At 38.2% G+C, this 102915-nt stretch overlaps 2 protein-coding genes and 1 pseudogene across 6 annotated transcripts; 1 reads left to right on the top strand and 2 right to left on the bottom strand.

Annotated features, from left to right (window-relative positions):
• Positions 1-420: 420 nt before the first annotated feature.
• On the bottom strand, positions 421-16409 carry LOC5564926 (transmembrane protein 115). Its single transcript, XM_001649239.2, has 4 exons — positions 15764-16409; positions 15615-15690; positions 1312-1671; positions 421-1174 (listed from the first exon to the last, which is right to left on the bottom strand). Exons 1-4 carry the CDS (start codon positions 16206-16208, stop codon positions 802-804), a joined length of 1254 nt encoding a protein of 417 aa, XP_001649289.2. The 5' UTR covers positions 16209-16409; the 3' UTR covers positions 421-801.
• Positions 16410-22316: 5907 nt separating this feature from the next.
• Positions 22317-27118, top strand: LOC5564924 (annotated as a pseudogene). Its single transcript, XR_002501004.1, has 3 exons — positions 22317-22518; positions 22609-22685; positions 26064-27118. The product of XR_002501004.1 is annotated as a chromobox protein homolog 1 (transcript).
• A 12453-nt stretch (positions 27119-39571) lies between these two features.
• On the bottom strand, positions 39572-99756 carry LOC5564923 (excitatory amino acid transporter 3). Of its 4 annotated transcripts, XM_021848065.1 has the most exons (12): positions 99606-99756; positions 98923-99130; positions 53487-53719; positions 53145-53402; positions 53032-53074; positions 52927-52966; positions 41906-42220; positions 41550-41844; positions 41357-41491; positions 41192-41294; positions 41005-41059; positions 39572-40379 (listed from the first exon to the last, which is right to left on the bottom strand). In XM_021848065.1, the coding sequence occupies exons 3-11, from the start codon at positions 53684-53686 to the stop codon at positions 41045-41047; spliced, it is 1404 nt and encodes a 467-aa protein (XP_021703757.1). In that variant the 5' UTR covers positions 53687-53719; positions 98923-99130; positions 99606-99756; the 3' UTR covers positions 39572-40379; positions 41005-41044. The 4 variants fall into 4 exon arrangements, with proteins under 4 accessions (XP_021703757.1, XP_021703753.1, XP_021703755.1 ...); XM_021848061.1 differs by lacking the exon at positions 41005-41059 and having other exon boundaries at positions 99606-99751; XM_021848063.1 differs by lacking the exon at positions 41005-41059 and having other exon boundaries at positions 39667-40379; positions 98923-99107; positions 99606-99751.
• Positions 99757-102915: the final 3159 nt, after the last annotated feature.

Here is a 102915-nt window from a genome sequence, read left to right as displayed (position 1 = left end):
AGGGAATTTCATTTCTGTAAACGAGTAAACATCCTGACTATGCTCGGGGAAGACTTGCAAGCAGCTCATGGGGTTCTCGAATGCCGAGTGCTAATGACGATCTTCGGCGTGCTGTAGAACGGTGTGTAGCTGAAGCTGGCTAAAGCTGGAATGATACGCTGGGCAAAGCATGTTGCAAGAATGCCGCTCAATAGCGAGCTAGGTTGATTGACCAGCTGCACCAGGACCTGGAGAGCGTGGATCGCAGTCGAGGATGGAGAGAAGCGACCATGAAGTTCATCAAGTTAATTGATATATTATTGATGAATTAATTAATCACCTTAGAAGAAATCACAAATAAAGATGACATGCAAGTGAGATTATTAGCAAGCGTCTTCGATCAATATTTAATGACTGTTCGATAAAAAACAAACTCAGGCATCGTTTTAGGTACATTTTATTTAGATTCTAACATGGTAATGCATTCAATAGGAGCTAATCTACTTGTCCTACAACGCAAAACCGATCATTACACACTTCCGTGCTTTTTTATAGCTTATCAATCATCACAAGTAAAATCTACAGAAAATAGATGAACAGAAACAGGGAGAGCGCATATCCTACTATAGTTAGTTATTTAAAGCATCTTTTTTCCAATACACTCAAAAATTTTACAAATTCGCAGTACAGGTCTCTGAATTCTGCGATTCACATTTACCACGAACGAGTTCATCTCCGGTAATCCCTCCCACGACAAAACGATCTCCTATTAACAAATTCACACTGGCCAATTGTCGGTTTCTTGTCCGCAACGGTATTATTTTAAGTGTTCGTCGTTGATGACCCAGATGGCTGACTCGGGCCGGATCGGTCCAGATTGATCAAATCTACGGTAGTTGTGCTATTCGAACCGGCCACGCCGCTATTGCTGTTGGTCGGTTTCGTCGAGTCGGCGGATTTCAGAGCGGATTTGCTCGGTGGTGGCGGAAGAGGGATTGCTGGCCGATCCATGGTCATTGGAAAGGGCAAATGTCCGCCACCGTGATGATGGTGCCCTCCATGGTGGTGTCCATGATGATGATGATGGTGCTTTCCAGAAGCACCCGTCTGAGGGAACGATTTGGGCAGCGTGTTTTGACGACTAGAGTCAGTAGTTTTGGACAATCGCTCGCTTAAAGCTTTCAGGGCAATTTGTCTGAAAAGAATGAGAAATAATTGAGATATCCGAAGAAACGCCATGATTTAAAAAAATCTAAATCGAAACGCATGATGTGCATGATTTATCGTCCAATAATATTAATTCTTTTCAATCATGATTAGCTTAATGCTCACCTCCGCCTTTCCATGTCATGAGGATCAACCCCAACGAGCGAGTGGACGCTGACTGATTGCAGTGAAGATGAATTGCTTTGCTGAGGCGTCAATCGTTTGACCAGGCCAATTCGTAGACAGGCCAGATATACTGGATTGGCAATAAGACTAACGAACGGTTGCAACACATTGGGGAAGAAGCTGGCGAAACGGAAGTTCTCTGCACTGTCGCCACGTGTTCCGTTTGAGTGCCGCTGGTAGAATCGCAGATACACCCACGAGACGTACAAACCCGAAGCGAACATCGCTGGGTACGTTCCGTCCAGCAGGCCAATGGCCCACATTATTATCGATACGATTACCACGGTGAGAGGAACGTTCCTGGAAAATAAAAGATAATACATATTATTCAGGGACATCAATAAATAGACGGAAGAAACCAATCCAGGGCTGGTAGCGAAAAGTGGTGACAAAAATACTTATTTTGAGGAAATAGTTAACAAATAGTGAATTGCGGTGTTCCGAAAGTGACTAAAAGCGACTTTTAAGCCAAATTTAATCAGTTTAGTTTCAGTTTGATCTAAGCCGTTGTTGGTTTGTTGTGTTAATGATGAAAGAAATATCTGCATTATGCATTTGTCGAGTACGGTGATGTGCTAGTATCCATCGTATTAAGCTTTGATAACCTACAATTTTACCACTATTGCAGTGGATGATGCTGATACAAAAACCGATGCCAAACAATTCTTTCCCAAAACGGCTTTCGCATTGTGCAATAAGATTTTAATAAATCCTGATCGTTTGTTGGAAATCATGCAATGAAATTATTACTTGCCGTTTTCTCTATTCGCAGGGTGGCCACCAAACCGGGAAAAACGGGAAAAGCGGGAAAAAGACGGGAATTTGAATCCACCGGGAAAAAGACGGGAAAAACCGGGAATTTGAGAAGATCACCGGGAAAATCGTCTTGAACGAACATCTGCAAGCTGTAATCTACAAAATTACCTCCAAAGAAATGATAGGAAGCAGTTATGTTTAATGCATTCTCATGGCATCTGCAATTTCAAAATAATTTCAAACAATAATTATTTAATATCTACTATGCTACATCACACTGAGGAAAGCAAACGTAAGACTGTCATAAGATTTGCTTATGGAATTACGACACAAGAAAAATCTTTTTTCATAATTCATAAGACCATCGTATGGTTTTCGGCAGATGTTGTTTCCATAATACACTTCGAAGGAATTTCGTAAGATGATCTTATGAACCATCATTGACTTGATAACAAAATCCATAAATAGTCTTATGAATTACGTTCTGAACCATTCGTGGTTCCATAAGACTGTCTTGTGTAATTTGAGCTTTAGATTATAAATTTCAATGAATGAATAATACTAATCCGCGTTGAAAAATAGGTTAACCAACTTGGAAAAATCAAATTTTCATCCATTTTGTCACGCCGCAATTCGATCAAAGCACTTTACTGTAAGCATTAGAATCGATTTGCGATACGACAAAATGGATGAAAATTCGATTTTCTCTATTTGGCTAACCTATTTTGAACGCAAAGAAGTATATCATAGCAGCGAAACATTATTGAGAAAAGTTGTAAAGAACGCCTGAATTGTTGCAGGTTTACGTTAGGGGCGGATTAATGGATGAGGGGGGTTTGTGATTTCTTACGCGTCATACAAATTGTTTTGAATTTTCATTCCCAAATCTTATTGTTTGGATCCAATTCCTTAATCTGTTCGAAAGAAAGTGTTAGTTACAGCGGAATTGATGATAAATAGAAAATATTTACCCTTTGATGCATTAGAAACGGAGTCAGCCAACGACAAATCAGCAAACACGTCCATTTCGGAAGCCATATTGAATTTCTGATAGTGAAATGAAAAAATTTGCCTCACGTGGTTCTTCACAATGATGAGCAATGGGGTTCATAAGCGTTCTTATGACATTGACAATTGATTGTTATGAAAAAATTACACTTGTCTTATGAATCTCAATCTCGTCGAATGAAATACACAAGTGTCTTATGAATCAACAAAAAAATAATAAAAAACGCGTTCATTAGTGTGATCTTATCTTAGATTTTTGCCTCAGTGCATATTTCTTAAAACTGTTTCACTCTATTCTAAGCAATGTTTTAAAATATTTTTTTGAATTTTTGTTCTCGCACTGTCAGTGTTAATATTTTTTGAACTTCTCTCGATTTTTTTTACTCGACGTTTTGAATCAAAGTTTAATTACTTATTGCAGATTGGTTAGCACTCTTCTGTAATTGCTGGATACCACAACTAATCTTGTAAACAAGCCTTTATTTATAAATGTTTTTAACATGTCACTTGTTATCTAGTCGACAAAGTTTTTGATAAGGGTGCATGTACGATTTTAATAACGATCAAGCTGTTACAGCTCATATAAAATGTGTAGAATATCCATACAAAAAGCATTACGAGAGGGTGGATGGATGTCAAAAATGATAATTTTCGGTGTTATTAAAATTGTGAGTGAGCCCTATGTAAGTGCTTCTACATGTGCGGATTTGTTTCATCCATACCTTGAACTTATTTGCTTTAGAGAAAAAAATTCAAAGGTTTAAGAATTGAAATAATTTAAATTACGTTAAAGAACTACTTGGGCATCTTGATGATTTACTCAGACACCTGGGGCTTTTGTCGACCATATTATCTGAAATTCAGCATTAAGATGCGCTTAAGGTGATTGTTTACCAAAGCCAAACCTTGAAATTTCATGAGCACGAGTCTATTTGATTCTCAACAGAGCTCTGAGCTGAAATTTCGATCGTTTTATCATCACCAGACTGCAACCAATCCATCAAATTTTCAACGCAAACAGTTGTCAGGTTCTCTAGATCTTAAAACTTGAAGTTGAAAATTCTAAGTTTGGCTTAAAGGGCTGTTGGTAAATATGGGTCAAATAGCATTCAAATTAAACCCCTGTCGTGTCAAGAGTAGGATCAATTAACCATCTCTTTCCCATGATAGATAGCTCCAGGGCTTCATTGATTTTCGACGAACGCGAGACAAATGGATTCAGATGAATACTATACCATGTCATAGCTTTCAGGATAAGATTCTATATAGATTAGAGAAATCTAATGGTTAACTTATTGTTCCAATAGTGAAACTATTAATAAACAATCAAATTACTATGAAAAAAAATAACTAAAAAAATTTAAACCGTTAAAAATTTTTTTGCAGTACTTTTCATAGAAACGATATAGAAAAAGTCTATTAAAGTCGCTGGAAAAAATGGATTAAAAACCGGGAAAATTAAGTAAAATATGCCGGGAAAACCGGGAAAAAAGCGGGAATTTCAAAATCAAAATTCGGTGGCCACCCTGTATTCGTCGTATCGTTTTCATTTCTGTCGCAATCAGTTCTCGGATTCGTCGCAAAACTAACGGCTCACTGTGATAAAGTGAGTGGTCAAAATACACCATATCAATGCTATAATAAAATGTTTTACTATAATATATAGATCTACGGGCATCTCCTTTCATTCCTCCAGCATGATGAAATATATTAAGGTGATTATAAAGCGAAACCAAAAGTTGAGGTGGGGATTGCTCATCAAACCTTCCGGTCCGCCTCATAGTTACGTACTATTTGGTGCTGGGTGTAGTTCTTGTTTTTCCAGCTGTATTGAAAAGCATGAGCCATAGTCTTTGGCATACAATCGGATCTATCTTTAGCAGAAAAGAACCGAAATGTCTATCGACGACCGGTGATTGCTAGCAGATATAGTGGAGAGCTTGTCTTGAAACGTTCATCGCTTCAAGCTAGTTGAAAAACTGAATACACTGATTGCCTGTCGATCAGAGCCGAACTAGGCATAGATCGTATACATACATCTGAATCTACATGTCTCCGATGTGTCCGATGTATTACATCGTTCCAGGTGGGAGTTATCTGATATGTGAATATGGTACCATAACAGAATTTTCCATCTGAACGAAGTGATAAATCATAATATTCCGCAAACTGTATCACACATCTACAGAATGTATTGCGTGAAGTTAAGACACAGCAGAGTATTGGGTACATAGGACCAAGTCCCTGCCGGGTGGCGCGAAACTGATGAGCGATAGACAATAGAATCAACAACACTGCCATACATCAATAGTGAATTCTTGTATGTAGCCAGTATAAATAACAGAATCATCAACTTCTTGAACATTCTTTAACTGAAAACAGGATGCTTGTTTTATCAAACATGCTCAATCTGCACCTAAAATCTCGGATCCAAATAGTTTTCTAAATAAAAATTGTGTCTAAATAAAACGTGTAGGCCAACAAAACATAATTGAGTAGGAGTTTACAAGTTACTTAGGACATGGAAAGCAGTTTAAATTAATCTATTACTAGATCAACACTAATGCTCACATTTTTATATTCTCATTTCATCATGGTCCTCATTGCTCGAGCGGAGACGAACACCCTGGAGATGGAAAAAATCGACAGCGCTACGATAAGGAAACGTAACAGATGAGAAACTATCGATACATTTATCAATTATAAAACCCCGTTTTAATGTTAACACTTTGTTTCTGTTTTTTTCTGTTTTTTTTTTCGTTTCAGCAATCAAATAACCGAATCAACTTTACTATCTGTTCATTTCTTCTTCGTTATACTTATAGTCCTTCTGGCACTGAACCGAGTGGTGCGCCTTCCGCTTTCTTACTGGTGCTGTTTTTCCTGTACATTTGGCATAGTGTCGGAGGTGGTGTACTGTATTTGCTATGAAACGCGCTACTTTCGATATTGTGCTTAGCGTGTGGGGAAGCAGTACTAGTGGTGAAGCGGAGGGCGCCATTCGGTTTAGTGCCAGAGGGACTATATCTATTTAATGTATCTGAAGCTTGTGGGACCGCTTTAATTCCGGCGCCTGCTTGTGGAAGATCCCGGTGTGCTAAACGGTATAGGACATGTTAACGGGGGAGGCTTGGTAGGTCCTCACCCAGCCCGTGTCTAGATAGGCAGATAATTGTCTGCCAGGGTGTGGATTGAGCAATTACAATTGCAATTACAATTATAAAGCGAAACCAAAGTTTGAATTTTTTAAGAGCACAAGTCTTGAGTACCAAACAGCGCTCCGCGTTGAAAATTTATCCAGTTGATCACCTCCAGTAAGCAAGCAATTTGATCGATTTTCAACGCGAACTGTTGTCAGATACTCCAGGCTTGTGCAATCGAAAATTCAAAGTTTGGTTTCGCTTTATAATCGCCTTAATTTCCTCTAAAATTCATTGTTCGCCATCAAAATTCTGCCCAAAAATACAAGCACAATTCCTTTTGAACGAACAATCATGACAGCTGCTCACAGTGCAGCGAAAACAACACAATCAAAATTTCGTGAATTATAGAAGTTTTACGGCGTGTGATCGGAATAAAATCCTTCAGTGAAGAAGTGCGAAGATTTTCCATAGTGAGAATAAGTGCCCGGTGAAGTAAGTCACAAAAGGGGGCGGTAAGAAACTTGTATCGTGGTGTGGCTCAGTCGATCGCTAAGCATTTCGCTCGGATCGTGTTCGTCCATGCGATTTCGGTGAAAAAGTGCAAAGTGGATAATTGAACTGAAGTTATTTGTCGAAATACAGTAGTTTTATTGCATTTTCGGTGTTCAAGTGTACGAACCATAACAACTTTTACAAAATTAAACTTGGGAAATTGATCTATGTTGCAGGTAAGTTTGAATATACGCCGTGGTGGAACATTTTAAGATTGATACGATGAATAATAGCGCTTACGACGAAGTATAAAAGCCCTAGGCTTACAAATTCTCCTCTGCACTGTTGCTTGCGTATAGCACTAACCGAACAATTCGGTGAACACTAACTCCAAAGAATCTCACTGTTTCTCTGTTGTACAAATAAGAAGCCAAGACCTGTGGTTGCTATCAGTGGTGACTCGTAACCTCACTTTCTATTTGTTCTACGGGTCTAAAAATGATTATTTCGGCAAATTTAAATCATAAATTAAAAAGGTAATTATTGAAATCGTCTTGTCTAACAAATCTCGATTCATTACCGTGCCAGTACCATATTATAGACAGCGCCATATTCTGAATTAGACAGCGCCATATTCTGAACGGTCCGTGCCTTATGTTGAACATTCATTGTTTTACATCTTCGAAACATGATTCATTGTAACACTTCAAAACTAAAATACATGGTTAACCCTTTCTTTCCCACGACTTTGATCGCCTATTTCTTCACGAAAAAAGCGTTTTTATCAAACGTACTTGAACAAACAATGTTGCAAATGGTCTTAATTTTTCGAATTCGGTAAAAAAGTTTTCGGTTGTTTTTCAATAGAAAATTGATTGTTTATCAATAGTTTTAATATTGAAACAGTTAGTTTACTTTTGGATTAATCTGATGAGTATATAAACATATTCTAGTAACTATTATTAAGTATTCATCTAATTCGGGTTGTCTCCAGTTCGTCGAAAACTAGTGGAGCTCTGGAGCTACCATGGGAAAGAGAGGGTTAAGTTGTTTTTTCAACAAAATTATACGTAAATTTCGTTTGCTGTCCATAATAAGGAACAATGTGTGTTCATAATTAGGACCATTGATGTATATGGCGTCCATTATTAGGAACATGCATGTGCCAGGCTAACATATGATTTTTAAAATAATTGATAACTGATGGACGTTTTATTTTAATCTCTACGTTTATTTAGATATTGGTCAAATGCAACGGACAAGACAAACCAATATCCCAGCTGTTGAAATCCTTAATAATTTAAGTTATTCAAATGGATTTTCTTAACCGTTCAGAATATAGTGCTTGCACTGTACATGCAAATTTGTTGCTGAAATTCAAGAATTTTTATTCGTGGAACAGGTATATTTGAGGTTAGGGAATCGCCACTGGTTGCTAGAGCTATGAGATATATGTATTGCTTAGTACGATTCGAGGAATCGAAGCAACCCGATCCAGCAGAAGGACGAATAATTATATATAAGTCTCAAGCCGTTTTAGTTACTGTCAAAAGCTAACTACAAACAAGATGCGAAAACATTTGTTGGTGGATATTACCGCTAGCAGAGAAGTGAAAGAAGCTAACATTTAGGATGTTCTTCAGCACTATTTCATGACTGTTTCATAAACTAACGCTAACTATATGTTTAACAATGATGATTTATCCTTATCTATGAAAAGCTGAACAAGTTACTTGAAATTCAGCTTTAAAATTCATTTTAAATCAATGCTAACTGCAGTTCATTTTTGTTTTCAATTTCAGCGAAACGGCATTCGGCCAAATGACGCGGAACCATTTGACATAAGGTTTTTTTGGTATAACGCCATTTGACATAACATTTTCTCATCAAGAACAGGCATCTTTTGAAAGAAGAGATATAATTATGGTTATGTCAAATGACCTTTATGAGGGATTCCACGGAGGCATGCAAGTCGATTCTGATCGACCATTTCAAAAATATCTGAAACTTTGCACAGTTTTTCAGTTCCATCTAAATCGTCATTTTCCGATATCAAATCTTCAAGTTGAGTCACGACTAACTTTTCAAAAGGGTGTATGTGAAAATGGTTCAAAAATATTCAAAAAGCTGCACAGCAAAAACGGTTCGTTCGATTGTTAGACAACTAAAGAAACAAAGTTAGACAACTAAATAAAGATTCAAAAAAAAAATACACACAGTAAAAAAAAAAATTTTTGCATTAAAAAATATCATTTTTGTCACAAAAACTCAAATATCTCAAAACCCTATCGGAATACCAACTTAATTTTTTGAGGGAAAACGGTCCATTATATTAGCTATCTACCATAAAAATTTGGTGATGGTAAGCCAATAAACAAAAAAGTTATGACATTTCAAATATTTGACAAATTTGACACTTAGTGAAATTTTTTTTTTTTCATTGTTAATTTTTTTTAGGACCGCAGTTTGTTGCTGAATTTTTTGTTAAGGGTACCACATGAGGTTAACAAGTTGTTTTCATGATATTTTATTTAATTATTCATAACTATTATAGCATCTATTAGAAAGTTAGACGCGATCCAGTGTTGTGATCTAAAGTCTTGATAGTGTCATATTTTTTATTGTACGTAACTGAAGAAAAATTCTCTCAATAGTGTTGAAACCTTTTGATAGAAGAAACCTATAAGAAATCTAATATTGAAGACAAAAGCTACAAAAAAAGTTTTCTATACAGGTAAGTTTACCTCGTAGAGAACAAGGCGGGTCTATACCCAGGTGATCTAGTATACGTAAAGCAGGTCGGTTTTCTCGGCGCTGGTTTTCTCCACAAAGTTAAAATCTGATTACATCTGATTATCTTCAAATTAGGACCTGAGGATGTGGAAAATACAGGAAAGGTTCTCGAATCTAGCCACGACAAGGAAAGAAAAATTATTGATTTTGTCGATGCTGCCAAGCTCGTGGTCTATTCAAGACGCCATTGATGAGTTCAAAACCAATAGAAATACAGCAAAAGAGTCAAAACAATTCAAAAATAACTGTCTTGCAACCAAAAATGCTAGGTCGAGTACTTCATTAACAGATGAGACAAAAGAAAAAAATAATTCAATATTTTGAAGACGATGAAGTAAGTAGAGCTATGCCTGGCCAAAAAGATTATGTATCTGTAAAAAAAGATGGAAAGCGTCAAGCAATCCAAAAACGATTAATGATGACTACTTTGAAAGAAGCGTATACACGCTTCAAGGAAATTAACGAAAATATTAAGGTAGGTTTTTCCTCATTCGCAAGCCTTCGTCCAAGGCAATGCAAGCTTCTATCCAATTCAGGAACACATAATGTTTGTGTGTGCACAACACACGAAAATATTAACCTAATCTTACATAGTTTGAAAAGAATCAATTTATCAAAGGATATTAAAATGTTAACTGGTAGTCCTTTGTGTGAAAATACAACATCAAATTGCTATCTACGATCTTGTTCGGATTGTCCAGATTCTTCATCATTGGAAAATACTTTATTCGCTGAGTTTGAAGAAAATTATATTGATCAGTTATCATTTGAGCAATGGGTGACCACGGATAGGTGTGACCTAGAAACTATTGTAAAACCTGTAGATGAGTTTGTGTCATTTTTTTGCTTGAAATTAGAAAGTTTAATTCCTCACGACTTTATTAAAACAGAGCAATCCCGCTTTACGAAAAATACATTACAAGATGGTGAATTTTTAGTCATTTGTGATTTTTCTGAAAACTATAGCTTTGTATTGCAAGATGAAGTGCAGTCCCATCACTGGAACGTACAACAAGCTACAATTCATCCATTTGTTATTTATTTCAACGGAAGTACGCAAATTGAACATATAAGTTTTATTGTAATTTCCGAAGATTTAAGACACGACTCAGTATCTGTAAATTTGTTCATTGCCAAAATGATTAACTTTTTACGCGTTGATAAGGATAAAGAAATCAGAAAGATATATTTCATGTCTGATGGAGCAGCATCGCAGTACAAAAACCGTAAGAATTTTTCGAGCCTATGTCAATTTAAATCAAAGTACGGAATTGATGCAGAATGGCATTTCTTTGCTACGTCACATGGCAAAGGTCCTTGTGATGCTATTGGAGGAACCATAAAGCGCATGGCCACAAGAGCAAGTTTAGCCAAAGAACGTGAGCATCCAATTAAAACTGCAAAAGAACTATTTGATTGGACGAATCGCAGAAAAGAAGAAGATTTAACAAAATTATCATTTTGTTTTACTACTACTGAAGAGTACGAATTAACGGCATCAGAGCTCAGCGAGCAATATAATAACGCGAAAACGATCCAAGGAACCCAAAAATTTCACTGTTTCATTCCATTGTCAGAAAATAAAATTAAAGCAAAACTACACTGAAACAAGCGTTGCAGTAATGAGAACCATGAACGTGTTTTTAAATTTACAATTCCAACCACGATTGAGCTATCATGAACGCTTTTTATTTGCGTTTCGTTCCCTCTCAATCCAACCGCGTCGATAGCCGAGCGGCTAGCGTTCGCGCTTGGCAATCACCAGATCCTCGGTTCGATTCTGGTCTGCTGCAAGTTTTTAACCATGATATAGTAATTTTTACTATACAAATGGTGCCATGGTAAAATTGAATGCACAAAATATTCTAAATAAATGCGAATTTAGTCTGCACAAATCAAGTGGCGTTATGTATTTAATTTAACCCTCTGATATAGTATTTTCAACCGCAACGCTGTTCTCAGTGTATACTCGAACTGTACTGATAATGATGCAAAAGTGTTCTATATTGAGCTTGAGCTTGAGCTTGATTGGCCGCCCGTGGATGCACTCCAGTATCGCCAGATCAGCTGCACTTACACAAGGAACCAACCGAATGACTGCTTGGGACTAACAGGCATCCTCAGTGTATAAGTGCTGGTGATCTTCTATTTTTAGGCAACAATGGCACCTGCCACGTCAGAATGTAGACCAATGAGGGGAAGGGGGAGGAATTGATGATGCATTGAACTGGCTCCCACGTAGACCGTATATTCCACTGCATCCACGTCAGTTCATGCGGGAGTGTATGGATTGGGGGAAAGGCATGGCAGAGAGGTTTGCTTTTGTGGTTAGCAGACTGCCTATGTATCAGGCGTAAGAAAGGCGTGCGCGTGGAAGTAGGAAGCGTTAGGGAAACGGTTTCTTGTCCGTCTCTGGTTCTAGCGTTTGCTATGAACGAATAGTTTAGATAGAAGCAAGTGAGAGATATAGAACTACAAAGTACGAGGAAAGGGACGGGCCTGGGATTGAACCCATGACCTTCTGCATATGAAGCAGAAGCGGTAGCCATCAGACCACCAACCCCGTCTCCATGATGCAAAAGTGTTCGATATTGTAAAAAAAATGAATAACAATAAATAAATAAATAAGTATTAATAACATGTTTTCATGATCTCATAACGCATACCCAAATCCAAAACTTTTAAAGTTTATATATAACATTTAGAAACTCATCGATCATACTCTAAAAAAATATACTGGTAAAAAAAAATTTTATTTTCGTGTAATCTGTTAATTCATTTTAATTTATACATATATACATATACATATAATATTTATACATATACATAATATTTATTCATATAATATACATAATACTAATGAATACATGAAAACGACTTGTTTAATTCACGCAAGGCCCTTAACAATAAAATCAGCAACAAACTGCGGTTCCCGTAATAATTTACACCGAGAAAAAATTTTTTTTTCTACTAAATGTGAAAATTGTGACATGTTTGAAATGTCATAACTTTTTTGTTTATTGGTTTACCATCGCCAAATTTTTATGGCAGATAGCTAATATAATGGACCGTTTTCCCTCAAAAAATTACGTTGGTATTCCGATATGGTTTTGAGATATTTGAGTTTTTGTGTCGAAAATTATGTTTTTAATGCAAAAAAATTTTTTTTTTTACTGTATGTATTTTTTTGGAATCTTTATTTAGTTGTCTAACTTTGTTTTTTTAGTTGTCTAACAATCGAACGAACCGTTTTTGCTGTGCAGCTTTTTGAATATTTTTGAACCATTTTCACATACACCCTTTTGAAAAGTTAGTCGTGACTCAACTTGAAGATTTGATATCGGAAAATGACGATTTAGATGGAACTGGAAAACTGTGCAAAGTTTCAGCTCAATAGAAAAAAATGAATTAAAAAATTTACCAAATTTTGGTGCTGTTGCTTGGAATCACTCTTATGCTAAATGACCGTTATGTCAAATGGTTATTATGCCAAACGGCGTTATGCCAAACGACCATATACCAAATGGCTTTAGGCCAAATGACCCATTCCCACAAGAAAAGTTGGTCGATTTTTTCGTGGAATTACTGGAAGAGCTCCTAATTATGAAGCAACTCTTGATACAAACTGTCGATGAAATTATGAAGATGACAGAAACAATCAGCGTAGTAACTACTCGGGTTTCTTGGAAAAAATCTCTTAACGAATTTCTTCAAACTCTTCTCCTTTTTCTTTCTGGCGTTACGTCCCAAACAAGAACATAATTTGCTTCTCAACTTCTCAACAAGGCGCTTCCTTTTTCTTCTTATTTTTTCTGGCGTTTCGTTCCAACTGACACGAAGCCTGCTTCTTAGTTGAATGTCAACCGAGCACTTTATTAACCAAGTTATTAACTAACAGCATTCTTTGCCAATTGCAATTCGACCAAAAACAAAACGGGATTCGAACTCACGACCCTCATTATGCTCATGCTGAATTGCAACGATTATGTAGGTGCCTCCTAATCTTGCTAAAATAACGATCTGTTGCTTAGTAGGATGATAAGAAACGAGTGAGAAAAAAGCACCGGTCTGCATTCCTCCGGACTCGTATTCATGTTCATGTGCAGTAAGTATATGTCCAACTACACAATTTAATGTTGAATGCATTGAACTATGTAGTTTATTTTGCTTTCTATGTTTATTCAATTTTTTGCAAAGCTCTAATTGATCCATAATTGTGGGACCAGTGTAATATCCATAGGAGAAGGTATCGACCGTTATTGTTTTATATTCTATTTTGTTATGGCTATATCGGTCATGTGACTTAAAGTTAAGGGGAGTCTGTAGAAGCTTTTTTAAATGATAGAAATGAATAGGTTGATAGGCGTCGCAAGGGAGCGACAAGATTTAAATTATATTAGGTGATGAAAATTGACCAAGCCATTTTAAAGTCAGTAAGCATCGAAGCGTCTTGTATTTTGCCTAGCTTCTCTGCTGGAAAAAGGTTGGCTCAAAGCTTTGAGCTTTGCTACCAACTGCTGGATCATATAGTGACTGTCGGGAAGAGCACACATGATAGAGACATATTGAAGCTTCCTGTATTTTGCCTGTGTTGGTAGCAAAGCTAAAAGCTTTGAGCCAACCCTTTTCCAGTAGAGAAACTAGGCAAAATACAGGACGCTTCGATGCTTACTGACTTTAAAATGGCTTGTTCAATTTTAACCACCTAATATAATTTAAATCTTGTCGCTCCATTGCGACGCCTATCCACCTATTCATTTATATCATTTAAAAAATCTTAAATCTTAAAGGAGGTGGCATCGATCCCATCAGCGATTATGGGGCCTATTTTGTAAATCGAGCACATTCATGTGACTCGTCTGTAATCACTGTCGATCAAAGTAAGCATGCATATTTCAGATGTCACTCGTCGACTCCCATACAGGGGGTACACGCAACGAGGTGCGCCTACCGTTCATGTTTTGTGGGTGTGTTCGTGTGGCTCAGAACGCTGCTAGACATCCCGCTGTTTGAGTGTTGAAAAGCATCAGCATTTGCTACCTGTCATGGCCCGCGTTTTCGACCTGTGCTGTTTGGCCGGCCCGCGTGAGAAATGATGCTGTTTGGGACGGCCCGCGTGAGAGATGATTGTTAGGCGAGCTTTGTTTGTAGTTGACAGCCGTACACCCACCCTGCTCCCATAGTAATCCAGTCACATAGAGTGACAACTGTCGAAAAACTCGAGTGACAGACCGTGTCGAACGATATTTTTTGGTCGACAGTGACTCCAGTCGAGTCATTTTGATCGACTCGACTTATAAGATAGACCCCTATGTTTGATGAATAAAACATGTTGATTTCTATGTGCTGTAGGTTTAATGAAATGTTTGTTGATTTGTGTTGTAAAATAAAGAAGGGTGACTATGCAAATCTTTTTCCGATCTTTTTGTTTCGAGAAAATAAGATTCCAAGGAGGGTAATCTGCACCCTAAATTTGCAGTTCTTCGATAAACGATTACCGACTGTTCGGTTGTTTTGACAGCTGAAATTAAAAATGCAAATTACCGAAAGATCCGTAATCCATTCGTTTACCGAACCGATTACCGATCGTTCAGCTGTTGAGATTTCGGTAAATGGATGACCAAATTCGGTAATTTAATCTAAGTGTGTAGAAGCAGCTTCCTGAAGTATAAAAGCATAAGAGACTTTAAAGAGATCTTTGCAGACTCTTGAATTTTGTATCAGGATTCACTGCAACAAGAAAAAGGTCAACTCCTCCAATTTTCAAAAGCACGAAACTAAAGAACCAAACATCCGTTCGAGTTGAAAACTTGATTGATTGGTCACTCGATGGTGGTGAAAGCAGAAAACAGTTGCATGGTTTTCTTGAAGATTTGAAGTATGGCTTCTATTTTTCTGCCATTTTTTCTTGAATTTCGGCTACGTTTTATTGCCGGAAAAGTAGTAGCAAAACCTTTAATAAGAGACTACATAGTGACTGATTTCAAAATATGTGATCAAGACACTAAAAGGTGTCTCGCTACCAGTCTTGCTGAAATACTATCCACTCACCTATTTGAAAACTTTCCCAGCGGGGTCCGGGCAATCAAATGATCCGGCATGATTTGCGTTACGGCCACACTAACAGCTGAAAAGGTACAAAATTTTGATTCATGAGCCATTCAAACATAACCATCGAGCCCCTGTCCCAAAATAGATACCTGCATTCATCCCGGCCAATCCGTGGATGTGAACGTCGAACAGAAATTCCGCGTCTTTGGTGATCATTGAGTAGAACAGATAGTAGAAACTGGTCAGGATCGCCACCCCGGTGTTGGTGATGGCAAAATACTGCAGCATCTCCATTTGGCCCCAGGACGGTTCGATTAGCTTCCCGCACAAACCCACCGTAATCAAATCGACCAACACTTCCCAGAAGTGCAACTCGATGAAGCAGAAGGTGAATATCGTCCAGATCCAGAAGGTCGGTGGCATCAAATATCCCGGCGTGACGCTCAGGATATCCACGGCACGGTCCGAGAAGGACAGCGCGTATCCGACCAGGGTCGAAATGCAGATGAACTTAATCGATGACGAAGTGTTTCCCAGCAGGGCAGAGAACTGCTGCCGCAAGTACATTGCGTTATTGCTGCCGCTGCTCGCCATGGCCAATGTTCCGTGGAGGTCGTCCGATTGGGTTTACATGGAGAACTGGTTCTCTTCTGTGGATATTATTCGCTACCGATAGATGAGGGTAAAAATCGTACGGGAAATCACTACAATGCGACGAATTCCTTCGAAATGTTTTGCAGACGTGAATGAAAATAAAAGATTGCTGCTAGCTTTGACAGCTCGCTGTTGATCATCAACGGACGCCACTAGCGGCGTTAACGGTCACTAGCGGAACTAAAATTTATACAAGCTCAAATTATGGAAAGAGCCTCCGATATTTTATAGGTTAACACGGAGAAAAATCCTAATTTTGAGTTGGCAACACAAGTAGCAACATCATGGTGGTGCTGTTATCGATAAGTTACTTGAATATGTTCATTAGACAGTTTCACAAAAATCAAAATTTCTGGGATTCAACCAGTCACCCCCAAGTCCTAGTTGCAATACTAAAACAAACTACCAGACAAATTTTCATCCAATTTGGAGAAGATTAGGAGGTGCCTCAAGTCGAAATTGTGTTTTTTGGATATTTTTTACATTCAAAAAATTCTACCGAGAATTTGTAAAAATGAAAATCAGAATGAATACCACTAGTTGAACGAATTATTAGTACTTAAAAACTTTTGAGAACACTGTATGCCGATTAGAGATGGTTTTGACCTCATAAAATTGATATCTGTTCATTTAAGTACCTGTAAAACATACATTTCTCTACAGTTTTTGTTCTACGAGATTCTAAACCTCATGCCTAATCATAAAAGTTCAATCGTAGTATCATTTCTTTGTCATTTCTGAACATTATTGTAGTACATCATTTTTGTATCCGAATTACAGATAAATTGTAAAAAATCGTCGGAAATACGACTTTTTCAATGATGGATGATGATTGAAGAAAACATCTAGCAAATATCATTAAAGCAGTCGTGTTTCAAACAACATTCGCATTTGATGCCAAGCATTTACATATGTGATATAGCCCCGAGGTCAAGCTTCTCGACTACTGAGCTGCACACGGTGCGTTTTAACCCAACTTCTTTTTGACGATTCCATAGCCACCAGATGTCGGAATGATCGCATAGCTTTGAAAATATTAACCTATCTAAATAGAAATAGAAATACAGAGGTTTACAAGTAAAGTGTCACGAATACCAACGCACGATCAATCATACACAAATCGATTTCCTCAGAATGAAAACGTATCGATGTTTGTTTGACATCATTTGAGCTTTCACTCAACGTCAGTCCAACAAGGAAATGAGTGTTTGGCAGCAATTCTGTGGTGTCCGGCCATTTGGCCGAATTACGAACAAAAAAAAAATCAAGTTGCTAAATTGCTGATGTGTAGGATTCATAAGTGTGGCCCAATAACTGATCAGATAATTAATTTGTTGATTGTGATGTGGAGTTTTCAAATGTTTCAAAGACTGTTTATTTCGTTCATAACCACTAACAGTTGGCGCCAGCGGCAAAAATTGCAGACAACAACCTTTCGGTGCGGTAAATGGCTGGGCATGGCGTACCATTGGTACCTCGCGTACCTGCAGGAATAAAATAGACCCCTTTGTGCGGTCCTTAGCCTCTTGCCCAGCAACTCCTATCCCTACCTCCTCGTGGTACTGGCCGGGGTACGAGTAACCTTGGGGAAGATCGGGTAACCAACCCCCGGTGGGAACTTTGGTCGTATGCTGACAGGGAAGGGGGGGTTTGCTTTTGCAAACCTGGAGCGTCTGTACTCCACGTTAGGAGCGGCTCACAACAGCGTCTGTTCCCCATGTCAGGGGCGGCTGATCATCGTCCGAGTGCCAGAGAAGGACTCTAAGCTAAACTGCGCACTATGGCCCTCCGAACATTTAGGGGGAATGGTCCTCTGGAAATCTAGGGGGTTGGTGTCAGGCCCTGCAAGCCAACCGTAAAAACACATCAGCACAGGAACGTCAACGAGAGAATACGGACCGGAACAATCGGCAAAGACCACAGCGACGAAAATGGACTAGCGATTGGAAACTCGGTACGTGGAACTGCAAATCTCTCAACTTCATTGGAAGTACTCGCATACTCTCCGATGTACTGAAGACCCGCGGTTTCGACATCGTAGCGCTGCAGGAGGTGTGCTGGACAGGAGCATTGGTGCGAACGTTTAGTATACCATCTACCAGAGCTGCGGCAACACACGCGAGCTGGGAACAGCTTTCATAGTGATGGGTGATATGCAAAGGCGCGTGATCGGGTGGTGGCCGATCAATGAACGAATGTGCAAGTTAAGAATCAAAGGCTGATTCTTTAACTTCAGCATAATCAACGTGCATAGCCCACACTCCGGAAGCACTGATGATGACAAGGACGCATTTTACGCGCAGCTCGAACGCGAGTACGACCGCTGCCCAAGCCACGACGTCAAGATCATCATAGGAGATTTGAACGCTCAGGTTGGCCAGGAGGAGGAGTTCAGACCGACGATTGGAAAGTTCAGCGCCCACCGGCTGACGAATGAGAACGGCCTACGACTGATAGATTTTGCCGCCTCCAAGAACATGGCCATTCGTAGCACCTATTTCCAGCACAGCCTCCCGTATCGGTACACCTGGAGATCACCTCAGCAGACAGAATCGCAAATCGACCACGTTTTGATCGATGGACGGCACTTCTCCGACATAACCGACGTCAGAACCTATCGTGGCGCCAACATTGACTCCGACCACTACCTGGTGATGGTGAAACTGCGCCCAAAACTATCCGTCATCAACAATGTACGGTACCGACGCCCGCCCCGGTACAATCTCGAGCGGCTGAAACAACCGGATGTCGCCAATGCGTACGCGCAGCATCTTGAGGCAGCGTTGCCGGATGAGGGCGAGCTCGATAGAGCCCCTCTTGAGGACTGCTGGAGGACAGTCAAAGCAGCCATTAACGACGCTGCCGAAAGCGTTGTCGGATATGTGGAACGGAGCTCAAGAAACGATTGGTTCGACGAGGAGTGCCAGGAGGTTTTAGAGGAAAAGAATGCAGCGCGGGCTGCAATGCTGCAGCATGGTACGCGGCAAAACGTGGAACGATACAGACAGAAGCGGAAACAGCAAACCCGCCTATTCCGGGACAAAAAGCGCCGCCTGGAAGAGGTGGAATGCCAAGAAATGGAGTTGCTGTACCGTTCTCAAGAAACGCGGAAGTTCTATCAGAAGCTCAACACATCCCGCAAAGGCTTCGTGCCGCGAGCTGAGATGTGCCGGGATAAGGATGGGAGCATCTTGACGGACGGACGCGAGGTGATCGAAAGGTGGAAGCAGCACTACGATGAACACCTGAATGGCGCAGAGAACACAGGCACAGAAGGTCAGGACAGCGAAGGCGATGGCTACGTCAGCACAGCGGACAGCGGAAATCAACCAGCTCCCACGATGGGGGAAGTTAAGGATGCCATTCAACAGCTCAAGAACAACAAAGCCGCTGGCAAGGATGGTATCGGAGCCGAACTCATCAAGATGGGCCCGGACAGGTTGGCCGCTTGTCTGCATCGGCTGATAGTCAGAATCTGGGAAACGGAACAGCTACCGGAGGAGTGGAAGCAAGGCGTTATATGCCCTATCTACAAAAAGGGCGACAAACTGGAGTGTGAAAATTATCGTGCAATCACCATCCTAAACGCCGCCTATAAAGTGCTATCCCAGATTCTCTTCCGTCGTCTATCACCTATAGCAAACGAGTTCGTGGGAAGTTATCAAGCAGGTTTCATCGACGGCCGCTCGACAACGGACCAGATCTTTTCCGTGCGGCAAATCCTCCAGAAATGCCGTGAGTACCAGGTCCCTACGCACCATTTGTTCATCGATTTCAAGGCGGCATACGATAGTATCGACCGCATAGAGCTATGGAAAATCATGGACGAGAACAGCTTTCCCGGGAAGCTCACAAGATTGATCAGAGCAACGATGGACGGTGTGCAAAACTGCGCGAAGATCTCGGGCGAACACTCCAGTTCGTTCGAGTCTCGGCGGGGACTACGACAGGGCGACGGACTTTCGTGCCTGTTGTTCAATATTGTGCTTGAAGGTGTCATGCGGAGAGCCGGACTTAACAGTCGAGGCACGATTTTCACGAGATCCGGACAATTTGTTTGCTTCGCGGACGACATGGATATTATTGGGAGAAAATTTGAAACGGTGGCAGATTTGTTCACCCGCCTGAAACGCGAAGCAACAAGAGTCGGGCTAATGGTGAATGCGTCGAAAACAAAGTACATGCTGGTTGGCGGAACTGAGCGCGACAGGGCCCGCCTAGGAAGCAGTGTTACGATAGACGGGGATACCTTCGAGGTGGTGGACGAGTTCGTCTACCTCGGATCCTTGTTGACGGCTGACAACAATGTTAGTCGGGAAATACGAAGGCGCATCATCAGCGGAAGTCGTGCCTACTATGGGCTCCAGAAGAAACTGCGGTCAAGAAAGATTCACCCCCGCACCAAATGCACGATGTACAAAACGCTCATAAGACCGGTAGTCCTCTATGGGCATGAGGCGTGGACTATGCTCGAGGAGGACTTGCAAGCTCTTGGGGTTTTCGAACGCCGAGTGCTAAGGACGATCTTCGGCGGCGTGCAGGAGAACGGCGTGTGGCGGCGAAGGATGAACCACGAGCTCGCTCAACTCTACGGCGAACCCAGTATCGTGAAGGTAGCTAAAGCTGGAAGGATACGCTGGGCAGGGCATGTTGCAAGAATGCCGGACAACAACCCTGTAAAGATGGTGTTCGCCACGAATCCGGTCGGAACAAGAAGGCGTGGGGCGCAGCGAGCTAGGTGGATTGACCAGGTACACCAGGACCTGGAGAGCGTGGGTCACAGTCGAGGATGGAGAGAAGCGGCCATGAACCGAGGGAATTGGCGAAATATTGTTGGCGAGGCTTTATCAAGATAATTGATGTAAAGCCAAATAAGTAAGTAAGTAACCTTTCGAACATTCAGTTTCTTTTACCGGCCGCCGAGCGGCGACACTGATGTTTGTATTCCTCTCACTGATCGCGCTACGCTGGATTCTCAGATTTCTCAAACTTTCAACACAAGCGCATGGAAGAATGGTAGTCGGAGAGCTGTCAAAACGTATGGAAAATAATGAAAATCGTAAATTGCTCGCAATTAGGAAACTGAATCAAAAAAGTAGTGATTAGAAATCAAGTGTAAAGTGAAAACATAACTTTTTGTGTTTAGTTCATCTTCCGAGGTGCTTTCTTTGCTTCAGGATTTCGTTTTTACTACCATTGAAAAAGAGCCATCTATTGCCTTTTCAGTTTTGAATATCGCCCTATTTGTGAACTCCAAAACTTCTGATTGCTGGAACTATAAAATAATTTACACATGACGATTCTAGTAATCGAAGCAAACTGATCCTGCTGAAGGACGAATTAGTCGAAGACCGTTTTAGCTACTGTCAAAAGCTGACCCCCCTGCGAAACCCCCTGCTGGCACTTATTACCGCTAGCAGAGAAGTGAAAAATTGTTTGCATTTACGATTTTTTGCAATCAGTGCCGAAGACTGTTTCTTACACTAAGAATATGCTGAAGAAGTTCTTTGAAATTCAGCTTTTAATTTTTTAACAAGTGCATTCTAACTGTAGTGCACCACTGTTTTCAAATTCGGCCAAATGGCGTTCGGCCAAATGATCCGGAACCCAATTCTGTATATGTTTACTTGCTGACAGCAAACAAAAGCAATGTTGTGATAGTACTCACAGCAAACAAAGGAAATTTTGTCAACATTGCCTATACTACGCAGGTAATTGGATTGTTCTATGTATAGGGCCCAGTCACATATTTCATAACGCTGCAGAGGGTGGGTGGATGTCTTCAAGATATTACAGGGGTAACAGGTCGTACAAAATTCAGAAAATATTCTTACAAAATGCGTTATGAGGGGTTGGGTGGGTGTTGAAAATGGCCATTTTGGCGTTATGAAATTTGTGAACAAAACCATAGAAAAATATCGCAATAAATAAATACATAAACTTTTTCCGTGCACCTATAATTACCTTGGGACCGCCGCAAAATAACTGGTATAAAATTATAACTTTCCGGCAGGGCACCGTTGAACTGTCAGAAGTTTTGCGGGCGCCGCCGCCGAGATCGAGATCCCATCAAACGGAGAGGAAGCCATCGCGCATTTTTGTTTGCCGAACGAGGTTCACCACGGTAGCAAGTGTTTGGGTGAAAAATTTCGCATCAATTCCGCTGAGATTCTGCACAAAAGCTTCCTTTCCGGTTGCCGAAAGGATTTTCCAACGCGGGTGCGATAAATTCGTTTGGATCGCCGGAGCGGTAAGTGGATAAAATTTGCTTCCAAATCTGAGCGGCAAACATGACGGCATTTTTTCTTTTTATGCTTTTTTTTTTCTTTCGTTTTCCCAGACTGGTTTGCTTGTCTCGTCGCTTGCCACTAAAAGCGCCACCATCGATTTTATCCTCAACATTTGAACGCTTTGAAGGTAGGTAAAAACATACCAGTGATGGTAGCAGGTCTCTTAGAGACTTTGTCACTATTTTAAAGCGAACTTCTAAAAAGTCCATATCTAATAGGTCTTTAAAGCAGGGTTGGAAGCGAGTCACTTATTAGTGATCTGGTCTCATACGCAATAAAAAGTCGCTTTTTCGAAAAACAACGACCACTAATTTCGCTATTTCAGGTCTCTTCTAGAGATTTGGTGTCTAGTTTTTGGTTTATTTATACATTTAACGTATGCCTGATAGTTACAAAACGTTTTGATCAGGTCAATGAAAAGTCTTTATTTCTCGCATAACTTGTGATCTGCTGTACTTAGAAACAAGGAGCTACACACTCAGTTACCAATGGCTTTTAGGACGAGATTGCAAGTTATGCGAGATTTGAATGCAAGTTTCTAAACATTGTCTGTTTATACGGATGGTCTTTTAATGGTTCAAATTTAATTTAACATTTTTTCAGAAATTTATCAGATTCTTCGAGAAAAAATATCAGGAATTCTAGTTCTAATTAATATTATCGATACTATTGGTTAATGATTTCAGGCAGCTACATCTATTTTTTTACTTTATCATTTATTTTTCAGGCTCAAGCGTCATTAGGCATAACGGAGCCGAATACATGTTTTTACAATATCACTACATTTTCTTTTTAACGTTCTATGTTAGTTTTGGGGTACCGTAGAACTCACGGTTTTGGTCCAGGTTAGGGAAAACAATAATTTTCGGGGAAGGATAGGATTTAGGGGATGCTCGTTGACTTTCAGCAGCGTAATATAGTGTTTCGCGTTGTTGCTGCAGGTCAACCGTGGAGTGCATATGACAACCTGCAACGGTGTCAAAACATATATATTTAACGCTATTTATCATATTGTTAATGCATCAATTGCTTCGTATTTTAGGCAAATATAATTTCAGTCGTTTTTTGTTCCATATAATTGTATGTTGTTATATCCTATAACTCGATAATTCTAAAAGTCGATGATTCCTTAAGGTAAAACAGCACTTAAACTTCAAAGGCACAAATCTCGCAAATAAAGCTTCCAACAACAGTGCACTTTTAATGTTGGCTTTATGTACTAACAGAAAGCGTAAAATAAGAAGATCATAATCGTTTGCCAACTATTGCGCCAGCTTAGTGCCTTTGGAAACGTGATCAGGGGCACAAGTCGGTCATTATGGCGGCCATCTTTGGCTGGTGTTAAAATATGGTTCTACCGATTGAGCTAAAATTTTGTACAGTTGTTGTGGGACTTAGGTGCTATCCATAAAGTTGACTGGAGCGAGAACCTATATTTTGTCCCACACTAATTTACAGTCAGGCTATGCTATACTATGCTGGGTGGGTTCTAATTTCTGTAACTATAAGGTGAAACATCTCGGAATCCAAAAATGGCCGTCACAATGGTCGACTTGTGACCCTACTCGCGTTTTCAAAGGCACTAAACTGGAGAAATAGTTGGCAAACGTTTCTGATCTTCTTTTTTTTCTGCTAGTGCACAAAGCCAAAATAAAAAGTGCATTGTTGCGATTTAAACCAAGAAGTTCCATATATGATCGTAGAAATATATCCGCGTGGATTCCCTGTCTGCCTGCTTGGTACCATTATTTGAACTCAAGTTTGAACCGAAGTACACATGTACCGGGTTCGGTTTGATACACTGGCACTGGTACAGAGACGAAGTGCGTTCATCGGTTCGGTTCATGGGAAGACTGACCTGCGCTCTTATTGCCCCACCAAACGCTGCAAAACGAAAATGAAAAATGTCCATACCGTAAAACGGGGCGAATAGAAAACATGGGGCGAATAGAAACAAAGCGACCTACAGTTAGAAATGCGATTATTATGTAATGATAAACTTTAAAAAGCCCATGAAATATATTTTTTCCCATTAGTTCAATAGCAACAGAGTATCGATAGACTATTTTCAAATTAATAATTTTGCTACATTTCTCATTATAAAATTGAGAAGAAAATATTGAAATCTTAACCATTTTTGACAGCTTAAAACATCCGCCATTTTTGCCGATTTCCAACATGATCAAAAATTGAAATTGTTTTTAAAAATTTTAATTTTTTCCTTCACTAGGTAAATACATTGGGATATTTCTTTGAGATGTACTTGAAAAAGAGTTTATTTTTTTATTTAAAATGAAAAAAATATTGATATTTACTGAACATTGTTCCTATTCGCCCCATCGCGGGTGACAACATTTTCATAAATCTTTGTATGATATATTTTTTATTTTTTTAACAGCAAATGGGGTCTCAGCAAAGGAAGACGTGACCCATATTTGGGACTAATAAAATTGTTTTTTATCCACACGTTTTAAGTTTTACACATCCAAACATGTCGGAGTTTCTATTCGCCCCATTTTAGCGGATACTGTTCTGAACATTTTTACCGGATACTGTTCTAGGATTCCCTCCAGATATTTATCCGTGAGTGAATTCATCTACGGCAGGCCTGCTCAACCTTTTTGGCTCTTTTTGGACATAAATGGTTGCTGCGTTCGCAACAATAGTCCTGTCTAAGAGATTTGTACCAATAATGAAAGCTTGGTATTATATCTGATTGATCCATGTATAAAAATTTGACTTTATATCAAACTCTTCGCTACAGATGCAGTTAAGTCGAAAAAATAGTGCGGCCCGCGGGTTGAACTGATGTTTGCCTTTGCATGCATTGCGAACAAAAAGTTTATTATAAATTTGGTTTTGTATGTATATCAATCAGATATAATTCCAATCTTTCATTTAAGGTATAAATTTCTCGGATCAGAAAGTTATTGCGAACGCGGCAACCATTTATGTAAAAAAAGAGCGAAAAAGGTTGGGCAGGCCTGATCTACGGTTTATACTAGAAATTACTCTAAAATCCCTCTAAGGACTATTCCTGGAAATCTTTTGAAAACTCTTCCAGAGATTCATCAATAAATTTAAACACTGACTCATCATTACGTTTCTCCAGACATTCAATAAATTTTTCTAACATTTAATTTACGAATAACTTCTACAGGATATTGCAAAGTAAATTAAATTTTCCATGGATTCTTATAAATTTCATTTGAGGTTTCACAGCAGCAATTTCTGAGGCAATTATTTCGATAGTTTTTACACAAGTTTCTTCAGGGATTCTGTTCAAGGATTTTTCATGGAATTTCTGAATGCATCCTGTATAATTTCATCCAGAGATGCAAGTAGTTTTTACAATAATAATCTTTGCAATTCATCCAGAAAAACCTTCAAGCATTCCTCAGAAGTTGAGGAGTTTTTCTGAGATCCTGGCAAGAGATCATTGGAAATTTCTTTTAAATGAAAAAGGATTTTTTAATGATTGTATGTTATATTTCACTCTTTCCAGATAAAAAAATGGGCAAAGCTAAGGATAACAAACCGAATTCGGATAGCGAGTCCAGCGAGGAAGAGGAGTATGTCGTGGAGAAGGTCGTCGATCGGCGGGAACGGAAGGGAAAGGTAGAGTATTTCCTGAAATGGAAGGGATACGATTCCTCGGCGAACACTTGGGAACCTAGGGAAAATCTCGAATGCCCGGAACTGATCAAGGCATTCGAAGATGCCCGAGCTGCGGCCAGAAAAGAAAGTGCCACAAAGGAGAAAGAGAAGGAGAAGGACAAAAAGAAACCCGGTAAACCATCGTCCACTAGCAGTTCAAAGCGAAAGGCCGATTCCGATGGTGATGACGGTTCCGATGACGACAAGGATGATTCCGCTTCGACCAAGTCCAACAAATCCAAGACCACAGCCGCAGACAATGATGCAGCGGCCAGCGATGACGGCATGAACGGATTCGAGCGAGGATACGTGCCGGAGAAGATTCTCGGAGCAACCGAAGCAAACAACGAGCTTCTGTTCCTGATCCAGTGGAAGGACAAGGACAAGGCCCAGCTCGTTTCATCCAAGGAAGCACGCAAGCACTGTCCGCAGCTGGTCATAGACTTCTACGAAGAACGTCTCATCTGGCAATCGTCCGATTCGGCGGAGTAAATTTCCACCCCTCGCTCTGCTTTTTCATTTCCCTGCATTTCTCCTTCCGCTTGTGATGCATAAGGCGGGGTTGAACGTTTTCCTTGATGGATGATTATAAGTTTAGGATCTTCGTTTTAAGTACGCCAACAAATAACTGATATGACCGGAAATATGTATGTCCGTAGTAAGTTTTTATTTACTGATATTGATTGACTTGAACTGTATCGATGGATAGGATCTAAGAAAGAAGCTCGTTTGAAGTGAAATACTAGGCCATAGCGCAACAAAAAAAACAGGACAGGACAAACAACAAAAACTACAAACTCTCGGATAGAAGCAACATCCACTTTACGACCTGTAATTCAATACAACAGAACATATTTTCATGAATAATAAAGATTTTGGAAAATTAGTATTACGTCTAAATAATGATGAAAGCACGTTGAATAATTTCATGTCACAATCCGCAACAGTTCTCCCAAAGATTCATACAGAATTTCATCGAGATAGTCCCACAAAAAGTCCTCTAGGAAATCTCAAGCAGATTTTTTCAGTAACTCGTAAAAGTTATTTGGAACTGAAGGTATGATTTGGTAGTTTTTCCAATGATTGTTCCAGAAATTTCCTAGACCTAGATAATCCTCTTAAGATCCTTGTATGAGTTCTTTTCTGCAGGAGTTCATCAGATATTTCATTCCATTTATTTAGTTAACATTTAAGCAGATAACACTGAACCATTAGTTTTACGCAACAATACTCGGTTCGTGGCTGAATCTCTCTGCCCCACGCTAGCCAAATCGCTGTGCACTTATCCGTCCACCTCGATGCGCTTAACGCCTTCTTGTTCCAACCAGATACGAAGCGAATACCATCCTTGCAGGGTTGTTGTCCGGAATTCAAACAACATGTCCTGCCCATCGTATCCTTCCAGCTTTGGCCGCTTCCTGGATATACCCGACGTTCGATGACTACATGTGCTTGCAGGTCCTCCTCGAGCGGATTCTACGTTACATGCCCGTAGAGGACTACTACAGAGACCGGTAGGGGAAGACGGGGTAAGAGCGCCCGCCGGGGTAAGACGGACCACCTTCAGTTTAGCATGAAAATGACGGTTTCCTTAAAAGTTCACCAAGCACTTTCCATAAACACAAGATTTTTGACATTCCGAACCAGCTAGGGTGACGTTTACATTGAATTTTTCATAATAAATATCAAAAACAATGTTTCTTCCTGGGCTTGGGATTATATTTTCCAGGGAGCGATGAGTTTTGATAATTGATCGCTGTTGTTAGTAGCTTTGATAAGATGTTGGGTGAATTTCAAAGCAATGGCAACCTTTTTATTACAAAATTTAGATTTTGTCTTCTGACCTAAAGGCTCAGCTATGCTGTAATGTCATTTTTTAAGCTATTCATTAGTGCTGTTTAATTGTTTATTATTCTAACAAGACTACATAATTATTCATTACTAATCACTGTTCCTATATTCTCTCTTTCTCACCTTCTTATCTGTTGCATGATTATGATCATTACTAATATAATGCATGAGCATGCACAATAAGAATAATTTCAGAATTGTAAGCAGTCAATGGATAACTGGATAGAATAGCTTCGAAAAGGATGCTCAAAACAGAATAATTCTGGTCAGGGAAGTATTAACAACATGAGTAAGTAACACATTTCATTTTAATAATATCAAATATTTTTATATAAATCAGCACCGCCAATCAGTGAACTGAATTATAATTTTATATCTGTACATGATAAAAACAGATAAAGTTTGTAAAGTTGTCACCATCGATTGAATTGCGTTCTTCATAGTAATGTTCAATCATTTTCAAAAGCTCCTAAAGCGTCGCATCGTGCCATCAGCAGTTCTTAACATCACTCTCATATTGTTATTACTTTGTTGTTTATTAAATTTATATAAAGCGATCAGCTCATTCTTTCTTACTTGTACAATTGTTTGAAATTTTAATAAATCAAACTAAACTTCAAAACTTAAATTAAATTGATCTCAGCACATTTACATTTTGCAGCATTAATCGCATTACTGTGTCAAGTCTTCTCCAATTTCCTATACCCTACCCCAACCCTTCCTATCATTTCCGATGGTGTTCAAGTGGTCCGCATAGACTATTACGGCCATTACCTATCCCTGCCCCCGGCTTTGGACTGACTTGCGCTCTCATTGCCCCACCAAACGCTGCAAAATGAAAATGAAAATGAAAATGAAATAAATATCAAAAACAAAGTTTCTGCTCGTCGATATTGAATTTGATCTAAATTTAACAGATGCTCACTTAAGGATTTCGTAAGGGATTTTTTGTAAAATCATAACAAATTACCCGTCCATGCTATAACAGAAATGTGAAATATGGGTTCACTGAAGTGAAATATGAATTGTAAATATTTGTAGATGTAGTAACTACGCTGTACATTGGTGGGGATTGCTCATCAAACCTTCCGGTCCGCCTCATAGTTACGTACTATTTGGTGCTGGGTGTAGTTCTTGTTTTTCCAGCTGTATTGAAAAGCATGAGCCATAGTCTTTGGCATACAATCGGATCTATCTTTAGCAGAAAAGAACCGAAATGTCTATCGACGACCGGTGATTGCTAGCAGATATAGTGGAGAGCTTGTCTTGAAACGTTCATCGCTTCAAGCTAGTTGAAAAACTGAATACACTGATTGCCTGTCGATCAGAGCCGAACTAGGCATAGATCGTATACATACATCTGAATCTACATGTCTCCGATGTATTACATCGTTCCAGGTGGGAGTTATCTGATATGTGAATATGGTACCATAACAGAATTTTCCATCTGAACGAAGTGATAAATCATAATATTCCGCAAACTGTATCACACATCTACAGAATGTATTGCGTGAAGTTAAGACACAGCAGAGTATTGGGTACATAGGACCAAGTCCCTGCCGGGTGGCGCGAAACTGATGAGCGATAGACAATAGAATCAACAACACTGCCATAAGGGATAGTAAGCATGTGACTATTGTCGAAACTATGATTAGGAGGCAAATCAACATCCCAAGATCAAATTTTTGTTACAACCCAATGTAGGTATTATTAAATTAGGCTGTAGAAAATGATAAATATATGATCACTTAGGAACCTTGCAACAGGTAATAAATGCTCGTAGTCTGTTTTCTTCGAATACACATGTATAAATTGTTAAAATTGCCGAATCATACGCGGAATTTATTAAACGGATCATGAAATTAGGACTGAAATCATAATGATGATAGATTATCAACTTTCCTTTCGTCTTGCTATTTGTTACCGTTAGAATCACCAAACTGATTGGTTTCCCACTACTTACACCAATACAACAGCACGAAAACTGAAGTATTATAATCGCGCGTTGGAACTTTCAATATCCATATATTACATCAATAGTGAATTCTTGTATGTAGCCAGTATAAATAACAGAATCATCAACTTCTTGAACATTCTTTAACTGAAAACAGGATGCTTGTTTTATCAAACATGCTCAATCTGCACCTAAAATCTCGGATCCAAATAGTTTTCTAAATAAAAGTTGTGTCTAAATAAAACGTGTAGGCCAACAAAACATAATTGAGTAGGAGTTTACAAGTTACTTAGCACATGAAAAGCAGTTTAAATTAATCTATTACTAGATCAACACTAATGCTCACATTTTTATATTCTCATTTCATCATGGTCCTCATTGCTCGAGCGGAGACGAACACCCTGGAGATGGAAAAAATCGCCAGCGCTACGATAAGGAAACGTAACAGATGAGAAACTATCGATTCATTTATCAATTATAAAACCCCGTTTTAATGTTAACACTTTGTTTCTGTTTTTTCTGTTTTTTTCGTTTCAGCAATCAAAAATAACCGAACCAACTCTACTATCTTTTCATTTCTTCTTCGTTATACTTATAGTCCTTCTGGCACTGAACCGAGTGGTGCGCCTTCCGCTTTCTTACTGGTGCTGTTTTTCCTGTACATTTGGCATAGTGTCGGAGGTGGTGTACTGTATTTGCTATACAACGCGCTACTTTCGATATTGTGCTTGGCGTGTGGGGAAGCAGTACTAGTGGTGAAGCGGAGGGCGCCATTCGGTTTAGTGCCAGAGAGACTAAATCTATTTAATGTATCTGAAGCTTGTGGGACCGCTTTAATTCCGGCGCCTGCTTGTGGAAGATCCCGGTGTGCTAAACGGTATAGGACATGTTAACGGGGGAGGCTTGGTAGGTCCTCACCCAGCCCGTGTCTAGATGGGCGGATAATTGTCTGCCAGGGTGTGGATTGAGCAATTACAAATTACAATTACAATGTAGTAACTACGCTGTACATTACTATTCAAGTAACCTAAAATCAGTTTTGTTAAAAATCCAAGCCAAATCCGCTTATTTTTCCAAAATATGGGTGTATTAAGGTGATGATACAGTGCTGTTCTGAATAATAGCAGCGCAAGTCGATTTTCATACAAAATACTCAACTTTGACATGCTGTAGTTTTGTTCCCTTTCATGCAATCGAGTTGAAATTCTCTCCACAGAACTACAAATATGCCCAATTTTGTAAACACAAAATTTCAAAATTTTCTAAGCCCCTGCCGGAAAGTGAGATACTAGGTGAAATTATTCGAAAAAATAGCAGTTTTAAAAATTTGAATTTCGGCTTGACGTTATAGTTTTAAATTGTATATCACTTACCATTGGAACAATCTCCTCCTACTTATCAAACCAACACCTAAACCGAAAATGTTTAAAATATTTGTAGAAGAAAAATTTTAAAATGAAAAACTGCTATTTTTTCGAAAAATTTCACCTAGTGTCTCACTTTTCGGCAGGGACTCAGAAAAAACTGAAATTTTGTAGTTACAAAATTGATCATATTTGTAGTTCTGTGGAGAAAATTTCAGCTCGATTGCTTGAAAGGGAACAAAACTACAGCATGTCAAAGTTGAGCATTTTGTATGAAAATCAACATGCGCTGCTATTATTCAGAACAGCACTGTAAGTATATATCTAGGTTTTTTGAAAAAATTAATCCTAAAAATGATCCAATATCAACGTTAATCAATGTAGAATTAATAAAACATACTACTTTTAAGAATCACAGGGAACTGATATATATTTTTGCAAAATTTTGTATGAAAATCGTGGTGGTCGCTCCGTGGGTGGGCGGTTTTACCCCGTCACTAAAAATAATCATGATAAAACATCACTTTTTCAAGCTATAGGGGGAAGTCCTCTATGGCCGGACAGCCTCTATGCCCGGACAGTTTGAATTTTCCAAAAACGAATAATTATATAAAGATTTTAGTATTCCAGGATTATAACAAATACATTTTTGCAGTGTATACAAATTATGACGTTTTCATGTCCAAACGTAAACAAACAGTAGCTGTTGAAAGTTTCACTCTGATACAATCTACCAAAAAAATGTGAAACGATGAAATTTCATGTAAGTGTAGTCACAAATGTTGCTTATAATGTAAGCTGAATTGTCTCCGTACGTTGACTTCAGTAAGTTTTGCATCAATCACAATGCAAAATTCATTATAAAATGTCGAATTTCAAAGGAAATCAACCTTTTTTGTAAACCATTGCAAGTCCTCTATGGCCGGACACCTCTAGTCCTCTATGAGCGGACAGTGAAAATGTTAACCTAATAACTGGGATTTAATTTATAATTCGCTTTTTCATAAATGCAGGGCACAAAAAACAAACAGCAACAAATATAAAGCAAAAACAACAAAACTTTCGGTTCTTGGAGGCGTTATAAAGTGCTGTAAACATAATGCTTCTAAGGCGGCATCTACAAATTACGTAACGCTTTAGGGGGAGGGGGGGAGTTTACTCAAGCGTTACGGCTCATAGAAAAATTTGAAATTTTTCATACAAAAAGCGTTACGGACGGGGGGGAGGGGGTCAAAAATTTCCGATTTTAGCGTTACGTAATAAATGGATGCTGCCTAAGGCAAATGAGCGCACGAGAAGCAGCCACAACATATGATGTACAGTCATCTCTACATAACTCGATAATGAAGGGACCATCGTGTTACAGAATAATAAACCAGTGCAAATATGCGATTCAAGGGACCATCGAGGTAGCCATGAACACCAAATTTTACTGTGGTTCTATAGTTAGATATTGAGATACGGAGATCGAGTAAGGGAGAGTTGTCTGTATTTAAGAGCACACTTCAACCTTCGAGCTTACAAAGAAATTATAAAGAACTTTAAACGCGTTAAATTCCCGAAGACATTTTCATCTGAATACGAACAACCGCTAATGCAACATAGACGACGACATATGGCGAATCGATTTATGCGCGCTGATCAAAAAGAAGTTTATGGAACTAACCTGTAATCTCGCTAATATGCTTCATACGCTGTACATCATGCAAAGATTGAACCCACAAGGCATGTGCTGACATACGAAGCACCCCTTGGCCTTTCTGTGGGTTTGGTGTAAACTTTGATGGTGAAAATCATAGTGTCCGAGCATAGAGGACATAGTGTCCGGCCATAAAGGACACATTTCAGTGCATACCATTTTTGGTACATAGTGTAATCCACCATAAAAAAAGAATTTTAAAGGTTTATTTTTGTTCTCATGTGAGTTTTTACTTCAAATAATGTGAATTTTTTATATTGTACAAAAATAACCGGTAACTAAATATTACCAAAAAACAAAAAGTGTCCGGGCATAGAGGACTTCCCCCTAAAAGTGGCGACGAGGATCATGGAAATGTGTGTTGACGATTATAGTTTTTCTTTGAGGTGGCGAGTTTGCCAATTTTGTTTATATGAGTATGGTGAAATTTCCAATTTTGTTTATTTGAGTATGGTGAAATTGCCAATTTGAGTTGAACTAAATTGTTCTTGGGCAATGTGAATGTACGAAAAATTGACTACAACTCATGAAATAAGTTCTATGAACATACAGTTGTGGATTTTTGTAGGTATATTTTCGATTGTTCGTTTTATGAGTTGTTATGACGTGAAGGTCGCTTTTTAAAGAGTTATTAGAAAGTTTCTAAAGGGGAAAGGACTGTCATGTCTACCTATCTCTCCTTGTGACTCTGGTACCTTTTACTTGTTCGTACCTACAGGATTTCTGAGCAATAAATATTGGCTGCCGTAAGCGCAGAAAAGGAGATTTTTCGGACTGTGGACTGATTAACATATTATTTTATTCTTTATTTGCCGGGTATAAAACTAGCTTCAAGAAATAAATATTTTTTTACAAATACAAAGCCTGTGATATTTTTCGATCATGTCTAAGGCATCAAAAAACGACATGCTGCGTCGAAAAAGTATTTAACGATTCTTAATTTTGACATATGAATTAAGTTGCTTAGGCGGGCGGTCTTACCCCGTCTTCCCCTATTTGTATTGCTTTGCACGGCGAGTCACTTCATTCGAGTCGAAAATTGTCACCTCGCTATAAGCCATTTTACGAGACGTTTCGGAACAGCTGATCGCCGCAACGGCGTCAATTGACAGGAGACATGGGATTAAATCCAGCGTGACTTTCAATAACGCCTCATCTTACCAAACGAGGACATGGAGAAAATGACAAAAATGAGATCCAAAAATGTTCGTTACTGCAACATTACACCTAGTTATTGTATCAGCTACTTCTTTGTTACCCATATTGCACATAAAAAAGCACTTTTGTGATCAGAAATTTTTTAATAATTTTTCTCCATTTAAGTTTTCGCCTGGATGAAAAGCTACGCTAGAAATGCGCACAGTCATCAACCATCATCATCGCGAAAACTGACGCCGATGATTGAAAAATCCCAGGTCTCCTGTCATTTGACCAGGCTTCGTAAAATGGCTTATACGACACCGACAATTGATCATTGAAGGTAGTTTTTGTCAGTGCTCATCGCATCAAAACAAAGGCGCCACTGTATATGGGATTTCACATTGTGACAGCATTGCTGTTCTGTCAAACACACAAGGCTACGGTGGCGCTATCTATGCCTTCCATAGCGGCTGTTTTAGTTATTTTAATGATCCATTGTCACCTCACGCCACTCGTAGAATTAATCCAAGCGTCTTGTACATGGTAGGGAGTCGATGCCGGTTATGGACCCTTGACCCTTGACCCATAACGCGGGTAGATCACCTTTTCGTGGTGCGTTATGGGGTAAAGATCTACCAGTGAACCCTAGTCCTGACTGCTTCAAACGAAGAGAACAGGATATTATAGTAATCAAAGGAACACTTTTAGTCCTAGTTACATTTTAAACCTTGTTGAAAGTGACAAGTCTCGGTCTTCCCAGTTGCCGAGAATGATCTTGAGACAAGGAAAAAAATGAGCCGAATTCAACAATTTGTTTTCTAATCTTTTATTTATTTCGTTCTCTAGTTTGAAGAAGTAAGGACTAGGATTCTGATGCATGGACAATATCGGTGTAATTTCTTGGCTTTATCGAGGGATCCGATTTTGCCTGATAAAGGGGCGCGCCTGTGGAGAGTGCATGCACCACACTCTTCGAAGGGTAGGAACCTTTCAGTTAAAATCCTTACCTGTGATCAAGTTAGGAATTACAACTGTAAGAAAACCGAATGCTTTATCACTTCTCGATAGTGACAAAGTAAAACGACATGCACTACACAAAGGACACGGGATATACTACAATAGATCAAATATTGGTCGCAGTGGTTTATGTTCCGAACATAAAAAAAAAATGGACCCTTTGCGTATTATGGACCCCTTACAGAAAAACATAAAATTAACACTCAAAGCAACTTTATTCCTATGAAAATCCACCGGGGGAACTTCGATTACATTGTTAGTCAGGGAGGGTCCATAATAGGCATTCGGACAACAGTTTTTCAAATGCATATTTCGCTGGAAAAATCGAATGATTTTGTATGTTTCATAGACGTACTATGAAGTAAAGACATTGAATTTGTAGTTAGACTCCACAAAACGTATATGCGTCTGAGATATCATTGCGCAAAAGCGTCTAGAATGAATTTCAGCTACTAAGCGGTCCATTACTAGCATTGAAACCCTACATCTGGTGAAAGAGTGAATCTTTTTTGACCGCAGCTTCTTGTCTCTCTTGTCTAGCACCGACTCCCACTGATGTCGCGCCTCCGTATTTCACGGTTAACGTTATTATCAGCCGGGACCTTCCATAGCCGAGTGTTTAGAGTCCGCGGTTTGATTCCCGGTCGGTCCGGGATCTTTTCGTAAAGGAAATTTCCTTGACTTCCCTGGGCATAGAGTATCATCGTACCTGCCTCACGATATACGAATGCGAAAATGGCAACTTTGGCAAAGAAAGCTCTCAATTAATAACTGTGGAAGTGCTCATAAGAACTCTAAATCGTCTTGATCGCATTCACCACCAGTCCATCTTATTCTGCCTCGCGTTTTAGACGGGTGTACAGGTCTGCCGCCTTTTCAATTGTTCGGCTGACGATGTCCATATTATCCGCGAAGCAAACAAATTGACTGCATCTCGTGAAAATCGTACCTGTCGGCTGTTAAGCCCAGCTTTGACATAAGACCTTTTAGCGCGATATTGAACAACAGGCTCGAAAATTCATTACCTTGTCGTAGCCCGGCGGGATTCAAACAAACTGAATGTTCGCCTGAAATCTTTAAACAATTTTGCACACCTTCCATCGTTGCTCTTAGGCGCCGTCCACAAATTACGTAACGCTCTAGGGGCAGGCTCAAGCATTACGGCCTAAACAAAAATTTAAAATTTTTCATACAAAAAGCGTTACGGACTCGTTTACTACAGTTGACAGACGACGGAAGATGATCTGACATAATACTTTAGGTCGTGTTTTGCATGGTGATCGCTCGTAAGTTCTCACAATTTAACTTGTCACCTTTCTTGTAAATGAGGCACGTTGCCCCTTCTACCCCTCCAGTAGCTGTTCTGTTTCTCAGATTGTGTCTATCAGACAAATGGCAGCCTTTCCGGGCCCATCTTCATGAGTTCAGATCATCCTTACCAGCAGCTGTATTGTTCTTGAGCTGGTGAATGGCATCTTTAATCGCTCAAAGTGGGAGCTGGTTGGATTCCATCGTCCGTAGTACTGGCAAAGACATTTTCTCCGTTATCTCGACCTTTATTGCCTGCGCTCTCCGCGCCATTCAAGTGTTCATTGAAGTGCTACTTCTACCTTTCGATCACCTCACGTTCATCCGTCAAGACTCAAGATGCTATCATCCAATCTATCCCTGCCAATCTCGCGACAGGAAGACATTGTGTGATGCGTTGAACTTCTGATAGAGTTTCTGTGTTTTTTTTAGACCGGCACAGCTGTTACATATCCTTGGACTTCATCTCCTCCAGACGGCATTACACTCCAGCTCACCCTCTTCCGGTAATGCAGTCTCGAGGTGCTGCGCTTAAGTTACGACATCCGGTTGCTTTAGACGCTCATACCAGGGCGGTCAAGGGTATCGTACGTTGTTAACAGGGGGGGGGGGGGGTGTGTATACGCAACGAGGTACGCCTGCCGTTCATGTTTTGAGAGTGTGTTAATGTGACTCACAACGCTGCTAAACAGCTCGATGAAAAGTATCAGCGTTTGCTGCCTGGTTTGGCCCGCGTTTTCGACCTGTGCTGTTTGGGCCGGCCCGCGTGAGAGAGGCGAACTTTATTCGCAATTGACAGCCCAGGAGAGTTTTGGCGCAGTTTAACCATCATCAGATAGTGTTCAGAATCGATGTTGGCGCCACGATTGGTCCTGAGTCTTCTATGATGATTTTGACGTCATGGATCTAGCAGCTGTCGTACTTGCGTTCGAGCTGTGCGTAAAAAGCGTCTTTAGCATTCGCAGATATTTCTAAGGGCGCCTTTTATAATCACTGATCACTGAATGTGGGATTTTCTTTAAAAATACCTTCCGAATGATTTTGCTTTTATGAAATTTTTCTTATTATTTTGTCTAAAATATCTTTAATTGCAAAATACTTAAAATGCGGAGGGAATCCAAAAAAATCTGGATAATGGATGAATTTAGAGAGAAATCACCTAAATACAACTTGGAACAAATCACAATGCACTTTCTGCAAGAACCATACTGCAGAAATTCTTGAAAGAATTACTGGAGTAATTTATGAAAATATGGTAGGAAAAATCACTGGTTTAATTCTTGAAGAAGAGCTGTACGAAAATCTTGATTAAAGGTGGAAAAGGGTTCCACTTGAGCCATACGGCTTATATTCGCATAACAATCCAATGTTTATAGGAATTCCCTTATATCATGGGACTGTTATGCGAATATGGGCAGCATACTAATGTTATAATTTATTACATTAACTCGACATCAACTTTAATCGAAGTTGTCAGTTCTGCAAGCTCAATACACACCGTTTATTTGCATACATTGCAGCTTCAGCAGCATAGTCACTTGGGTATTCTTAGAGGAATTCCCGATTAAATAATGGAAAATTTCATAGAATTCTTAAGAAATTTTTTTTTGTTTGCAGGAAACTAAAGTAGTTTCTAGAGACTATTCAGATTATTAGAATCAAACGCGCGATTTAAAATTCTTTTGTTCTGAATATGTTCCTGTTCAGTATGAAGTGATTTAAAATATATAGACTGAGCACTATACGACTGTACAAATATACAAGACATAATATTTGTGATGCAATAAAATTATATTTGGAAATTTTTATTTTCTCAGATTTGTGATAAGCCTGGTGATAAAATGTGTTGTAAATAAATCTTCCCAATTTCTTAAAACCGTTTTTTTATTTTTGCTGATCTTACATTTTGAAACAGCTGTAATTTTTTGAGGAAGATAAATTTTGGAAAAGTATTTTAATTAGTCATAGAAAAGAATCGATGAATTTTATAATGACGGGGTTGGTGGTTTAATGTATCTTTCACTTGCTTCTATTTTTCACTCTTAATATATCACAGTTCATAGCATTTGCTAGAACCCGAGACGGACAAAAAAACCGTTTCCCTACGCTTCCATTCTTCCATCATTATAGCACGCTTTTCATTACGCCTGATACAAAGGAGGTCTGCTAATCGAACAGCAAGCCTCTCTGCATTAAAAATTACCGCCTCTCTATACCCATCCCGCATGTACTGGCGTAGACGCAGTAGTAAATACGGCCTACCGTGAGAGCCAGTTTGATGCATCATCAACTCCTTCCGCTTCCCCTCATTGGTCAGCATTCTGACGTGGCAGGCACCATTGTTGCCTAAAAATATAGAAGATCACCAGCACTTATACACTGATAAGCAGTCATCTGGTTGGTTCCTTGTGTAAGTGCAGCTGATCTGGCGATACTGGAGTAGCAACCGGGCGGCCAAACAAGCTCAAGCTCGGGGACTCGCCATATCTTCCAATGCTCTTTGATTTGTTCGGAAAAATTACGAATAAACAGCAAGTCAAATTGTCCCATAACGAAAAGTAACCGCATATCAGTCCCACCACAGATTTTCGCACCGTGTAACCCAAAAATGAACCGTCTTTTGATCATCTTTTTTAATTTTCTCGGAAGGATATCGTAGTGATAAGCAAATTGTGAAAGTTTCATCAAGGTTTGAACAGGTTCCAATTCTCTAGTTTTTTTAATATTCATATGAAAAACGAGTTCAGAAACTTCACAGCCAATTTTTTCAATGCCTACTTTTTACAGATGGGACTGACTTGCGATTCACGGCAGTATAATCGTCATAAACGCGCCAGTTCATGGTTCCTATAAGGTTTGGACTACCGAACGTTACGACTGACAAATGTAAATTTGAGCTTTCCTTCATAACAACTATAAAACAAGCCATGATCAAGTCTAAGTGCTTTGAGAACGATAAGATTCAACGATACTGAAATAGCAAGGAGTTGATGGGTGAAATAAATAAATAAATATACCATAAATTAATTATTAAAATATATTTGTAAGTATTTTAAATATACAATAAACATTAACAATGTTAGGCTTAAGCTCGTATGGTCTATTTTTGCATGATCTCAGAATATGTACGACAACATTCACATGTGTTTTTCTTTGCGTTGGAGTTCGGTCCCAATCTGTACTTTTTTTTTGTTTGGTTCGTAAGCCTTCGTCGAGTGTGGCACAGTATTTAATGCTAGAGCTCTTGGAAGTCTTTCATACCCTTAGAAGGTATTACATATTTCTAATGCTAACGCTGAGGGATGAAAACCACACTATTTAACACTGTAGTGGATGGGGGTGATGTCTCAATATGGTGTCCAAATATGCTGCATCCAATTCTTCATATCAAACGACATCTACAACGAGCATGGGGGTTGATGATGGTGCGTGATTTCGTCAATTTCATTCGTCTCGTTCACTACAATCCCCTTGGGGGAAAATGGCCTTCAGATGGCGGTTTTGGCAGCACGTGGCCGAAGCGGTATCGTCGGCATGATGATGTGTTCGCTCTCTTCTAATCTATACCTAAATAGTTGACGGTGGATCGTGAGTACCATTTGTTTTTTTAAACGTATATCTTTACACCAAGGGATGGTCTATACTTTTTTGAGAATTGTCCCTATACGATTGGATTGGATTGATCAACATCTATAAGTTACATGGAGGGGGAGGGGATTGATCTGAGCTGGGAAGGGAAGATACTGCAGCCGGTCGGTGGTGGGAAGGAATTCATTCCTTTTCGTTGCAATCTTGCCGCAGTTCGACTAGTTCGTGGGGCTCGGCTTCAAGCTGGAAAGAGGAAACAAGATCATTAGAAATTATAAAATATCTAGCATAGTTAATTGAGTTTATTCTACGAGTGGAGTGAGATGAACATTTTCGGTCTCCTATAGCGAAGTGACAATACTCTACTCGAGTGAAGTGGCTCTCCATTTGGTTTACACAGCGAGTAACTACACTCGAGTCGAATATTGTCACCACGCTATACGGGACCGACAATTCTCACCTCTCGCCACTCGCTAAAACGAAAACCCAAATGTATTTTACCATAATATAACACGTTGTTAAAGACATGCTTTAAAGCTCCACACACATCTACTTGTTTGTTATTTCTTTAATACTTGAAAACCTTGCAGAATTCCTGCCCAGAGAAATCTTTTGAGGTGTATTGAAAAATTAAAAAAAAGTGGTGTTATTTCCGTCGGCTTTCAAGTCCCCCCTTCCCCCTGGCGACGTCCATAGGCATTTGGAAGCCCTGATATAGACTTGAATGATTATCTCGTTCTATTTAAAATTCGGGAGCGTTATCCAGCCTAACAATAAGTTTTAGTCTTATCAAGTATGAAGTAATTCAGTCGAAAACGTTAGAATAAAATCAAGCATTTTTTTAAAAGCACACTAGTTTAATAATTACCTATTCGCTACAAATAAGGTCAACACTAAATGTTGTCAATTTACTGTACAGTACGCTGCAATGAATTTTGAAGAAAACGTCAATGTACCTGTACCAATTCATTTCAACAAGCATTCAAATTCTGCATTGCGCCCGATTCTCATATTTACAACTCTTATCATAATGATTATTAGTTGAATATACTCACAATTTCATTTGGTGTACTGGCTAAGTCATTCTTGGACAAAGAATTCACTAGAATCGTCCCTAGGGCGTCGCACATCACATTGATGGTTGTGCGGAATCGATCACTGAAAATACATAAAGTGTGGGTTAATTTGAAGAGTATAATTTCCACTAAAGCCATGCTTACAGTAACCAATCGACGGCAATGATAATGGTCACATCCTCAGCTGGTAACCCTACGGTGTCCAATACCATAACCATGGTAATTAAACCGGCCTGTGGAATACCAGCGGCGCCGATCGAAGCAGCCGTTGCTGTTACACTGTAAAAAAAATCATTCAATATCTGAGATGTTCTTTAAAAGACATGTACTCTCTTACCTAACGGCAACGATGTGACCAAACGACAGCGGGATGTGCCTCAGCTGGGCAATGAACAAAGCGGCAACGGCTTCGTACAGGGCAGTTCCGTCCATGTTGATCGTGGCCCCCACCGGAATCACAAACCGTGTCACACGTGGATCAATGCCCATGTTGTCCAAGCATCGAATGGTGATCGGCATCGTAGCTGAGCTTGATCCGGTACCGAACGCAGTGGCCAGCACTTGACTCATTTGGGCGATATATGGGAATGCCAGCTTCCGCGTGGTCATGAAGAAGATGACCGAAATTGTGCCTAAATGTGCGTGTCGCAGAGAAATTAACCGGTACTTTCCCACATTACGAATCATACTTACCGAAACCGTGCAGCACCAGCCCTAGCATCACAGTCATAAAGTACCAGCCCAACTGACCGAGCACCTCCGTAAAGGAAGCCATCTCCAGCAACTTGGCAGCCACCAGGAAGAACACACCGATCGGTGAAATCCAGATCACCCACGAGGTGATGATCATCATGGCTTCACTCAGTGTTTCGAACAGACCTTGCAGGGGTTTGCCAGCTTCGCGCATCTTTCCGATACAGGCTCCGAGCACCACGCTGAACATGACCAAACCGAGCACGTTGGTACCCTCGGTGAACTCCGAAGTGATTCTGTATTTTTGCAGTGGAACTGGTGGAGAGATATTGTTGGTCAATGTACTTAATTTCTATCCTGTAGGCTCCGGGCTGATATGAAAATTTCAAATTGCTCTTATTTGAGCATCATTTAATATTTTCCATGACATTTCCAAACTTGCTTTCCTATTTGTCGTAGTTCCATAAGTGGTGGGAAATTATAGATTTAGAGCATTGTGAAAAAAGTTATTCCAGAACACGTCTGGGTCATGTAGGGTAACATCACATAATCCTGAACTAGGATATTGATAAATGTGTAACTTACCTTAATACCCTCTGAAAAAGTTTATGGATCATTTTAAAGCCTATATTTAGTTCCTGCAGGTGAACCTCCATCATGCTAAAGGTGCTTCTGCCGTATTAAGCCGGAGGTTCAAAAAGGAGGGACTGGACATGGCCCTACTACAAGAGCCATGGTCCAACAAAGGAAAAATTCTTGGAATTCAAATGCAAAAATGTAAGTTGTTTTATGACGAGAATCAAAGTTCACCGAGAACTGCGATTCTTGTTAATAATAAAAGACAATAAAAGACAATTTACACCGTCTTCAGCCAAAGGCTGCACAGACTGAACGATCACTAACATTAGGCAACGGACAACACATAACACCCAGTAGTCCAGCGATGAATTTTTCGTTTGACGAAAAGTTTCCACCGACCGGAGTGGGAATCGAACCCACACCCCGTGACACAATACGCCTAAACGACTGACGCCGCTAACCGCACGGCCACGAAGCCCACAATGAAATGCTACCCTATTACAGAGTTCATCAAACGTGACATAGTGGCGGTTGTGGTTGAGGTACCAACCTCCAGGGGAAAGACGGAGATCATCGTGGCTTCAGCGTATTTCGTCGTTCATCATCGGCTGCGATGCCAACGCTCATCACACTGTGTGGGGTAGCTCCGACATCAACGGTCGAGGTGAGTGTCTATTAGAATTCCTATCATCGAATGGTATTGATATATGCAACAAGGGTAATAAACCAACATTTCTAAATGCAATCAGAGAAGAGGTTTTAGATTTGACGTTGTGTAACTCTGCAATTTCTGAGAAAATTCGGAATTGGCATGTCTCAGATGAAACTTCATTATCGGATCATAAACACATTGTTTTTGAGTGGGGTGGAGGCGACTTATCACCAACAGCATATCGTAATCCTAGAAAAACGAACTGGGGTCATTATGCTAATCACTTGAAATCTGACACTTTTACAAATGAAATTAGTAGTAATACAACAACTTGAATCATTTTCGCAAGAGGTAAACGAAGTGATTCTAAAAGCATATAATAATAGCTGTCCTATCAGGCAATCGTCCTCTAGTAGGGACGTACCATGGTGGAACTCAAAATTGGAAAGCCTTAGAAAAACATCTCGGAAATTGTTTAATAAAGCAAGACGAACCTCAGATTGGGCTCAGTATAGAAGAGCTCTAACTGAATACAATAACGAATTAAGGAAATCAAAGAGAAGAACTTGGATTCATATGTGCGAGAGTATAGATAATACACCAATTGTTGCTAGATTACAGAAAACTCTTGCTAAAAACCATACTTCTGAACTTGGCAACCTTAAACGCCAAGATGGGGTGTATACTAAAACTTGTAAGGGATCGTTCAAATATTACGTAACGCAACAGGGGGAGGGAGGGGGTTTAGCATAGTGTTACGGTCCATACAAAAAATAAAATTGTCCATACAAAAGTTGTTACGTGGGGGAGGGAGGGGGTCTAAAATTGGCAAATTTTGCGTTACGTAATATTTGAATGAACCCTAATGAGACACTTGATTTGATGATGGATACTCATTTTCCGGGAGCGGCTTCAGGCGAGGATATACAGTATACTTGAGTGCAAGGATGCTCTATGCAGACCATACCGGAGGTCTGCAGTATAGAAAATCCAACACCAGATAAAGCTGATAAAATCTTCACGTTTGCAAGAGTGGAAAATGCAGTAAGATCCTTCCAGCCTTATAAATCTGCAGGTGTGGACGGAATATTTCCAGCACTACTTCAAAACGGAGAAGCGGTTCTGATTCCGTCCCTTATGAAGATTTTCAAGGCAAGTTTAAGATTGAACTATATTCCATCAAAATGGAGGTTGGTAAGAGTCATATTCATACCTAAACCTGGGAAACGAGATAAAACGAACCCAAAATCTTTTAGACCCATTAGTTTGTCATCAGTTCTGTTGAAAACTATGGAAAAAGTATTGAAGGATTACGTAAACTCAACTTACATGCAGACATATCCATTGTCTAAATATCAGTATGCGTATCAAGCTGGAAAGTCGACAGTCACAGCGCTTCATACGCTGGTAGATAAAGTCGAAAGATCTCTTTCAGTGAAGGAAATCGCACTCTGTTCTTTCTTGGACATTGAAGGTGCTTTTGACAACACTTCATATTCTTCAATAGCAAATGCTATGAAAAAACGAAATTTCAACACATGCATTGTCGACTGGATTCATACTATGCTTGCAAAAAGAGAAATCACTTCAGAACTGGGTGGTTCGTCTGTAACCATAAGGGCGACGAAAGGATGTCCGCAAGGTGGAGTACTTTCGCCACTTTTATGGTCTTTGGTTGTAGACGACCTTCTCAGAAGCTTAGAAGCTAAAGGTTTCGAGGTTGTAGGCTTTGCGGATGATATAGTCATCGTAGTAAGAGGAAAGTTTGACAACATAGTATCGGAAAGAATGCAGCAGGCCCTAAAGTATACCCAATCATGGTGTATAAAGGAGGGTCTAAGCATTAACCCGTCAAAAATCGTGATTGTCCCATTCACTAAAAAGAGGAAAGTCAACTTCAAATCTTTTAAAATTGGAGAAGTTGAAATTCAAGTTAGCAGTCAGGTAAAATACTTGGGAGTAATCTTAGATGCCAAGCTTAGCTGGAATGCGCATCTTGACTCTACGATTAATAAAGCGATCAACGCATTATGGTTATGCTCCAAAACTGTCGGGAGGAAGTGGGGCTTGAGGCCAAAAATGATTATGTGGATTTACACATCTATTATACGACCAAAAATTACCTACACTTCATTAGTGTGGTGGCCTAAAACCAGGGAGGCTACTGCAGGAATGAAATTAGCTAAGCTTCAAAGACTAGCGTGCATTGCTATAACGGGAGCAATGCGCAGCACTCCATCGAAAGCGTTAGATGCTATTCTCAATCTGCTGCCTTTGCACGAATATGTGCAATTAGAAGCGGAAAGAAGTGCTCTAAGGCTTAAGAGGTCCAAAAATGTTTTGCCAGGTGATCTTATTGGCCACTTGAGCATTTTGCAACACTTTAAAAGAGGACCGGTGATGAGTATGAACGGAGACTGGATGAGACCTGAGGACAACTATGATTTTCTCTACAAGGTAAGCGAAATGACGCGTACAAGTTGGGATGTCGGAGGTCCCACGGTTCGTGAAGGCTCAATCATATTCTTTACTGACGGCTCAAAAATTGGAACAAATACAGGGGCTGGGATCTTTGGACCCGGAGTAAATATTTCAGTTGCAATGGGACATTGGCCAACAGTGTTTCAAGCTGAGATTTTCGCAATACTTGAATGTGTGAATGTCTGTCTGAAAAGAAAATACAGATATGCAAATATATGTATTTTCTCTGATAGTCAAGCAGCTCTAAACGCATTAAGTGCATATAAATGTACATCAAAACTCGTCTGGGAATGTATTCTCTCGTTGCGACAGTTGTGTGAATCAAACTCGGTAAATTTGTACTGGGTTCCTGGACACTGTGGCATTGAAGGGAATGAAAAGGCAGATGATCTTGCAAAACGGGGCTCAAATTCACAGTTTGTTGGCCCGGAACCATTCTGTGGTATACCAAACTGTGCAGTAAAAATGGAACTTAAGTGCTGGGAAGAACAAAAGGTGATGACCAACTGGATGAATGTCAAAAAGTGTACCCAGTCTAAAAGATTTATAACTCCAAACGCAAATAAAACTAAAAAGATTTTAGAGCTCAACAAGAGGGCTCTTTGTACATGCACTGGCCTAGTAACTGGGCACTGTCCGAGCAAATATCATTTGAAGAACATTGGCCAGGTTCAGAATGATATTTGTCGCTTTTGTAATATTGAAAGTGAAACCTCGGAACATCTGCTTTGCAGTTGTGGTGCATTATACAGGCGCAGATCAAAGTTTCTCGATAGCGGCTGTTTACAGCCCAGTGAGATCTGGTCTGCTGATCCGAGAAAGGTGATTGGTTTCATAAACCATATCATACCTGATTGGGAACGTGTCATGGTAAGCAGCTGATCGTCTAATCAATGGTGTTCGGCTAGCGTGACATGTACAGTAAACTGGGACATACTACAATAGTTCGAAATAATGGACGCAGTAGTTTCAACCCCCAACAAAAAAAAAAGCCTATAATCTCTACAATCGTGATTTAAGGTGAAGATGGATCGAAGCCAAACTTTAATTTTCAAATGCACAAATCTGAAAAACCAAACACCCGTTTGAAATGGAAAGGTTTGGCTTCGATTCATCTTCACCTTAAAGCATTTGCAAAGCCCTAACGAACGTATCAGCTACATGAGAACAGATGTTGCAGATCATGCGAATCGTTCTGGATTTCAGGTTCGTCATATACAGAATTGATAAAAAAGTGGAAAAAAAAATCAAAATTTCACCGATGGAATATTTTAAAACCTTCCGATTATGAACATATAACCCAATTACTGAATTCTAGCGGAAAAAATCCCAGGTACATTTGATTTGTATAATCTGCTGGTAGACATAGCGTGTGTCGTTCTTTTTGAGTACCGTAATCCGGGGGCAAATTGATCACTGGGGTGAATTTGATCAAGTCGGTACCAAACAGCATTTCCTTTCAAGGATGGTTAATACTTCGTTGGCATAACAGACATTCAATATTTTCTAGTTTATAGACGTCTAATGATGATTTTAAACTATTTTATTTTTTATTATGATCAGTTTTGCTTAGAAATATTCACAGTTTTTAAAGGTGTTATAATACTGTTGGAAATGTCGGTACTAAACAATCTGCTGGTGCTAAGCCTGCGTTCAAACTATGAGTGTTAAAAATGATGTGTAAGCTTCAGTGTGAACTGCTAAACTAATTTTTGAAATTGTATAGCATTACAAGAATAGTTGTTTGCGTATAAAACCGTTTATTGTTGAGTAACGTGCTTATTTCAAGGGAAATTGCATACATTTAGGCGTATTATGCAGATTTACAAAGTTAAATTTTGCAATTATATGATAATATATACGAGTTGTAAGAATTTTGACATCATTTTCGGATTCAGGAGACCCACATTTAGTAAATAGGGAAATTTTACATTCTAAAATTTGATTTATTATATAGTGATCAATTTCGCCCCAATGTGTCACTTTCAATTTTCGATATTAAAACTTATTTTATGGTATGCTAAATTTTATTTCATAAAAACCGATTGCATAAACTGATAGAGATCAATGAAGTACTGATTTTACCGAAATAAATTTGACAAAATTTTAATTCCAAAGAAAAATATTACAAAAAGTTGTGAAATATTGATCAATTTGCCCCCGGCTTACGGTAACCCCTCTCCCAGTAGCTTAATTTGTCCATTTTCTCAAAATTTCTTTAAAAAAAAACTCGTGTATTTTTGTATTCTGTATCGGTATTGACAACTGGTCATCTTATTTTGAAGATATCCCCATGTTCCCCATGGAATCTAAACTTACCATATAAAATTCATTCGGTTGCTATTTTGTTTTAAGTCAATTTATAAAAAAAAATGAATATGAACCAAACAATAGCAAGTGATAAGAAACTCCTCTCAAAAATCATAAAAATCGGTTGAGTTGTTTCCAAGAAATCTAAAAATTATATATTAAGTTTTTGTTTCAAGTATTTAAGATAATTCTACGGCCGGAGTGGTATCAGAAACATTAATGCTCATTGTTCAAAAACGATTCAACCAATTTGTTTCATTTTTTCATAACAGGTTCTCTTCAAGGTATTGTTTCGAACAGCGAATAAACGAATATAAGAAAAAAAATCTGTAGCCTGCGATTTTTACGTAGGTCATGGCGGTCCCACGAGGAATTTCGGAATATCTCCGGATCTAAATGACCAATGATCGAAATCGACACAAATTCTAGAAAAAAAGAGCTTTTTGAGAACTTGTAAAAACATGGTGCAAAAACATTAAAAAAAATGCTGCTAGTAGAGGGGAATATGAGGTGGTATTGAAAATAATTGAATTTTAAGCTACACAATACTCATCGAATAGGGTCCTAAATAGAGGGTCTTGTTTCCCGGACTCGAAAAAATCCCGGGATTCGGGATTTTATTTTTCAAAATCCCGGGATTTCCCGGGATCCCGGGACAAAAATCAAATGCTTCCAAAACGACTACTGAATGGTCGAAGCGGGTATTGAAACAATGTTTAGTTTTATAGGGCCATTTCATAATAACCGAACCTGTTTTTGAATGTTAAGTGGAATTATAATAGACAAAAACAATGCTATCTTAGATTTCATCCATCAATACTTCACCTATCTGCAATTGAAGTCAATGGGCATTTATTAAAGTTAGTTTGAATCGGAAATCAAACGTAATTCATTAGGTATAGGTGATACCGATCACTCTCAAATTTTACCAAATCCTTTAAAATTTACTCTCATGTTTATATTCTTGTGCATATGGAATATTCATGCTTTTAAATTATTGGCATGACAGCCACAGGCATGTTAGTCCTGGAAAAATGTAAGGTACACCGGGCAAACTGAAACGGTTACAAGAAGATAAAACGGCATTGATAAAATTTGAATCTGATGAAAAATTCAACCACCAAAGCAATTGTTGACAAATGGAACAAACCGTAGGGAAACCTGCTAAAGTTTATTGAAAATTATGTTACTAACACACCAGAAAAAAGTATAAGCATAAGTGGCCCCAAACCTCAATAAAAACGCAATTGAGTAAGCTGAATGCAATAACTAAAATTCATTATTGTATTTACCCAGTAAACACACGATCGTAAATGATAGGGTATAAGAGTACAGATGTGGAGGCGATATACGTACAGTTCACATGCAGTGTAATGAGGGATGTATGTATATCGCCTCCACAATTGTACTCTTATGCGCTATCGTATACGAGTTTGTGTTTACTGGGTACAATCACCAGAATAACATGCAGCTTGTTTTGTGCCATTATTAGAAAATAATAATATAGTATTTTCTTGTAAAACATGCAATTTCGGGAAATCCCGGGATTTTCGAAAATATCCCGGGATTCGGGATTTTTTAGATCCCGGGATTTCCCGGGATTTTTGTCCCGGGATTCCCGGGACAAGACCCTCTAGTCCTAAAGCCCTGTCCCGATTTTAGTGCCAAACGCTTAAGTTTAGGCCAAAAACACATGTTTACTCAATTTTCCAATGTTTTACGTTGGTTTAAGTCCGAAAAACATGTTTTTATGTTTTTTTTTTAGATTTTGTCACACCCCTTGGCTTAAACTCAAATTTTGGGTGAATTTTGTTTTCCGTGTCGCTTCCGAAATGTCAGATAGGAACAACCCCAGTGTTAAAACTAAAACCCCTGTGGTGTTTTTGTCGACTAAGCGAACGTCAAACATGATCTCAAGTGTCAAGGTTCATTTATGGACCCAATTTTAAAATTAGTGTTTAAACATGATATAGCCGTTATATGAGCGGGAAAAAATGCTAAAGTAGTTGAAGTAACATACTCTCTCGTATTGTTGAATAAAAACAAGATTTTATCAAACATTTTAGGACCCAATTGTTTTGCTGAGTCAGTGAAATGATTTGAGTGTATAGAATGTTTCTGGCAGGTACATCAAACCAGCGGGATTGCTCACAAAAATAATTCTTGGTAATTAAGGTAACCAATATATTTTGGCCCCCTGGACCTTTTTCATGCAAATTTCACAGTTTGAAGCGAAAGGTCAACTCAATTCGCATGCTATTTGAAAAGATAGGACTATTCCGCACTTTCATTCAAGATACAAAATGTGTTTATTTTATCTGAAATTAATTTGATTCAATCGGTTTATCCATGCAACCGTTACAACACGTTACACACACAGAAATTTAAGTCGTCAGAATTTTTTTAAATGCAAAAAAAAATCTTTTTTCGGATTTATAAACTAAAAACGTAGAATTTCTTCGCTTTTCCATTGTCAATTGATTGATTAGATTATGGGCAAGCTATTATACAACCAGTGTTTTTATCGTTTGTCGCCAAACGATGAAAAATCCGGGGTTCCAAAATATATACTTTGAAGGTCCAAAATGTATTGGTGTGTCCAAAATAATGAAAAACAGTGCTTCACAATTCAATTATTTTCGACGTTTTTTGGATCCTACATGACCGTATGGGCACTTTTTATCGAAGAGAGGAAGTTTTTCTGTACATTTTGGCATGTTATTTGACTTGGTTACGATGGTTTGACTTGGTTACAGTTTACAGTGGTTATGCTTGCTGGAAACCTGACCTATCTTTGGAAATTTGACTTGTTCCGGTGGAGTCATAAATATAAATCTTTCAAATCTTGTGAAAATTATTGTAGACGTCTCTAGAAAAAAACCATTCACTCCTGGGAATATAATAAATAAATTGATGGTGGAAGTTTTTGGTCCTTAGGGCTAGTACACAAATTATGAGTAGTGTTTGATCCTTCGATCTTGACGCTAGCTCCTGCGGGGCGAGCGATTAGGGCAGGATCAAACATGTCGCGCGTCGTAGTGAAAAAGTGCCGCGATCGCTCAGTAGTGTTTGATGTATTGATCGCATTGCTTGCTCTTGCATGGGCGAGCGATGTTCGGCGTACACTAACTCAATATCCTTTCTGTGTGGCATGTGCCAGCCTAGAGAATGGACTAGTCTAGAATGATACTCAATATGCGAGTCCGCACACTAACATTCCTTTCCTTCCCCAATGACCGTAAGGACGTGGCCGGGGAGTTTATTGACTTTTAAAATTTGAGTTCTCGATTCGTGCACATTGAAAATGGTAAGCTAATCCAAAGCCCCATTCATTAAATATCTGTGCAACTTCGATTGTTCTGGTCAATCACGGAGTTGCAACTACGAATTGTACGGTCATCTATGCTTATGCTTATGGTAGATCTTTTTAAAATAAATATGTTTCTTAGACTCTAGGCAAGGTTTGTAGAAGATTCTACTAGATGATCTTATCAGATTTCTTGCATTATTTATTATAAATATCACAGACGTGCGTTAAGTGTACCTACCTAGGATATTAGTTGATTCATAATGACATCTTTGGAACGCATCCGTAAACTTTTATTCCGAGAATATTTATTTTAGGGGTCGGCGGGGTGTTTATAGATCTTTTAAGAGTGTCGCAGATTTGAAATGGTTGGAAACCACTTCTAGTATACTATACTGTCCTGTGGAGTAATGTTCCGGACATCATTACGTCGTTAATAATATGCAGTATATTATTCGTATAGTCAGTCTCACGATAAATTCCAAAATTACAATATATATGCTTTGCTAATGCTACAAATTTCTGGATGTTCAGAAGGCCCTAGAATTAATCAAAATTGATAATACAGTTTCGGACATAAAAATGCACCAAAGCCGTTAGCCCATACAAAATGGTAAACTTCAGATAGCTTCGTCTCCGCCCTTTTTTCTACTGATTCTATTGATTTTTCTGTGATGAACTAAAAATTACTTCATTTTTTGATAACAATCGAAAAAGTCGTATGAAAACTTATGATTTGAAAGTTACAGCTAGATTGAAGTTTGACAAAACAAAAAAATGCATTAAAATAAGAATTGATCTAGTCTAGTAGGAAAACAATGCGTCGAATCATCTTCGTGTCTTCAGCGCATTGGTTCCTTATCGCTCAATTACAAAATGTGCTGATAATAGTAGATACCTTTTCTTTCGATGCATTTTTTTTGCCAAAAATCAACTTATCTGTTGTTTTTAAATCAAAAGATTACACACAACTTTTCAATAGTGATCAAAAACTGAGGTAATCGCAATTGGTAGTTCGTCATAGAATAAAATAAAGGATTGGTTTAAAAATGGCAGAGATATAGCTATCTAATCACTCTGCTCTATCTATGATTTCCCATCACTCATGGAACTGCAACAAATAATGAAACAAACTTTATGAACAAAAAAGTCGAATTATGCTCGAACAATTTGAAATTTTCCTGTCAGCCCCTTAATATACGGGTTAAGCTTGGATTTTGGTGAGGGATATTTATGGTTAAGATGTATGATACAGCTTCAACTGAAATTTTAAAACTATTTTCGACTTCCAACAATACGTTCAATCTATTGATGCAAGGAGAAAATCTTGAAATACACTCTATTTGCCATCATCCTGTTGTCCCCGTATTGGAGAAGAGTCAATAATGTTCAAGTCGAAGCGACCCACTTTTCCATAGTACAGATTTCCAATTCATATGCACCATACAGGATTTAACCAAGACCGCGCAATCAACTACTGCGTTCGCATCGCTGTGTACGACAGATGAGCATCAAATTGCAATTTAATTGCACTTCAACAGAATGGAACGGCACTTGAAAATCGGTTGAATGCGTAGTGCACACAATGGCGTTGACTGCAGAAGATTTAGCCATATGCACTTATGAGTGTATGGATTGCCTCTACATGAATTGAAATGGGAATACAATGCTTAGCGGGTGGATAATATTTACCATCAGTGGCGTTTTCCGGTGGCACTAGAATGGTGCGGAACTGTAATGGCAAAATGAGAACTGGTGTTAATGAATCGCGCGAAATTGATGTTGACGGGCATATACCTGGAACATGGTAGCCTGAATGATGTTTGGTGGGAATAAATTCCTGGAAGATAGGTAGAAAGTACAGAGCGTTGATTTCCAGGATAACAATCTAGAAGGGAATTGTGTTTTACCGGATTAAATCTAGAAGCGTATCGGCAGTAAGGACTTGCCGAGTGGCAGCCTTACCCTTCATACTGCCCACGTTGGGCCCAGATCCGGGCCTTATGGTGCTAACGAGAATAATACCTAGAACCACCGCACAGATGGTGGTGGTGAAGTAGTACACTATTGCTCTAAATGCAATCTTCTTCGACATGCTGAGATCCAGCGAGCCGATTGCACTGGTGATGGACGATACCAACAAGGGCACGATCAAACATTTCAGCATCCTGAAAGATGAGTTACGAAAGTCGAATTAGAAGCAACCCTGTTCAGATCGATTGAAAAGGAGTTTGCTGTTACATTGAGCCTACCGTAAGAATAGATCTCCCGGATACTGGATGTACATCACTTCACGTTGCGTCCATGGCTCGGAGGAATTTTTGAGCATCAAACCTAGTGTGGTGCCGCCAAACACACCTATCACCGTGAGGAAGGTGAGTAGGTTCGACTTGACGAAGCGCTTCCATCGTGAGGTCGGTCTGGAGCCGTTCGTCGCATACGAGTTGGACATAATAGATGGTCAGCGATGCCGGAGGGAGGGTTTCTGGAAGTAACAATGAGAATATTGCGATAAGAAATTTTGTGCTATGATTGAGGTTTTAAAGGAAACACTAAATGAAACTACTATTATTATTTTGTTAACAAAATATTACATTCAAATTATCGTAGCAGTTCACATGTTTTACAACTTAATTTAATTCATCTGCTTATACCTAAGTGAAAAAATCGCTTTTCAATAAACTTAAACTAAATATATACAGTGTCAGGGACCACCCTGACCGCTCTCGGTTCTCTCTACTACGATGAACCCACTTCCTTGGTTGGATTGTCCTTTTCTGGCACCCGTCATCCAACGACCAATCCGGTCAGAAATAACATGCAGCACACCACAAGCAATAGTCACAAACTACCGTTTATTTAACACATTGCTTTACATTAAATACACTACATTAGCTTTATTCAACTACACTATACAATTTATTTAAACTTATTAAACTAGACATTGAACAAAATCTACAGCAAGCTATGTTACGGGGTTCGCCCCCGGTCGACCGATCGCGACAGTGGTTGGTTTCGACACTGACCTGCCCTACTGACCTACATTTCACTATATACATGGCGATCACTTTCGCTTTCAACCATCTCCGCCATGGCCAAGTGAACCTCTCTCCCTCTCCTTAGATGCTACCGTAGTGGTGAGCTCCCCATTGAACCGGTTCACCATCACCAGCTACGGCACTCAATCCGCTTGGTAGCCGGTGGAGTACCTGAACCAGGCAGAGTGGCTGGATCACTCCGTGCCGCTTATGTCGCTCGTAGACATTCTCGCCCACCCTGAAGTTGCAGGGAAACTTCTGAAAGTAAATAAATAAAATCCTCGCGGTGCACTGGACTACTGGCATCAAACTCTATCTGAGGTGTCTTCCGAACGTTTCAAAGGTAACAAACACAATCTTGCCACAGGACGTTTGAGTACCCCAGTCGATGTTCGTACTGTAACCACTCGAGTTACTCCATCATCGCCGGGATGAAGCTCTTGAATGCGACCCATCTTCCATTGTGTGGCTGGCTGATTTGCATCGACAACAACAACGAGCTGGCCGATCTGCATTTTAACTGCTGGCTGCCAATTTTTCATTCGGCCCTGAAGCTGCGACAAATACTCCTTTCGCCATCGTTTCCAAAAGTCTTGCAGCTGCCGCTGGACCAACTGCCACCTGGAAAGTCGATTTATCTGGACGTCTCCCAAATTAGCATCGTGCATTGCGAGAAGCGATCCTCCTGTAAGAAAGTGTGCCGGCGTCAGAGCCTCCAAATCTTGAGGATCATTAGAAAGCGCTGTTAGAGGCCTAGAATTCATGCACGCTTCCACCTGTGCCAACAACGTCACAAAGTCCTCGTGTGCAACTGGATTACCACCAAGAACCCGCAGAAGATGAAACTTCGCCGAACGGACAGCTGCTTCCCACAATCCACCAAAGTGTGGGGCATTCGGCGGGTTAAAATGCCAATAAATTCCTTCGTTCGCACATTCCTTGGACACTTTCTCACGATGTTCCTTTTCTTTCAGCAATTTCGCCAGTTCCCGCAATTGATTGCTAGCGCCTACAAAATTCGTCCCGTTGTCCGAGAAAATATCGGAGCACCTTCCTCGACGAGCAATGAACCTCCGCAGCGCTTGCAGGAACCGTTCGGTCGATAAATCCGAAACCAGCTCCATATGCACTGCCTTCGTTGCCATGCAAACGAAGATCGCGACGTAGGCCTTCGTCGGTTGACGCCCGCGTCCTGCTCGTAGGTACACCGGACCGAAATAATCTACGCCAGTCTTGGAAAACGGCCTAGACACCGTCACTCTAGCCGCTGGCAGCTCACCCATTTGCTGCTGAATTGCCGATGGTTTGATTCGGAAACATCGTAGGCACTGACGAACTACCTTTCGAGCGATATTTCTGCCTCCAAGCGGCCAATATCGCTGCCGAACCGTACCCAGAAGTAATTGCGGTCCAGCGTGGAGATGCTTATCGTGGTAGTAGCGAAACAACAGCTCTGTGAATGGATGCCTGGCTGGCAAAACCATGGGATGTTTGACCTGGAAAGTTTCATCCGAATGCTCTAAGCGGCCACCAACTCGAAGGATGCCATTTCCATCGATGCGAGGATGGAACCATCTTAGTGGGGACTTTCGACCCACGACGGAGCCCGACGACAAGTTCTTGAGCTCTTCCACAAACGACCCCTCTTGGATTTTACGGATAATCACTCGTTCAGCTTCCTCCAATTCCTCAGTGGTGAGAAATCCAGTCCGTTTTTGATCCTTGGAGCACCGCAAATTGCCCAGGAAGCGTAGCGCGAAGGCAGTCGTACGAATTAGCTTCGAAAGTGACGAAAATCTTGCTACGTAGTCCAATATGAACTCCTTTTCCTCAGACGAAGCACAAATCAGCATATTGCGTCGTCTTTCCAGGTCCTCTTCTGGTGAATATCCTACCCCTTTCGGCCATTCTTCGGGCGCTTCCATCAGCCAGTCCGGACCATGCCACCATCTGCGATTTTCAACTATATCCTTTGGTGCGATTCCTCGCGAGATTAGATCTGCGGGATTGGAGAGTCCGGGTACGTGATTCCACTCGCTTCCTTCCGTTAGAGCTTGAATTTTGGCGACCCTGTTCGCCACGAAGGTGGTCCACGTTCCAGGAGGAGACCGAATCCATTGAAGGACGCACGTTGAATCCGTCCAGAACCACACGCTGCCTTTTGCCTTCAGCGATTCTGCTACCTTTTCCCACAGCTGCGCCGCCAGGAGTGCACCACATAGCTCCAACCGTGGTAGAGATTGCACCTTGAGAGGTGCCACCTTCGACTTAGATGTCAGAAGGTGCACTGACACCGTACCATCCTGCCGCTCACTCCGAACGTAGATGGTTGTACCGTAGGCTAAAATCGATGCGTCCGAGAAGCAATGGAACTCTATAGACACCGCTTCAGGAACAACCACACACCGTTGAATTCTAATCTCGTTCAAGACTGGAATTTGCTTGTGGAACGTCCGCCATTCCTCGCCCACCGTTACAGGTAACGGGTCATCCCATTGCAGGCTCTGATTAGCTTCATTCTTCATTGCCCAAAGTCGCTGCATAAAGATTTTTGCTGCTGTGATCGTCGCACCGAGTAGTCCCAGAGGATCGAACAATTGTGCGATGTAACAGAGCACCTGTCGCTTCGTCAGAATCTGGTCATCCGTGATTTGTGGCAGCGAGAACGCGAACTTGAAGCAGTCTACGTTGGGAAGCCAAGTCAGTCCCAACGTCTTCACCTCCGCATCTTGGTCCCAGTTGATTCCGTCTGGTAGTGCCAGATTCTCCTTGGGAATACCTTCCAGCACAGTGGGACTGTTGGAAGCCCATTTTCGTAGCTTGAACCCTCCGCTGTTCGTCATTGCGTCGATTTGTCGCCTCAATTCGACTGCAGAGTCGACGTCATCTGCTCCAGAAATAACGTCGTCCATGTAAACGTCTTCCTGAACTGCCGATACTGCCAAGGGAAAACGTTCTCGTTCATCGTCCGCTAACTGCTTCAACGTACGAGTAGCTAGATACGGTGCCGATTTAGTACCATAGGTCACCGTTAGCAGCTCATACGTCACGACGCTTCCATCGGGTTCAAACCACATAACGCATTGAAGGGGTGTGTCGCTTGTGTTCGTCCAAATCTGCCGGAACATTTTCTCAACGTCGGCTACCACCATCACCTGACGTATACGACCGCGGAGGACAATCGACCGTAGATCCTGTTGTACCACAGGTCCAGCGTAAAGAGCATCGTTGAGTGAAATCCCGGAAGATGTCTTGCAGGAGGCATCGAAGACGACCCTCACCTTTGTCGTAGTGCTCGACTCCTTGATTACAGGATGATGCGGTAGATAACATCGTTTGACCGTCTCCTCTTCGCTGACTTCCACCTTCTTCATGTGACCAAGCTCGAGATATTCGGCCATGAAGTCGTAATACTGCCTTTGAAGATCTGGATCCCGTGCCAGTCTCCGTTCCACTGATCGCAGACGTCTCAGAGCGATGTCTCGTGATTCGCCTAGCTCCGCAAGAACTTCGTTGTTCTTAGGAAGAGTAACGACATAGCGACCATCCAAATTCCGCTGGAAAGTGCGCTCGAATTGCTCTTCGCAACGCGTCTCGTCCGGAGAGAGCTTGCTGACGGCTCCTACTTCCTCGCAGGACCAAAACCGTGCCATTAACTCTTCCAGCTTGCCTGATACGGACAGGTTGCATGTGTACTTCGCACTATGACCAGATTTAGCGACTTCGCCTGTCACTATCCACCCGAAAACAGACTCGGTTAGTGCTGGTAGGCCACTTCCTAACGTGATCTTCCTTCCCGTTGGAAAGAAGCTGAAGAAGGCTTGGATACCTAGAACCAAGTCGACCCTTCTTGACCGGAAAAATTCGGGGTCTGCCAATTCTACGTCAGCAGGAATGTTCCACCCGTCGACCTGCACTGTAGAGGTCGGCAGACAGGCGGTGACCTTCGGCAACACGAGAAAATCCATCGGTTGACTATAGATGGAATTTCGAGACTTCACGACAGCTTGTATCTTTCGCGTGACTCTTGTTCCAGTCTGTGCGATACCCGATATTGCGATGTCCACCTTCTGGCTAGAAACCTTTATCAGCTGGCTCAAACCTTCAGAGATGAAGTTGCATTCCGATCCGGAATCCAGAAGTGCACGTGCTGAATAGCGAGAACCCTGGTTGTCCTCAACCACAACAACAGCTGTAGCCAGAAGAACTTGCGATGCGGAACGTTGTGCCGAATTCGACGATGCTGTTTCAACCGATGATGCATTCGCTGCTTTGGAACCAGAAGCCGTATCGTCGTTGTTTTTCCGGGAGTTTTCCTTCTCCGATTGCTGGTTTCCACTGTCCTTGCGTTCACCTTTGAAGCACAGCAGCGTATGATGACGAGCCTTACAATTCCGACACGAGAACTTGGACGAACATTCTCGAGCCAGATGTCCTCGTTTGAGGCAGTTGTGGCAAAGTGATTGTGCCCGCAAAAATGCCTCTCTACTCGTCAGCGACATCTTCAAGAAGGCTGGACAGGTATGTAGTCCATGAATCTCCGCACACGAGGGGCACTTAGCGTTGTTCCACTGCACGGCATTGTGACTGACCTTCGAAGAAGACGTGTTCCGCTTGAGTGGCTGCTGCTCATTCCTAGACGCTGGCTTCGCTGGCAGGGACTCAAGGATTTGAATTCTCCGTTGAAGGAAATCCTGCAAATCTTTCAGCGTGTCTTGCTCCTTAGCGGACGTATGTTCCTCCCAGCCACGTCGAGTGACTGGATCCAGACGAGAACTCAGCAGCTCTACCAGCAGTAAGTCTTTGTACTCCGCTGGTTCGATGACTTGATCTAAGGTCTGAATCGCACGGTCGAATCCATCAACCAGCTGGTGGAGATCCGTGACTGATTCTCTGGTGAGCGTGGGCAGCTTCACTAGTGCTTGCACTTGCTTCCTCTTCAGTAGCTTGCTGTTGTTGAATCGCTTTAGCAGCAATTCCCAAGCAATTTTGTAGTTGTCACCAGTGATCTTTAGCGGATCCACTAGCGCCTTAGCTTCACCTGCTAAGCATCCCTTAAGGTAGTGGAACTTTTCCACTTCCGGTAGATCAGGCTTTTGGTGAATCAGGGATGTGTACAAGTCCCTGAAACTAAGCCAATCATCGATGTTCCCGTCGAAGGTCTGGAGCTTGATTTGTGGCAGACGTACACGTTCCATTGAGCTGTGGCTGCCACCAGCACTCCGCGAAGAATGATTTGAAGCAGATTCATCTTGGAATTCCTGGGCCTTCTCCGTCAGAAAGGATTTCGCGTCATAGAAGCAATTCTCGTACCACAGCTGCTCCTTTTCGAACCCTTCCTGTTCCTCGTAATCGTCGTGGGCTTGAATTTCCCACACAGTTTCGCTAATCTGCTGCCACAACAAATCTAATCGATCGAGGCGTACATTGACCTGACTAGCTGTAGTAGTTTCCTTAAAATTCTTTACAAACTGGCTAATGTTGTTTAACGATGCCTTAAGACCCTTAAGTTTAGAATTCAGAGCCTTCAGGGAATCGCCCGACCTTGTGGTTCTCGTTAACATCGTAGCGGATGGTGGAATCTGGTCACAAAACCGATGAACCAATGAAAAGTCGGTACTTGAGCAGCGTCACTCCCGTCACAGTGATGATGAACGTTGGAAATCCGAGAATTGAAGATAATCGGCGATGTAGTATGCAAATTATCTACTCCGGCTGAACATATACTGTTCAAACTCACCCAGGAGAAGAAACAGTGGTACCACCGAAGCCAAAGTGATAAATCCAAATACGCGCAGTCTCTCAATCGGCAGACTCGGTTCCAATCGGTTGTTCAATCAGCCTCAAGTTGAATTGGAGCCAGTGAATAACGAGGAAATGGAAAGCCAGGTGTAATAATCTAAATTTGAGCTTCGGCTGAACATATACTGTTCGCTTTACCTGTAAAACGACAGACTGCACCAACAGCCAAGTTCAAATCACTTAACGTTTCAATATTTTCAGCAACCAGGTCTCAACGTCGCATCAAGGTACGGTAGCCAACGAGTAGATTGATCAGTCCAATGCAGCGATGGAGGAAATTGCAAATGTAGTATCGCAAAAATGCCTGCTTCGGCAGGGCATATACTTATGTCTCACCTGGAGAACTTTAGATGTCGCTGAACGTCGCGCGGATCGAAAAGACAGCAAATTGAAACCAAAACCCCAGGGCTTGCGTTTGTTGAATGAGTTTGAGCTCAGGCAGTCCAAATTGTGCACCAACGAATAATTTATTCAGTGTAGAATCAAAAGGAGTCCAGCTTCGGCTGGGCATATACTGTAAAATTGCATTTACCTGGCCACGATGACCGTCGAGCGATGCCCAAGTCCGAACGTTGCAGTTGTCGTCTTCGTCTGGTCGTGTAGTTGCTCAAATCGCCTTCGTGGTCGCTGGACGACCACAGGATGTCCTCTCAGAGGCTGGATAAGCTTCGACCGGCAGGGAAGGTGCCCGAAATCAAGCTCTCCATGAGCTGATACACCACTCCGATGCCGTCAGCGATCGACGATTTGGTTCACCAGCAAAGCACAGAAATCGTAGGGTGGGTGTTAGTGGTGAAAACCAAACGCTTCGGTGGACATATACTCGTTCTAACCTACCTGACCGGTAGTAGAACAACGCTCTGGTTGTCCTACAATCCTTCCGATTATCCAAGGCGTTATTTGATAGCTGTTGCGATGGTGCTGCTGATGGTAATGTAACTCGATGCTGATGCGCGATGGCGAAAACTTCTCACTCGGCGGTGATTTCGTTAGACGATGATGGCGAATGTATTTGGCGGCAAAGGCGATCCTTTCACTACCTCGGCGATGGCGACAGGATCATTTGATTCAATCACGAAATGGCGAGAATCCTTTAGACAAGGTCTCCAGATTGCGATGGCTTCCTTATGACCTTTGTGTAGGTCGTTGCTTAGCGCAATGGCGCAAACCGATATTCAAATCGTTCGATATCCGTGGTCCACAGGGTGTAGAGGATCCGGCTCGAAGGACCAACTTATGTCAGGGACCACCCTGACCGCTCTCGGTTCTCTCTACTACGATGAACCCACTTCCTTGGTTGGATTGTCCTTTTCTGGCACCCGTCATCCAACGACCAATCCGGTCAGAAATTACATGCAGCACACCACAAGCAATAGTCACAAACTACCGTTTATTTAACACATTGCTTTACATTAAATACACTACATTAGCTTTATTCAACTACACTATACAATTTATTTAAACTTATTAAACTAGACATTGAACAAAATCTACAGCAAGCTATGTTACGGGGTTCGCCCCCGGTCGACCGATCGCGACAGTGGTTGGTTTCGACACTGACCTGCCCTACTGACCTACATTTCACTACACTGAGAACAGCGTTGCGGTTGAAAATACTATATCATAGGGTTAAATTAAATACACAACGCCACTTGATTTGTGCAGACTAAATTCGCATTTATTTAGAATATTTTGTGCATTCAATTTTACCATGGCACCATTTGTATAGTAAAAATTACTATATCATGGTTAAAAACTTGCAGCAGACCAGAATCGAACCGAGGATCTGGCGATTGTCAAGCGCGAACGCAAGCCGCTCGGCCATCGACGCGGTTGGATTGAGAGGGAACAAAACGCAAATAAAAAGCGTTCATGATAGCTCAATCGTGGTTGGAATAGTAAATTTAAAAACACGTTCATGGTTCTCATTACTGCAACGCTAGTTTCAGTGTATATACATGGCGATCACTTTCGCTTTCAACCATCTCCGCCATGGCCAAGTGAACCTCTCTCCCTCTCCTTAGATGCTACCGTAGTGGTGAGCTCCCCATTGAACCGGTTCACCATCACCAGCTACGGCACTCAATCCGCTTGGTAGCCGGTGGAGTACCTGAACCAGGCAGAGTGGCTGGATCACTCCGTGCCGCTTATGTCGCTCGTAGACATACAGTGTTTTGTCGTGGCAAGAGAAGATTTCAATTTTCAACATTGGATATATTAAGTAATTTATTAGTACATATATTTGAACATTTTATTTTGAATCCTCCAAAGAGCTTTCTTCCTGGTATTACAACAGCTAGTCTATATTGATACAGCATACAACATGGCCGGCCTGAAAATTCGTTTGATGATCAAAAGTTTGTTCTTAAGACAAAATTTTGATTTTCTGTAAATAAGTGGTTACAGAAATTTTATATGTCATATATATATATATATATATATATATATATATATATATATATATATATATATATATATATATATATATATATATATATATATATATTATATGATAGATTTGAGTTAAATGCCCTCAATGTGTTTTTTAAAAGTTATTTTTTTTATCTAGCATGAGCATTAGATACTTAACCCGCATACTCGTACACATTTCTCGCTTCTAAAAGTAACCAGAGGAACTCGGGAATGTCCCTGAAGCCGGAGTAATTCCGGTGCGTCACTGAACCAGATCGGGTATGAAGGCTTTTTTATTTGCTATGCTACAAACCTGTAGGTATGCATCCGTTTGAGGCAACACCGAAAAGCTGTGGAAAACAAACGAGTCCATGAGTTTAGTGTGGCAGTACACTCTGTTGAACTCAAACACAATATAGACTAGGGCAAGGCGAAGGTTAAAAACAGCGTCCGAAAAGTTTCCCATTTAAATGCTTGGTAATCTATGTTCGTCTCCAATACCGAACAACCATTGACGAATGAAGACGATGCCCCGATATATTCACCGCTTTTTCATTTGACGAAACTGAAATTCAAATAGTTTTATCTCTTTCTGACGTGTACTGGAGAAATTACGAAGCTGTTTTGTTCTCTTCTATGTAATCAATTGGACATGCGTCCTGTTGATGAGCAACATCGAGCCCGAAACCGGTCGACGAAAAAGGTAAATGATTAAATCCTTTATATGTTTGTAAGAACAATAAGTGTTGTGTCCAGTCTCGTGTCGCGTCATGTAAGTGTTTAACAGTATAACAGTATATAACGAACCGATTGACCTGAAATTCGAACTAAATCTCATAAATAACTTGAAATTAGATTTATGAGAAATTAATAAAATTCTATTCTAGAGTTTGGAAGCTATTAAAAAATACTGTTTTGAGAAAAATGCCAAAATGTTCGAATTGAAATATTTTTGAAATATGAATATTCAGAAAAAGGCATGCTTTGCAAATTTGTTCACTTAAATGAAATGCAAAACTTTGTTGAACTTAGATGCTTTTGCATAGAATTTAATGATTCATTTACAAATCAAATTTAAAGTGTTTTCCAATATGCAGTTCAATTTTTAGGTTTAATGGCCTTGTGTATTTAATTCCTGCGAGTACTGTAAATAGTTTGTTTTTATTTTCAGAGAATGCGGTAACCAGATACAAACTGGAAAATTGTTCTTAATAGAATCAAAAGGAACTTTGGAGAAAAACGGCTTTGAAGATTTTCAGCATTTTTTCACTCTATACAAATTAAAAATCCTTCCTTAGCCGAGTGGTTATAGTCCGCGGCTACAAAGCAAAGCCATGCTGAAGGTGTCTAGGTTAGATTTCCGGTCGGTCCAGGACCTTTTCCCTTTTCTGATTTATAATTTCTTTGGAGGATGCCCTGCTCGAGGTTTCCGATAATAAGAATTCACTAAAGCAGTGTGTCGATTTCGATCCGAATAAGCCGATCGAACCATATTCAGAGAGTGTAACAGTTCACGAACCATAACAGTTCCTGGCACAATGCAATCGGAGAGCCCATTGAATGTTTATATTCGCTCTCTCGTTTGGTACGTGGTGAGAGAGCGTTCAAGAGCAGTAACTCTCACATACTACAACGGTGTCGAGCCATTCGGATAATTTATGTTTCACGTAGAATTAATAACACCTTCCATATTTTCTGGTAATACAGCCTTAAACAACTTAATTATAATCTAATTGATCATCGAACAACACTGTGGTTGCAAACATAGCTCAGAAAATGGAAAATAGTCGCTTTTGTTTATTGAACAGAATGAGAGTGTGTCAGCGAATGCAACATGTGGTGACACACAACGGTGGGTGGTGTATGTCTGTCTTATTTTCCTTTCGTGGCTCATTATCTTCCACGAACGATAAATTTCATGCGTGTTGTGTGAATGCAGGCGGATATATGGCTTTAAATTTTGACTCATGTGTCAATGATCGTTAAATTTCCCAAAGCCTGCACTAAAGAAATCCATACATCAACTCCAACTCGTATAATGCCCAAAAAAATTGAAAAAAAAAAACAGTATTGCTAAAAGATTTCTAAGACAATACATAGCCAATTTTTTTGTCGAAAAATAAGGCATAACTTTCAAGGAGTTTTGGTATATCTAACTTTTCTTTAGATGAATGGCAGATATTTAAGCTGGTTTGAAAAAATGTTACAAAACTATCGCCTAAACCATGTTTTTTTTCCAAGAAAACTTATTATGTTATAAAATTTTATTTGAATATTTTTCAACACATTTGTTGCATTTTTTTTTTAAATAATTTCAATATTCTTTATAGAATTTGAGTATAATCAAATCCCTTAAAGAATATTGAAGGGTGGCTTCGGAACTTTTGAAAATCTCTTGTAAATAAGTCAAATAAATTGTGGGATTTGTTCCTATTTTCATAGTGAGGAATTCGCTTGTTGACATCCATACCTTGTATGTCTACTTTTTATTAGCAAATTTATTCCGGAATATGTTCCCGGATTTACCTAAAATATGTTACTTTCACATGTTCAGATTTTTCTCTCAATTACTCAAAAAAAATCATTGATTCTGTCAAATCAAATACTGAGATATTTCGCTGAATGTTCTACTAGAAATTCTTCTGCGAATCCCTTTAAATAGTTTTTCAAAAAAAATTATTACAAATTCTTTCGGGCGGCATCCACAAATTACGTAACGCTATAGGGGGAGGGGGAGGAGTAGGCTCAAGCGTTACGGCTCATACAAAAATTTAAAAATTTTCATACAAAAAGCGTTACGGAGGGGGCGAGCACTATGGGCCAGAAATCAAAATTTCGCGACAAAATTCCAAACATCTTCAAAATGTACAAAAATCAACCTAAAAATAATACAAACTTATAAAAACATGGAAAAGTCGTATTTGGGACGACTAAGATTCATTTTGAGTTGATTTGAGAATATTTGTAAGGATTATGAGTCTTTAGAAAAATATGTTAATTAAGGCATTATTAACTGAAATTCCCTTATATTTCATATTACAAAATACATTGTACATTTTCAAAGATATCATTCATATATTTTAAAGTATTGTGAAGATACACTATAAAATTGCTTAGAATAATTTAAAATGCCTGAAAAATGTGATCATGAAGTCATAGTTATTTGTAATGCATGAACAACTATTTATTAAACATATATACAGAATATTTGCATTTAATTAATCGTTTACTATTAAAATTTTATAAAGCCTTGTTTTCGCTGTACATCAAGGTATGAAGTCAACATAAAATAATAGAACAATTGTCCGAAATGTTATAAGTTAATATGAATTGCATATTTGTAGATGCTTTGCTGTTTAAATGATAAGAATTTCACATAGTTTGAAGTGTTTCAATCAAATTAACTTTCAAATATTATAATTAGAAATATTTTAGCTGTAATGGATGTGTTGAAACATCTGGATCCGGTACACATCAGATTTCGGACGCCATTATACTTATACATGCAGGAAATTATTATATGAGAATCATCAATATATGTCAAGATCTCGAATAATATTGATTTTATTTGAAATAAATCAAGCAGAATTCGTAGTGTCTCTTTTGCTTTCAACGAAAATTGATGATTCATTTATGCTCAATTTAATAGTTCATATACTTAAACCACTTATATTTTCTCGATAACATCACGCTGAAGTTGCCAATATTTCTTGCAGCAATTCAATAGGATACGGATACGAACAGTTTTTTTTTATTTTCTTCATTGATAGCCTTTAGCCTGAACAATTAATGATATCTTCTATTTTTATTGTTTTTGATTTATCAAACTGTCTTTTTCTGATATTTTAACGTGGTATATAGTACATATGGTTGCTTTTTTATAATCTTTTGAAAAATATAAATTCATTCTAAGTAATAAAACACTAAAATAAAGACAAAAAAAACTTAGTGGACCATCAAATTTAAAATCGGGCTGGTTTCAGATGTTTCTTCTTGATCTTTAAAATTTTTGTCTAATGTTATTCCAATGATTCAATCCTGATTAAAAAATACTCAGCATGATTGGTATGACTCGTTTTAGAATATTTCTTCTTAATGCCAATTTTCAAAAGTCTGTTATCTTTAACTGGAGGTTGTCCACAAACGTCACATAAATTGTTATAGTGGGAGCCTCTAACAGGTTCCTCTGCTATAGCCTTATCATCACATATATAACTTGACCTCGAAAGAAAATTGGACAAATTAAAGTTTTATATATTTTCTCAAAGGATTCTACCCAGATTTCTGAATGTCAGCTAGCAGCGAAGTTGAAAATATAACGTCAAAAATATAACTGAATTATCGTATATACTTAAACCAGTCTATCTCGGCCATCCGCAAATATATGCAAAAACTCTCGGTAGCACATGAAAGAGTGTAGTCTAGGCTTCCACCCCAAACTGGTTGCAAATCGAATACGGTGGCATACTTTAATTTTTAAGTCGAAATAGTAAAAAAATAGTAAATATTAGGGGTACATTGTAAAATACAAGGTGAAATTTAAAATTTACGTTATTTATATATCAAACATGTAAAATACACTTAGTTTGCCTTCCAAAAACGTACACGCAATAATTTTTCTCCACAAACCAAATTTTCTTAGTATAGGCTGAAATTCAAGTTTTTCAGTTTAATTAAAATTGAACTTCATGAATTGCAATGAAATAATGTAATAAATCAAAAAATAATGTTGGTATATAATCACACATGTTCTAAATAATGAGAAATTCATTTCCATAATTCATTTTCTTGAAAAAAGGTTTTTGGATTTTTGTCGCGAAATTTTGATTTCTGGCCCATAGTGGGGAGGGGGTCAAAAATTTCCAATTTTAGCGTTACGTAATAAATGGATGCTGTCTCGCAAAGTTCATCAAAAGTCCTGAACAAATGTTTCCAAAATACATAAAAAATGCGTCAAACATTCTTCTATGTTTACTTTTTCTAGAAATTTCGCTTCAATCCCGGATGCCTGCGAATCCTCAGAGGAATTTTTTGATGAAAACCCCAGAAAATTGTATATTGATCTTCCTTAAAATACTTTGGAAATAATTGTATCAACTATTGGATGATTCCACTAGAGCGGAATTTCTAGAGGCTTGCTGGCAGAATTCTAGAAAATCAGAAGTAAAGGAAGGATAGATTGCAGAATTCAGAAAAATATTCTGATGCTACATCTTGAGAAATTTATTTTATTTGTAAATTTATTAGAGAGGTTTTAACTATCCTGCAAATTTACCTTTAGATTTTCCCAATTTAATTCTTTACAATTGCTCATGAAACTCTTGTGATATATTACGAGGAATTCTTAGAGTAACACCTGGAAGAATCATTTGATTGTTTTGCAAAAAGTCCAGATAATTTTTGCAGCGTTTTTTTAACAATCCTGTAGTGAAATATGGGAAGAACTTCGAAAGCAAAGTGGGAAGAAACGTTGATGAACTCTCTGGAGAATTCTTGAAATGAATCCTTGATTGGTGATCTTGAAGACATTTTTGGTGAGAGTCATCGAATTTTTTGTACTATTTTTTTTGAAAAAAATCTCAGTTTTTCCTGAAAATCCTAAACAAATGTTCAATAAACAACTGGAGGTTACTTTAGACTTACAATTAGAATTTATATGTAAGGGGTCATGCACAAATTATGTCACGCCAAAGGGGGTGGGGGAGCGGCTCTAGCCAAGCGTGACGAGCCTTACAAAAATTTAAGAAGACTCACACAAAAAGTGTGACAAAGAGGGGGGGGGGGTCCAAAAAGTTGAAATTTACCGTGACATAATTTGTGTACCATCTCTAATAGGTACGTAGAGGACACTCCAGGAGAAATTATTAAAAGAGTTTCTAGTGCATTATCTGGCGAAATTCTTCAAGTGGTATTTTTTTAGATTTGATAGAGAAATTTTCTGGTGATCAGAAAGTCTGGGAATGATTTTCCGTTGAAATCCCAGAATGAATTCAGTGAAAACTGGTAAAGGAGTTCTTGGAGAAAACACTGAAAAGTACGAACATAATTTTTAAAGAAATTCCCGCAGGAATTCCCAGACAAATCTCTTCAAAGCACATGGTTGAATACCTGAACAGTTCGTGGAAGAATCACAAAGGACATTCGTTGTAAGTTTGTTTGATAGGATTCTTGAATTTTTTTTTTTGACTCGATTACAAAAAGAATAAATCTTTTCCGTAGCGAAGATTGAAATTCACAAATATCACAAATGCCGCGAAATAAGACAAAATAACAAATAAATAAAATTAATACAATTCTGGTAAAATTACGAAATTTATGAAAATTGTGATTATTGTGACCGACATTAACTTTTTTGCTAACTTCACTTCAATTTGTCCATTTAATCCAATTGCAAAGTTTATGTAATGTTTAGTTTTACGGTAGTGGTTGCAAACATTATTTTAAATATATCAACCAAGAATGATAAACTACTATCTGGAAGTTTCTTGAAGGATGTAATAAATTCTATCATCGCCAGGGGCTTTTTGAATCTTTTAATAATAGTTCTCACTTCTCCCGAATCAGTTCCCCAGGAATTGTCGAAAACGTTTTCTTGAAAATGCTTTCAAAGTCCTGAAATGTGTCCCAAATTACAATTGTGCGCGCTCTCTCAAACTGCATAGCAAGTTTTTAAACTTGTTCTCTATTATTAATAGTTTGTTTACTGCTTTCAATACCAGAATCGACCTTTGATTATTTTTTTCTAATTTTCAGATATTTTCCGAAAGGGCCATGGTCCAATTGAGAAATTTCATTTTCAAAATTAATGTTTCTTAAATGAGAAAAACATTTTTTCAATTTTTAAAGATCCTGCCATACAGTTTTCTTAGCAGAATCGCGAGTGATTTGAAATTGCCTTCTTACGTTTTTAAGAAGGATTAAAAGCTTAAGATCATTGTATGTAATCACGGATTCAAAATTCACCTCACATTTTAGTATTGCAATGCTCCATGCTTCAACAATGGGTTTGTGAATGTTTGGAGAGCATGGCCAATACCAAGTTTTGTATGCGAAGAAACATTAACATCAATATTACTATCGATGTATATATCTATTCCAGTAATTGAATTGAAATCAAGTTATTTTACGAGAATAACCTTCGTTAAAATTGCTGTAATAAACAATGCTAAAATGCATTTACATATATGATGTGTGGGGATACATAAAACTATTCTTGAAAGATAAATAAAATGTGAGAGAATGTGTTATTATCTGTTTTGCGTCATACATCATTTTCATTTACATATCCCATGATTGGTACATCGAATGAATATTACATCATAAAATAATTTCAAAGCCATCTCGAATAATGAAGGTTTCATTTATGATGCAATTTCATAGAACAAGGTGCACACTGTGAAAACTTATTTAGTGGCCCGGGCTCAACATGTCTGGGCAATATTTAATAACCAAACAAATAAAACAAAGTATTTTGAACTTCATTGTATATGCCTGCAAAAAGATATATCATAAATTACAAGCATTTGCATATTGTTTTATAACACCTTAAAAGAAAACTGACAAACAACCTGGATCACCTTGCCATTCCTTGCAATCCTACGGTACCTGTCATCCAGATTTTAACTATCATTCAGAAATCTCATTGCGGCAACGCTGGGTTTAAGTACTGCGGACACATAGAGGCGGTACTCGGTTGTTTCAAATGTGTCGGATTCTACCAAGGCAGACATCGTGATTGAACATTTTTAACAATGTATCGTTTTGTGACATCTCTCGATCTCAAAGTTAATGTTAACGACGCCATGCTTTATGACGAATATTACCTCGACTTCTCAGGGCATAGAATATCTTCGTGCTTGCCAACAATATACACATGCAAAAACGGTCTATTGGCAAATAAAGCACTTAGTTAATAATTGTAGAAGTGCTCATACAACACTTAACTGAGCAGCAGGTCACAGTTGAGACGTAAAGTCTAAAAGAAGATAAATAATATATTAGAGAGATCCCAAATTGTTTTTTCTTTGTCGGGATCGAATTGAAAATTTTGATAAATTGAAGAAAAAAAAATATTCGAAGTGTTCAGAAAATAGATGGGGCACTCATTTAACGATTTTACTGAGCACCACACAGATTGGTTGAACAATGCTTTCAGATGTTTCAACTCGATTAATTTTTGAAAAGCACATAAAAATTGTCTACAAACATGCCTTTCAAACGAATCAATGCCCTCTCAAGCCGCCAGACAATGGCCAAATTTTAAGATAGCTTCTTCATAGATGATCAGAGTGCACCGCACATAGGAGAGATGGGTGTAAAATGATCAGGGGAGTGTCATAGAGATAAGTTTGCCGCAAAAAGGTTGTCACCCTTGTCCATTTCCCCCCACAACAAAATTTTTCGCTATTTATATCGAAAATTGCTTCAAATAACATGGCTACACCAAGTCTCACGAGTGCTGGACTTGACAAAACTCACGTCGCTCGAAGCGCTTTCGGTACTTGCCGAGGTTAACAGACACCCTTGCCACTTCAGAGCACGCGGTTCATCAGTCGAGAGAATGAAAACTCATTCATCAAGCTCTGATGACCAAAATTGTCACTTCACCTCGTCGCGTTGCGATGAAAATATATCATCATGCTACTGCCCGCACATCTTCCGAACCGAGTTTCGAGTTTATTGCCATTCTTCGACTATCATCCACGGCGCGTTGTTTTTCCTTTCTTCGCTATTTCGGCAGACGGCGGATAGTGACCTATTTTTTCATGAGACACTTAATACAAGTTATAGCTAGATTTGCTGTTGTGAGTGAAGGATGTAGGAGTACGAAACGGGCACCTGTTGTTTGTAAAGGAAGTGGGCGTAATTGTAATGTAGCGGCAACGGGTAAACAATTTCTTATATCATTAGTATTTTCATAGTTATTGATGTACAGAGGTATACGTACAAAGAGTGGATGATAAGTATCTTTCATGTTCTAAGAAATTGTAATACATAATCTTGCTCATAACTGCCCCAAACTGGAATGTGCTCTTTAGATATTTAAGTGAGGTCTATGAACCTTTGAAAACATTTTCATAATAATTGAAATATTGGAGGTTTATTAGTGCAGTACCAACCAAGTTAACTTCATAGATAGAATACATCGAAAAAAAAATGCTCGTGGATAATTTGAGTCACCCAAGAAATTCCTGATATATCTAAAAGTTTCGAAATCTTTGAGCGCAATTTGTTATTTGTTGAAGAATTTTGAATTCAGCACATGCTCAGAAAAGTTTGAAGAGCTTAACTGAGAATATTGATGAATACAACATAAGTTCTTGATCACCCGAAAACTTCTGGAATCTTAGGTACTAAAATCTACTAGTGTAATACGAGATTGTTTGCTATTTTTGATAGCATTTTACATCAAGTAGATTCTTGCTATTAAGCCTGATAATTTGTTGAGATCGACGGACGTTACTTTTCCAATTACTTCGTAAAATACATGACATTTGATCGTGCGTAATAATAAATCTTCGAGCTGTTTAGTAGAATACCTATAAGTAGATGAAAAAACCGAAATTAGTGCTATACCATTTAATTCCACTAGAGTTCACTCCTAAAGTGCTGTTTCAATTTTTTACCAAACGCTTAAGTTCAGGCCAGAAACATTTTTAAATTAAAGTTTAAATATGATGTAGCCATTAAATGAGCGAAAAAAAATGCTAAAGTAGTGGCAAAAACATGCTTTTTCGTGTAATTGAATAAAAACAATATTTAATTAGAAATTTTAGGACCCTATTGGTGAGTTGAACGGGTGTTCTTTTATTATCCAATTATTGTGTATTTCTTTCACTACTGGACTGCGAAGTGCGGGTTCATAAGTGCGAAAATGCGAATAAAAGTGCGGGATTGCATCGAATCATGTTAGTGTCTTCAGAGCACTTATTCTTTGGATTGCGAAAAATAAGCCCGCTGAAGACATCGACTCGATTTGCTGCAATCGCGCACTTTTATTAGTGTTTCCGCACTTGTAAAAACTTCTGCGATAGTCCAGTGGTGAAAGAAATGCGCAATACTACATAGAATATATGTCATTGAATCTACGTGAGTTTCGAATGACAATTTGGAAGATTATGAAAACAATTTTTGTTCATGGTACAGGTCGGACAGGACTAAATTAATTTAAAAATATCTATAGACCTTTGCTTACACATCAAAAGATTGTTAATTACGCCATCAGATTGATTCCAGCAAGCAGTTACATGAAGTAGATCCCTTGTTGTACTTATTAAGTTACCAAAACGATGATTCGATGAAACAAATGATTCTGCCCAAGATATCGTTTTGTCTCAAATTCCGAACATGACTCATATCCCAACAGTGACGAATGAATTATACAAGAATTGATCATCATGTGCAGATTGAAAAATCACTGTTTCAAGTCGAGTGTTCGGAATACACTGTAACCTCAATTTACGAACTAGATCGGGGGTGCGTAGAACGAGGAAGCTTAGTTCGTAAAACGAGTCTGCTTGTATGAAATTAATTATTATTTATTACTAGTGGTCTAGGCAAACTTCGTCATGCCATCAAGTACACGGAAAAAAAATTCTGTGATTAAAATTACTATTTTAGCTGACTATGCCCATTCTTGAAACTACCATGGAATTTCGGACCAATTTACTATGTTTACGGTACATCCCACCACATTATTGGTACATTTGACAGACATAATTTACACCAATCTGATTTCGACTACAGACATGGTAAAATTAAGCGCATTTCTGGCCTGCTGAAAATTGCCGCTGCGAGCGCTCAATGGTAGTTTTTACCGCTCAAGTTTTTTGCGTGTAGGCTGTTGAAAAACGCCATGAAACGTCCCATACAAAATTATAGTTCCGTTCATTTTCGTTTTTTCGCCTTTCCCGGTGAGTATTCTGAACTTTTCATACACACAAACACGTCGGAACACTTCACGAACACTTTAGTAAAAGAATTATCAAAATCTGGTGGCCCGTTCGCAAGCCATTTCGTGACATACAAACACCACTCCATTTTTATTTATATAGATTTAGAAAAATTATGCTCTTTTAATATCATTAGTATTATCGAAATAGAAGCTTTTTTGATATGGTACAGGCCCTTATCTATTCATAGCAGTAACATGAGTATTGGTATAATTTGTACAGATATCGTAGGTCCTCCAAGGATTTCATCGAAAATAGGTCTTAGGATCTACAAGCGTGATCAATGGCCTATCGATAGCTTTTTAATATGGTACAGTCTCTTAACCATTCATTTAAGTCATCGGAATATTTTGTTAGTTTGTACGGATGTTTTTGGTCCTCCAAGGACTCCATTGAATATAGGCCGTTATAAATGATTTAAAGTTAGCTTCCAAATACTCCAAAGGCCCCTCAATCATTCATGTGAGTAAACGGTATAGTATATAATTTTTGCAGATGAACTTGGATCTCTATCGAATATAGGCCTTAGGTTCTACAAGCGTAACCAGAACAAAGTCAATAGGGGAGTCTCAGAAGAATCACTGACTGTATCAACTGTTATTGTACTAGTCGCATTTTTAGCATGAAGCTTTTGTGAATGAGTCGATGGAATTATCTATCAGAATTTTAATGTTAGTACCATGTTAGTTAGACCAATTGACCATTTTTTCACTTGTATATCGTAAAGCAGGCACGAAGATACGATATGTACTGCTAAGAGGAGAACATGTCTTTTAGGAAAAAAAAAAATCCTCGACAAACGAGATTCGAACCCACGACCTGAATAGCTACCCGTTTACTGCTGTGGATATTGGGGCTCCTATTAAACCAATCTACACATCTTTTGCTCGGCAAACAAATTCACATTACTTTTCTACTTTCATAATGTGTAAAACGTGAGATAGAATCAGGTATCCATACAAAAATTGGCACGGATGTGGAACCCGAGAACAATGCGGAGCACAACACGTGTGCTTGCTCGTAAATTCGCGTAACTAGACCGTTACGGTTTTATTTTGTCTGCACTATAAGCGACTTCCGACGATCCAGATTGATCCGGTGGAAAGAACGAGTACACATTATCTACATATCATGAATAACACTAGGGTAGGTGTACCAGTTATGGCCGTAGTGGTTCCCTAATTCACCATGCGTAATTATTGGAATGTCTCCACAATTAGAAAGGTTTTGTTTATTTTAGCAGTAAGCACTATTGCCATAATTGGTACACTTTCCCTATACTATGAGATCATTTAATAGGTACGGTTACACACAGTGAACTTGACACTTATTCCCTATCGTCCGCAGTGTCGGCCGCCGGTTGTCATTCTGTAATCAATTTGTTCATTATCGTCTTGTTTGACTGGTCGGCACTCGTGTCGATTGCATTCTAGTATGTAGGCATACCAATTGATTGGATGGTGTGAACTTCCGTCCGCGCATTCTAAAGTTATGGTCACCGTTCGTAAGACGGAACATTGGTTGCGGCGATCAATTAGTATAGCACGCAAACGAGACGAAGCAAATCTGACCTCATCTGTTTATTAAATTCATGGAAGCAGTGGTTCGAACTATAAGCATTGCTGTATGGCAATTCCGCAAAAGTATACAGTGTCAGCATTGAATGTTTGTTTGGTATTTAAGTTTTATTAAATACAACAAATTTAAACAGCTATTTACTTATCAGTGTTTTTGTACGAAGCAGGAACACCCCTTCTATGAAATTTAATTTATTTGTGTAAATAAGCCATATTGCTCATTTGAATATTGATAAATGATTTGTACACATGTGCTGGAAGGAAAGATTGCTATTTCTTCATTTTTTCAAACACACCAAAAGTCATTCATATTTTGTAACATTAATTTGCATTACATTTACATTTTGTAATCTGTAAAAAGCTAAAAGTACTAAAAGAGACAGTAAAAAAACCAATACGCGAACGTTTTTGTATAGGAAAGGATTGTATCTGAATCATATGGACAAAATACTGTAATTTAATAAACTATTAAGCATATTGACTTTTTTATTAACTACTTTTATTTACTAATTTTTAACTAATAATTTATTGCCTTATTAATTTACTAAAACTTATTTTTTATTAATTTACTACTAAATGTTTACTTATTTACACAGTTCGAACGAAACATGTAAACTTCTGTGACATATAATGCACATAAATGGAGCGTGGCATATCATGGATATTTACATGATATGTCATGTAAACTTCAATTCCATGTCATGTAATCCAGCAGGATTCTGTGAGGCTACGTGACATATCATACATTTTTACATGATTTCAGAATCAAATTTACATGACTTCATGTTTACATCGCATAAATGTAGTTTACATGACGTGTAATCTTCATTATTTTTAACTGTGTAATTACTAAACAAATACTGAACAGATGCCGTAAAATGGGGTGTTATGGGTGAAAAAAAAAATCAACTCAAATTTCGAGCAACTTCTTATATGTCAATGAGTGAACAAAAGAAAGCCTACAATTCTCCCGTCGTGTTCAACAAAAGCGAATACCAATGATGACGGTCCTATGACATATTTCTAATATAATCACGAAAATGTGTGATTTTTGACGGAAATGCAAAATGGGGTGTTAAGGAATTGAATTTCATAAATAAATCTATATTTTGCCAACAATAAAATATCATCCTTTTGATCTATAATTTTAATGTTTCCGTTCAATTCCATAGGTTTTGTTCAATCTAAAACTGACATTACATCAATATTATTCAATTTGAAACTCTTTCTAACGCAAACCGTTTTATTTGAACTGCTAAATATTTCATATTTATTAATCCTATTTGAATTCTATCAGTACATCGTATAATTGTCTTGAAATGATGTTTATACTTATATGCAACAGGATCATAACGCATAACCTATATATTTGCAGTTCACGAATCCTACAAGCGGTGCAGAGCAACCTTGTGATTAACCTATCATATGTAAAGATAATTTCAACATGATTTTTTCAATAGGTATAGTGGCTAATATACCCTGTAGATAAGGCACTACACTAAACAACGTATTGGCATGCAAAATCAATGGCATGGTCGGAAAAATTCTAACGAAAAGTATTCCAGAATGGACCGGAAATCTAACACAAACTCTATAACACATTGCGCTTAAAGCCCGACAACACTCATCAAATACCCACGAAATTTGTCCGAAAGTGCTCAGATATGACCAAATATTTTTACTGTCTGCCTATGTAGTGCTTTGAAAGATAAATTACTTCAAAGCCATTTCCAAATAAAAGAATCATTCCTATTGCCAAACATTTTACCAATGTGATCGAACGAATTTTTAAAATAGTATCAAGAAAAATCGAATATTCACGTTAATATATTCTTATCATTATTTTCCAGTTTTAGATATTCAGTGACTAACAAAATTGACTCCTTAACCTTTAGAATGTAGTTTACTCGCCGGAACAAGCCAAAAGTATATTGAAATAAATTATGGCGGAAATCGAATAAGTTTAGTAATTTAGAAAACACAGAATAGATAATCTCTGAACACCCCACTTATTTTCAAAAACAAACTTTTTTCATAAAAATTATTAAAAATTGATATTTAGATATAACTTTCAAAAGTTTTTGTTGTGTTTTGATCTTATTTAAATATACTTATCTTCTAAGTTACTCACATATTTTTCTCAATATTATTTCTTAGTTTTGTTGATAAATGCATTGAGCCCATAAAATTCAAACAAAAACGGTTTTGAAACCTTTTAAATATTTAGAATTCACAACAATTCATATTGATAGGCAGCCCCTATCACATAGTGCAGCTCACAATCCTCCGAACAAATCAAGCATTTCAGATGACTGATATATCAACTTTCGACGTTTTTGTAACTTGTCAAACTTAAAAGAAAAGTTCAATCCCTTTAAATCCCATGTGTCCTTAACACCCCATTTTACGGTGATTGTTTTTCAAAAAACCCGAATTCCATAGATACAAATTATAGGACAAACTCGAAAAACGTAGCGCAGATGGGTTTATGCGCTCTAGGTTATGTCATGTAACAAGGTCTCCATACGATAGAATCGCGATTGCTTTTAAAATATGTCATTAAATCCTATTGGTAACAGCGTTAAACTTTGTATGCATCAGATATTGAAATATAACAAGTGTCAAGAAAATCAAGAAATTGTGATGATTTCAGCAGAAATGCTATAAGCAACTGAAAGAAAAAATGAAACACGAAACAAAAATTAAAATAAAGTTCTGTGAAAATTGTTTAATGCTTATGATATTGAGAATATCTTGTCGTTTATACATACTTTGTTCTGTAGTAGCAGTAGATTAGTATATTTTGTTCCGTAGAAAACTTCAAAGAACTAGTAAGATTTTAAAAGTCAGCCATATACGCAAAATTCAATGACACTGTCGAGCGTCGAATGAACGATTTGGTTATTTGAACTACCAAACAGTTTAATATACGGCCATTATACACATCTTTAACCTCTAAAACCAATGTTGTCTGCCATCACGTCATATACTGAACCGATTGAAATATGCGCAACAGATTGCAAAATTGTGTGTTACTTTTGATGTTTCAAAGTATTTTGGCAATGAAACAAAACCAGACCACGATTTCCGACGGTGGAGTTGGACGTTGACATAACATGCGAATTTTAGCTCACTCGCTGTAACTGATGGGCCATTCCGGATCGCAAACAGGAAATTGTGTCTGTAATCATGCAAATCAAATCAAATCATGTTACACCGTGAGCCAAGGACGACCTATTCAATTAGTGCTCATTAAAAATGTCCTGAATGCCCTCGGCGAGGGTGTCAAGTAGAAAATAATACGTAGCAATGTTTTCCTACAAGTAAGATGGAGTTCAACTTTTTTTCTATGAAGATTAAATTGGAAATCAACAACACAGCAGCGAATACAAATTGGAACCGATTTTTTAATTATATCGTAATTGACTTCATCTGCTTTCTTTGCAACCGCGTTCACAACAGCATCCCTTGGAGTGGTCTAGCACTTGACAGAACAACTGGCCTGGATTATGTTTGAATTATTTTTCCGATTTGAGAGCTGTGAAAGAGGCACCGATCTATTTTATAAACTGAACTTGTGCGGAAGGCCGGATTTAGAAATGTGGGACCCCGGGGGCCATATTATCGTGGGGGCCTTTTTCATAAAACTTTTTCGATACTATAAAATGAACTAAAAATAAGTTCCTCGATAACATTTTTTGTTAATTTTGTGGGAGAAGTTCTAATTATCAATCAGTCCAAAATTGCTCTTAAAAAAACATCATAAATCTAACATATTATGAGTACCTATTGAATAATAAATGCTTAAACTTTTAAATTTAAAACTTTAAACTTCAAGACACTATTTTCTTTGTCATTTAAATTTTTATTGTTCAGTCAGTTAGGGAAGTATCGAGTTGTAGAACACAAAACAAGTGTAAATACGTTTAGACCGGAATCGGGGTGTGTTCATAATTATTTTGCATGTTTTAAAAAATGTTGTGTTATGATTCATTACGTGACGAAATTGTTGCATAATGAAAAAGTGTTGTGTAATGAACCATCACGCAACTGAAAACAGTTGCGTAATGACTATAACGGCACTGCATACTTCAGTGCAGGGCAATCCGTTTCATGTCAGAATGGCGTGAGTAAAAACGGCCTATTACGATGTGAAATTGCAAAAATGTATAATTCAGTCCTCTGTTTTTTTTTTAATTTTCGTGTGTTTGGAAACTTTACAACCCATTGTCTTGAAGCCTACTTTTTGCAGATGGAACTGACTTGCGATTCACGGCAGTTTATTTGGAGTGAAATTCACAATAATGGAAAGAATATAGCTCGAGTTTTTTTTATTATTTAATCGGTTTCTAATTGTTCTTAAAAGCTTAGTTATAAATATTTGTAGTATGTTTCATAATGGGGGCAAACCCCTCATAAATACCTGCCTGTAGCATGAGCGAACATCACCATTTTCTAGCGAATAAGATGCAACATTCAAAGAAAACGGGAAAACTTGAAAGCTTTTCCACTAGCCGGGCTTGAAGGATACCAACATCCATTCCAGACAGCCCACCTACTCATATTTACTGCCTTACACCATTCAACAAGTGAACCTGATTGTGCCTGTGTTGCCCATTTGGCGTTGGGTTCGACGTAGGTTCCGTAGCCTTCACGAATATATCGGAGTTATATCTACTGCGAAGATGAATGGAACGGAAATGCAGTAGGTACCTACCTACATTTTCTCAACCCACGCCTCGCGCGAGGGTTTAATTTTTCGCACTCGTCCGAGCGGAGAGATATATTTATGATGAGATTTTTCGCGCCAGTTTTCTGCACGCCGATTCGCGTTCAAGGTGGGGTAGAGGAACTTGTATAAAAATGTACCTGTCTCCATATGGTCATGCTTTTAAACAGACTGTAATGCACTGCGCCAAGTTTTTTCAAAGATTCCCTACGGTTCCGCAATGAACGAGTAGCATAAAAAATGAAGCTGAAACATGCAAGTTTGAATTCTAATAACCTCGTTCTTGACTGAACGTTTTGTAGGTTCTACAGGTAATAATTGGGAAATTTACTGATGACGCTTTCAGTATACCCTAAGGTAAAAGTTTGTTTTTGACTTCTTTTACTGAATTTGAGCAGATTTGAGTGGGTATGTGATAATCGTGGTTAACCTTAACTTTGACATTGAGATCGGTACCTCATTTAAAGAAGTTTCAGCAAAATAGACATCCGAGAATTCAAATAAGCCGTTGGAAACTCAAGGTCAAAAATTCACTGAGGAAGTGTTCAGAGGAAAATATTTGTAAAACCTAAAAGGGTTACGTTTTGGACCACCTTGCCCTACACTCTGGGTGATAGCGCCATAGTCACTTCCATAACGAATGAGAGTAAAGATTTGATTGATGCTGCAGAAAGGGGATGGGTAAATCAGGATGGAAGTAAGGTTGATATTTTTTTTTTTTTCATTCGATGACGGTGAACAGGAAAATGAAGTGGCAATTCGAAATAGATGGATGAATCCTAATCGAATTGGACGTTAAATTAATTTTCCATAGCTGGTTTGCAGAATGGTCGAAAAGGAAAGGCATCATTTTGTCGCGATGAAATTAACATCTTCTATGATAGTTGATTTCAAGCGTCATAGCTATTCTCGAAACTGTTTAAATGTTTACGAACATTTAAGCATGACATCCGACCTTCCGAAGATAAATAAAAATGATTGATTGGATGTCTGGAAGACGGTAAAACAAAAGTTACTACAAACCTATACTGCCCATAACTGCATATTTGTAACATTCGACAAAAGTAGGCATTGAGTAAATGGAGTACCAAGTGTGCATTTCATGGCAGTATGGGAAAAAACTAAAATTTTGAAAAAATACGAAGAACTCAAACATGCTTATTTGAGGTCAAAATTTTGTACAGTTCATTTCGCATATTGGGTGAATTGTCAGAAAAAAAGTGTGATAGAAATTTCATTGCTAGTACATTACAAGACTTACGTAAAATAGCAAAGTTACGGTGGCAAAACAACTTAATATTTTTTCCGAGTTTTCTAGAACAATCGCACAGATTTCAGTAAGTTAGTAAGTAAGATAGAAAGCATCGAAAGTGCTTATCATTTGGTGGCTCCCCATGGTATTAACTTGAAATTGTCAAAAATGTCGAGTTTGACAAAAATACAGTTATGGGCAGTATTGTAACCGCATTTCAAAGAATTTCAATTATTCTTATTTTTATTGCAAAAGTGACCAAAAACTCCAAGTGATATCAAGTAAAAATATAACATTTGTAAACTAGTCGTAAGTGTGTTAATTCAGATTTATTGATTTAAGTTTGAGTGAAAAGCATATGCAGTCGACTCTCCACATCTCGATGTTTTACATCTTTATCGATGATTGCTTCGGTCCCTTCATTCTGCATACGATTTCTCTCTCCATATCTCGATATCCTCCTTATCTCGATATCTCCACATCTCGATGTATTCCTGTTGATTTTTTGTGCCCCATTTTCTCTCTATATGTCGATAAGAGACTTTAATAATGGACCAGATTTCAGCAACTCAGAACAATTAGGAAATTCGAAATGAAGCTTGTTTGTTTATTAAATTCCTAATAACGGAGTGATTTTCAACCTAGTTTTCATTAAATTGATGTTATTTTTCTCGATCTCGAGATGTGGATAGACGACTGTAGCATCGTTTTTGGAAACCTATCGTAATATTTGATCAACTGCACCTAGAATAAAATATATTGACTTTTGATTTTCGGAAATAGCACAGAGTTTTAATATAATCACACGATTATTGATGTATTCTACCAGATTTTATAGAATAAAATTGCACCAAATAGATTAACTTTGCCCCATTTCACAGTACCGAAAATTTGGATTAAAATGATATTTTTTTACCCGCATTGATTAATTAGAGCTGATGATCGATTTCTTTTCATCGTTGTTCCCTTCGCATTGTCATAGAAAAGAAAACTAAATCACTTTTTTTAACACTTTTCGGTGTTGTGCGAGTTATCAATGCCATACAACTGAATACAGGAAAACAAGTAAGTACACAGTTGAACTACATTGACGCATAAAATGAAATTTTAGGATCCGGTAGAAATGAAGACAAACTTGTATTTCTAATTTATTTTTTCTTAATCTTTAAGCGCCGCGACTAATATTTGAATAGTGCGCTGTGTTCATAAACATCGTAAGAATACAGCGTCACACCTAAAAAATGATTTCAAAAAGCGGCAAGTTGAGGCGCGTTGCGAGTCACACTGACGCGATCTGGTTTGATGGCGACGCGGCATAAAAAAAAATAAATCCCTATTTCGTTTTTGAACGTCAAACATGATCAAAAGTGATACCTATAGCGATACAGCAGGGAAATTTGCCAAAGTAGTAGGGGAATTAGCGTACTCTTCTTGTCTGTCTGTTTAAATATATGCGCTGCTCAATACTCTATCGAATCACACCGACAGACTTGTTGAAAACTTGTTGGAAACGTTTTTACAACGCTTCGAACATTTCATGCCAGTGTGACTATTGTCGGCAGGCCAGTGAATAAAATTGTCATCACGATAGACGAAAAACAAACAACAAAACAAGCACGCTTATAACCGTTTGTCGCAACTGTTGCGGATAAGGACACAATTAAAAGCAAAATTGTCATGACAATTACAGAGTACAACATTGATGCAACTTTTTCAACTCGCGATTCATCAGCTATTTTAAACTCAAACCCAAACTTGTTTAATGAAGGCTGTTTGATAATGTGTCAAGGTTTACCAACACGGAGAAAATTCTCGAAAATTGCAATGCGAAGCCCAGAAAATCGCTGTGCACGTGGTGATCGATCTTTGTCATATTCTGTGCAAGTGATGACGAACTCATGTTGCGGAATAAAATTGTTGCAACAAGTATAGGAGATGACAATGTCTTTATTGCTGCGTGTTGGGTGACAATTGATTCACTGCGGCAGGCTCATTCAATTCGATAGCCTTACCCTTAAGAGCTGATCGTAAATCTGTTCGGCCTCATTTGAGGCATATTTTTTTCAATTAATAACTTCTCTGGCGAAATCGGAATCGGAAATCATGTCAGGGGAAAGCTGACAGAAAAAGGAATCATCTGAATGTTTCCATTGGTGTGCCGTAAATTACCCTAGCAAGAATACGTCTTATCGTGTTTTTAATTAAAACAAAAAAAAATTAACCTTAATCAATATTTGTAGATATAATGAATAGTTATATTCCAAGAATACCACATAAAACGCCTTATAGTAGGCATTTTTCAAATCAGCTTTTGGAATCACTTTTAATGTTTTGCAGCAATTCTGTTATTTAAACGAACTCAACAAATTTGTACAAATTTTTATGTTACCACGAAAAAAATCGAGGGGGATTGGTACATAGTAATCCAAGAGAATGAGAGAGGGTACGAAGCTACGTTTTTCCAGGTTTCTGATATTCAGCAACAGGCATAATCTAAAGAAACGTGGTAATAATATCAGGTTGATCACGACTGTATGGATTAAATTTTATTAGATCTAAAAATTAGTCAAAAATACCAAACCAGTTTGCCACACTTCTTACTAACACTATATCTAAACTTTAAAATGCAATAAGATAAAATGACTTGGTGTTTTGGCACACATTGATGATATGCGGTTATGATCAGCTTACTTATACTTCAATGAATCAATCAAACATCTGTACATATATGTTATTTTGATATGCGGGTATTTCTCTCTTTGAAAATTAATGGTTTGAAAATAACGATAAACTTGTATCAAGAATCTAAGATTTGCTCATTGATAAAAACTCAAAAATATCATAATCGAAAACTCATCAATATGCAAACAAATTGATATGAACATTGATGATGATCAATTTGCATGCTAATACAGAAATCCGGAAATTTCCAGTGCTCATTCAGTATTTATTCCCAATGACTGGCATATTGTAGGTATCCCGGACCTATCTCGAACCATTCGCCAGACCGACTGTTTGTTTCGCACAATTCACTCTATTGACATAATCAAATTCTTATGCAAATGAAAGGAACACTTAATACACCACCAAAGGTGTAAATCAGACGGTGTCGCATTTTCGAACCGAATGGGAATGGTATGGTGAAGAGAGGAGACGGAAGAATAGATAGGAAAGTTTATAATAAGATGATTTTCTTTTTTGCACGTTCTCGACAGCACATCATATGGTGACCATAACGATTCTCGTCACGTTTTGCTGGACATCAGATTTCAGCTTCGCTATTGCGAGGTAATTTCTTGACTGACTGAATGTGACATTATTTTTTCGTCTACTTCTGAGACGAAAGTATAAGAGTCGTCATGGAATGTTCCACAAAGTGATTTCCTCAGCGCGGATTAGATTAGGTGAAGTGCAGAATATACACAGTATGTTATAAAAGGAAAGAAGACACTAATGAAGATAAAATTGTGATTATTTGCCCATTTGCAGCGTTGTTGCTTCATTCCAGTCGTCATGGTCTAGGTTGTTGTTAGTTCGCATTATTCGCTTGTCACGCGGGCCTAATTTATGTATGTATGCCCAATGGTAAAAAATATATGATTCTGGCAAAGCGTAATGCATAACAATAGCACCGAATTATTCAAGAAAACTCTAGGTACTTTGTCACTGAACACTCCTACAAAAAATATTATTTATCTTCTTTTCAAGGCTGCTACGCACTTGAAAGGTAATCTTTTGACCATACTGAGTCAACGCAAGCAAATCGCCAAATAGAACAGAACGATTGCCTTTTCGTGGTCTGAAGTTCTTGGCGTACAATTTCAGTTAATACAAAATTATACCAATATTACAAAGGCATAAATTTCTCAAAGTATACAATATACATCAAATGTGATCCTATTTACACATTTTAATTTAATCATTTGTTTTAATCCTTTCTTCGTTTGATCTTTAATCAAGAAAATTCAATCGGTCATCAATCAAGCATCATAAACCGTAATTATTTTTAATCATTAGTCATAAAATCCTATGATTGATAATAAATACAATTATTATTCACATCCACTAATTATTCTAAAAATATACGTTGACATACATATACATTTACGTTTGTAATATCTGTTGGTAGTAGAGAGTTATTTTTTGAAAAAAGAAAAACGTTTGTAATACCAAAAAAAGTATTACGAAACACTGTGTTTTTTTTTTTTTTTGTTGCTTTTATAAGAAAAATCATTCGTTGTCAAATGTATTCTGAAGAACCATAAAATGTTCGCCGCATGTGGAATTTAATTCTCAAGTTTAACCGAAACAATCACATGCTTTGGTTGTAATTGCCATCATTATAGGTTTGTGTCCTTGTGACAGGAAAAACTGCCAATATAACATTTTCCACGAATTCGTTCAGAGATTACCGAAATCATTTAGTTTAAAAATATAACAGTCACAACAGATTTATGTTTGAATTGTTTTGGCTTTATATATGATGCTTATGTACATTATATTTACCCATTTTTAGTTATAACATTTTCAAAATTGATTATCTTGAACGAATTTTTGCTCCACCGGTGAAACAAGAGTTCGAATATAGTGTGTGCCAAACGCTCGCTGGCCGGAACAAAAAAAAAATATACCAGCCATAAACTTATGTTTACATGTAAAAATACACTTTAAATTTTAATAAAAAAAATTGAACAAAACTGGGTTTATTTATTAATTTAAAAAGTCAATATCAACAGACTTCAAAAGCCCTAATGATATCGTAATATATCCAAAAATAGCAGTTTTTCGAGAAACTAAGTGAGAACGTGAAGTTTTGGTCACATTTTTTAACGATCAAGCAAATTTCGCTAAGTTTAGAAATAATATGTGGGTTTTAGTCAATTTGCAAATTTTTTCGTTAGATTATATCGTCGGTGTTAAGTCAGAGTGGACCAAGTACAAAATAACACTGAACAGTCCGTGCTTCGTAAAATATGAGCACCTGGGGCAAGATGAGCACCCCTTGTTTGTGTCGTTCTTACCGAAGTTTTTCAATAAACTATTTAGGGTTCTGATGTATATAATTGAATTGATAAGACGACCAAAAATTTTAACTAAAAAATCAATAACACAACGTAAATATTGTCAAAAAAAAACATAGTAACCCAAAAACTTACCCTTTCGTGTAAGATTTGAATACTTAAAAGTGATATTTTTGTTGCGTGAACTAATTCATTCATACATTTTTGGCCGTATAGTTATAGAACAATCTTCTGTAGATAATCTGGATGAAACTTTTGACAATGCTTTGATTATATCAATAAGATTATACCCTTGGGACAAGATGAGCATCATGTTCAAAATTAAGTAAAAGTGTGAAATTATAGAACCACATTTAGCTGCGGGCTTGATTAACGGTATTCACTTTGTACCAAACTAAAAATTGTTTTACTTAAAATGTTATCAATTTATTGAAAGTTATTTATGTATTGATAAATCTTCGGATATTACAAGCATTGAAAAACAAGAGTTTTCTTCAGTAAATTTTATCTTTTTTATGTTGCCCATCTTGCCCCGGAGTATTTTTGACCGATGATAAAAAGCTATTTTTAACGTGTCATCTGGACAATTATTTATCACTTTTTAAATCTTTTGATAATTGGAAGTCAAAGTAATAATGTTAAAGATAAGGATGGTTACCAATATCATCAAAATAATAACGTTTAAGTAGGCTTAAATCTCACTTATCCTTAGGGTGCTCATCTTGCTCCGCCTGACCCTATAATTAAAATTTTAGCTACCAAAATGTTGACTGGGTGCACTGTCGTTTGATGCTTCTTTCGCGAGATTTGTTCCTTCAAAGTTTTGGTGCAATATTGAATTTGGATTTCAATCTGTATCCCCTTAATTCCGATGCTTTGTGGCTTTGGGGGACTGACACTTCTCATATACATTTTTCAGTCAATATGTTTTTAAATGTCAAAATATCAAAGCAAAAATGTGGGTTATACAATATTAAGTATTACGAATCTTTCATAAATCATACAAATCGCTTGGGTAGTCACAAAGAAAAATAAAATTTAGCTTAGCTTAGCTTTGCTTAGACTGACTACACATATCAATGGTTGCTATGCCGTTATTGACCGAAGTCAGTGAAAATGCACAAAGAATCAATTAGAAGTTCGGCTGGGATTGGCCATAATCTTCTTCAGTGTGCATAATTCTCTATTTATACATGGTCAATAACGGCGCCGGCCACGTCCTTGCAGTCAGGTGGGATTTGGGGGAAGGAATGTTAGTGTGTAACCTTTGCTATTTGGAGACCGTGTTTGCCTCTGCATCTCCATCGTTGGGTCATAAGCGATAAGACCATGATAAATAATTATTTGTGAGATATAAACATGTTTATATGTAAATATAATATTTTCATTTGATATAAACAATATCTATGTAGAGAAAAATTATGCCGACACTTGGGGTGACAAAGTTTCAAAGTTTGTTGAATAAAATGAACCTTTCGCAAGTCTACACTTGTAGTGTCGAACCATTCAAAGTTTTTTTTAATTACAAAAATAAAAGTAAAAAAAAAGGAGTTTTGAAAACAAAATTTAGACATAAATAATTTATGAATCAGAGTTTATGTCGACACTCACAGTGACGAACCTTAAAAAGTTTGTTGAAAAATCATATTTACGTCTCACCGTTGTAACGATTAAAGGTGCAGTCACACATATGTTATAGAATAGAAATAGTAGCATGAAACGAGCTCACCAATTGATCCGTCATCCTTGAGCAGCAACAATCCACTTTCAGCTTCACTCGTTTGCTCGGCTATATAAAAGCACTCAGAGAAAATAGGCACGCGATAGTCACAAAGAAAAATGAAAACTACAGAATAATATTTTTAACTTTTCAAGATTTTTGCGGTCATAGTAATAATAGACTCATAAGTGTTCAGACTCCCATCAAATTATTGTTTTAAAAATACAATAACTGTGCACGGGAAAAAATAAATAACTTGAGATATTACAAGTTTTATTAGAACGTGTTTTTCGCACAAGGAAATTCGGCATATCTTCGTATCCACTTGACCGACTCTCATAGTCAACATAGATTCGCAAAATAGAAGTTTTTTTTAGAACAACAACGGTGATGATGTGTACAATATACTAGGTTTTCCTACTACTGTTTTACAAAATCGGTCTGTAGAGAAGGGTTTTCCACAGCATAGCATATCTTCGTACTTGGAATACAAATATTCAATCAGTAAAGAAAGCTTTCAGACAATAAATGTAAAACTTTTAACTATTTATTTAATGAACTCAAGAATATGACAAAGGAAATATCAATCATTTCACTGAACTATACTGCCGTGAATCGCAAATCAGTCCCATCTGCAAAAAGTAGGCATTGAGAAAATTGGATGTGAAGTTTCCAAACTCGTTTTTCATACAAACATTCAAAAAATTCCAGGGGACTGGAACATGTTCAAATATTAATGAAACTTTCACAATTTGCTTTTCACTACAATATCTTTTGGAGAAAAATATAAAGATGATCAAAACACTTTTCATTTTTGGGCTACACGGTGCGGAAATCTGTAGTGGACTGATATGCGATTACTTTTTATTATGGGACAATTTGACTTGCTGTTTTTTCCTACTTTTTCCGAACAAATCCTATTATCTCATTAGGGCAGCTGAAAGAGCATTGGAAAATATGTTGAAAACTGAACTCAACTCCATTTTGACGAAAATGCAGATGGGACTGACTTGCGATTCACGGCAGTATATATTTTGTCAATAAATAAAAAAATCTTATGTTTGCAAAATTCATGTTATCGAGAAACACTCTGTACATAGTAACAGAAGCTATTCAGCAAACAACACTAATTTTAATCCAAAAAGAAAGAAGATTACACCCACAACCTGCGAGCAACACGGGCTTGTATTACTTCAATATGTGTAACCTATAGGTACCTACACATACCGTATCTTTAGGTTTGAATGATATTTTTCGTTCCATCAGACGTCGCTGTCAGCAGAAGTATAAATAATGATGGTTATCGGGTTGACCACGGACATGGCAAAATTTCCGAGCATTACTTTTGCCTAGATTTTCATTCCAGCGAAAGAGCTTGTCCTCGTTGAACGCTTCAATCGTTTCATTCAACAATGCTACAAAAAGCTCATTACCTCGGTAGAACCATTATCATTTATCGAGAGACGAGTCCACTCCTCTGGTTGTGAATGGCAGATTATTCGCCGAGTTCGCATTTAATCAAAATTATTATTTGCGCATTGTTCCAACCAATTTTATCATGAATGGAATAAACGTCGTTGTCAAGCATGAGGTACCTACATTTGCTGGTAACTTATTGCGTCCTTTTAGTCAGTTGATTTGAATGGAACGTTTCGTCCTATTTTTTTTTGTAATGATGGAATGGAGTAAATGCGAATCGTATGGAACCAGGTCGTAAGTCGAGAATGATGCTTTATCTGGGTCAAGAGAGATCACGGGTTAAGCTGTTCCAGTGGTAGAAATTTTCTACCGTTTTGCAACGATATGCAGAACTGTGATAAAAAGATGACAGAATGCATCAGTTTGAATGAAAAATATATGAAAATAAAACTAAATTTTAATGAATCCAATCAGATTAGTTTTTTTCCCGATCCAATTACGATGCACGAATCGCGATTGAAATTTGCATGAAATGTTCATAAAAAAGTTATAATTCTTCACAAGTTCACAGGAGGTGACGCAAATCATAACTGTTTCTTCCAACACAACATTGTCCAAAGAAGTGAATTTTCAAATTTGAAGTTCCGTCATAATTTTTCACTGTAGCAATCTCGTATCTAAGTAAGTGTTATTCAAAGGCTTATACAAGGTTTTACAATGAGAAAATAGATGAAAAATATTGAAAATTTATGATATCACTTAATGCTCGTCAGTGTTGGCAATGCACCACCAGCCAACCCTTCCATTATAACTTTTTTTCAGAGTAATGTTAGCATCTCTTTCTTATTGATAAAGTTGCTTTGCAAAATGTAAATGGTTAAAAAGTTATAGGGAATTTCAATAGCAAAAGTTAAACAAAAAAAACAGGATTTCCTGTATGCCATCACATACATATTTCAATCACCATGAACAGATTTGCCACATTTTGCAAATGGATCCTTAACTACAGGGTGTCCGCAAATTATCCGTACAAACTTTAAAGACATGTCTCTATACAATAAAGCATAATAAATTAAATATTCTTGCATGATTTTAACCATTGGCTTATTATATTCTTAAGAAGTAAGTTTGACACATTTCCGAATTCAAATATTTGTAGAAGTAAGCCAAATGTGTTGAGGTACCTTAAAGAGAGCTGTTTTTCGAGCTTTACGACGGAAGAGAAATGTCCGTAGAACTTACTGGATTTCAACCGTATAATTTTCTATTTCCAGTCTAACTTGAAACCACTAAACTGTAGGTTACTTCAAACAACAATGGGACTTTTGGATTCATCTCTTTAAGATTTTAGGGATAACACATCTCCAGTATGACTAGCGGCCCTCAGGAAAATCGTCTCCGATAAAATTAAATTGGACTTTCTCAGTAACAAGCAATCAATTCGAAATTATTTAAAGTTGTATTTTGTGTTAGCATATAGATGTATTATAAAAAGTACATGGACATTGATTTTTCATTGTTTTCAATGCGAGATCATATTTCGTATATTTTGCTGTTTGGATAATTTGTGGACACTCTGTATTTTGATGAAAAAATACAAATTCTTAGATTCCGTTGAATATTCTCGGTATTGAGTTGGAAAACCCCAGGATCTCGGTGGTTCACTTTTTTATATTCACGCGGCCCGTAGTTCTGATTCAAAGTCTTGAGTTGACACTAAGTATGCAGTACATTCCATACTATATAGTTGAGATCACGAGAAGTTATCAATTGTATCATTAGGAGCTCGAAAGTGTGTAATATTTATCAGTAAGGAGTTCTTAAATATCAATTATCATCTGTTTTATAAGCTATAAAAATGCAAATTATATCAAGCGGTTGAATCGCAATTGCATTACTCTTTGTCGATTCTCACTCAATATAAGCGTTCATGTTTCAAGTCAGAGGAGACTGGTCCAAAATTTTCGAAATACTTCACGATTGCACACATATAGATACATATATACGGTTATGGTTGATTAATCGACCGTCAACATGTTTCAGAGAATTTATTTGGACAGCCTTATTAAGATAGAACAAAAAAGAAATTAATTGCTTTTTTATTAAAATACGACTAAAAATCATACAGAATGCAAATGCTTAGCTTATGTATAGCACGCGTCAATTGCAATTGATCCATATCCTTGAAAAGTCCCGGTGAATCCTTAGAAAATTGCTTTATAAGGCTCCACACTCGTACTACCAACTGTGTGTGGTGGGTGGATTACAATTCAAAATCCAAAGCTGTCTGAATCACCGCAACTGTTCAATTTAAACATGCAAATATGCAAACTAATGACGCCAATATAGCCCTGCATCCGAGAACCATCGTTAGCCAGGAAAGGCGAAGGCGAGAGCGTGTGCACACACAAACGTCTGATTCAATCAGAGACATAACAGTGCATATTTCGCCTCAGGACAGGGTTGTAACGGCTTTCTTACTCGTAAATACTTTGAAGTGTTTTGCTACGGAACTATTTTCAGAGACACACAGTTGTAACACTTAGAACAGTTTCCACATAATCAATGGCCATGTTGCACGAAATACGATTTTGGCAAAAAGGCAAAATACCATTTTAACAAAAGGCTAGTGAGAAACGTCAAAAAGGAAGGAACCGATGGAGGAAGTAGAGTTGACAGTAGCGCACTCTATATCCATAGTTGAGGACTGGATGGCCCATCACAAGCCCGAGTGGTGGTGGTCAATAACCGTAAGTCTGAGCAACGGGCGCTCATCTCGGTAGGTGATTGCACCGTAGAGTCCAAGCGATCTCTTAGGCATCTAGGGGTATGATCTATGACAATCTCAGCTTCGCTAGCCACATTGAATTTCCAGCAAACGCAAGCTCCTGGCAGGCGTTTCGCTCTTCATATTATGTATCATAGCCGGGATGACGTCCATCGGGTTCATCATCAAGGAAGATGTTCAATGCTTCATCCAAAAAGGTACCAGAGGAGTCCACTCCACTAAAGGTAGATAGAACCATCGGCCAATACTAAATATGTCAGATTGATTTAAACTAGTGATCCTTTATAGAGAGATAAGCGCAAGTAAAATGGAATGATTTGGCAATAGACCAGCAGTGCTGATTTTGCTCGGCGTCGAGAATAATATTGTAACACGAACATGACTTCCTCATTGCTAAAAAGTATAATTTGTTTCGTTATAGATCTTTGAGCTACATATCCAAACTAATAAACAGCCGAAAAAATCAACAATCAATTACACAACGCAACAAAAATGACATTTTTGCGTGTCTCAAGGATCAAATTATGTGTCTCTAGTAGATTTGGGGTTGCTGAATCTGATGCCGTTCTCAGAAATTTCCCAGCACGTCACAATGTTTAGCTACAGGTCGCCAAAGTTGTATAAAACATTAGTTTTATTGCACGGTGTCTTTTTCATGTAACTTTATAACAAAAAAATCGGCTTTTTTCAAATTTGGACCAATGAAAGACAAGACCTTCCTCTTTCACGTGCTGCTAAAATGAAAATAATCCATCAGGGGGTCTAGTGCAATTTTTTTTTTTAATTTTGTTGTTCATAATATCATTTCACATGCAGCGTAAATTAATAAATTTTGGTGAGGTGAACTGTTCAAACGGATTCAGATGAAAATATTGCAAAAATCTAGTCTCAATATCATGTAGATTATATTCTAGACATCCTAAAAATTTACAGGCCGAGGCCGAATTTTAAATTTTTGAGATGTCTCTCTTTTGCTTTCATTCATGTTGAAATTTGCATTGCTTTTAAAACTTGGTATGTCAAACAACTTCTTTTCAATTTTTATTTGTTACTCAAGAGCAATATTTATCTTTCTGACTTGGTTTAGGAACAAGCAATCGAAAGACAAAAGGTCGAAAGGACAATAAGTCGAAAGACAAAAGGAAGACAAGACAAATGGTCGAAAATGCAAAAGGTCAAAAGGACCAAAGGTTGAAAGTGATTTGCACCATGGGAAATTAAATCATTTTTGAAAGAAGATTTTTGACCTTTTATCCCCTCTTTATTCCTCTTCGATATTTTGCCCTTTCGACCTATCGTAGATTCTAGGAAATTGACAAGTTCACATTTGTGCCAATGATAGACGCAATATAACATTTCATAAATCCAATATTCCAACCCAATTGCAATAGCAATGCAATGTTGACACTATTGTTCATGTGTTTTTTGTGAGAATTGACAGTACATTGCTTTTGTTTGTCCCACAAAAAATACCCAATTGTCAGAAAACGTCAAATTGCTAGTTTATTTTAATCAAAAGTTACAATGATTTGAATTTTGAAATGGGTCGAAAACGACCCAAGGTCTTTACTAAGGTTAAGCTATATCCCAAACACCGTAAAAAAATTGAAAAAAAAATATTGTTCTAGACCCCCCGACCGATTATTTTCGTTTTGGTTGCATATGAAAGGGGAGAATAATGGGTTTATTGTGTCAAAATTTCAGACATGCCGAATTTTTTGTTTTAAAATTGCTCTACGAAACGCACCGTGATTGATGTTAACCTAAAATTTGAATTATATTTTATCAATCTTTTTTTGTGATCTTATCCACCAAGCATGCAAAAAAAACTTAAACTTTCGTTTTAGATATATTTTGGTTGAAATTTTACGATTAAATTTAGATTAAACCGATCTTTTTCAACATGCTTGCAGTCTCCATACAAAATTCTTCGTTTCTCTTATATGGCAAAATACAATACTTTTCTAAACCATCAAAAAATAACTTTTTCACATCAAAAATATTATAAACTTTGATGATAAGTGTTGTTATACACATAAGATTTGAATTATGTGGCAAATTAAGCAAATAAATTGTCTTACAAGCTGACAAACTTGCATGCAAGTTGGCTGAAATAGTCATTTTTTGCAGACGTGCTATGACATTTCTGTAAACGGCAATGGCTTCAGCAATCCTTTTGAAGCTGGAGACAAAAACGTGTTCCGCAGTGTTATTACTAGTATAAACGAAACCAAGGGGAAGTTAACTTCCACCTGACGCAATGTCTGTCAGGACATGGTTGCTATATGCAGTACCCGCATAGGTTCGGGCACTAAGAATGTCCTACGTGACCCAATTGTGCTGGTGTGGAGGAAACAGCGGAGCATGTCGTGTTCAATTGCCCGCGTTTAATTGTTGTGAAAGATCGCATGCTCGCTACATGCGGAGGGGACATGTCCCAGGACAATATAATACAAAGAATATGTGCGGATACCGAGTGCTGGAATGCCGTAACTACAGCTGTCAACCAAATTATGCTAGAATTGCAGCGCCTATGACGCGCTGACCATGAGTTGGCTTTATGCTGCCAGCCCTTCCGATGCTGGTCCCTGTAACATTGTTCAAGTAGGCTAGGAGAAGCAGTTTGCCAAGGTTACTTCTGCTACATGTGTTAAGTTCTATATGCACTGACGCCTCCCTGATAAATTCCGTAAGGTGGTTATGAGGAGATAAGGGTCTGAAGCCAAGGGTAATGTCTGTGCACTTGAGTAATTCAGCGAGAATTGCACACGTACAGTGTCTTCGGTGGTGCGTCATTCACACTTTCCGTGAGTAACCTTCTAAGGAATCTGTTTGAAAATTTCCACCACGTGAAAAAAAGGTTTAATTCTGCAAATTGACTACAGCCCTGACTGCAATTCATCATATGAAGACGTCCTTGCCGCCGCAATAGAAGCCGTTCCACAGGCTGAGTGTAGCCTAGGTGCTGCTGCAGGGAACCACAGTACTCTCTCACATTGCGGTTGGTAATGGTAATGGTAGTTTGATCGAACCCACTTGTTGCTATGTTTACACTTGTGTCTCAAGTAGCAAGTTGTGTGTAGATGTATAAATATCGGAAGGCGACAACGCTTCTGATGATGACGTTGATGGCGCGCTGGGAAGTAAATTCGATTTGCTTAATACACAAATGTGGTCATCCAGTTGCTACCTCTATAGGTGTGGATACTGCAAGTTTATCTTCCAACGATGCAACGTTACGGAGCGGCATCGAGATAGTTTGTGTTGGCATATATTATAGGAGATAATAGGCTGTTTTTAAGGTGCCATTCATAAACCACGATGGTATTTTTCGAGGATAGCACACATCTCATTCTATTCTCGCAGACTAGTAGAAATATAAGTTTTTGAAGTTTGGAATGACCAACCTTTCAACACTAAGAGTCTAACCTTTTCTTACAACATATCCGTGCAGTATATGAACGCTCCCTAAACTAGTTATCTTAATTGAAGAGAAAATTGAATTTGGCCGAAATATACGCATCACATAATTTCCTTCATTTTGCGTGGGCAACATTCAGGCAATCTAATAACCGTAACGTTTTTATCAATTAGGGGGATTAGGGGCATAATGAACATACGGGGCGAAATGGACACCCTCTCAATATCTGATAATACACATATTTCATCAAAAGTTCATGCACTGCATGAAATCTGTAATGCATTTGAAATGCTTGACGGTAAAAAAAAATATTTTTTGCTTCAATTGTTCTTTAAAATTTGACTTCAAAATTTTCTCAGTTTCAAATTGGCATATAAGCAAGACCGTGGAAGAATCTAATTTTTGAGCAAAGTAACGAACCCAGAAAGGTTCTTTTTAGCTATTATGATTGAGGGAGAGTCCTTTTGCTTATCGGAATGATTGACAGTCATTGAATATGTTGGAATAACTAAATTTCATACAGGTGTTCATTTCGCCCCGATACCTTTTTACCAGCCTTGTTTTCGACCCAATTTTCTATCTCGCTTTTCTGACATATGATACGATTTTTATCACTATGAATGAATGTGGCACGTCGTACTAACATCAAACTTGAAAACTAGCCGGGGGTAAATTAAAAACATTGCCATTTAAGGGTCTTAAAACGAACATTTGCTTAACGTGTCCATTATGCCCCTAATTCCCCTATATCACAATTCGCATATGACCATTTATGGAATACATCCGCGGTTCAATATTGAAGCGCATCGATTCGTGTTGTGAATGAACAAACCAGCGAGCGGCTCGAGTGCTTTCAACAGACACGCGCGTGCCTACGCGTGGGCGGGTACAGTAAAGTCCCAATTTGGTCTAGAAAGTTAACTTTTTATTCTACAATCCATATTTGTACAATTGTAATATAAGATTGAATACTTCTAAAAACTAAGTTATATTTATGTGAGTGAGCCTCGATTTGCTGGTTCAAGCATATTCTTAGATATGCTCAATATTACTAAAATCAGTCTGAAGTCGAGTCTAGCATACAGCACTGAAGACAACCTTACAGTTGAGGTCGATATACGGGTATTTGTCAAAGTATAGAAATTCTAGTGGAATTATATGGTAAAGTACTAAATTCGGCTTCAATTTGTTTATTACTGAACTCGTCAGTATGTTTTGCGTATTCGTTTCTTAACTCTCAACAGACTAAAAGTAGGTAACATAAAATATATACTGATTGCAGTTCTCTCTGTGACATGGGAAGATGTATTCGTATCTATAACATTCAACAGACTAAAACTACAAACATACGATAGATGACATATGAACTCTAGGGTTTACTGTGAATGCATTTTTTTCATACCGTGCACGCTTTGCAATAAGGATCAACATCGATTTCCGTATTATGTGTGGGAGTTTGGTAAACTCACCTGAACGTACTCGTGTGGATTCAAATAATTTTGGAAATGTTCGTACGAACTGCCATTACTGCAACTGGCAGTTTTTGCTCCCCGTTTGGTTTTTTTCCGATTTTATCCGATAACGTTATGTGGAATTGAATTAATCACTTTTATGGCACATTGGATTTCATCTGCATAGAGTTGAAGTGAATGTTGTTTGTTGTATACCTAGTTGATAGATTCGAGACTATTCCAATACTAAAATCTTCTTTTTAGATTCTCTTTATTTAGTTTCTGTTCAGAGTGTTCAAACACATAAAAGAACACGAAATGGTTTTGTTTTGGAACAATTTACATTTTTTTTTCAATCAACTCTAAGCACGAGGTTTCTTTCTTAGCTTTGTGGTAACGTCCGCTATTACCAAGCAAAGCCAGGCTGAAATTGTCGGATCCAGGATCTTCTCGTAATGGAAGTTTTCTTGACTTCCCTGGGTATAGAGTATCTTCATATCTACCACACGCTATACGAAAGCGAATTCAACTTTGGCAAAGAAAGCTCTCAGTAAATAAATGTTAAAGCGCTCTTTCAATACTAAGCTATGAAGCAGGTAACAGAAAAAATAAAAATATTGCTAGATTAACAACAAAAAGTGTAACATCATATGCAAATAAAGCTTTTCTCGTCCACCTTGGGCATCCATTTTTATATTAATTTACAACGCTACTTTAATGAAATGTATTGTATTTGGTGAAATTTTCAAAAACATTACGAAATGCGTTTGTTGAGTATGGAAAAACCTTCGGGTTACAAAGACCAATTCGTTCTCTCCAAGCATTGTCCTAGATTCTACTTTTAAAATATGAATAACTAAACCGTTTTTCAATATTCTGATATCGTTTAAATAATCTACATTTTTCGTAGCTTGTTCAATAGTTTATCCAAGCTACATTTGGATGCACGCACAAACATTAGCGAGGTATCGTGCAATTCATATTCGTCTGTTCTGTTTCTTATATACGGTTCAAGTGTTTCAACGAACAAAATGATTTTTCAGTGCAGGTCGTAGTAAGAAGCATTGCGAGTATCATTAGCAGGGTTTAAAATTCAGCAGCTTCTGAAGTTCTTCAAAAATCAAGCGGGCGCCATCTTAGGATTTAAGCTCAACACCGAATGTACGTACAAAATGCAGTTGTCAAAATGAACTTAGGCACCTACGTGAATTTCACGTAAGTGCGATAGGTAACCTCAGTAACAATTACCGAGTCATTGTTTGGAGGTTATGAATGGCTTAGTGATCTTAATCCTGACCAAGACAAGGTAAAATGAATTTGGAATGATCTACGTGATTTTTCACGTAACAATGACGTTTGGATTATTTTGAGTGTATTGACTTTTATTATGAGGCATAGGGGGTACGATTTGAAAATCCACGCTTTCCAAGTTATACTCCTGACTGGGCTACGCTAATATTCAATCCACAAGTGTTGAAGAACAGTCCACACGATGGTAATTTAATTACTACAAAATCCACAAATCCATTTAGCTATACAGAAATTCCCCGTAAAGATTAGATCTATCCTATCATAAAACTACCGAAAGCAAATATTGACAACAAGCCAAACCTTTACAATTTTAATGACATCTCAGTCTCATCGCGATTTTAACACAACGTATACCGTTGGACAGTACGCGTGAATAGCGTGTCAGTAAGCTGCTTTTAGGCGGTGTTCACATGTTCCAAGCCGCTGATTCGATGCGCGTGAGTTAAAATTAACACGTTAATGGATCTGCTAAAATTTTCGAACCGTTGGGACAAAAGCAGTGATAATTGCTTAAGCAAATCCATTTAAGTTAGGTGGAGAGCACTCATAATGGGTAAGTGTCAAAGTGTAAATAAGTGACAATTTCCTTTTCTTAATTTGTTTGCGATTTTGACCAAAGCTTTCCATCAAATTGTCAGACTGATAACAGACACTATCTAGATCAAACATGACTTCGATAAGAGTTCTTCACTTTAAAGGAAGCAGTTTTTTAGTGCACCATATCTTTCGTGCAAAAATCCAATTCTATATACAGATAATATTAATTTTCAAAACCATTGGAGGAAATTGACTTACTTTAATTAATATGCTACTAAACACTGGATCGGAGCTCTGCTGCGACTATCGCCAGTCACTGGTAATTTTACGCGGGTAATAGGATGAAAGAATCACTTCACACAATGTTGCCCTTTCGAACACTGGTTTCCTTCCCTTCTTGGTCTGGTATATTGAGTCACGTTCGATTTAGTTTTTTCGTCGTTCTTCCAGAAATGATAACAATAAACTATTTCAAAAACAAAATTAAAAGAATTCAATTTTTGCTTCAAATACAACACTTGTTTTTTGTTGAGATCATCTTCCAGTAAAACAATAGATAATCAATGGGTAAACATCCACACCACAATAATCCAGCCCCAAAAGTAATTGCCTTCGTAGCTATCTTAACACGTCTCTTCTTCTTTACGTCTAGAGCATTTCCATCGGCGATCGCACCAAGATCTGAGGTTTCTTGTAAATTTCTAGAGTTATTTTTATCGACCTTAGCACAACCGTCAAAAGTAAACCGCTGTCACACACTGTAAACTCGGTCAACTCCCGCCAAATGATCCGTTTTCAGCAGCCGGCGTTTGATAGAGAACACACAAAAATAAGAACTTCGCACCGCCGGCTTACAGGGCAGTGTCGCGAAGAAAGTCCAGAAAGATCCAAGATACTTCAGCGCGATCAGTTCTCGACGACACTAGGGCTAATAAACCCACCAACGCTAGAACCAACAGCACGCTGAGACACCAGCAAGCAAGCGAGCGAACACACCGAGAGCGAACGACCAGATTCACTCTTGCCACGACAGCGATTAAATATAAACTAACAGATTCGCAAAGGACTGAAAGCCGCTAGAGCTGTAAGCTTCCCAAACCGTAACGTGCGCGCACAACACATTAAAAAAAAACGCTCTGCCACGCTGTTTCAGTGCAACAGCAACGGGAGCAGTCAGGAGCGAAAGACTTCTCCTGATGTAGCAGTGGTTGCCAACCTGTTTGAAGCTGCTACCTACATTGAAGTTCTACAAACATCCCGCCGACCCCCAAAATTTGATGTTTACAAAATGGTAGTTTATAGAAGCCTTCCTTCAAGAACACGGACATCGTCTTCAGCCATTTAGCAGCATAAATTGTAATCTAACACTAGAAAACACAATCACGTTCCTGTGGTACAGCCAAGCTCCATCAAACGTTTCCAAGATAACTTCTTGAAAAACCAACAAAAAATAATGTAGCTGAGAACCTTACAACGAAAACTCTCGATAGCAATTTATTAGAAAAATTGTATGAATTACGAACAAGATCAACATGAGCTGTTGGGATTTGAATTCGAAACTTGTAACCCTTTGAGCTTTTGGGTTATCAAGTGGTTCAACAGTATAGTTGATCTCATCTAGCATACAAAAGTCGTGGATTCGAATCTCATCTAAACACGTGAATTTGTTTCATAATTTCACTTATAATTTGTCCAACGGCAATAAGATAAGTTATTTAATAATCATGTTGATTATATTACCGAACAACTTTATATGTGTAAATATAGAAAAATCATGTCAAAATTGCACCAAGAATCTTCCCAAGAGTCCTAAATAAACTTCTAAAATAAGTTCTTGAAAAACACAACAAAAAATCATTACTTTCGGCTTACAGCAAAAACTCTCAATAGCAATTTATCACGGATGGGTTTCCGAGAGTAAAATTAGAATTTATACGAGAACTATTCAAACAGATTTTTACAAGACTTGAAACATCTCTTCCGTATTTCCTTAGGATTCCAGCTGAATCCACGATTTTTTTCAAATGTAGGTCAGGTATTAGGGTAGTTCAAATCATCGTTTTTTTCCCATTGGATTTAAGTTCAAATTCTGAGCATTCTCGCAAAATTTGAGCTCATTTGGATTTTAAACTGAGACAGCACAAGACCCTCAAAGTTTGTTTACGAATAACAATAAAACTTTTATAGTATTAAATTTGGTTTTTATTTATTTCTCAATGGTATATGGGATTGTTTTTGCATTTCTCACACAAACTTTGAAAGGCTTATACAGTCTCAGTTTTCATACAAATGAACTCAAAATTTGGGATGGCACTCAGAATTTGACCTAGAGTCTGTGGATGACGTGCGATGAAAATTTCATTCCAATCGGTCTAAAGATGACAGAGATCTAGCCTACCAAAGTTGATCGTTATGTACAAAACACGGAGTGTGGGTTCGATTCCCGCTCCGGTCGGTGGAAACTTTTCGTCAAATGAAAAATTCATCACTGGGCTACTGGGTGTTCCGTGTTGTCCGTTGCCTAATGTTAGTGATCGTTCAGTTTGTGCAGCCTTTGGCTGAAGACGGTGTAATTTTTTTTTTAACTGGAAAAATTGCAAATGTTTTGTCCAGTACTGTATACAAGTTGCCTTAGAGTTATTTTTTTTTAAATACTAATCATCTGAACCCACATAATACCGATCTCTTGCAAAACTAGCAAGGGTAAAGATTCCTCAAATTTATGCGTCAATCAAGAAAACCAACACTTATCAATGGCTTCATTGACCCCCTAAGGGTCCGCGAAACCACCGGTTGCAACATCCTGTGATATAGTAACTACACACTACAAGTACCATACACCACAACCACACCGTACCTAGTTTAGTAGGTATAGGCCCGTCCCGTTTGCAACAGGGTGAGAAGCTGTTGCTTCCTATCCGTATTCCGTCCTGTCTCTACTGTAGGCTGGCCCATCGACGAATTCACTTCACATGGGAACAAGAGCGCGCACTTTCAGAGAGACAACATCACTCACTGACTGCCGCTCTGTGCCCACCATTTATAATAATCATCATCATCATTTTCAGCAATGTAAGTCGGCGCGAAACTGAAACCGACGGTGATACTGTACAGTCTGCTCTATGTGTAACTGAAAGACTTTGAATTCACCGCAAATTTAAATCGAGTTATGATTTTCATAAACAATTCAATTCTATTTACAATTTATACTCAGAGTGTACTATGAACTCTGAATATAATAGCATAAAAGCTTAGGCGTATGTGTTGTTCTACGCGCTGGTCTACTCATTTTTGTTACTTGGTTCGCTATCGCCGGAAGTCCAACGCGATGAAGTAGAACCAAAGATAGGAAAATGCGAATTGGTTATTTTTTATTTGCTTCACGTTTCAAAATCTCCTATGAATTTGTTGCGGCGGTATGGTGGAGAAAAATAACTGCTATCAATAAGTGAATTAATCTTTGTTCTATCAAAACTACTAGATCGCAGCGGAACGGTCTCTCTATTTGTATGGAGCACCCCGAGTTGAAGTTGATTGTAAATAAGAATATTAGTTTTATATATATATATATATATATATATATATATATATATATATATATATATATATATATATATATATATATATAATATTTTGACTTTTACAGTACTGGGTGTCAACATCGAAGTTTCAGAATTCTGTATCTTTACCATCGTTCAATCTAATTTGGTGAGATTTACAGAAAATGAGTTATATATTATTAGATCAATGCATTAAATTTAAATTTGGTTATGGTTCGGAATTTTGGTCCGAATTTATTAGGATATCAAGGGCATCAGTTCTAACTGTAGTGATGTAAAATAGTAGTTTGGTTTGGTCTATTCATTATCAAAGTTACCACAATACCGAAAATCGACTTTCAATTATATAGAAAATATAGGTGCATTCAAAATAAAATGTTATTCAATCTTCCAACTCCAATCGATAACTGAGATACCAATACTAGTTTTAAAAATCTTAAATAAAAATTATGAAATCAGATTGCGGAATTATTGATTTCCTTCCAAAAGGATATGAAAATTCCCGTTTTACGGTACGGTTTATTATCAAAGTTTTCTTTTAGATTTACAACTGTAACGTGATTTTCAGATCAGTTTTAGTTATAGGTAAAAATGTCATTCCGTATTAAAAGAAAAACCCAACTAACAATTTTAGCGCTATAAGCCAATATTATTTGCTTTGTGCTGTATAACAGTTGAATTAAAGCAGCGA

This window comes from Aedes aegypti, chromosome 2 (assembly GCF_002204515.2).
Source record: "Aedes aegypti strain LVP_AGWG chromosome 2, AaegL5.0 Primary Assembly, whole genome shotgun sequence".
Taxonomy (NCBI): Eukaryota; Metazoa; Arthropoda; class Insecta; order Diptera; family Culicidae; genus Aedes; species Aedes aegypti.
The sequence above is the reverse complement of the archived record's forward strand: the minus strand, read 5'-3'. Positions and strand labels throughout refer to the sequence as shown.

Coding starts and splice junctions, on each gene's coding strand:
- LOC5564926 (XM_001649239.2), bottom strand. CDS start 16,208: ATGGCGAGCAGCGGCAGCAATAACGCAATGTACTTGCGGCAGCAGTTC. Junction 15,691..15,763: donor ATTGGCCGGGATGAATGCAG/GTATCTATTTTG, acceptor GTACCTTTTCAG/CTGTTAGTGTGGCCGTAACG. Junction 1,672..15,614: donor CTGGGAAAGTTTTCAAATAG/GTGAGTGGATAG, acceptor TTTATTTTCCAG/GAACGTTCCTCTCACCGTGG.
- LOC5564923 (XM_021848061.1), bottom strand. CDS start 53,686: ATGTCCAACTCGTATGCGACGAACGGCTCCAGACCGACCTCACGATGG. Junction 52,967..53,031: donor TTCAGGCTACCATGTTCCAG/GTATATGCCCGT, acceptor TTGCCATTACAG/TTCCGCACCATTCTAGTGCC. Junction 42,221..52,926: donor ACCGGAAAACGCCACTGATG/GTAAATATTATC, acceptor TCTCTCCACCAG/TTCCACTGCAAAAATACAGA.